At 33.7% G+C, this 121,189-nt stretch overlaps 2 protein-coding genes, 1 long non-coding RNA gene and 1 other non-coding gene across 4 annotated transcripts; 2 read left to right on the top strand and 2 right to left on the bottom strand.

Moving 5' to 3' along the window:
• The first annotated feature begins 3,393 nt into the window (after window positions 1-3,393).
• On the top strand, window positions 3,394-4,509 carry LOC123531020 (heparan sulfate glucosamine 3-O-sulfotransferase 1-like). Its single transcript, XM_045311800.2, has one exon. The coding sequence runs from the start codon at window positions 3,394-3,396 to the stop codon at window positions 4,507-4,509; it is 1,116 nt and encodes a 371-aa protein (XP_045167735.2).
• Window positions 4,510-40,211: 35,702 nt separating this feature from the next.
• On the bottom strand, window positions 40,212-68,849 carry LOC123532868 (transcription factor 15-like). The gene is made up of 2 exons (XM_045314463.2): window positions 68,030-68,849; window positions 40,212-42,121 (listed from the first exon to the last, which is right to left on the bottom strand). The coding sequence occupies exons 1-2, from the start codon at window positions 68,474-68,476 to the stop codon at window positions 42,056-42,058; spliced, it is 513 nt and encodes a 170-aa protein (XP_045170398.1). The 5' UTR covers window positions 68,477-68,849; the 3' UTR covers window positions 40,212-42,055.
• Window positions 48,622-62,927, top strand: LOC128546605 (uncharacterized). Its single transcript, XR_008366070.1, has 5 exons — window positions 48,622-48,720; window positions 49,066-49,171; window positions 49,719-49,833; window positions 58,658-58,694; window positions 62,825-62,927. It is a non-coding gene; the product is annotated as an uncharacterized LOC128546605 (long non-coding RNA).
• Window positions 68,850-82,811: 13,962 nt separating the features above from the next.
• On the bottom strand, window positions 82,812-82,885 carry Trnai-aau (transfer RNA isoleucine (anticodon AAU)). The gene has a single exon. It is a non-coding gene; the product is annotated as a tRNA-Ile (tRNA).
• Window positions 82,886-121,189: the final 38,304 nt, after the last annotated feature.

Below are 121,189 nucleotides of genomic sequence, written 5' to 3'. Positions count from 1 at the left end.
TGAGATGGCGGGCGTACGCCGGAGCGTTCGTTTATTCTAAATCTTGCGAGGATTTTTTGCCTCTGTCATATGGCTATTTTACGACCACTTCAAAGTTTATCCCGTAAAGTTCAGTGTTTTTATATTTTATTTTCAAGATAATTTCGGCATAAAATTCGGTATAATGTTTTTCTTGTATTACACGTCACGTGCATTTCTTAAACATACATGTCACATGATCAGCATAGAAGTTGTTAACAGCCGCCACGCAATTGATTATAGTTCTGAAAACTTCAAAGCCAAAGTTTAGACCGTAAATATGTTTTCAATAATCATTGATATAAAGTTAATTCACTCAGGAAAATCTTTTCAACATATTATGGTGGCTGTTTTGTACCATTTCATTATTTCGTTCTGTCGCAGCGACACAACTACAAACGTCGTATCTCGGATTGGGTGAAACGAACTGGCCCATATATAAATTCCTGTTTACATATTTATTCTCTGGCCCATATATAAATTCCTGTGGCGGACACAAGTTTTACACTTTTAAATGGCGATATATTTATTCTCGCAGACCTTCATATGGGTTATGGCACTTGATTTAGTAAAAAATATGCATAAAGGGCATACAAGTTTTATCGCAAATATCTCAAGAAGTGTTTGACTTAGAATTATAAAACATTACAGGGTTGTAATATAGCATGCGAAGCTATGCTTCTGGTGTTATGTTTGGGAATTTACTCAGCCAGAGCAGAGTCATGGTCCTTGGCGTATTGAAAAATACACATAGTGCTTAAAAGTTTGTGTTGCTTATATCTTAAAAGTCTTTCACTTACAGTCATGAAAATATGTAGGAATCTTTTCAGCATGTGACTTTGTGCACCTGAGATTTTATTTTTGTTTTCACTCTGCAAGATCAGAGTTATCGCCCTTGACTTAGTCAAAAATATGCATTTAGCGCATAAAAATTGTCCCGTGTATCTCAAAAAGAATTGTCATAAAAACATTTAGAGCATGTTATATAGCATGTGAAATTATGCACCTGGTATTCTGTTTGGGATTTCCCTCAGCCAGACAAGGTTTATGGTCCTTGACTTAGTGAAATATACACATAAAGTGCTTAAATGTTCGTGTTGCATATGTCTCGCCTGGAGTCACGAAACCATGTACAGTAACAGTAAGTGGGGGTTGCCTAGTGCCCTGTGTACACACAGCAATTTATTTATTAGAATATATAGAGAGAGCCTCGAATTATGCAAAGAGTTATAAAATAATGTATTTTATACTTCTTTGATTTGTAAGATGTAATCAGTATCCTATATTTCAGTCACACTCATCTTATATATACTTGTTGAAAATATTGCAAGGGAGATGAGTAGTCATAGCTTCTATTCCGTCTAAACAGCTGATCGCATGTACTGAGGCCCGATAGGGGTAGCCGAATTCAGAGCTCTATGTATAGATCTAGGGAGATGAGGGGCCTTTATTGAACGTTATTCCTCTTTTATACGCACCGGAAAATCCTCATTATAGAAATTTTCATTACGTCTGGTAGGTTCACAATTCACAGAATTGAAAGTTCCTCGCATTTACCATTGACAGACAAAAGTGGAAGCGGTCGTATTGTTGCAGTTATGTGGTAATCCTTGAATATTATATAAGAACAATAGCTTTGAAACTTTGCAAACTTGTTTCTCATCATAAGTTGAGTACGTTGTTCAAGGATCGTACTTCTCGCCTGTATTTTGTCAGGATTATGACCCGTTTTTACTTAAAAAATGAAATCGTTTGGTTACACGTTTTCTTTGGCCATCTTTCCTTTGACATATAAGAGTTTTGGATGCCTTTTTATTATCGTAGATTAGAAAATACATTGTAGGTCAAGAATCATAACACTCTCTTTAATTCTATCAGGTTTATTCATTTGCCCTTTTTTAACTTGGAAAATTCATATTTCTTTCTTGGTCATTTTGTCCTATCTCCGTTTTTCTTGACTACTATACACCCTAAAACTTTATATATTATTTTCATCATCAAAATGTGAGCAAGAAGACTAAGAACCATTTTTCTCTTGTACATTGCCTTTCTATACAGACGAGCACTGGCACCCACAGGCGCTGCTCTTGTTTTCCTTTCGTGAATATAACTAAGACATTTTGTGTATCTTAGCGACATTATTGTATCTGTGTGGTTGTGACATTTGTGTTTTTCAGTGACATTTTGTATTTGTGTGGCATGTTGGAACTACAGGATTAAGAAGTTAATTGAATAAATATGTACAGTAGCACTGATCCATGTTACTGAAAATTCGATATTTTTATAAACCTCTTTTTTTCTTCTCTAAAAGTGTATAGAATTTCAAAAGTGTACTTTTTAGTAATTTTATTTCAAAACAAAATTAAGTGTTGCAGTAGAGGGTTTGTTAAGTTTGAAAAGGGTTATTATAACAGTACCTTGATGTGCTATGTTGTATTCGGCTTCATGAGTTGATTTTGCCAGGCCTAAATCTCACGAAGTGCTTGTGCCGAGTGTGATCCGGTCTGGCAAAATTCACAAAATCACTAGAGCCAAATGCTTCTGCTACTTTAATAGCTCTTTTATCATATATATATATATATATATATATATATATATATACTTGTTTCGACTGTTATATCAGCCAAAATGGACTACATGTTTAGACAAATTAGGCTGGAAACATGTTTGAGATGGTTAACCTTTTGACGCATGGAACAAAGCACGTAATCCCACAATTCAGTATTTTTTCCGTTTCCAGCTGGAGTTGAATACGGAGTTTCGTATTTATTAGTGAAATGCAGGTAGTATGTCAGATCGAAAATTCCTAGGTATGTAATAAATCTTTGTTATTCATTCGCTTGAACTGACATTATTGATATTTTATATTTCCATTACAGCGCAAAGGCACTAGTATGATTTTCATGTAACCACTTTGAAGAAATGCTGCAATATATTACATGGAAACTACGGAAACTGTTGAAAAGTCACATCACATGACGCGGCAAGATCCTATAAACGAATTACTTCAGACTACACCTAAGACATCTGCGAAACAGTACCTCGAAGAAACCTTCAAAAATGTTTAATACATTGAGCAACCAATGAAAGAAAGAAGTTACTGCATTTGATACTCAAATCTGTTACACATGGAACTACAGGATAAACAATTAATTTTAAAGAAATTATGATAATTTCAAATATCAACAGACATTTGTAAATCCTAAATCGCACCTGCTTTGATCAACACAAAGGACATAAAAATAAATTTCATTTGGTGTACAAGAAACACTTACAATTATGAATGATTTTGTACCCCATATACAAAGAAAACGACTCCTAGTATTTTTTCTTTGTCTGATTAATCTCATTTTTATGTTGAAACTATTTAATGCAATGGGAAGTTACTCAATATATCCCGCAAGTTCTACAACGGCGGTCAAACTCGCACATGCCATCATATCCAAGTCAAAGAACACAGTGTTAAACATGGATATAAAAAGTGCCTTCAGGTCCTCAAAGGCGACAAAAGTTAAAAGCACGTACACGGAAAATGCAAGTGCAATCATCCGAAAAGAATTAGAGCGACGTGATCGTCGTGCTGATATGCTAGCAGCAACGACATGCAATTGTACTCAGTCTGGCAAACCTTATATGGGAAATAAAACGCAAACAGATTTCTACACAGGGGAGGTTAAAAATGACGGTGAGAAACAATGCATGAAGAAACAATTTCCTAAGGCAATTTTAATTGGTTTGACAAAAGGGGGCACTTCGGCTCTTATGACTTTTCTTAAGTTTCATCCAATGATAGCCTTAAGAGCATATGACCCTAAAGACACGAAATATTTTAATCATTATTATACGAAAAGGCCACTTGACTGGTACAGAAATATAATGCCATGCAGCTACCTTCACCAAATCACCATTTCAAAGTCAACTGAGTATTTCTTCACGCCGGGAGTTGCCGAAAGAATTCGACACTTTGACCCTTCAATGAAAATATTACTGATGGTTAGGGAACCTATTGCAAGAGCGTTGTCACAATTTGTTATGTGGAAATATCAGGCTAAATATAGAATTGGAGATACGTCATTTGAAGACGCAGTGACTACAGGAATTAATAAAGAAATTGACGAATATTCCGCACTTATTTCTGGTTCGAATTATCAAAGACACATGAAAGCATGGTTAGACAATTTTAGTTTTAATCAGATTTTAATATTAGACAGTTTAAATTTTGTGCAAAACCCTGCGGAGGAGTTAAACAAATTGGAGGATTTTGTTGGAGTGGAACGTTTCTTTACGGAAGACAAATTCGTTTACAATGCAACCAAACATAAATATTGTTTCTCGCCGCATGATGGTAGTATAAATTGTATGGGCTCTAACAAAGGAATTCCTCATCCAGTTATAGAAAAAGAACTGAGAGTAGAGCTTGAAGAGTTTTTCAGACCTCGAAATAAGATGTTCTTTAAAATGATCAATAGAAGCTTTGACTGGGGATATTAATATTCAATTTTCAAACCTTTTTTTTCAAAAGCGGTGCTAGTATTTCTTTCGGGCGATAATGCAAATCTCATTTCAAAGAAATGAACGTTATTGATTCGTATAATTTGTATAATAGTCTTTTTGCGCCTGCATAACTGCATAATGTAAGTATTTATTACTTGATAAACTTCAGTAGAAAAAACTTAAAGGGAAAGGCAACGTTGTTCTTATGTTAATTTCGTCAGCTGGTATTTCTTAAAGCATTTAAAGAAGTGAAAGAATTTTCAAAATCGGACTAATAATGAGAAAGTTATGAACATTTGAATATTTGGTCAAATTGGCAGCCATTTTGTTTCCATGGCAACAAAAAACAAAATGGCGGATTTATTAAGGTTTTAGATACACATTCGAACTGTATTTACTTATTTCAGTAAAATACTTTCTCTACTTTTTCCAGCTATAATGAAAGAAATTATCATGTTTTACATATAACACTCAAAAACATATGAAAATTAATCTATTGAAAAGGTTGTTTGCTAAATAAAGAATTCAGCAGTGTGTGAATGACGTCATAAACACACTAAAATGGCTGCCTCCATGATCAGCCATTTTCTTAAATTTCAAACCGGCATATCTTTTTCAATAGTGGTCCGATTTTAAAAATTCTTTCAGCATTATAAAAGGCTTTAAGATAGCTTTTATATAAAAAAACGTTTTGTCAGGCTTTCCTTACCCTTTAATTATATCGGCCTTTAGATCATACAAGAATTATAATCCCATCAATATATAGTATAGTTTAAATAGACACGCTCCAAGAGCTTATTCAAATTCGAAAAATATGAAGTATTTAGATTGCTAACAATTGTATAAATGTTTCTTGTTGTCTTAAACTGTCACGATTCCGAAATGGCGCGTTTCTTGTTTATTGTTTCACACTATATAATAATAAATCTTATATGGCTATACATACTAGTACAATGTGTATACTAGTATATATTTGTTTTATATTTCAGGTATATGTATGACAAAAAAAAGTACCTTGAATAAAAAACGAGAGAAATGGTGTTCGAATCTTTGTTTAATAAAATTATGAATGTGACGAGATTTTGTTAATGTCATTCCGTTAGTAAGTCTGTGTGAGCACCTGAATAGTCATCAAGCAAATGTTAGAAACGTTCGTCTAATATAAAAGAAATGAGCCGCACCATGAGAAAACCTATCAACGCACAGAATAGACACAGTATATTTGAGCCGTGCCATGAGAAAACCAACAAAGTGCGTTTGCAACCAGCATGGATCCAGACCAGCCTGCGCATCCGTGCAGTCTGATCATGATCCATGCTGTTTGCTAACGGTTTCTCTAATTGCAATAGGGTTTGAAAGCCAACAGCATGGATCATGACCAGACTGTGCGCAGGCTGGTCTGGATCCATGCTGGTCGCAAACGCACTATGTTAGTTTTCTCATGGCACGGCTCAAATATACTACGTCTATTCTGTGAATTGATAGGTGGTCGCATGGTTTAAAACGAATAAAAATCCACGTACGATAGAGAACATTAGGGTGTCCGTCTATAGATCCGTGTGTTTGATCAAACGTTATTACATATTCTTAATAAAAGGGTATATGAATAAATATGCTGATTACATTAAAACAGAATCCTGACAGACGAGGGCCATTGTCAAAATCATTTGGTGTTCATCTGTGTAAGATGTCCGAGATTTCTGAATCGAGTTACCTCCCTGAAATTCTGCGAAGAAACCGCCCAAACATCCCGAACCGAAATACGAACTTTGCATCATTTCCGACCAAGTACCTACAATAATAATTATAACAAAAACGTGTTTAAAAATCTGAAGCATATTGAACTGAATGAAAGTAACAGCATTTATTAATACTGTTATTTTCATTCAGTTCAAATACTGTTATTTTCATTCAGTTCAAATACTGTTATTTTCATTCAGTTCAATATGCTTCAGATTTTTAAATAGTTTTTAGTTTAGCAGAAAGTATAGTTATACATGTTTATAATTACATTCAAATCAGTCATGATTTTAAAATACGAAACTAATACTAGTTTCAAGTTTCAAGTTTATTCAAGCAAATGTTAAGTCCCACTTATGTGGGCAGCATTAACAGCATATAATATTATATAAATACATACATTTAACAAACAGTGACACATTGGAAAACGGCCATTGTTATTGTCTTCCATAATTTTTATAACTCTAATTCGATAATACATGTATAATGAGTAATAAATGAAAATTTTAAACTACATGTATAACAGTTACTGGAGAACAGTAGCAATGAAAATTACTGTTCAGTATGATTAAAGAAAACATGTTCGCGGCTGGAGAACAGTAGCAATGAAAAGTACTGTTCAGTATGATTAAAGGAAACATGTTACTGGAGAACAGTAGCAATGAACATTACTGTTATAAGTATGATTAAAGGAAACATGTTCGCGGCTGGAGAACAGTAGCAATGAAAAGTACTGTTCAGTATGATTAAAGGAAACATGTTACTGGAGAACAGTAGCAATGAAAATTACTGTAATAAGTATGATTAAAGAAAACATATTGCAAGAGAACAGTATCAGTGAAAATTACTTTTATAAATATGATTAAAGGAAACATCAGATGAGTTTTTATATCAGTTTGTGTTTTTTCACAATACTGATTAATGATTAGAAACTGTAGAGTTTTAAATATGGAATATATTGCGAACTTTTAATGGGGAGAGATATCATTTATTTAACACCTTAATAAAAAGGCAAGCCTAATACCGAAAGCGAAAATGAAATTAGACCTGTAAAAGGCGTCAAATTTAAGTTTGCTCTATATACAAAATTTACAGATTTATATGGTTATGTACAAAAACAATATACTACACATTACAAATACATGTATATATGAATATACATGTCAAAAGTTTTAAACAAACACAGATAACAAACAAACACAGAAAAAAGACAAACAAAAAAAACAGACAAACAAAACAAGATAAACTATCAATAATAGAAATTGAGGCGTATCAATTTTTTTCAAATATATCAAATGATCTGTATTTGCATTTGGACACTTAAAAAGTTTACTTTCATCAGTCTTTTGTAACTATATATGTACACTTTTAAGCTGTAGTAATTGGGACATATATAACTTGACGTATTTTAAATGACATGAATACTTAGATTGGCACTTAGTGAAATTATGGACCTAAATAGAGTCAGTAGTATAAAGTAACTACTGTTAAGTTGGTTGCATACATTGATTAGCTAATTAGCCTTTTTGAAATGCTTTATAATAATGTTGCAAAATAAACTAGCTTTTTTAAGTTTTATGGAGTTATGCGACGTAAGTAGTTCTATAAATTTTATCATGTTATAGTAGACGCAACTTGACCGCGATGGTTGACCTTAGGCTGATTATTCATATCGATTATTTCATTATAGTAATCAAGGGTGCTTAGGGTAGCCATGTATATTTATATTGAATAAGTGTGTATACATTGCAGTATCAAAGTATATATACTTACATTTGATCAGTTAAAACTTTCAAATACACTAATTTATATTTACATAAATTTATATTTCCTTCTTTCGTGCAGCTCGTGTTTTACGTACACTCCTTTTCAATAATAGGTTGTGCCTCATTATGTATTCTAATGCAAAGGTCAACCATCGGGGTCAAGTTGCGTCCACTATAGGTCTGGTATAAATATTTCTATCTATTAACTGTTTTCTTTCTGTTTTAAATAATGGACATACAAGGAAGAAATGATATTCATCACCTAAATCATTGCAAACTGTACATTTTCTATCATTTGAGGGTATATTACTCCAACGACCTATTTCAACTAGCAACCAAAAATATAATTTTTTATTTAATCAGATTTAACTGTATGATGAGCTTGAATGAACACAGCAAGCCAGCAACGGGGCGTACGAAACGGTAGTCTTTTCTCTATCCGAATAAATCTCACACATTTTTCGCACCAAAATCACCCCGCCCCTAAAAACAAACAAAAAACAAAACACATCAAGTACATAAGTAAATATGACTTTTTGCCAGGGACATAAACAGCCCAAAATGGAAATTCAGAGACAAATGGGGGTGTCAAAGAAAAAAATTGTAGAACAGCATTATTGCTCCTACATGCAGTATAATCGTTCAATTTTGAGAAAAAAAAACACTTTTTGGGCCTGTTTTTTGCTCAGTCAGAACGGATTAAATATTTCCTTACCTATATTGTTATATGATAGTGAAGTGTGGGGGATAGAAAATGTTGAGAAATTTCAGCAAACATTTTATAAACATATTTTGAACTTGAAACAAAGTACTCCAAATTGTATGTTTTATGGAGTCCTGGGGGTATAACCTTTATCTATTCATATTAAGAGTAGGATATTGTGTTTTTGGATTAAGATATTGAATAGCAAGAACGAAAAAATATGTCGTATTTTATATGATACTTCATACACTCTGTATAGTAATAATATGGTTAAGTTTCCTTTGATTAGTAATGTTCATAAGTTATTAGATTCATTGTGTTTATCGAACTATTTGGTAAATAATGTTGCCACTTCACCTTCACTGTTTTAAAAAAAAGTTACAAATAGACTTAAAGATCAGTTCATTCAAAACTGGTATAGTGATGTAACAGAATCTAGAAAATGTTTGAACTACAGAATACTAGTATATAAGAATGAGTTCAGGTGTGAAAAGTATATGGATGTATTATCCACGCACTTTGACAAAAGTATTGTTTCATTTTAGATGTATGAATCACATTTACCTGTTGAAAAGAGTACGTTTTAAAATATACCAAGAGAACTAAGGGTACATGTATGTAACCTATGTAATACAAACTCATTTGGAGATGAATTTCATTCTTTATTTTACTGTCAATTCTTTAATGCTGATAGAAGAAAATATATTACTAGAGAACATGCTATACATCCTTACTCTATTAAATTTTATATCTTAATGAATAGCCCAGATAAAAACACATTGCTAAAACTTGCAATATTGTGCAAAAACATATGAGCCGTGCCATGGGAAAACCAACATAGTGGCTTTGTGAACAGCATGGATCCAGACCAGCCTGCGCATCCGCGCAGTCTGGTCAGGATCCATGCTGTTCACTAACGGTTTCTATAATTGCAGTAGCCTTTAAAAGCGAACAGCATGGATCCTGACCAGACTGCACGGATGCGCAGGCTGGTCAGGATCCATGCTGGTCGCAAAGCCACTATGTTGGTTTTCCCATGGCACGGCTCATATGATGTCGTTTAATTATTTGGCTTACGCTTTATCTGTGGTATGTTGTCACGGCTTAAACTTTCTTAAAACACAAATAATATCAATAATTTTTTATCAATGGAAAGTGTATAAAACAAGCAATTTATTGATTACTTTTATAATTTCGAAATTAAATGGATTAATTTATGGGTGGGTCCTAGGGTATTTATATATATATATACAGTCAAACCCGGCTGCAGAACCTCCCTTGGGGGACTGAAAAATGCCGGTATTTGTGAAAACATATATTTTCTCAAGACAGGTGACGTGTGACCATAGTAAGCAGGTTATATTGTTTGGAGGCTGTCTACAGTACGGGTCTGACTGCATAAGGGAGTTCATCGGTTCTAAGACAAAGGTGACTGTACCAAGTAATATAGCGAAAACAAAACAAAATTATGTGGGATAAGGCCGTGACTTTATTGTAAATTTTCAAATGAAAATTATGGCATATTGTAAATATATAGCATGGTATATATGAAAATGAGGAGAAAATATGAAAGACAAAGCTCCAGCTAAAATGCCTGGAAGCAACATAGCAGCGCGAAGGTGCAGAAAACTATGAAAATAAGCGCAGAACATACCAGACCTTATAGGAAATTGTAGGTTCTAGTACTTCGCACTAATGAGAAACGAGGCAAAGATGCTCTCACCGATCTCTATGATATAAGATGATAACTATAGATTTCAACGAATGTAATGCATTTTAGATTTTAGTACTAATAAGATTTACAATATGCCATACCGAAATGCACATTACGTGTATTGAGGGCCACTCAACATTTTATGAAAATAAAATTCGCCAAAACGAGGTATGCAGTGAATACACGTTTACTCAATAGGTACAGCAGGTCATTGACAAACAGTTAAAGTCTAGAGCTGGAAATTCCCTTTTGTAATGTACCTTAATTTTTAAGATGTATCAAAATCTATGAAACTCGCTGCACACTTTACATATTGTATATCTTTAAATGTTACAATGTCATTCAGGTACATGTACATATTATCCAATAGTTCGATTACTATAAGCCAGGGTCATCATGAAACCTTTTGCTGAGGTTTCAGTCAAAATGTATTATCTATTTATTTTGAACGAACATGAGACGAACGGACGGACGGGCGGACGAATAGGAAACCATTAGCTATAAGACTTTCAATTAGAAGAGTCGTACTGTCACTGACTTGTTACGTCATTAACAGAATATGCTTGAACAGTTTCCTGTGGCGTCTTCTTTGCATTCATATTATTGAAATTATTATTCATATAATTATTGTTATTATTATAATTATTATCATTAACATTATTCTCATAATTGATTCAATTCTGTTTAAGTTTAAGTTTATTTACAAATAAGCATGAGTCCCACTTTATGTGGGCAGCATCAGCATATACATTTCTATAATACATACATTCAGTAATATATCACATGACAAAAAGGAAAACGGCTACAAATTGTTCATATATAGGGCTATATACAATGATTGATTTCTTATATGTATACACAATAATATACTTTACAGTAAAATATCTTCTTTGCTCTATGAAAAATAATTGTTTCTCTAAGAAAGAATCCGTATGTGTTTCTTCTTATTATTATTGTTGTTGTGCGTATCATTATTATTATTATTTAAATGTTTACTGTATTATAAATATGCTTTATTATAAATATGTATTGAACTCCTAGCTGCCCAAAAATGAAGAGACGAAAGCTTTAGACGAGCAAGAAAGTTAAATACAAGAGAATAGTCTGAAATAACTTGACCAACTGTGAAAGCAGTCTAACTGTACAATCGAAAGTCAGGCTAGACTGCTGATGTAGTCAGTTATTTCTACATGTATATTTTTAAAAAGCGCTAAATAATATATACTTAACTGATGAGATATATATATGTGTGAAGTCAATTGGTCACAGGTATGTTTGAAAATTAATTAGATATTTCATTACCTTGTCACACATTATACTAAGTTTTTTCAGTTTGATATGGTTATCTGTCGTAAACAAGTCAATAAACTTTATCATATTAGGTCTTGTTCTTATATGTCTATCAATATATTTATCTCGATCAATATTAAACAATGGACAAATTAAAAGATAATGGTACTCATCTCCTATTTCGTGACAATTTCTACATTTTCTTTCGTTTTGTGGTATATTTCTCCACCGACCAGTTTCTATTGGTAAACGATGATTTCTAGTTATAAATCTGACCAAAGTTTTACTGAAGTAAGGTGATAGTTTACTAATATATGGGCTACGAGAGAAACTTGTTTTATAATATTTGTAAATGTTGGTTGCTGAAGTATTATTTATTTGTGAAAACCAGTTTTGAATAAACTTATCTTTCAGTTTTTGAAAAGTCGCCCTAATAAGCCATTTACTATTGATAAAGCTCTGACTGTACCATATTCCGAAAACCCAAGACTACATAAGTGTGTTTAACATTGTCTAGCCATTGTGACTTAATACTATTTTGTGAGTGTAGTTCGTATATAAGATTGTAAATTTTTGCTGCTAATTTAGTAGTTCTGTCGCTCTCAATATTTTCAATGAGTCTTGCCCAGTATGCAATAATTCTGTTTTTAATGTTAATTGAAAGTGGGGTAATCTCTAGTTCTCCGTATATCATGTACGATGGGGTCGATTTCTTTAAATTAAATATATACTTATAAAACTTAAGTTGTACTTTTTCTAATATATCTATATTTCCATACCCCCATATTTCACTTCCATATAGAAGTACTGGTTTTACTGTTTTTTCAAATAGCTCTATTTGCATATCATAAGGGAGAGAAAGGGATTTTATTTTTCTTAGCAAAGAAAACATTGCTTTTGTAGCTTGATCTGCTATATATTGTTTTGTTTTATTGAAACTGCCATTTTTTGTGAAGAATAATCCAAGATACTTATATTCAGTTACTGTTTCTAATTCTGTGTCACCGATTTTAAAATTAGCATTGTGATACTGTCTCCCTTTATTAAATATCAGAACTTTTGTTTTACTGGTGTTAATTTGGAGTTTCCAATGGTCACAGTATTCCTTAAAATTATTTAAAGCATGTTGCAAGTCGTTATGGTTATCACTAAATAATACAGTGTCGTCAGCATAAAGTAGAATAAAAAGTTTCAGGAATTTACGTGTACCCTCTTTTATATAATCCTTAGAGACACCAGATACATTTCTATCATTCAAAAATTGTTCCAGATCGTTTAAAAATATAGAGAATAAAAAGGGGGAAAGGTTCTCGCCCTGGCGTACACCAACTAAACAATCAAAATATGGTGTTGATCCTTCTGAAGTTGAAACTTTTGACTTTATATTATTGTATAAAACTGTAGATTACTTGAAAACATTTACCATTGATACTTTCGTTTCTAAGTTTTTGCCAGAGACCGACACGCCAGACTGAATCAAAAGCTTGTTTGAAGTCAATTAAAACAACAATATAATTTTTTCTTTTCAGAATGTACAATATCTATAAGGCTTTTAAGGATAAAAATATTATCAACAGTAGAAAAATGTTTTCGAAAACCCGCTTGTGTTTCATTTATCAGATTTGTTTTTTCAGCATATTTGTTTAGACGATTGTTCAAAATACATGTAAATAGTTTACCAAAACAGCTTAACAAAGAAATGGGTCGATAATTCTCTGGTTGTTTTGGGTCACCTTTATTTTTATAGATTGGCTTAGTTATTCCGACAGTCCAATTTTCTGGGATTATCCCTGTATCAAAGACAATATTGAAAAGTTTCATATAAATAGGCAATATATATTGCAGTGAATATTTATCTGTTCGTTAATGATATCATCATTTCCTGGAGATTTATTATTCTTCAAACTTTTCACTGCTTGCGTAATTTCGTATTCTGTTATGGGACAATTAATTTCATCAGTATGATTATTGTTATTATTATTATCATTGTTATTATTGTTATTATTGATATTATTATTATTATAATTATTATTATTATTATTATCACCATCATTATTATTATCATTATTATTATTATTATTATTATTATTATCATTGTTGTAATTGTGTGGTGGTGGGTGCTACTTCCTGGGACATGTTCATTACTTAAATTTTCATTAATATTTCTGAAAAAATCATAAAAGTCAGCTAAAGAAGCACTTTGTTCTACCTGTTTTGTTTGCGTGTTTATTATGTTCCAGTACTGTTTGGGATCTTTAGTTTTTAATTTCCTCAGTTTCTCAATTCTTGAAGCATTAAACGTATTATTTGCTTTCCTTAAAGTAGTTTTATATTGCTTACTCACGTTCTTTTAAAAGATGTTTATAATATAGCGTTTTATGCTTATTATATAAAATTCTTGTTTTGTGATAGGTGTTTCTCGCAATTCTGCAATTTCTATTAAACCATGGTTTTTTATTTGTTGTGGTGTGTGTATGAATATGCATTTTTTTAGTTCCAAATGATTTCCTAGAAGATTCCTTAAACAGTTTGGATATATCTAATACTGTTTCGTCAATTTCATTTTGTGATATATTATGTTCATTTGACATTTTATCGAGTCGAGTTTCTATTTCGGATATTTTTAATTATATCTAAATTTTCTATAAACATTTCTGCCTTTTTTGTGTCCCAAAGTTTTGTTTGTTCAACATGTTCTGTGTCAAATGTAGTTTCATTACACATAGATATTTTTGTTTTTAAAGAGATATGAACAGGACAGTGTACATCAGAATATAAGCTACAAAAATCACCAATATTAAATTCGACGATATTTTCAAATACATCAGAGGATGATATAAAGTAATCAACAGTGCTGGATTCTTTACATGTTAATTTCGGACTTTTATGGTCCGTTCCCACTCTGCCATTTAAAATGAACATATTATTATTTTTGCACAAATCTATCAATTGCTTACCATACTGATTAACAGTTTTATCAATACAGTTTCTGTCTATAGGAATATTATATAGCTCAAAATTCATAAAAACATTCGATTCTTCATTCTGTATAGATTGAGATCGTACATATCAGAAAAAATATCATCAATATATGTATAATCGGTTAAATTTCCACATCTTGCGTTATAATCTCCAAATAACAATACATGATTACTACCAGCACAGTATCTAAATACCTCTTGTTGAATTTCGAAATAAGGATCAGTGTGCGAAAATTTTGAACCCGCAGGCGGTATATAAATAATACCACATTTCAGATCTTCGTTACTTTTACTAACATTTCGTCCGTATATTTCATTTGAAATTGTAAAAAATTTTATGAGGTTACTTTCCGAATAGTTTTCGACTTTAACATATGGAACAAGGTTATTTTTTATCAATAACGCTATTCCACCTGAACGGTATCTAGAAAGCTTTTCTCTACTAAATACATAGGCTTTAAAACCTGGAATATCAATATAGTCTGTATCATCAGTTTTTACTTCCTGAAGACCAATTATATCAAAATTACTAATATACGTTACAAATTCTGGACATCTCAATTTAGATATTAAGCCACATACATTTAATGAAAGTATTTTCAAATAATCTTCTAAATTATTTACAGATGTATACTCATCACTGCAATTCATACTGCAATTTTCTTGCACAGAATTATTTACAGTATAGTTACTATTCGCAGTATTCGATATAGTTTGCACAGAAGTATTTACAGAATTACAACTATTGTTGATGTTCGGTCTATTATATACAAAGTCGTTAACATTCCCTCTCTTATAACAGTTACTTGTTATCAGTTCACAAGATATGTCACTATTGTTATGGGCACTTAAGCCGCTTTCCACTACCCGTTATAATTTGGTCACGTGTGATCTTTCACCCGGGTTATCTTGTACTGGTGTAATAGATTGCTGGTGCGTAGCCAGAGTGATACATGGCGAAGCGGGAATAGTAGTTGTTACTGCATATGTAGGAGGCTGTGTGCTGTACACCGGAGGTGGGGTCTGTGAGTTATTTAAGCTTCCATGCGTGAAGTTTACTGCACTATTGTAGTCCATTGTTTTACACCTATTTTCGATATTTCTTGATTATTTCGTTTTCCATATCAATGCATTTTTATAGCTTATTCTTTACATTCAGGCAGTTAAGTAATGCATGCAACGGACCTAGATAAATCGGATCTAATAAAATTATCCAGGTACAGCAGTTACCTTTCAACACAAGGTGCCCCAATAGCTGCCGACCCCGACAATGCCACGCCGCTGCTGTAGCTAGACTGTTTAAAGACATTAGGAGAATAGCCGGTTGACGACATTAGTTTTCTGCAGCCCCTTATACCAGAGATTGACCGTGTTAATGCTGGTGTTACAGTTGCTGACGTAATGGATTATCCGCATCAAAGCGTACAGGCTAGAACAGCGTCTAAAAATAATGTGTATGCATTTCATTAGCGTGTAACAAAATTTGATAACCCAAATCCATATTTTAGTCATTAAGAAATACATTTAAAGCTGAATATTGTTCAAAATATAACAATAATCTGTATTTATATAAGTCCTTGTATATGATAATCTTTTGCAGAACGGAACCATGCAAAGTATTAGCAGATTCGGTTCGATTAACTTGGTTCATGGGAAATCACTCGTGGCACTCCCAAGTATAGTGTGGCTTATTCCATTTAGCTCAGAATGTTTGTGTTTTTATTTCTATAGCACCGTTCTCCATACGTTTCGTTGTTTTGCTGGATTTTATTCTTATGTAAAATACTCCCAGAAACAGTAACAAGACTTAACTACGAAAAGCACATCTTACCTTACTTCGAACATGTCCGCATTATATTGTTTAACAGTTCTGAAAGAGCTTTGTAATTTCATTACAATGAATTAATAATATATCTATAAATCCGTGAATTATTTGATTTAAACATGACGCTTTCGTGCTTTAAGAAATATTTCTACGACTTAGAATTGTGACAGTATGTTATTAATTTTCATTAGCATCACTTACCATTTACGTTTATACATTACAACAGTTGAGATCTAGGTTACCCTGCTGATGTATAAAATGAAAATATATCTTACATTTCTTTCGATATCTAACAAACAGCAGCTAACCAATATTTTACATTATGAAAACATCCAATATAGCCTACACGTATCTTTCTTGTCAGCCGTTAATGTTTCATGCCATGGTACGAACCCAACTGGAACGCTCTCTTGCCAGTATAGCTAATCAAGTTAATATAGCCAATTTCGTTCCTGTACATGTAAAAAGCGTAAGCTTACCTTACCTTATTACATACCAATTTTCTTATGTGCAGTCTTTACAAACACTTCAACCATCTGACTGAAATACTGTTGAAAACGGCATGGAACCAATTAATTGTATGTCGCTCCTTTCTCATCGGATCTGTTAAGCTGTAACTAGACTATGCAGCATGCTTTTTATCATTTGAAGCAAGATATTTAGAGTATAATTTTGACAATTGTTAAGAAACAACCAAATGTATATTTCTATTTGATTTAATGACATAACAGTTTGTAATATTTTTTTTTATTATTTTTTTATTTTTTTTGAAATTACATTAGGCTACAAAGCAAAATTCTTTGATTAATCCCAGCGATACTAAATCATGTTACAAAATATTTCCGCAACAATGTACGTTAGAAATGCATAAACCTCAATACCCCTCGGGTGAAACCAGTACATGCATATTGTACATATGATTAAAGTCCATAAATAATAATGACCGAGAATAATATACAGGAACTAACGTACTGCATTTTTGCGCATGTACATGCAAACAAAAAAAAAAAAGAACGCTCGACCACACCCGTGTTTTACCTGTGAGTGTTTGTCAGCTCACTATGTCTGTTAATTTTATTTATTTATTTATTTTTTATATATAACTAAAATTCACTTCAGACTGATTCAGTCAGTGATTGAATAAAACCAAATAACCAATATATTGCTGATTGTACGATGAACACGTGTCTCCATTACTTTCCAGAGGACATATTCAAATGCCGTATAAACAGAGAGTTCACCAATCAAAATTATAAGCGCAGACATCTAAAGAAAATATATGAGCCGTGCCATGAGAAAACCAACATAGTGGGTTTGCGACCAGCATGGATCCAGACCAGTCTGCGCATCCGCGCAGTCTGGTCAGGATCCATGCTGTTCGCTTTTAAAGCCTATTGGAATTGGAGAAACTGTTAGCGAACAGCATGGATCCTGACCAGACTGCGCGGATGCGCAGGCTGGTCTGGATCCATGCTGGTCGCAAACCCACTATGTTGATTTTCTCATGGCATGGCTCATATAATGTTGCGAATTCTCAAAACAGTAGCGCTGCAGTTTTCCGTCGTTATCTTCTTTAAATTTTTGTAAACGATCTGTCCTCTACGGATTTCCGATAAAGAATGTACTTGTCAATGCACTAAGTTTGCTCACGAAAATTCCGTGGGATTAAAACTTGTCAGACTAGTATTTGAACTGATACGACTATAAATACAAATACAGGTGCGGATTAGCAGTGAGGCGTTATGTTAGACAAGACGATACCCACCAAAATTAAAACAATTTATTTCATAAGAGAACATAAATTTACTTAATTATGAACGCTTAACTTACAGTGTTTTTTCAAAAAGTTTGGAGGATCGCTACGCCGCTATTAAAATCTTATGTCATTTAAAACGGTTATTCATTTTAAAAAGATATTTAAATGGGAAAATATGAAAATCGTAAGCATTTCAAAACTTTTTGAATTTTTAAAATCCATAAATGAGCGAAAAAGTTATTAAAAATTAAAAATTCAGATCCCATACACAAACGATGTAAAAACATTTGTTTTACCCACCACCAGATAAACAGGTATTTATGCGTGACGTCATGGCGATTACTCCTATTACACTCTTGTTTCAGTTTTACTCTTGGCTGTATCTCATACAACGGCTTCCCTTTCCAGGAGTGTCCCGTCGTCTTTGCTACGACATCTTTACTGTTTCTTATGCTGCCTTCTTTATCTCCCCTTGAATGATGGGCTCTTGTGCCTCCTCTTTCATATCTTCTGCCTGAAGATGTCATCTTATTGCTTTTCTGTATGTTTGTCCGTCCGTCCATTTGTTGCAAAATACGTCCGTCCGTTAGTCAGTCTGCTAATCTGTATTAAAAGAATGAAATTTGTACTTAAAAATACACGAGTTTACTTTTCGCTGAACCTGAAATTTATCATTACAGAGGAAATATACTCATGCCAGTAATGGTTTCTGTTTCCCGAAAACCAGCCCGCATAAATTTCAATTATTACAAATTTTATATATCGTTTATAAAATAAATTTTTCCTATGTCATTTAGAAAAAAAAAGATATTAAATAAATATAGGTTTCCTTAATGACACGTGGAGCTCATCTGATTTTTTTTTAAAGATGCAAGAAGTATGGTCCCTTTTGGACTTAGAAAATATCAGATTTCTTGAATAAGTTATGCTTTCTCCTTAATGGTCAAAGCTGTTGCTATAGTACTTAGAACAGTTATTTGCCATTAAAAGTTGACTCTGCACAGCAAGTAACGTAACTTTACATTGCTTTTTTTGCAAGAATTATGGCCTCTTTTGGACTTGGAAAATCATGGGTATGTCAATGATTTCTATTATACAGAGTCTCTTGAGAGACAAAAAACCAGATGAGCGTCTGCACCCGCTAAACGGTGCTCTTGTTTCAGTACGAATTAACCGCTATCTAGGCTTGCTAAATGTAAATATTTCTTAATGCGACCTTTTTCTATTACTTTTATTTTATCTTTTTGTACATATTTATTTATTTATTTTAGTTTTCGTCGTCCACAACAAACTGTATTAAAAAAGAACATAATATAATTTTCTAAAAAATACCACAAATAAACACAAATATATAATTTCGTTTTAAACACATCCACAACATTGTAATCTTACCTTCTAATAAATTAAACATTGTCACAAGTTTTATCATCGAAACTTGCAGTATGATATTGGAGAAATTCTCAAGTGTTCCCAAGACATCCCTCAACATTTACTCACCCTCACCAGTTGACTCGACTGTCACTCACGTTTATGAACACAAAACGAATCTTTCCTGAGTAAAGGCGTGACCGTTAGGCAATTTATTTTATTGCACTCAATGAATATCTATGAGTATAGCTCGAAGTCCCGGCATATTTACTAAATGAATAGACTAGCCACTAGACTGATAATAACTATATTTCTATATTTTTCCCTTTTCTGACAAATTAAATTTTATAGAGACAAAAGCCAGTCTATTTTAGAGATTTTCACATAGGACTGATGTTGAAATTATCAGAGCATAGGATATAGACTGGCTCAGTTCACTACATTTAATCATAAAATTGTAAAAAGATATATCATAGTCTAGGAGCTAGTCTACTAAATGAGCCGCGCCATGAGAAAATCAACATAGTGGGTTTGCGACCAGCATGGCTGGTCTGGATCCATGCTGGTCGCAAACCCACTATGTTGATTTTCTCATGGCACGGCTCAAATATCTTTGATGTAAATCAAATGCATTTACTTGACATACGATGTCTCGAAAAAAAGCTTATATTCATGAAAAAAACCCAAAAAAAAACTGTACAGTTTACGTCAATAAAATAGTCTGTCTGTCTGTCTGTCTTTATAGAAAAAGGAATGCGACAAAATTACAATAATTTATAGTGATAAAAGATATTCCTTGCATACCAGAACGGGATTTCTGGTAATTTCAGTCGTTCGCTTAATCAAGATAAGTTTTTGAAGTGTCGTAAAAACGTTCTCATAATACTTAAGTTTTCTGTTATACGCATCTGTTCATTTTCATGTTTTGTATGGTGGCATATTTCTGCATACGATAATCATAAGAATTAATTTTTAAAAATTTATTAGTAGCCGCTGTTGCATATAATCATATCTGTCAATAAATATTTATCCCCGATTATACCCGTATTATTGCGGAAAGAATTTATAGCAATGCATAGAAGTTGCCAAATACATTATTGATGTATGAAATCAGAAAATGTTTCATGTCAAAAAAAAAAAGTAAGATCTACTATAATTTAAGCTTAACATTTTTTTTGTTAATGTCTCAGTTACTTCAAAATCCCTATAACTCTGATTGAAATTTGACGGAATATATATGCCCCTTTTAACTTAGAATTTATGGTTATAGTTTTTTTTTTTTTTTTTTTTTTTTTTTTTATAAGTCAATATTTCTGTTAATATCAAAGATTTTAACTTGAAGCTTGAAATAGTTAACTTAGACTTGAATTTTGACAAGGGTTATACCCCTTTTTAATTTAGAATCCTTTTATCTGTTAGGGTTTTATGAAGTTTTATTGACAGGGCTCTAATTCAAAGTCAAACACTGACTAAGGTTGGAGAGTGCTGTCCTATGGACGGCTCTTGTTAGACATAGTGTTGTTTTAAGAACATCATAGAAACATTTTAAGATTCATTGATATGACTTTCTGGTATATCATTGGTTTTTAGTGATGATAAGGTCTTTTATGGTAGTGTTTTGTTTTATTGTCATAATGTACAAATTGCCATATGTATAGTCTCTTATAAATCATTTATGACTGGTCACATACATGTTCTTGTGATATTTCGATATTTGTAAATTATAATGTAAATGTAATGTGATGAAACTATAATAAAATATTTGAATTTGAATTGAATTGAACTGTGATATGAGCTGTGCCACGAGAAAACCAACATAGTGGGTTTGCGACCAGCATGGATCCAGACCAGCCTGCGCATCCGCGCAGTCTGGTCAGGATCCATGCTGTTCGCTTTCAAAGCCTATTGCAATTAGAGAACCTGTTAGCGAACAGCATGGATCCTGACCAGACTGCGCGGATGCGCAGGCTGGTCTGGATCCATGCTGGTCGCAAACCCACTATGTTGGTTTTCCGATGGCACGGCTCATATGTACAAAGATCTAAGACAGAGACTTTATGATGATACTGTATCACATTTAAACTTACAGTCAGAAGACGAACTTGTGAAAACTCTATTGTTGGACTTTCCGAGGAGAACAGCTAAATATCTGTTATGTGCATTTGCTAGGAGAAGGTCATTAACCCATCGTTAATTCAAATCAACTTTCAAATATTATGTAACTACATTATATTTGTTTCCTGTAATCATTCAAAATGTCCATACATTGCTTTTCATATCAGCAATTTCTATTGTTTTGTAAAAAGTGACTTATAGACCCATCGGGCCGGTTGTACTATATTTCATTTGTATGATATTGTTCTATTTGCTATGCCGTACAAATGTCACTGTAATAAACGATTTATCGATCTATCTATCTAATGACTCGGCTTAACTGGACTTGGGTCACCGCCAGATATGCCATAACAATGGAACGTTTTAATAGTTAGAAATTATAAAACTCTCACTAAAAGTTTGATGATAGAAAAGAAGATTGGACACTTGGCAAATGGACATAGGGATTTAATGGAGTGTTTGGGAAAAATAATCGAGTGAAATATATTGTAAGTAACTTTTCTTTCGTATAGCAGTTATATATATTCTGATCTTCTGAATTCACACTCGTCTTGATTTTGACGTGACTATAAAATTCTTTCCCTAGTTGTAGGTGTAGATGGGCATTTCCGGCCTCGAGGGTAACTGTTTGTATAGGATATCGACCTCGTACATCGGTCTTTCTCTGTATGAAAGACCTGTGCACGGGCTTCTTGTGAACACCGAGAAGCCCGTGCACAGGTCTTTCATACAGAGAAAGACCGATGTACGAGGTCGATATCCGACTTACATACCGCCATTTCTTCTCAAAATGTCCAGCAGCTACGATTCTGACGAGGCATTTGATCTATATAATGAATTTGAAGACAGAAAGGTTTTCCTGACACAGAATACATACATGTAAGGAATTAATGTTACTTTTAGAATTACGTTTATTCGTAAAGTTATGGCGTGGTAATCGCTATCGTATTTTAGTTTATATAGGTGTAGAAAGTGGAAAAAGTGTACATATAAGACCGGGAAGGTATGTTATGAAATATTACCTGAAAGGTTATGCAGAATAATAATCGTCTGCCTTACAGTACTTCGATATCGGTAGACAACATGCAACCTCAGAAAAGTAAAAATTACTTTCATTTTTGTAGAGAAAATTATGCGCATTTTTGTCACAAAACACCAAAAGACATTGTCAAAACTGTTTTAAAAACCATTTACTGAAAGCGTCCATGAAGAAACTTGATATAATTTGACAAAGTTCATACAAATCCGTCCGAACGGAGCAATATCTAGGAAGTGGTTTGGAATATTTAAATAAAACTTCATATTATACATGCTCCCCACTACAGGGAATGGGGCCCGTCAGGTTGTTATGGCCCTTAGAAGGTGCTAGTGTTAACTATATAGGATGTTATAAATTTGGCAATTTCTGCTTCATAACACATTTTAGTAACTCCAGAGTAATTGCCCTTTAACTGTTTTAAAAGCCACATATTTGTACATAACAAACTAACTACTCCACCCAGTCAACCCCACCATCCCGATCATACACCCCACCCGATTTTTTTCCCATCAGTATTTATTATCAACATTTGAAGTTTTGTACCCTCCGGACCCCCCCCCCCCCCCCCCCCCCCACACCACACACACACCCCTTCCACCTAAAACAAATTTAAACCTTCCATGAAAATTTGTCAACGAACGGTCTAGACTGCCGGATCATTCTGTTCTACTGGCTGAATTTAACTTAGGGTAATCAATAAAAACGGACTATAATAATGATGCAAATGTCCCCAAGCAGAATGATGTGAGATTTAAGCTCAAACAAATACCGGCGGATTTTATGAACAGTGAACTATCGAAGACTGCAATCTTGAATATTATCTCTAGAATTGAAAGTGCTAGGGAAACACAAACAGATATTGACTCAATTTATGGAATTCTCTGTGACAATATACATGACGAAATGTTACGTAAAATACCTGTGTACAGCACAACTAAAAGGACAAGTAAAATGTATAAAAACAGAAAACCGTACTGGAACGAGGAGCTAGATGAACTAGAAATGCGTTGACAACAACCGTTCGCGGAATAGATTGCGATCTGAGTATGTAAACAATCAGAACGGTCGTATAGATATATGCAAGCCGTTGATATAGAGGATATGTCAACAACCAACCCTACCGAGTTCTGGCGTAAAATACAAAAACTAGGACCGAGAAAAAGACATGTCAATCCCTGTAGAAATTGTGAATGTACACGGCGAATGTTAACAGAACAGCTAGACCTCTGCACGAGAATATTCTTATGTTCAGAGAGGTCTTTCAGAAAAATATAGACCCTTGTCTAAAAAATGAAGAGGTATGAAAATGCGGTAATGAGGCTACTACCGATTTATCACGTAAACAGTTACGACCCGCGAGCTGGATATTCTCATCTGCACCTAAAACCAGAGATAGAATATTTTTCTTGCATACCATATTCAAGAAATAGGTACTGTAATATTGAAATCAATCAAATCAATCGAACGACTTACTTTCCTTTTAGAACTATTTCTCACAACAGCTGTTTCGAGCTATCTAAATCAATTATTTTGTCATACATTACAGGGAATAATCAATACGAACTATGTGAGCTACGGCCGTTTTATTTTTAAAAAGTTGCATTGAAAACGTTTCTTGTATTTTAACATTTGAAAAGTTGATTCATAATTGCTTTTTGTATTAATACGAAATCTTATTAAACCAACAATAAAAAAGAAGCATTTTCCGCCATTGCAATTTTCACAATATTAATTTCGCCATATGATGGTCGTACTCATATTGAAAAGAAATAAAAGTATATTCAGTAGCTTACCATATGCTGTACTTTTAATGTATTTCTGTATACCTTAAAGGCCGACTTTGTTAGTCCAGAGGAACAGTTGGATGACTGACATTTATTGCTAATTCTAACATGATACGCAGCAATTGCTATATAAACATATAGCAAAATCGCCTATACATGAATCTACGATAAAACATGGTTGGCTGTTACATTTCACCCCCCTATGATTGTAACATAAGAGATTCTACTTCAGTTCCATTACATACGAATTATTTCAGGGCCAAACGGTTGCACAAACAAACATTTACTATACGCTCTTGCATACTTTCGAGCCGGCGGAAGTCAGTGCGCGCGCAGGCGTATTGAACATCTGGCGTTAAGTCCCGCTCTCGTTTAAAACGTGGTTGCTAGGGGGGAAAATGCCTTAATATTCACATGTAGTGCATTTTCTCGATTAAATATACATAGTCATACCACAATATTACCTGTATTAATTGACATTCACGTCTTTAAGAACAACAGAATATATCGAACCCTTGATTTGTTGTTTGTTTGGATTTCGTAAATTTCGTCGGCTGTTCTTCAACATTTACTTTCGGTTTAGAAATCGGTCTTGTTCCCAGAATAGAAGATCATGTCCCCCATAGCAACCGTATATTAATACGCGCGGAATTCTCCCAAGATTCCAGAAAAATTTTGACATTTATGGACAAAATTCGAATAATCACTACCCGCGACTCGGAAGTTGAGGCTTCTCTCAACCGCCCGAAACATGTCCTGGCTATTTTCCACCTTGCAAAGCTTCAGCTGGATCAATTTTCATGCAGTTTCTTTTAGGAGAATAAAGAATAAATATGTCACGTGGAACTTGTTTCTGCGCATAATTTATGCAAATAAGCTACTTTCCAAAACATCTGCGCAAGTTAATTTGCCTTGGCAGACAGGTGCACGAGGGGAGATAATTTTGACCTCACGTTAGAGTTACTTGTCCTTTTTGTTGTTATTGTAGCCAGTAAAAGCTAGGTAAAGAAGTTTGTAAGTGGGTTGAAAACAGAATTTCAAAAATATTAATATAATAAAAAGTCATACTGAGTTATGTGTAGGTCCGTAAAACACGTTCTGATCTCTACCAGTGAATTCAGTTAGCTTAATTATGATTCAGCGGTGACGTCATAAATGTATGACATAAAGTATGACGTCATAATGATGTGACGTCATATAAAAGTTAAGCTCGTCACTCGTAACAAAGGGTCAACTCGCTTAAGGAGGTAGGTTACCTTGTTACAAGGGTAAATTCAAATTAGTTGAACCGCAGCGTTTGTTTGTATTTCGTGTAATATGAAGTTTTACCTGCTACAATCTCAATTTCGTTTGTCTCTGTCCCTTCAAATTCAATTTTTATCCAGGTTTGAAGAACATGACCCTCTAAAGGTATTTCATATTGAAAGAAGAAGGAAAATACGGATATTTAATACTTTTCAATGTATTTTAGTTTCATTGATATCCGTAGAAGTCTGCATAATTGATAATTTTACTAATATGCACGTACGCTTTCTAATATAAGCTTTAAATGTATATGTCGCGGGGCTCGTGTTTCCATGGTAACGCATTTTCTCTCATTTTTAAACAACTATGTAAAAAAATAGGGGTTTTCTACGGCTCATTCTGTTAATGACCAACATAGAATATTTGGGAAATATTATAAGCAAAATACCAAGCACTTTACATGGTACCCTATTTTTCTTAAAGTTTACAGTAACCATGGCAACAGAGATGTTTAAAATAGCTTATATCTTGCCTTTTGTCGTAATTTCTTATAAATAATTATTGAATAAGATTATCATTCTAGTTAATGTAGCTTTAAAACATATTATTTCTAACGTAAGTTATATTTTCTTGTTATTTGCATTGATTCAAACAAATTTCACAGGTTAGAATACATACGGCAGTACCCCTCGTCTCGCATTTTTCATGGAAAAATCGTTCAGCATGCTGCTATTATTCTCACGGATATTGTTGAAATGAAAATAAAAAGCCGAAGCTGTGTTTCTTAAATAGACCAGTGTCAACGCTTTTGAATTTTACATTTAGATACATAGGTCACGGGCTTCGTTTCCATGGTAACATCAATTAAATTCAAGGAACCACATTTTTCTACTGAAATTTGAACAATTTTAGATCTTAGTTTCAGTATATAAGTAACAAATTATCAACGGAACCTGAAAAATAAGTATTACAAATCAAACTGCTAGATTTTTTATTTGAAAATGGCCGTTACAAGTAACCTTTCATCCAACTATATTCCAAATAACATTGGTTACCATCATCCATTTTCTTACAATCCGCATAACGTTTCAATATAACTACATAAAAGAAGCAAAATGTTGATGATTATTCAGAGCAAAAGATTCATAACAAATATTTCAGCAAATTTTTGTTATTTGAAGATAGTTAAAATAAAGAAAATGCACAGAATTACGTACTTTCAAGATAAAATCTATTAATTTTGCGCGGTAACTGACACGTAACGTCATGACGTCAATGACGTCATATTAAGGCAACATTGTTTTGAAGCGTTTCTGCGGCAACTGATTCATTATTTCTGCATTATTAAACCATAAAGTATCAGATCGGAGACAGGTTCAGGATTTGTTTTCAGAAGAATGAATATACAAACACATTTAATTTGTCGTAAACGTCGTCGTAAATCGTCACGTTAGCTTCCGGTTGGACATGCGCACATACAAATATGAAGGTAACCTACCTCCTTAATTTGATGATTCTGTTCATAATTAGTTTGCGAGCTGTTAGATTACTAATTTATGAATACTTCTCAAAATTCTGATAAAAAAGAAACAAATATCTATACGTTCCATTGGCTATGCAACACTTTCTAACCATAGGGGGTGAATTGTAACAGCATATGACCCGAATGACGTATTACGCTGAAAATGTAGTACTGTAAAATGCGAATTATTTGCGTTGTTAGAATCGAAATAATAAATATGTTCCAATATTTTATCAATTAATAAAACATGGGCAGTCGTTTGGATGCGAATAATTAAATCACTCGTGCTACGCACTCGTGATTTAATTATTACGCATCCAAACTCCTGCCCATATTTTATTAACTGATAAAATATAGAATCTAGGAACAGATTTATTATTTCTTAACTAATGACACACTTACCCAGTAATTTGACCACAAGTATTATCTCCTCAAACTTTCAAGGAATTCTAATGCTGCATAATAAATTGAAATACTATCTTAAGTGATAAGTACGTTTAACGCCGTGCATAAAGGCATATTAAGTTCTAAATAATTGTGTAAACCATCCTTGTGGGATCAAAGATATTACAATTGCAGCCTACGCCGTTTCGTCAGGCTTCCCGGGCCTATCCGGCATACCTCTGCGCCGGTCATGCGAGATAGGCTGAGCGGCAAATAATATTTTCACGATATAAATTGGGAAGAACAATTGGAAAGTTAAGGTTTAAAAATACTCGTAAAGGTCGAAATATATCACAGGAAAAAAGCGGTGACTTATTTGGAACAGGTCACATTAGAAAATCATACCAGATTAGAAATTTGTTACAGAAGGTTGAGCTGGCAGGCGTGCGTCGGAGCGTTCGTTTATTCTAAAATTTGCGAGAATTTTTTTCCTCTGTCATAAGACTATTTTATGACCACTTTAAAGTTTATCACGTAAAGTGTTTTCATATTTTATTTTCAAGATAATTTCGGCATACAATTCGGTATTTTGTTTTCTTGTTTGTACACGTCACGTGCCTTTCTTAAACATACATGTCACATGATCAGGATGAAGTTTTTAACAGTCGCCACGCAATTGATTATAATTCTGAATAATTCAAAGCCAAAGTTTAGACCGTTTTCAATAATCATTGATATAAAGTTAATTCACTCAGGAAAATCTTTTCAACAGATTATGGCGTTTGTTTTTGTGCCATTTCATTATTTCGTTCTGTCGCAGTGATACAACGATAAACGTGGTATCCCGGATTGAGTGAAACGAATTGGCCCATATATAAATTCCTGTTTACACTGATGCAGACAAAAGTGGAAGCGGTCTTATTGTGGTAATCCTCGAATACTCTAGAAACAGTAGCTTAGAAACTTTGCAAACTTGTTTATTATCATAAGTTGAGTATGTTATCCAAGAATCTTACTTTTCGCCTGTATTTTGTCAGGATTATGGCCCGTTTTCACTTTAAAAATGGAATCGATTGGTAATTGTTTTTCTTTCAAAATTGGCACTCTTTCCTTTGGCATGTAAGAGCTTTATTATATCTTTTTATTATCGTAAATTAGAAAGTAGGTCAAGAACCATAACTCTCTCTTTAATTCAATCAGGTTTTATTCATTTGCCCTTTTAAACTTAGAAAATTCGTATTTCTTGGTTATTTTGTCCCATGTCCATTTTTCTTGACTACTATAGCCTAAAACGTTATATATTATTTTCATCAAGAAGGCTAAGAACCATCGTTTTACTGCACACTGCCTTATGCCAAGGACTATTCTATACAGACGAGCGTTGGCACCCACAGGCGCGGTGCTCTTGATTTCCTTTCGTATATGTATATAACTAAGACATTTTGTGTATCTGTGCGACATTATTTTATCAGTAGGATATGAATATAAGAAGCGACAGACTCGCCCGCACTCTGAAAGGCATGTTGGTATCAGTTAGGGCGGCCTGTCGCTTCTAATAACAAATGCTGATTGGATGGGATAATGCCGTGATTTTTATTATAGAAAATTAATGAAATATCATGGCATATTGTATAAGATAGAATATAATGAAATGAAGCATGAAAGGATAGATTTCTAGCCAAACTGCATAGCAACAAAATAGACAACGCTATGATTTTGAAGCTCTAAATATGATAAGCACACATGCACTAGACAATGAACAAGGAGAATGCATTGTGCTATGCAAGTTCAGCTACCGAAAATCCGTGGCCAAGATGCTCAACGAATTCTCAACATAATGATAATGTATTCAAAGGAAACAAAAATATGAATCCAACGCAAGTGCAAGAGAATACATTATTATAACACTGAAATTGTGTCTGCAAAATTAATATTTGTATTTGATGTATTAATATATTTTTATCCCTGATTGTATTATTTGTAAAACGGATTCGGTTGCTAGATTTGGATCAGGCATCATGTGCCACGCAATGATTAACCATCCAAGCAAGTGACTGCACTAACCTGCACATTCAACAAAAGAAACAGGGGGATCATGTCTGTTTCAACAGACCTACTCCGAGGTTTGTAGCAAAGTGATCACAAATATATATATACATGTATATATATAGTAGAGAGAATTTATACGAACTAAATCACCACCACAATTTACCAGACCAATTACGGCAAAGCGCCTAGCAGTACAAACGAATACGCACATGCACATGAGTTGTTAACCCTGTTCTAAATAAGTTACAGTCACTCCAAGGATCAATTTTATATAGAATAAAGAACAACAACTATTTAGTGTGTTATAACCTCTAGATGGCCGCAAACGGGCAAAACAGGCCCTATCAAAAAGTCATGTTATGCATATTCTGACATTCTCATTCTGTCAAATTGTACATGTACCTACTACACATCAGGACCCATTTTAAATGTCTGTAACCTACATTTTCCTGAAGAGTATTGTCAATGCTCAATAAAAATCAAAAGAAAAGTGGGGGTCATGTTTGATGCAAGAAAAATAATTTCAGTCAAACACACAAACTGCAAAATCAGCTAAAAAATGATACCCCAAATTACACTGGTGGTGTATGATCTAAGTTTCCATGAAAAAATTTTGTCTTGTTGTTATTCCATTATGAAAATGCTACCTACATGTCAAGCATAGATCTGTCATGTGATTTTAGCAAAACAATTGCAAAGAAAATAAGGGAAATAGCTCTACAGAGCAAAAAAGCTGACATACTGAGAAATTTTCCTCACTTATCAGGGGAAGGAAGTGTGCAAATACTACGATTAAGTCAGTTTCGCTGTTAGCGTTTTCTCCCCTTAGCGCTTTGACAACTCTTATCTCAAACAGTGATCAAGTAACAAGACATCATCTCTTACATGCTTGATTGTCTATATACATTCAATTAATATAAATGAATAGCATTCTTTATTCGGAATGTGAATGTTGTGACTGATGTTTTTCTTTAAACAAAATATTTTAGCAATTTATTTTCTGTGCTTTGCACGAAACAATGGATACTTTTTCGCACCTAATACGCAAGTGTTTCATTAGAAATTTATTGTTTTATAGATTTATAGATTTCTGATCTGAAATTTTAATCCAACAAAAGTATTTAAACTGTACGAGAGGAAAACATTTCAATACAAGATAGTGATATGTTTTGTGATAGTATTTATTATCAGATCAGAAATCATATTTTTTTTTTTGAATAATTGATGTATTCTTCAGACTGAATGACAAGCGGATACATCTATCAAGTTTACCAAATCTATTCAATAACTTCATTGCACATCTTTTAATAATATCATGTATTGGTATTCAAACAAATCAAAGTATACATGTGTATGATGTACAGATGAATGGCTATACTCCGTTTTAAATGTACGCATGCAGCTATGATAAAACATAGAGTTCTTATGAAATTTGATAATATTGAATTAGGTACATTATATACAATACCTGCACATCTGTTTATCATCTCCAACACCATTCCCCTTATTTTCAGAGTCCTTATCTTTGCATCATCTTAACACACACTTATCAATAAGCATCAGTAGCTTTGCGGAGTAACTTTTGTACTAGGGTGATTCCTAGTGATTTCAGTCTTGTTTTAACTTCTTCCGTGGTCATTTTACTGGCGGGCTTTTCATTTTCTTTTTCAAATTGCTTTAAAACTTAATTACTAACAAACTTTATGTTATGGACACACATCAGAATTTGCTGTTTTAACTGCTTTTTACGATGAAATATAAAATATAATTCCTTGTGCTTGTATTTGTATCTATAGTTATATTATTTTATGAATGTTTGCCCGGTCCTGAAGATTTTAAACGACACTTTGTAGAACGGTTTTAAGTACGTAGAAGAATGGTCAACATAGTAGAGTTTTTCGCTGATAAATCATGAGAAGTGTGACACGTTTTCTGTCTTTTACAGAAAAAAAAAATATACAAAAAAATTGTCAGACAAATGACTCGAACACACTACCCTGCGGTTAATGGTAAAACGCTTTGTCCGCATGATACATGATGGTATATAATTGGCATTTCAATAGTTATACCGTTGTTTAGGTTCGGACACCGAAAATTTATTTACGAAAACATACGGAATATTCATGAGTGCCAGGTCAATACTTACGGACAATACGTAATTATATTATATAGTTTAATTTGAGAATTATTTTCTTTCCTTGTTACTTATTATTTTTGGTAAAGGGTAAAACATGAAAAAAAAATAATAAAAGCTAAAATGTTGGCCCAAATGAACACAGGTGGTAATTATTAGTTGTCGATTCTCCATTCATTATGAAACACATGTGCATCTGTCCACTGTTAATTACATCTAATTAAGAGATAAACATCTTTTTGGCGTAAAACGGCACGCACTAGAAAACTGTTATCAATTTTGTAATCTCATGTTAATTCTTTGAAAGGCATTTAAGTTTAGACTAAATTGTCAAAAATTATAGCCATTTAGATTTCGAAAAATGTAGGAATTTCAACTCTTTCTTTGCTAGATTTTTTTTACAATTGGTTATTCCGTTTAATTATTTGACCATTTTACAAGGTGCATATAAAAAACACCTACAAATCATAGCCAATATCTTGTCAATTTTCTTTGAATTCCAATTCACTGATTCAATCCGCTACTTTGACATAAATCACGCATTTTAAGTTCAAATACTATGTCATACATCGGCACGTGTCACGATGTTATACCTTTCATTCATACATGCCGTGATTCGGATGGCAACATACGTGTCCCTTTAGAATATAATTAACATAATTTAATTTCTTCGTACTCTGATTCAAGGTATATGACCATAAAATTTATAATGCTAATATTTTGTCAATACAATACTCTGTCCCGTGCCACGATGATATATACATGTATAGAAGAAACAGGATGCTACCTGACCAAAATGACACTTTAAATTTAAATTTAATAAATAAATTAATTAAATAAAGTTTAAATAAACTAATTTACTGAAACACCCAGTCATTTTGTCAAAATAAGTCATAATAAATATATTGTATTATTATTTTGGTTATTACTGTAATGCAACTACAGAGCTGCTTTCACTTTTATTTTCGAATTTTTAAAAACATATCTCAGTATTTTCAAAGGAAAATGCCACGAAAACTTTAAAAAGAAAAAAAACTTTTAAAAGAACATTTGTCAGACGGAAAGCACCTAAAAATCATGTATTCCCATTCCGATACGGCTCTGTCTTATCGTATAACTTAGCACGTTTTTATCAATATACAGAAAGCGTTGAAACTCTGTTTTTAAACTAATTTAGAAGCAAGAAAGAAATAACTTATTTTATAATAAAATATATGTCTAGAATGTGCATGGCGGGAACTTTCCAAATATATCAGGGATGGAAATTTAACTTTAATATTTCCATCAAAAATAAACAGTAAAAACAGGGTTATCGTGTAATTCTGCCAAATATATATAGGGAGTATATTGAATTTGAAAGACTTTTTTCAAACGAATTTAGAAGCAACCAAATATTGACTTATTTTGAAGAAAAATATACTATCGTAAAGCTGTTGAATTGTTTTTTAAGGAAATATCAGGGATGGTATAATAGAATAAATAGAAATGTGTAATTTATGACATTTTCTATGGTAAATGTATCATTTTCCTATATAAATCAATGTAAGTTTAGGAATAGGATTTATCAGTTGCGCTGTCTGGTGGCTTATCAGAATATGTGCCGTAGATGTACTGATAAGATCGCCAAAGAGGAAAATTGTTCAACATGGAACTATTTGTATCCGCCATTATGCGGGGAGTATTCTTCATAAGCATGTGATTTGGTTCAAAATGGTGGAAAAAAGAGCCGGTCAACCCAATTTTTTCTCTTGAATAGTTCTGTTGAGTTCAGGTATTTTATGGGGGTTGGAATGCATGCAAAATTCCTATAGTGTCCAGTGCCTATATAGAACATATAGTAAAAATAACTGTGGTCTTAGGCCTTATTGGTTCGTTGACTTTTATGATAAATAAAGCTGTCGCGCTTTATCGGTTTAGAGATGTTACTAAAGTTGGTAATGATTTCTCAAAGAACATAAATTCCTTTATTATATCTGTGTGTTTGTGACATTTGTGTTTTTCAGTGACATTTTGTACTTGTATATTTGTGTGACATTTTAAAACTATAGGATTATGAAGTTAATTGAATAAATATGTACAGTAGCACTGATCCGTGTTACTGAAAATTCGATATTTTTGTAAACAGCTTATGCTTCTAAAAGTGAATAAAATTTCAAAAGCGTACTTTTCAGTAATTTTATTGAGATTTCAAAACAAAATCAAGTGTTGCAGTAGAGGGTTTGTTAAGTTTAAAAGGGGTTATTATAACAGTACCTTGATTTGCAAAGTTGTGTTCGGCTTGAGTGGATTTTGCCAGATCTAAATCCCACGAAGCGATCGTGCCGAGTGTGATCCGATCTGGCAAAATTCACTAGAGCCAAATGACTTCTTCTGCTTTAATAGCTCTTTTATCGTATACATATACCTATTTCGACTGTTGTATCAACCAAAATGGACTATAAGTTATATTAAGACAAATTAGGTTGGAAACTTGTTTGAAATGGTTAACCTTTTGACGCATGGAACAAAACACGTAGTCCCACAATTCAGTATTTTTTCCGTTTCCGGTCGGAGTTGAATACGGAGATTCGTATTTATTAGATAAATGCAGGTAGTATGTCAATTCCTAGGTACATAATAAATCTTTGTTATTCATTCACTTGAACGGACACTATAGATATTTTATATTTTCATTACAGCGCAAAGGCACTAGCATGATTTTCATGTAACCACTTTCTGCAATATATTACATGGAAACTGTCGGAAAGTCACATCACATGACGCGGCAAGATCCAATATACGAGTGACTTCAGACTATACCTAAGACATCTGCGAAACACCACCTCGAAGAAACCTTAAAAAATACATTGAGCAACCAGTGAAAGAGAGTAGCTACTGCATTTGACACTCAAATCTGTTACACATGGAACTACAGGATAACCAATTAATTTAAAAGAAATTATGATAATTTCAGATATCAACAGACATTTATAAATCCTAAATTGCACGTACTTTGAACAACAAAAAGGACATAAAAATAAATTTCATTTGGTCTACAAGAAACACTTACAATTATGAATGATTTTCTGGCCCATATACAAAGAAAACGACTTCTAGTATTTTTTCTTTGTCTGATTAATCTCATTTTTACGTTGAAACTATTTAATGCAATTGGAAGCTACTCAATATATCCCGCAAGTTCTACAACGGCTGTCAAACTCACACATGCCGTCAGATCCAAGGCGAACAACACAGTATTGAACATGGACATAAAAAGTGCCTTCAGGTCCTCAAAGGCGACAAATTAAAAGCACGTACACGGAAAATGCAAGTGCAATCATCCGAGAAAAATTAGTGCGACGTGGTCGTCGTGCTGATTTGCAAGCAGCAAGGACATGCAACTGTACTGGCAAACCGTATATGGGAAATAAAACACAAACAGATTTCTACACAGGGAAGGTTAAAAATGACGGTGAGAAACAATGCATGAAGAAACAATTTCCAAAGGCAATTTTAATTGGTTTGACAAAAGGGGGCACTTCGGCTCTTATGACTTTTCTTAAGTTTCATCCATTGATAGCCTCAAGAGTAGACGATCCTTATGACACGCAATATTTCAATAAATATTATACGAAAAGGTCACTCGACTGGTACAGAAACCTAATGCCATGCAGCTACCCTCATCAAATCACCATTTCAAAGTCAACTGAGTATTTCTTTACGCCGGGAGTTGCCGAAAGAATTCGACAATTTGACCCTTCAGTGAAAATAGTACTGATGATTAGGGAACCTATTGCAAGAGCGTTGTCACAATTTGTTATGTGGAAATATCAGGCTAGATATAGAATTGGAGATTCGTCATTTGAAGACGCAGTTACTACGGGAATTAATAAAGAAATTGACAAATATTCCGCACTTATTTCTGGTTCGAATTATCAAAAACACATGAAAGCATGGTTAGACAATTTTAGTCTTAATCAGATTTTAATATTAGACGGTTTAAATTTTGTGCAAAATCCTGCGGAGGAGTTAAACAAATTGGAGGATTTTGTTGGAGTGGAACGTTTCTTTACGGAAGACAAATTCATTTACAATGCAACCAAACATAAATATTGTTTCTCGCCGCATGATGGTAATATAAATTGTATGGGTTCTAACAAAGGAATTCCTCATCCAGTTATAGAAAAAGAACTGAGGGTAAAGCTTGAAGAGTTTTTCAGACCTTGAAATAAGATGTTCTTTAAAATGATTAATAGAAGCTTTGACTGGGGATATTAATATTCAATTTTCAAACCTTTTTTTTCAAAAGCGTTGCTAGCATTTCTTTCGGGCGATAATGCAAATGTCATTTTAAAGAAATGAACGTTATTGCTTCGTATAATTTGTAGAATAGTCTTTTTTGCGCCTGCATAATGTAAGTATTTATTACTTGATAAACATCAGTAGAAAAAAAAATGTTTTGTTGGCCTTTAAATCATACACGAATTATAATCTTATCAATATAGTCTATACTTTGAATAGACACGCCCCAAAAGCTTATTCAAATTCGAAAAATATGAAGCATTTAGATTGCTTAAAATTGTATAAATGTTTCTGATCGTCTTGAAGTCACGATTCCGACGGAGCTCTGTTCCAGTTTTTAGGAAAATGCTTTAAAAAGTTTTCTGCTAAGCGCGTTTCTCGTTGTTTCACACTATATACATAATGAGTCTTATACATGTATATATTTGTTTTATATGATCAGTATGACAAAAAAGTAACTTGAATAAAAGACGGGAGAAATGGTGTTCGAATCTTTGTTGAATAAAATTATAAATGTGTTCGATTGATTTTGTTATTGTCATTCCGTTAGTAAGTCTGAGTGAACAAATCAGTCATGATTTTATAATACGAAATTAATACTAGTAAATATAATTTTTATTTACTCAGATTTAACTGTATGATGGGCCTGAATATATAAACACAGAAAGCTAGCAACGGTACGAAGCGGTAGTCTTTTCTCTACCCATATAAATCTTACGCCAAAGTCCCCCCCCCCCCCCCCCCAAAAAAAAAAGAAATAATAATAAAAAAAACAATCAAGTACGTATATAAATATACCTTTTTGCCAGAGACTTAAACAGGTCAAAATGAAAATTCAGATGCAAATGTTATGTTTCCCCGAAAGAAAATTGTACAACAGCATTGTTGGTCCTAAATGCAGTATAATGGAAAAAATAACATTTTTTGGCCTGTTTACTGACCAGTCAGAACGTACTCAATATTGCCTTATTCCAAGGTGTACGATTACCGTATTCCGAGTAAGTTCACTTTACATATTTGAAGAGACCACATCTCTGATGTCCGGCCTTTTTATGGACGCCATCATTTTATCTAACGTGCTGTAGGAGCATGAAGATTTCAGACGAATGCTTCACATTTATAGTATATACTGAACCGCAAAAGAGTAAAAAGAAGACATGTTACGATTGTCCAAAATATAGGATATTTCTTGTAAGTTGTTTGAATGTGCCGTGTGACATCCAAGGGAAGCAAATCAGGTATTTATTTACATTCAATAAGAAGAATATTTGTATCCCTTCACATTCCAGTGATTGAAACTAGCCTAATCAATTATGGCTAAATATTGCCGCAGTTTCTTGTATGATGCTTTGCAATAGAAATATAGGAATCGGGAAGTCATGTTGTTCAATGCATGTTGGTGTCTCATAACCCAAGCATGACTGGCCCTTTCAGTAGGGACGGCACTATAATGAACAAACACAACATTTTACTGTAGCAAGACGCTGAAGAAGTGATAGCTATGTTTTGGCAGTAACAACTTAAAAGAAAGCAAAAGCTGTATATTTCTAATAATATTCCCCGCCAAATTTAAAAGTGTTTAAGCATTTTTCATGCTTCAATGCAAACTTTCCACTTTAATTTTCTTCTAAAATACTCACTTGCTTTGGTCACCGCCAATAAAAAAGTAGAAATGAAGTAGAAATTTTAGGATTTCGGGGTTTGTTCATACAATGCACATTTATACGAGGTATTGCAATATTATTAAAATGGTAGAGACAGATTCGGACATAAGTTCAGGCATAGGCGGCCGCCTTGGGTAAAACCACAGACACTTGGTCGGTCACCTTGATGGTTTTCCAGCATAAACATAGTTTACATACCATTCAAATCCCCAGTATTATGATATTTTGCAAAATCTGTTAACAACATTTTTTTTTAATTTCTGACACATTTTGAACTAAAACCCGGTCTGATTCAGTTCATTCTTATCATGAGGCATTCTGCCTTAAAAAAAACAAGTAATACATTTAATGTGTAACAGTTCAGTGCCTCTGCAAATCAACAAAGTTACGACGAAACTGTTATGATTGAGCCATTGCGGTTTGAAACCTGACGTGCACCTTATTCCGATGCTAAGTTCAACATGAAAACACGACATTCTCGTGGGATATTTTTCCAGGGTGTGTAATGTTATTATTGTGTACCTTGTTACCTGGTTCAAAAACTTAGGGTAGGGGAGTTAGTAAATTACACGCGGCTTTCCGCTGTTAGGATGTTTCAGCGAAAGCTTTAAGACGGTCGAATGAATGACAGAGTATATATTTTTGTATGGTGGAGAAAACGGCTAATTTGTCTCACTTCGTAAAATGGGTTGTGTTGTTTTGATGTGTTGCAGGATAAAACAACTCGATTCTTTCAACAATTTTATTTCTTGAAAAAAAAAGTCTATGAGTATACTATGTATGTAGAACAAATTAACGATGTTTGTATACTCGAATATTACATAAAATACAAGTAAACATAAATGTAACAAAACGTATAAACAAACACTAGCAGAATTCAGCACTTTAACCACTGCATATAACAAAAAAGCACCTTAAAACGTCGTATCAATGAAATAATTGTGTATTTGAAAGTTACACCAAAAAGTCGTATTTCAATGCACAAACACATAAAAAAACACGCACTGTTGTTGTTGTTTTCGGAACTATCTCTTGATAGCCTTAGAGAAAGGTATTTTAGATGAGTTCAAGTCATACGACATTGTGATGCTGGAATAATAAAATGTCACTTTTTTGCGAATGTTTGATCCACATTTCCCGTTGCAGAATTTACAGTTGATTTCATATTAGGTTTAATAATAATCATGTAGGAATAACCAGCTGTATTACACAAAATGTTTTTCTCACACATATGTTGCATTTGGCATAGATGTCCTAACATTGTTTTCACATAATTTAGGAAATGAGTTTTGTACATAACCTAAACTTTATAGAGAAAAATAATCGTTTAACATTTGTAAAATGTGCAGCCTAAATGTACAGTTCTCTTTATTCTTTGCAAAATGTTTGGACATTCGTAAAATGAATCTAGCCGTTCCAAAGTTCTTCATAATTCACCCCCTTTTCTTCTCCGGGAATTGAAATGTAAATGATACAAGATTCTACAGGTCTTTGTAGGTGGAAGTAGAAAAATTTCGATTTTTGAAGTTGCAATGTTATGGTGCCCATGAAAATTTTCCCCAAAAATTGTTTTAGAAATTTTAATGTTTTACACGTGTTTCGTACTGACCCAGTCATACAAGCAGTCAAAATTGCAATCTTTCGGATTTTTATTGTACAGAGATGTCTGAAATTTATCAGTCCAAATAATATTTTTACGATTAATTTTAAGCAACTGGGATTATAGAAAATAAAAAAAAGTTCCTATTTCTACCCTTGGAGTTTGATAGCTGTAGAATATCAAAGGCGTTTCCTTATACTTACAGAGACATTTAGGAAATCCATTTTTGCATTATAATTCACTTGATAAATTGTTTGCTGGCCAATAGTCCGCGGGACGGAGGGCATATTGTATTGACAATTGTCATTCTGTAAACGTTTTATTACATCGCATCAGAAATAATTTTTCATAACATTTTTCTTCAAATTTTGACTTCAGTGCTGTGAACTTTAGTGTTGAGTATAGACGCATCATATAGAACAAACTGGCGATTTACATAACGAATAATATTATAAAACCCACTTATTAAATGGTTTGACTATTGGCCGGTAAACCATTTAATATGTGTTTTTTACATATCAGTAGAAATAACTTTTTAAAGGTTTTTTTCGCTCTCATTTTTGACTTCAGTCTTTCAACAATCTAGGTTGAACTAATGACCAGTCAACAGCACAAATTATGGACAAGCGACTCGTGTAAGGAGTCATCATGTAATAACAGATGATATACAATGGCCTGTTTTAATAACATGAAAGTTGATATCTAAAAGATGATATTATTATCAAAATTTATTTAAAAAAAAAAATAAGGCAACGGCCCGTAATCTCATTTGTCAATTTTCGCATGATTACGTATTTTCGTACTTCGGCAGTCTTCGGACGTTTAGTTGCTCAATGCCGGAAAATGCCAAAATCACACACGGAAAAATACGTAATTTACTGATTTTCATTACTGAACCGCTACCTTAAAGTCAAACAAAACACAAATATATTTAGTTAGTTAGAAATTACGATTAAAAGTTTCAGTAAACGTGATGAATTATTTCAAATTTCGGTATTTCTGGCAACAAAAAGTTTGAAAATATGTGCTGAACATTTGTATTGGAATTGCTATCAAAATATCTTAGTTATCATGAAAAACACCAGTTTGAAAATAATTCGTCTTCACAACGAATTCCGAAATTTTCACGATACTGAAACTCATACAAAAGTGTACAAAATATGCAATTTTGACAAAAAACAATCAAGTTAAACCTACTATGGCTCTCAAGAATGGCTTGTACATGTTTCATGCAAGCGTACGAAGAAATTCACGAAACAAAATGTTGAGCTTTTGATATCGAAAGTTACTCGATTCAATAAATAAATGACAGCCAAATGTTTCATTTTTTTAAAGAAATTGCCACGCGTGTGTTAAGTAAAGGCACAACATAGGAGCCGCGCCATGAGAAAACCAACATAGTGCGTTTGCGACCAGCATGGATCCAGACCAGCCTGCGCATCCGCGCAGTCTGGTCAGGATCCATCCTGTTCGCTTTCAAAGCCTATTGCAATTACAGAAACCATCAGTGGACAGCATGGATCCTGGTCAGACTGCGCCGATTCGTCGGCTGGTCTGGATCCATACCGGTCGCAAACGCACTATGTTGTTTTTCTCTTGGCGAGGCTCATATGTATTTTTTATTACATCAATGTTTCTGACAGGGAAAAGGGATCATAATGACGAAAAGGCTTTCTTTTCGTATGTAGATGTGTTAAATATGAAGTTAAATATTTAGAAACATATAATAGTTTACCATTACTGTACAATTATTTAATTTCGTGGGCATAAAATGTCGTGGTTTTGATCAAAACAGCAATTTCGTGGGGATATGAATTCGTTGATTTCAACTTTTGAACATAAAATGAATGGGAATTTAACTTGTTCGTTGGGGCTAAATTTCGTGGATTGACTCAACCACGAAATCCATGAAAATTAGTCCCCTACGAATATTAATGATTTCACAGTATTCCTCAATATATTCCGCGGAAAGTTTAATAGACATGTATTACGTTTACATCTACTTCTCATATTCTTTAGCATTTCCCATTATTTATTTCCTTTTCTACATGTGTCCAGCTTTCTACCATGGTTCCATGGACTATGTCTAACCTTTGTCGGATAAGAATGATCTCTTGGAACCATAAAATATTCCACTGCACCATGGTAAACTGGTGATAACAGAAAACACGACTGGTATATACGAAAGGCCTCCATAGGAATATTGTAGAAATTGTTTGGTAATCTCTTTTTGATATTCCTTTATTTTACTTGCCTCACACATAATGGTGTATTTCACTTTCTCAGTTTTGCCAAAGTCCGGTCTATGCCATTATTTTTTTATGTTAAAATGTGTGTATTCTTTTTTTTTTCACGACATCAAAAGCAAAAGGGGGTCTTTGGTCACACACTGAAGGTAGGTACATGTCGTATAGAACTGAACTCGGGCTCCGGGCTATCACTAAAGCAATTTATGCCAGAATTATTTTTATTGTAAAGAATGATTCTTTTAAATTACGTAACTTGTATACATCTGTTGTACGCTGTTACGAATCTTTGATGTCTGATGATGAACCGACGATTTTGACGTCAGCAGAAACGTTCTCATCTCCTCACGTGCATTGGCATTGCATGGCGGATGTCTTTATACATACAACTTTCTGGTTTCAGCTGAAAATATACAAAACATAATTTAATGTTAGTGTAAAAATACCATAATTTTACGCTAGTGTAAAATAACCATATTTTTTTGTTAGTGTATTATAACCATAATTTTATGTTTGTGTAAAATAGCTATAATTTTATATAAGTGTAAAATAACCATAATTTTTGTGAGTGTAAAATAACTATATTTTTGCGAAAGTGAAATAATCGTAGAAAATTTGTAAATACTATGCGTGTCTGAGAGCCAAAAGATGGTATTTATTAACAGGTTCAATACACTGCAAACATTTGATTCAGAAATGAAATTAGTGGTCTTTAGAAAAAGCTCTTGTGTGACTTTTTTTTTTTTGTTGAAAAAAAAGATATATTCCGTAAAGTTAAGTTGAAAAAAAAGGCTACAGTCTCTAGGCTATTTATATCGACCTGATCGTTAGTAAATCTCATTTAATTGTATCGTATGGTGAAGTGTGTAGATGTTATACATGATCTAGTTTGATTGTGATACATGTTTGTTTTGTTTTTTTAGAATTTCCTGTTATTTTATAAATGTAATTAAATTTGCAAAGCATTTTGTAAGCAGATGTATGTCTCACTGTTGTTATCTTGTCAACTTTCGTTTTCGGACAAGGTTAACGACGTAGTGGAAAGTTTGAGTGTTTATCTGAAGTAAGTTTTCATGTTTAGCTCTTCTGTATTAGTATTCAGATATTTCATCATATGTTTCAATTGTAGCAATAAGTATATCAATATAATCATTTTAGTATAGTTAGTACACAGACACTATGTACTGGAAGTAGTAGATACTATTATATTATTAGTGCTTTTATTCAGGTACACAAGTACAGAGTATACCACAACCGATTATTGTCATTTCCAAATTCAGTGTCTCTTTCGGATCAGTCCGTGGCGATTTATTAAAATTCACTCTACACTTCTACACTACAGTCAATTGTTTAACGTTATACTTGACGTCAATGTCTATATTGCTACAATCAGTTGTCACAACCGATTATTGTCATTTCCAAATTCAGTGTCTCTTTCGGATCAGTCCGTGGCGATTTATTAAAATTCACTCTACACTTCTACACTACAGTCAATTGTTTAACGTTATACTTGACGTCAATGTCTATATTGCTACAATCAGTTGTCACAACCGATTATTGTCATTTCCAAATTCAGTGTCTCTTTCGGATCAGTCCGTGGCGATTTATTAAAATTCACTCTACACTTCTACACTACAGTCAATTGTTTAACGTTATACTTGACGTCAATGTCTATATTGCTACAATCAGTTGTCACAACCGATTATTGTCATTTCCAAATTCAGTGTCTCTTTCGGATCAGTCCGTGGCGATTTATTAAATTTCACTCTACACTTCTATACTACAGTCAATTGTCTAACGTTATACTTGACGTCATATTTGATATGACCAATGTCTATATTGCTACAATCAGTTGTATTACTGGTTATAAACTTTACGTCACATTTGATGTGATTACTGTGTATATTGTTAACTTCCGTTTGCTGTCACCATATACTTATAAATGCTGTATTTTGTCACATGGGTCTATGGCCTTCTGGTTTATATGAAATAAAATTTATTTCATACATCGCAGATGCTGATTTTATGCATTATAAAAGGCCGTCCCCTATTAGACATGTATGTTTTATTTTTGTCTTTCATAGAATATTATAATTTCATAGTTATTCCAGTTTAAAGTACTTGGAAAGCTGAGTTTTTTTTTTCATTTCAATATAATTTATAAGCTACCTTTGCGTGTAATATATATCGGGATATTTCAACAATCTGAACCAAAAGTTGATATTTAAAAAAAAAATGCATGTACATTCAGAATTCATTTATTTCCCCTCTATGCTGGTTTTGAACAAACTCATTACTTAACCAGGATCAGGAATAATGAGTAAAATCCATTCCAAACCATGCTGTAAAACGAACAAAAGTGATTTTGCCCAGACCAAGATCAGCCTGCACATCTGTGCAGTCTGATCATGGTCTGCAATGTTCTCTATTCAGTCAGTAAATTTTCAGTGAACATCCCTTCAAATAATAAATGGTACTGCCCAAACTGAATGACAGACCAGTCCACGGTAAAAATGTGATAAGTATCATTCTATCAAGTAATATTTTTTAATCCATCAGGCTGTATCACTAAACATGTGGAATTTAGAAAAAAACATATAAAACCAATAAGGCAGAGGCATTTTACTGTTTCATTCATTTTTCTATCGATCATTTTATATTATCTTCGTCAAGCGAAAACAGCTTCACTTTTATCATAATTTACCTAGAGTTAAATTTTCTATTCCTTTGTTATGCGCAGAACAAGTTTTTTTTTTTTTTTTTTTTTTTCTTTTTTTTTTTTAATTTCAAGGGAAAGGAAAGCGTAAGAGGACATTGATATTATACGAAATACATCGTCAAGCCTTTCAAAAAAAATTGAACTTGGATCACTATTGAAAAAGACATATGGAAGTATGTAAAGTTTACGAAAATGACTGTTAATAGAGACAGCCAGTCATTCACATACATCATGATTATATATTTAGTAAACGCCCTTTAAAATCCATTAATCTTGTTTCGTCCTAGCTGGAAAAAGTAGAGAATTTTCTTACAGTATTAAAAAAAAGGAGTACGGCTAAAATAAATATCTATAGATAAATAAAATCTTTCTCATTATTGAAAATTATTTTACTTCAGTAAATAAAATAAGAATATATCCATTAGAATGAAATTAGATTAAAAACAACTTTTCCTTGAAAGAAAGAAACACAATTAGCCCAATTCAGCGGCGCATATTTTGCGTTAATATTTCGTCGGCATTTAGTTGATTATTTCAAGTTTGGAATTAGTTACATATTGGGAGCAAGATTTGATTGATATTTGCACGTGAGAACCTGCAAACTCGATCAGTACGATCTCCCGTTCCGCGCAACTGTGGACACGCGTCGTTAGTTTTAGTACAATTTATTCCTAAAATTCTACTGAGGACCATTCGGAAAACATTTCATATTGATGACTTTTGCAGATCGAAAGCGTTTCATGTTTTGGGAGATGAAAGATTTTTGGTACAGAAAAATATTCCAACAGCAAGTTTTATGGGTATTAGCGTTTTAGGTTTTTGATTCCAACCTAGATACATTGACACTAACGTTGCGAACAGGTTCGATCTTACAGATGTATTTAATAAGATAAATGAAGTTTTTAAAGGGCAAAAATGAAAATGGTATGCGTAATGTATGGGTGTGTTTCAAGCAAGATATGAAGTATGAAAACAAACCTCTGCGTAAAAATTTCGTAAGTGCACATGTGAAAACGACGTATGCGATATATGAGTGTGTTTAAGGTGCATTAGACCAAAATTTCCTAGTGAAAATGTGAACAAATACTATAATTATATGTGTGCGTATAGTTTATGCAAACATAATACTGACAAGTCAATGTGTATTAATTAACAGTGCCGTTCATTAGGTGTAAAACTGTACACACTTTATAAAAGTACTAATTTGTGCTAACGCTAAAAACTAGAAGACTTTTTTAACGAATGACTCACGGTTAATTTTGAATGTAGCTCTATACACCCAATTAATTTCTTTTTTTTTAGTAAAGTTCAATACATTTGAATAGGATTTTCGAAATTTGAATTAAACAGAAAAATAAAATATTTTAGTGAAATACAACGTCCTTTTGATATTTATTTTAGCAACTAGGTTGCATTAGGTATGTGCAAGAATGTCTTTATCAAGTTCTGAATGTGTTAACTTTGATGCATCATTTTAAGCCTTCAAAACTTTCAGGACGATTTAAAAACAACAACAACAACAACAACAACTTATTAATGAAATGTTATCTGTCTTTTGACTGGTTGCGACAAATATCATCACGGCCATTATATATTTCTTTCTTGGTGTATAATGTATATTATTTATGACTTTACTAACATCATACTTATACAATATACCAGTTTAGCACCTGAAAATGATTTATTATACATGCTATTGCTCTTCTTTCCAAATTTTACTGATAGTTCATATCCATCCGATATGACAGTTATATACAGTGATCATCAGAACCTTTAATAGCTCTTATCTCTTACTGAAACAGAGCTAACCCGCCATTTGCTATTTTGCAAATAGTTTAAAAATTACTGAAAGTATACATTTCTTTAATAAAGTATAAACATATCGAAATTTCAATAGTATTAAATTATGCATTTTTTTCTTCATTTTACTACCAAAGCCCGTTTTTAAAAGGTCACAAAAATACACATGAAAGATGCGTTTTCGGAAAATGAATATATACAATTTGTAGAAACAAGGAATAGAAGTGTAGATTTTGATTTATTTCTAGGAAATGTTTAAATTTCACTCACATATTTTTTAAGAATGCTCTTAACGATAGGGCATAAAAACGCCATTATTTTGTTTTTCTTGTCATTTTCTTCCCCCATAACGTTTTTCGCTATGATGTTTTAGTGTACTTTTGTGACTTTTCAATTCGTTTATTTACAGATTGACATGAGTTCCACAATGCGTGGGCAACATCAGCTATATACATGTACATACACAATTGTATATATAATATATAAATACATACGTATACATGCAGATAGAAAACAATTTAATTACAGTAATAAGTTGAAAAACGACTACCTTTCAGTATGTGTGAAAAGAAGAAGAAGAAGAAAAAAAAGAAAAATATTTTAGTGGTAATGTGATATTAAAGAGATTTGCATTTTCTAAACATTTTTTGGATAAACGAAATATTTCATACGAATTGATTTCTTGTAGAGCGATATAACAGCTTATAGGCAGAATAGATTATAGAAAATTAAAGTCTTAGACTTCGTAAGACAAAATATTCATTCATATTCATCTTCAAAGATAGCAATTAACAATATCAATATTTTGTAGGTCAATAAAATATAATAATTAAAATATACAGGTTGTACCAAGGCACTATACATTTCCAGTATTAGAATAAAAATATACACAGAAAATTAAGCTTTTGTCAGATCTGGTCATATTAGTACCTGGAACAACTGATACGTATTAGACCTTCCTGTTAGTACCTGCATGAAAAATGGGTTGCAGTTGTAAATTGAGCAAATTTATATGATAGCATAAATTGTGAATTTCAAAGTTGTACATTTAGTAATTTTTAAATTTTTGGCAAAAGATCTAATGGCGGGTAAGCTGTTTGATTCAGTATGTACTTTTTGCTTCGTTTTTTCAGGCAACGGATTGTTTAACTCGCTTCTGTAAAAAACATTTCACTAACCGAGTAACATAAAAAAGAAACACACCATGAAAAAATTACCAATTTAATTTTTGATTCTATGAATTATAAAAGTTTTTTTTCCAGCTTGCTTATCTGAAAGTGCATGTCTATTTTCTTTAAAGAATCAACCATAACTTTTTTACGAAAATGTCTTTTGAAAAAAAATGTTGTTAAAACCTAGAAAAAATTTTTATAAAAAGAAAGTCCATAAATATTTGTTCACTTAGATGTATATTATCTTTAATAGTCCGTAAGTTTTCAGACTGCGATGTTGCGAATTAATGTGTATTAGATCTTTATCAATTAATTATTTATCTTTCCAATTAAGTTAAGACAATAATCAATTACTGCCCAGTGAGCGGCGATCTTTCATCACAAAGCTAATACCGCTACTGATAGATTGACAGACAGACTAGAGGTATCTAGTTACGATTTAATGACGTTTGCATCAATCGGTGTTCTTATTTCTGTGCTCATCAAAATAGAAATCGGGAAGGCATGACTTTTGTATTTTCAGACTCACTTAATAAATATGAATTTATAAGAAATAACCTTAAATACTCTATATATTTCTTTTTAATGGTGAAAACCTTATCTTTAAACAAATATTCACTTGAAAACAGTTGGTTCTAACAGGAAGCATGTCCTACGGAAGCTAAACCTTTTCTTTTAAACAAATCAATTACAAGTGTTAAACTTTATATTATTAATGCTACTAATTTAAATGTGTGATAATATTATGATTGCACCATTCATAAGGAAACCATATAGATTATATACGTTATACGTCATCATTGCTTTAGCATGAAATAACACTTCTCACGGTCACAGACATTTGGTAAACAACAAGATGGCTGAAAGTATTCAGACCGATCGTTTGCAATCTATGTGAAAGAATAATAAATAAAAACAAAACTACCTGTCAATATATTAGCACTGGTAGCACATTTTTGAATTTTGACCTTATTTATGTAATGACGTTCTTCTTAATGAACTATTTAAAAAAAAATCTGTGTATTTTTTGTTGCTTAAAAAAAAAGGATAAAATTGAAAAAAGTATATCATATTAGGCATACCATTTACAACTTACTTATAAAAAAACAACAACATTTTAATGACTAGTCGAACCCTAATGTACTGTATGGGAAATGGACATATGGGCGATAAGAAGATACGTATAGTAATAGAAGTGCGAATTAATACCATAAATGCATTTTTTTTCAGACAAACGCAGTGAAAACCTGGTGCTTCTTACTTGTTGTGTTGACTGCATACCTTGCGGTTACAGGGGCAACACCGTATCGGGTATGTTAAACTACTGCTAGATTATACATCTAATTACAATTATCATGTTGTCACGAGCTTATACTGACATTGTTTACTCCATGTAGCTTAAACAAGATAATATATAATTATTTTTGTCTATGTGTTTAAACTGTTCGATTAATTTTTTAGTATATAACAATAAAGCTGAAAACCTATATCAAAATTCTACTCCAGGTGTTTAGTTCTGCTATATAAACAGCAGAATATAATACACAAGTGTATGACTTACGTTACTTATCCTTATGTATAATATATGTTTGGGAACATATCTGTATTAGCTATGAATTTAACCAGCCTAAAGTTCAACAACTGTTTATATTACAGAACACACCAGTTCCCTATCAACCACCACTCCGCTGTTCCGTGAGATGCGGGTGCGAGACGTTTGTTTGTGGCAAGCGCGGACTAGGTTGCATGTCACGTGATCCAGGTTGGCCCCGATTTTCGCGTTCCAAAAATTAATCTTTTAAAAGTTGTCTTAATGCTAGAAACGGATATATCAAATTGTAGCTGTGAACCTTTAAGAGGCAGTAAACAGTTTTCGAGTGTTAGTGTCGCATTGGCCAATGTCAAATTTACAAAGGAAGAAACTATTCAGAGATTGAAGTTCGTTTTTTTTTATTCTTTAAAGTGTGGCATAATATCTCGCATTTATTCGAAGATGACAAAAATATCATTTACAGGACAAAGAAAAATTGTTTGTAACAAACATGATTTTCTCTCAACACAAATTGTCATTTCCGATGACAAATTCATTATGGTTTCTTAGAGACTGTCGTGGTGCAGTCAGTCATATATATATATATGTTGAGTACATATTTACAGAAATAGTTTTTCAAACTACGTATAGCTTGACGTTTTCCTAATCGACAAACATAATCACTTTTGATTTTTAGGTATTGATTATTTTCAGTCTAACATGTTTATAGAGTATGTTAAATATGCTGGTTTATATTTTTGTATTTCGAATATTCCAGAAGTGTCATTTTGTCTCAATCATCCTGACATTTTTGAAAGTCCGGCGTCATATAATTTGGATTGCTGCTTAAACGCTTGTAACCAAGGCTTCCCGTCGTTATCCGTCAGTGATAGGTATGTGTGTGAGAGCACGTGCAGAATTAAAGGATTGGCTAAGGTATGGAAGGGAGACTATATTTGAAGTAACAATTAACTTGACTATTTGGCGACTTTTAGTACTAGCAGGATTATGAAGGTTCCGATGACAGCATGCTCTCAGAATTCATAAAATATCTACAAACTTATAAAGAAACTCGAGCTATGGATCGAACCCGAACATGTGTTACACGCTGTGCAAGCCATTGGTATTATTTGCAGATACGGTGATCATTTTGAAAACCAGTCCACATTTTTTTATACTAGTATTTAACCCCTTTGAGGCGCGCAGGAAGCAGTGAGTTCATTGCTACAACACATCGTTCTATTTTTACATGTTCAGGAACTGGGCTCGATTCCACTTGAAAATATATGTTTTATCGTTTTACATCCTTTTGCTTTATGTATTTTGCATATTCTAACACGACGCAAATAACCTACATACGTGTAGAGCAAAATTTATCTCGGGTTATTCTGCAATATACGGAAGCTTAGAAGGGCCTTCAGTTGTGAGAAAATGTTTTCACAAGTGCCGAAAATTAAGGCGAGATCCCTAAAACTTTAAGGTTTTTTTCGCGTTGAAATTTCCGCATTGGTTCGAACTTTTCAAACAACTTGATTTGAATCTTCGTACAAAGACAGAAAGATTTTATTTTTCGTATTATTATTGTCGAGAAGTTGTACTTAATTACATCGCGGAAAAATCTTTGCGCGATATTGATAAGATATTTGCCTTTCTCGCCAAAAGTACTCGCACTGAAGTAATTTATTTCTAACATCTCGACTTCAGCTTATTGCAATGAAAAACACTTTCAACATTTCGTACATTTTTTATCGACATGGTTTCCTATTCATCTTTCAAAATAAGTCACACGTTCCATATTGAGTGTCTCTATACCTTAACATTACATTTGCTTTTATCCTTCCCACAGGGGAATGGATAAATTGCGTTGTCCGTCGTCCGTGTTTCAGTCCGGTTGGAGCCTTATCAGAGACATGTCACTGTTTGGAGTATTTAAAATAAAATATGGTAGAAATGTTAATTGCTAGAAGGAAATGCCACCTTGCAAGTTTCAGTCAGATTGTCTGTGAAAGACAATGTTTATCGCCCTTAGTACATCTATATATAGTACAAACTTAGTGTTTTTATTTCAATTTCCGTCCGTCCAAAGCCATACCTAAAATATGGTTTAGACTATTTTTATGAAAATGGTAGCAATGTAAACTGAGGTAAGGAAATGCGATCATGCAAGTTTCAGTCAGATGAAACGAGTTAATGCCCCTTGTACTTATATAAATATATTACTTATGTAGAGTTTTATTGTCTTTCTATCCACCTGGAACCATATCTAAGACATTGTAAGGGGTATTTCAATAAAACGTGGTAATAATTTTGACTGCCATTGGTAAATGCGGCACTGCACCAGAATAGTGCCCTTAGTACTTGTATAATGTTTACTATATATGACATTTCTTTGCAAATGGGATGTTGCAACCAAGTTTTGTACATATCAAACTTTCTTGACTGAGGTACGCGTTCTGATCACTTGGGTCAATGACAATGTCACCGTTACTAAATATAGAAAACTTGTTTTCTCACAAAAATGAGATAAGCAGACCAAATCTGCTAGCTGTGTAGCCTTAAAAAAGAGCAACGTATATTTGAGCGGAATTTGGTACCTTGGGTCAAGGTCACTGTTACTAAATTATAGGCAAAGGATTCAGTCAAAAATCGGAAGCATGGGAATCTACACTGTAAAGCCCGAATTCTCGATTTTCATTAAACCAATCCTGAAAAATCTTTGACCTGATTATTATAATTAACATATTATAAAACAAGAGCCGTCACAGGAGATAGCGCTCTTGCTAATTTCGATGCTGGATAGTGACATTGAGCACATTTGAGGAAGCTGGAGCTGTCACTGGAGTGTTTAATGACTCTAATCCGGATGAAGCTTAAGCTTGTGTCAAATGTATTTAGTAATAATAGATATAGAGATAGTGTATCAAAACATTAGATAAGTATAAAAGGGACATAATTCTTGGAATATTTCTGCAAGAGTAATGTCCCATGTTTCATATCACGTGACTAATAATGTGGAATAACTACTTTAAGTTTGAATCACTGAGATAGAGCAAAAGTATGTATACATCACAACTTTAACCTGAAATTCTAAGTAAAAAGGGGGCATAACTCATAATATACTGGTGTAAATGCTATTGACCTTATGACATATGATGTAGGTGATGATGTGGAAGAACCATTTTAAGTTTGAATCAAATCCATTTAGTAACAATAGAGATATGATGTAAAAGCTTTAAAATTAAACTAAAGTTCTAAACAAAAAGGAGGCATAATTTATGAAATATTGGTGGAATGGTTATGGCCCTTATGTCATATGATGTTGGTGATGATGTGAATCAACTATTTTAAGTTTGAATCAAATACGTTTGGTACTAACAGAGATAGAATGACAGTGCATCAAAACTTTAACCTGAAATTTTAAGTATAAAGGTAGATCATTCATAAATCATTGGCGCAAGTGTTATGGCCGTTGTGTTAAATGATGTGGAACAATTGTTGTTAGTGTTTTTAATCAAACTCTTTCTATAATAACAAAGATACGATGGAAATGCATCAAAATCAACCTAAAATCCTTAGTAAAAAGCGGGCATGTTTCACGAAAAATTTGTGCCAGAGTTATCGACCTTGTGTCATATGATGTGGGTGAGTATGAAATGGGTGATGATGCGGAACAATTGTTTAAAGTTTGAATCAGATCGTTTTTATTATAATTTAGATAGAAAGTGCACAAAAAACTTTAAACTGAAATTCTGAGTAAAAAGGGGGTAGTTCATGAACTATTGGTGCGAGAGATATGACCTTTGTGCCATATGATGTGGGTGATGATGGGAAATAACTATTTTATGGTTGAAGTATTCCATCAAGTAATTACAGAGATAAAAAGGAAGTACATTAAAACTTTAACCAAGGTGTGTTTGCGGAAGGGCCGGATCGAGTAAGATAGATAAAACTTATACAAATAAGGAAGCCGACGTAGATGCAGACAAATGGATGATTGTAAGAACCCTATCTATTCTCTGAAACTAATTGATGTAGTACACTTTGTTCAGAGGCAGCTAAAACATACATTCTGAGAAAACAGTCTTATGCACGTGGTCATGTACCGTATAACGTCTTCGCAGTTACTTTCAAAGAAGTATTTGAGATGCCACTTCCAAAAATAATGTCGACAAAAATACGCGAAATGCAAAACGTTTTTTTTTCGGCATCGTGAAATATTTAAGACGTCATCACCAAAACATATCTAGCCATCTCATAAAAATTATTCCAACATGTTTATTCAGAGCTAATTGTCAATATAACAATATACGAAATGACAAAAGATTTTTTCTTTGCAACTAAATTTAAATCGTGTTGATGGAAAAATGTACTACAGTGCGAGCATTTTAATGCGAGAAAACCATAAAGTTTTAGACATCTCGTCTTAGTTTTCTGTACTTGTGAAAACATTTTCTCACAACTGAATGCCCTTCTAAGCTTCCGTAGCAATATTCCACTCGCGTGCAATGACGTCGTCCGATCAGGGTGCGTAGCGCGGTCTTAAAAGTTACCATTTTTTACTAACACTGTTGATACTAGTATGTCGTGTTAGAATCGAAATAAGAAGTTCCCAAGTGTGATTTATCATAGAATAACCACGTTTGGGAACTTAATATTACTTTAATAAAGCTATTACTACCTACCCAAAAATATGAATATACGCTACATTGTAACTGAATGCAAAGAAATCTTGAAACTTCAGAGAACCATTTACCTACACAGATATCGTGGTTAAAACACGGCACTGAAACGTCGAGACACGTGCACGTGACATTGCGTGGGTAAAATAGGTATACTTCAAAAAAGTTTGTGTTATTGTAATATCGATATATATTTTACTCGAGAACACCAGTTTACATTTAGTCGTGGCTGCGCCACTCGTGAAAATATTGAATATGGTGTTCGCAATGCGTAAAATATATTTCAATCTTGCACTAGAAATATTACATGTGAAAAGTTAATTTCCTATTTAAACATTCACAGTACAGTATCGTACTGAAGTACGGAAACGTTTATGGGCCTCGCAATGTCGTGTTAGATAACGCAAATATCGACATATTTTCGCGAGAAATCAACATATTATCACAACAAGTCGATATATCTTATTGACATGTTGCATTCCTTTTTTCAATGTTTAATCATTTTTACTCGAGATCCGCGTAAGCTGTAATGATATCTCGAAATATTATGTCGATATAAACCATCCCTTTCTTGATTTTCTAACGCAAGTTCTCGACTTAACCCGACTATATGTAAACAAAGTCACTTCAATGACAGTGACCAGGGGCGTAGGAAAGGTGGGGTTGGGTTAAGGATTCAGTATGTATGCGTGGATCTTGAGTCTCGTCAAGCAGAGTTTTGTTTGTTTGTTTTTGGTTTAACGCCGTTTTTCAACAGTATTTCAGTTATGTAACGGCGGGCAGTTAACCTAACCAGTGTTCCTGGATTTTGTACCAGTACAAACCTGTTCTCCGCAAGTAGCTGCCAACTTCCCCACATGAATCAGAGGTGGAGGACGAATGATTTCAGACACAATGTCTTTTATCAAATCGTCACGGAGAACATACGCCTCGCCCAGGGCTCGAACTCACGACCCCACGTTCCGTAGATCTGCGCTCTCCCTACTGAGCTAAGCGGGCGGACTGTCAAGCAGAGTAAACAATGAACATAAATATAAAATTAAAACGTATAGTAATTCCAGAATAAAATGCGGATTCACTGTGTATAGGCAGTTTACGAGTACTTAGGCACCAAATATCCACTCGGCGGATCATTTGCCTTTCTATAAAGGGACTCGGTAAAGCTGCTAGTTATAGCAAGACTAAAAATTTATTTCTGATTTACGGCAATTTGTAAGTGCTTTAATGCTACTCGTTGACAGATAGTATGAACCAGAGAATAACTGCATACACAGTTTGGTTTGTCTGTGAACAAATAACGTATCACTAGCACATAACACATTTTTATAAATATTTTCTGAGTGCATATTTTTTTCCAAAACAGCAACAACAAACAAATTAAACAGATAAAGAAAATTAAAAAAGAAAACAACCTCACAGTAAAATATCCACAGTTTTACTTTCACAACAGACGTCCGTCAGATGTTGTGAAAGAGAAGCAATTCCTTGAAAATTATTTTTTCTATTTTTATGGATTTCATAAATGAATACCAAGAAACCTTTGTATTAAATAACAAAAATGATGTTTTTCATAAAGCAGATCTAGGTTCAACATAGATTTCATAAGAAAAAGTAAATATTCAAATTAAAAGAAAATACAATGATTAGGCCTATGTTTTATGAATGGATTTCATTAAAAAAACGTCCGAAAATAACAACAATTTTTTTAATTAAAAATGTAAATAAGTTCATCTAGAATACAGTCGGATTTCTTTAAAAAGGTGATTAAAGGAAATAAATAAATAAAATGTTGATGTTTTTATATGAAGAAAATTAAGACTGCTACGATATCCTAAAATATCTGTAGCATTTTTGACGGACCAATGTGTTTGTAACACTGTCTGCTATCTGTCACCTCACATGGATTAGGAACTTACATACTATAAGTGGTCAACTTGAATAGAGTATACTTTTATTCATGGCAGGAAATATGGAACTTGTTTTTGTGTACATTCATATATCTTTTGTGTGTTGTCAGAATTCAAGGGAATCATGGTTACGTTACTGTGGTTTTTAGGAACCGCTTCTTAGGACATTGCGCTCCCAAAAATTGCAAACTAAGTGCTGTAATTGTTAAAGTACAGTTCAAACTGCCCTACGGTCACTTTATATTGGTGGTAAGCCAGGCTTCTAGGAACAGGGTCAGTGCTACAATTCCCAATAATTTCCAAAATTGCGTTTATTCTACTAATTAAACTTCCAGCTATTTGATTTGTCTTACTAGCATGGTATTGAAAATGCCCGCCCAATATGAAAATACTTCCTACGGGCCTGTAAACCCAAATTTCATATTTCTAAAGAGAGCAGTTACTATGTAGGGATAACGCATGTTTTTCGTGTTATAACCTTTGTCGAATCCCTAGGGATTGTTTGGTGCCCGAGCCCGTAGGGCGAGGGTACCAACGTATCCCGAGGGATTCTGAAGATGTTATAACACGAAATGAACATGCGCTAACGCTACTCTAGCATAAAACGCGGAAAAAACCTAATAAATGAATACATTCTACCTCAACGTCAATAAATGTCCATGAAATGCGCGGGAATATCTGAGTTGTTTTTTCACGTTGACGTCATTTCCATTTGAATTATTCGTTTGGAGCCGTAATACGTTTACGCTTTGCCACGGAACGCGCATATATAAAAAGGTGTTATAACAGCACGTGAGCGCAAAACTCTTTCTGTTAACACACGTCTTCTCTCTTGTTAAACCACCCCCAAAAAGTGACAAGAACAGCAGTTTTATGCTAGAATATATTACGAGAACTCACTTTAGTAAATCAAGAAAGGGGCGTTTTATATCGTCATACTATGTCGAGATATCTTTATTTATCCTGTCACTTGCAGTATTTTCGACCCGATATCAGGGTGCCGTATATCTTTCTTGATATACCGTCAGTTGATCATGTGATCAGTGATATACGGTCAGTTGATCATGTGACCTTATGATCGATATTGTTGTCATAAGAAATTTTGCAACGAAACCATCATCATTGTGTTGGAAATGTCCGAACTAAGAAAATGAATGGTCAAATAATGAGTTTTTATTCAAAAACGAAGAAGTTATTGCGATTTTGCCGGTAATCACGTCATTATATAAGTGACGTCATTACGAATATGACGTCATTAAAGCGGTTGTCGCACACTTATTTTTGTAAAATAAATTGCCAAATATCGGAAAATGAAGTAATGACAAGATAAATAGAATAATAGGTTAGTGCCTAAGATGAAGAAAGTTTATCTGGCTCGGCTCCGGACGTTATCAGGTTCGCCTTCGGCTCACCCGATAACCTCCTCCACCTCGCCAGATAAACTTTCTCATCTACGGCACTAACCTATTATTCTCTATAGCTTACGCGGATCTCGAGAAAAAGTATTAAACATTGAAAAAAAATGAATGCAATAAGTCAATAAAATATATCGACTTGTTGTGATAATATGTTGATTTCTCGCGAAAATATGTCGATATTTGCGTTATCTAACGCGACATTGCGAGGCCCATAAACGTTTCCGTACGGAACAGCATTAGCATAATTTTCGAGTCACTAACTACAATAGTTTACGTTGATGTATAGGTCCTGGGCAAGTTAAGATACCTGGTGTATCAAGATTCCTTTTGCATTTTATTACAAATTTTGAGTTAATAAATAAAACGCACCTGGTACATGTACTAATGCTCATCCGTAGTAACGTCATCGTGCATGGCATATATGTTTATCACAAAGTTTACATGAAATATTTGAATACTGAGTACAGTTTAAAAAACTAACTTAAACCTGGTTTCATCAAAGACCTTTTATGTATTGCCCCTGTCTCTTCGCGATGCGTAGGTGTTGCCATAACAACTAAAACACATTTTTAAAGTATGGTAGAATTTGATTTAGTACAAGAGTCTATACATACTTTGAAAGAAACATATATGTACAAGGACCACTAAATATAATCACAGTACAGTGTGCCTTCAAGAGCGAATAAAAACAACAAAAGTGAAATAAAATCAAAGCAAAGAAGGTGTAATATCTAGGTTTCGTTAAAAGTACTAAATAATGATATATCACCTTTAATTTGATTAAATGTACAGATTAGAAGAAATTACCTGAAATATTATATTTAAGAAGCTTATACAGGCCGACGATTCAAATAGTACAAAAAGTTCCTCAAGCTGAAATAATGAAACTTCATGTTTTTGCTACAGAATAACACCAAGCTACAAGCAGGAAATATGGAACGCGATAATCATTAGTTCGTCATGTGCAATTTCCAATATATTCTGTACAAATCATAATTTGTTATGTAGATAAAGCAGTTTGTTATGTACATTTGCTAGTTTGTCCTGTACATATTTTAGTTTGTGCTGTGCATATTTTAGTTTGTGCTGTGCACTCACTAGTTTGTGCTGGCACATGACGAACTAATAATTATCACGCAAAGGCAGTTTAGGCGTTCTATAAGAAAACTATGCCACATTTATATTAATACTGTCCAACGTTTCGTATCTTCAGTATATTGCAACACGTTTTCGAATTCTTATCATTCTGCTGAAATTTCTCAGCATCAATTAATATTCTTAACTTATCAATATATTGTTTAAATGATTATATTTGTCATATTTAAGCCCGCCCGCTTAGCTCAGTAGGGAGAGCGTTGGTCTACGGATCGCGGGGTCGCGAGTTCGATCACCGGGCGGGGCGTATGTTCTCCGTGACGATTTGATAAAAGACACTGTGTCTGAAATCATTCGTCCTCCACCTCTGATAATTCATGTGGGGAAGTTGGCAGTTACTTGCGGAGAACAGGTTTGTACTGGTACAGAATCCAAGAACACTGGTTAGGTTAACTGCCCGCCGTTACATGACTGAAATACTGTTGAAAAATGGCGTTCAACCCAAAACAAACAAACAAACAAACAAACAAACAAAACAAATTGTCATATTCATATATTGTTTGACACTTGGGTGTAAGATCTTTAAGATGATGTGTGAATTTGTATTTGTGATTATAGGTAGCTATTGGAGACAAACGGAGCTATGACTGTCAAGGTAAATTTACATGTTTGGAAGACTGTATTTGGCTTATTTTTTTTTAGTACACAGAAAAAATACATAAAAGGTTATTAAAACAGTATGCATGGTACTAAAGCTTCATGCATATGCTAAAATGTGTAACTTTCGAAGATCTAAAATGTCCGTCGGCATATTTTGTTGACAACAGTGCATTATAACGTAGTTAAGACGTAAGACGTAACGTTCAAGATGTATTTGTAAGTATTGTGCGTAACGTCAATGTAAAACACTATGGTAAACTTAAGGAGGTAGGTTACCTTCATATTTGTAAGTGCGCATGTCCAACCGGAAGCTAACGTGACGATTTACGACGACGTTTACGACAAACTAAATGTGTTTATATGTCCATTCTTCTGAAAACAAATCATGAACCTGTCTCCGATCTGATGCTTTATGGTTTAATAATGCAGAAATAATGAATAAATTGCCGCAGAAACGCTTCAAAACAATGTTGTATTAAAATGACGTCATTGACGTCATGACGTTACGTGTCAGTTACCGCGCAAAATTAATAGCTTTTATTTTGAAAGTACGTAATTCTGTGCATTTTCTTTATTTGAACTTTTTTCAAACAGCTATTATTTGCTGAAATATTATTTATGAGTCTTTTCCTCTGAATAACAATCAATATTTTGCTTCTTCTATGTAGTTATATTGAAATTTTATGCGGAATGTAAGAAAATGGATGATGGTAACCGATGTTATTTGGAATATAATAGGGTGAAAGTTTACTTGTTACGGCCATTTTCAAATAAAAAACTTGCAGTTTGATTTGCAATACCTATTTTTCAGTTTTCGTTGATAATTTGTTAGTTATATACTAAAACGAAGCTCTAAAATTGTTCAAATTTCAGTAGAAAATTGTGATTTCTTGAATTGAATTGATGTTACCTTGGAAACGAAGCCCGTGACCTATATATCTAAATGTAAAATTCAAAAGCGTTGACACTGGTCTATTTAAAGAACACAACTTCGGCTTTTTATTTTCATTTCAACAACATCCATGAGAATAATAGCACATGCTGAACGATTTTTCCATGAAAAATGCAAGACGAAGGGTACTGCTGTAAGTATTTTAAGCTGTGAAATTTGTTTGAATAAATACAAATAACATGAAAATATAACTTACGTTTGAAATAATATGTTTTGAAGCTACATTAGCAAGAAAGATAATTTTATTCAATATTTTTTATAAGAAATTGCGACAAAAAGCAAGATATAAGCTATTTTAAACATCTCTGTTGCCATGGTTACTTTAAACTTTAAGTAAAATAGGGTACCATGTAAAGTGCTTGGTATTTTGCTAATAATATTACCGAAATATTCCATGTTGGTTATTAACAGAATGGCACTGAAGCCGTCGAAAACCCCGTTTTTATACATAGTTGTTTAAAAATGAGCGAAAATGCGTTACCAAGGAAACACGAGCCCCGCGACATATACTTTTTAAGCTTATATTAGAAAGCTAACGCGCATACTAGTAAAATTATCAATTATGCAGACTTCTACGGATATCAGTGAAACTAAAATACACTGAAAAGTGTTAAATATCCGTATTTTCCTTCTTCTTTCAATATAAAATACCTTTGGAGGGTCATGTTCTTTAAACCTGGATAAAAATTGAACTTGAAGGGCCAGAGAAAAACGAAATTGAGATTGTAGCTGTTAAAACATCATATTACACAAAATACAAAAAATTGCTGCGGTTCAACTAATTTGAATTTAACCTGGTAACAAGGTAACCTACCTCCTTAATATACTACGAAGTATATCACTGAGTAAGGATTTACACGTTGCAATGGCAAAATACTAAAACTTCGATATTAGATACTTTTAGGTACATCATAGAGTCACACGTTGCAATGATTGACTATGCTTTAAGATTCAACAGTGCTAAACAAGTTGTTAAGTCTTGACCATGTTTTCAGATTCAGTAGCGCACAACAACACACTTCCTACCATATTTTCCGATTCAGTAACACAAAATAACACGCTATCTTTTTTTTAAGATTCAGTAGCACCAAATAACACACTTCCTATCATACTTTTAGATTCATGTGAATCCAGTAACACACTTCCTAACACATATTTAGATTCAGTAGTACACAACAACACACTTCCTAACATATTTTAAGATTCAGTAGCACACAACAAGACACTTCCTAACACATATTTAGATTCAGTAGCACACAACAACACACTTCCTACCATATTTTTCGATTCAGTAACACAAAATAACACACTATCATTTTTTAAGATCCAGTAGCACCAAATAACACACTTCCTATCATACTTTTAGATTCATGTGAATCCAGTAACACACTTCCTTACACATATTTAGATTCAGTAGTACACAACAACACACTTCCTAACATATTTTAAGATTCAGTAGCATCCAATAACACACTTCCTAACACATATTTAGATTCAGTAGCACACAACAACACACTTCCTAACATATTTTTAGATTCAGTAGCACCAGTAACACACTTATAAACATATTTTTGGATTCAGTACCACTCAATAACACACTTTCTAGTCTCCTAACATATTTTTAGATTCAGTAGCACCAAATAACACACTTCCTATCATACTTTTAGATTCATGTGAATCCAATAACACACTTCCTAACACATATTTAGATTCAGTAGCACACAACAACACACTTCCTAACATATTTTAAGATTCAGTAGCATCCAATAACACACTTCCTAACACATATTTAGATTCAGTAGCACACGACAACACACTTCCTAACATATTTTTAGATTCAGTAGCACCAGTAACACACTTATAAACATATTTTTGGATTCAGTACCACTCAATAACACACTTTCTAGTCTCCTAACATGTTTTTAGACTCAGTAGCACACAACAACACACTTCCTAACATATTTTTGGATTCAGTAGCATCCAATAACACACTTCCTAACACATATTTAGATTCAGTAGCACACAACAACACACTTCCTAACATATTTTTAGATTCAGTAGCACCAGTAACACACTTATAAACATATTTTTGGATTCAGTACCACTCAATAACACACTTTCTAGTCTCCTAACATATTTTTAGATTCAGTAGCACCAAATAACACACTTCCTATCATACTTTTAGATTCATGTGAATCCAATAACACACTTCCTAACACATATTTAGATTCAGTAGCACACAACAACACACTTCCTAACATATTTTAAGATTCAGTAGCATCCAATAACACACTTCCTAACACATATTTAGATTCAGTAGCACACGACAACACACTTCCTAACATATTTTTAGATTCAGTAGCACCAGTAACACACTTATAAACATATTTTTGGATTCAGTACCACTCAATAACACACTTTCTAGTCTCCTAACATGTTTTTAGACTCAGTAGCACACAACATCACACTTCTTAATATATTTTCAGATTCAGTAGCATCCAATAATACATTTCCTAACACATATTTAGATTCAGTAGCACACAACAGCACACTTCTTAACATGTTTTTGGATTCAGTAGCATCCAACAACACACTTCCTAACACATATTTAGATTCAACAGCACACACCAACACACTTCCTTACATATTTTTAGATTCAATAGCACCCAGTAACACACTTCCTAACATATTTTTGGATTTAGTACCACCCAATAACACACTTTCTAAAACAAATTTAGATTCAGTAGCACATAACAACACACTTCCTAAAACATATTTAGATTCAATAACACACAACAACACACTTCTTAACATATTTTTGGATTCAGTAGCATCCGGTAACACACTTTCTAACAAATATTTAGATTCAGTAGCACATAACAACACACTTCCTAACACATATTTAGATTCAATAACACACAACAACACACTTCTTAACATATTTTTGGATTCAGTAGCATCCGGTAACACACTTTCTAACAAATATTTAGATTCAGTAGCACATAACAACACACTTCCTAACACATATTTAGATTCAATAGTACACAAGAACACACTTCCTTACATATTTTTAGATTCAGTAGCACCCAGTAACACACTTCCTAACATATTTTAGGATTCAGTACCACCCAATAATACACTTCCTAACATATTTTCATATTTAACTTTTGCAGCAGCCGGTAAAGTGGACACGAGCGCCTTAACAAATGAATAGAAGAATGTATACTTCTTGAAATGATTATATGTTACATTTATAAAAAGAAGTATAAAAGTTTTGTTGACTTATCTTTTTCTATGAAACAAACGGTTCAAATCAACCCAAAATCTTACCTGACATGTATTCATTCACCAAAGCCGTCAATTCTTTTATTCACCCTATTAATAAATCTACTACTTTCGACAAAATGTGTTAAGTATCCGGTATAAGGAACATTTGACGTACGTACGGACTGACTGGCTGGCTGGCTGGCTTTTTGGAAATTAATTAATTTTCGAACACTATGGTATGGTGGCATATTTCTGTGTTAAGGTCCACGAACAGATTAAATAATGGCAGTGTTCAATATATTATTCTTTCTATAGATAATCATTTCTGTATAAGCTGTATATTTTGATTAAAAATTTTAGTTTTCTAAATATTAAAAAATGTAATTTACACAACGTTAGTAACCACTAAACGTAATTTCCTTACAAATTAGATAATGAATGCTAGTATAAAAGCGTAACACGGCGAGAATGTCATTGTTTGCACATTCACCTGTCTCAGATCTTAATCTTATTAATTAGTATAAAATATTAATCAATGATCGCCCATTTGTTGGCGATCCTCATCATAAGATGAATGCCGCCAGCGAAAGGCCCACTGAGTGTACTTTGGGATCATGTTTTCCGCTTATGTCAGTGCTGATGGACAGACTCAAACTAAGTCTGTTATTATTTTTAATTAATTGCATTCTATGCTTACATAGAATCATTTAATATATCTTATTATTAAAGATATCCAATTCTAATCTTTCACTTATAGTTTTTGCTTTTATTCTAATTTGTTATGCACTGTGCTGCAAAAGAATCTTCTAATATAACGTGTCTATATAGAAACTATGAAGTAATTGTTCAGATCTTCAAATATGATTTTGAGTCTTATTTATTTTCAAATGAGAAATTATCGGGAAAAATATTTCTTATAAAAATCATGTTTATTCGTTTGTATAGTAAATGCAAGTATAGTCCTAAAATATCTATGAAATATTACTGATATGGTACAGTACATATATGATGAGGCAATCATATTTTTCAAACACTTAGGTACACAGAAAACATCGGGCCAAACAAGGATTGCTATGACACTGACTGAGACGAATTCAGTGGTATATATATAGGCTTAAAAAACTTCGCGAAAAGTAAGGCGACGAGTTGTCAATAATACAGACGTTAAAAGACTCGCTTGAACTGGACATTGATCTATTCTATCTAATAGACCGTTTATCAGAGATAAAATTTGGTCTGCTAATTAATTTTATATACTCAAACTCAAAAATGAAATTAAACTTTAGGTTTTTTTCGAACAGAAACACGCGCGGAATTTTAAGGTACTTAAAACTAAACGGACACAAACAATTTTCAAACTCACAACCACTTTAGGATTTCCAAGGAACGCAGATTGCGTCCAGCACGAGAGTACATCTGTTCAATTCATTATGGGCAGTGATCGGTTTATTATGTTGTTTCAACAAACAGTTCTGACATGACTGATGCGTTCTGAGTCGCTACTACAGGACTGAATGCATAGTTGCGCATAGTTTAGTATTTACATTTATTTCATTTTAAAATTCTTGGAAACACGTGCGCTTGGGCACAAAGAAATGAACTTCAGTAAACGTTGCGCATCAGTCATCGAATGATAATCATTAAAGAATTCCTGATTTGCAAGACATTTCAAACGGAATGAATTAATTTATGATCTAAGTTGAAGTACATTTTATCACGATATGCAGCATTTTTACATATCCATTTAGTGGCATCTTTTTAGGTAAATATCAATATGACTTTCAAGGAATTAAGCAAATTATACATATTTCACAACATATGGAGATTGAACAATGAATATATCAAATTAAGCAAATTTAGTTTAGGTTCTGGATGACTTTGAAAGACTTCGAATGGTATCTTTATGCATTTGTATACAATATTAATATGGCTAATAAAAGATGCCGACTTCACGTATTATTTTTCTTACAAAACATTGTTTAATGAAACTTCCCACGGTTGTAAATTCCTTAGTATCTATCATACGATTGAATAAGTAGACGGTATCGCTCTTATTTTTAACAATTTTTAATTATATCTTCCGGGTTGATTTTTTGTTTGATGTTTGAGGCCCCGTATGTAACCCCGTTTATTATCTTACAATATGATAATATTTTCGGATTTTTTATACATGTAGTGTTAATAGCATCAAATACATTCATACGCAAGTACATACATGCACATATTGCTATGTAAACATACTATTTAGATATTATGGGGATTAAATGCTTTTAAATGATAGTTTTTAAACGGACTCCAAATATTAATTAAATATTGATTTTAAAGGAAAAGACAGAAACAGCTGGCACAAAAATTAAGAGAAAAAAAAAAATAAAATTAAGAGCTGCCTTTCAGTAATCCTAATTTTCAGTAAAAGTTGGTATTTTGATTTTACAGGAGAACATTTTTTTCGTCATAAGTTTGTTTAAGATAACTTTAAATGAAATTTTATTCCTTTGTTACTTAAGTATTATCACAATACTGTGTATATAAATTAAACTTTAAAGATGTATTCTGATTTTTGACTCCCAATCATTTTTTTTTTTCGTATCAGTTCTTCCAGCTTTGGGTTACAATTTGAAATAGCCGGAATAAGTTTGTATCAAAGTTTGTTCTTGACCAGATTTTTCTGAAGCTCAAATCCGTCTATTTTATGAAGCTCAAATCGGTATATTTTTACCAAGCTGTAATCTGTACACTTTAACCAAGCTTAAATCTGTAGTTTTTACAAAGATCAAATCGGTACACTTTTTACAAAATTCAATTTGTCATATTTTTTCCAAGCCCATTGACTTTTTCAGTATTTTCCCCTTTGTTTTATTTTTAACAATCTCTGACCTGATGGGGTTGGAGTAACAGCTGGCATGTATCTATGTTTGAGGTTCACCTCAAATGACCAGAACATTCCGGTGCAAACGTATATATACAAGACGTATCACGTATACAATGAAAATATAAACATTATTTCCTATCTTCTATTATTCCTTTTTCTGTACAGTTCACACGGTGCACCGATACGTTATTCAAATCAAAGCATAGACAGCAATAATTGAAAAACGTTAGAGCAACTTCGAAATATATTTGCCATTCATTTTAGTTTAAGATAATAAAAATTCTGTGTCATAATCCCTATTGCCTTATTTTGAGGCCAAGTTGTGTCCTTATTCCTTCAGCTGAATAAAATATATTATTTTGCGAATAAAATATTATTATAACATCGGACCATTGGAATAGAGTTTAGAAAATGCACACAACACAAAATATTTATACGCAAAATTTGAACGATGATAAAACCAGGTTATTTGAATGAGGCTGAAAATGTATATCATCTCTTATCGTATTACATCATATATAAATATTTATAGTATCTATATAGATAATCATTTATGAGAGATATTATCATTTCATTTCATCGAGAATTATGAAAGAATATTGAAAACGCAAATGAACACGACTTTCGTTTTTGAATATTTTTGAGAAAGAAAATGTTCATTACATTACAAATTATAAGGCATTGATACGCAACTCTCTACCTTAATATATACCATTTCAAGGTGTCCAGAACACGTTTCTGATTGATATAGATACTTTAAATATAGAATTAAGTTTACCTTAGCATACTCGGAAATGTTTAGAATAAGAATGCTATAGAGCTGCCACTTTTTTTGCAACAAAAATAAAATCTTAGTTAATATTTATTTGGAAGCTTGATAACATTGTCTACGGAACATAAAAGGAAATACACGGGAAAACATGAAGAAATTAATTTTTATAAGCAAAGACATTTTTAAAAAGAAAAGTCTGCGTAAATTAAACGTTGAAATGTTGCATCTGAAAAGAACACGATTTGGAAATGTATAAAATGGCATTGGTGAAAGGGAATGCATTCATAAATTGATTTACATTCATTTATATACATGTGTACCATTGATTTTATTAAAAAAAATTCTTTAGATTGGCAAATATTATCTTATTGTATATTGATACAAGAAATATGGATGATTATGATTGGTTTAAACACCATGCAATAACATGCAAACCATAGACACATATTTCTTGTTTATTTCATGTCTTTCAATGTTGTCACAACAAAATTTATTCATTTCTACCCGCGCAAGGTCCTGACTTCTTTGTCCGTATTTTTTTGAAATATATAAACTTTTAACACTTTAATATCAAGGGATGCATCTTCTTTTGTTCATGCATGAATTCATTTTTAATGTATATTTCTGATTATTATTTCATATTTCATGTTTTCCCCTCTTTCAAGTAGGCCTGTATCATGGAGACTATACCTTCTAATCTCACCATTTGAAACAGTGAAATTATCAGAATATAAACCGCTGTTATTTTTGCAATAAAGCTTGATTGAAAACCAAAAATAAAGTGTCTAGAGTTGCCAAGGTCCTTTTTATATGTTTGCCCTTTATCACATTTTAGCGCAAAAATGTTTTAAAATGAGAGGCACACTTGGTGGAAGGTTATGCCATTTGTAGTTAAACTCGGTGTCAAAATAGTCTATGTTCAATTAAGACTACTTAATTATTTTTTTTTTATTTAATGATTTAACTGTTTATCAAGCCTGAAACGAATTTGCGTTTTAATGCTAATTTTATTTGGATTAAATGCTAATGTCTAGTTGCAACGTAAATGGATAAATGCAAAGTACTCGGCTGAATATCTTATCTTTTCTGCAATATAAATTTATTAGTTTGTTCTTCTTTAACATAAATATATAATATATTTTTAGATCAGAAAAATTTTGTCAAAGTGGTAATCTCTGAAGAGGTTTGTTTTCAGTGTAAAGAATAACAAAATAAATGCAGCCGAGCGAGCTCTACCAAAAATAGTTCAGCCGGAAGACCAGATTTACGTACTTACCAGACGCATTAACAGGCTCTACGCTAACTGAAAGTGTTTTCCGGCCTGTTAATCAAGAACTGCCTGGACGGGGACTAAAATGTATACTTACCGGGCGGTTCCTGTTTCAGACAAGATATATAGGCACTGGGTGGATTTTAAAATAAAATACTAACTGACTGGATGTGGGTCAAGCGAAATAAAATACTTACCGGACGAGTTCTACTGTTACTAAGGCAGAAGGTACAGACGGCTTTTGGCATACAGTCCATCCCACCCCGCAGCATTGCTTGGTGCTTTATGCAAGGTTGGTCAAGGCAATCAGCCCCAACCATTAACACAGTATTTAAATGAGCTATATAACTGGTGGCGAGTCTGAGCACTTCAATCTTAGATAACTTCCTGTCTGCTGGTTCCGTCGGAATTAAGGTCCGCAATGTAACAAACGCCGTATTGACACTTTGCGTTCGATCGCGTTCTCGTGCGTTCGCATGAGTTCGGGGCTTTCCGTCAGGTTGTAAGTCCGCATTGTCCATTTCACGTGATGGGGACAATTTCCGTCTCTTCCTGTCGTTGAAAGAATCGTTCGAGCACCCGCTGTCTGTGTCGGAAACATTCGGATCTTCGTCCGACCGTCTCTTCTTCCCTTCTTTCTTCATTTTATAAATTTACAATTCCGAAGACGTATTTTTCAATTCACAGATTTGCTATTAATATACATAACATGTATTAATTCTTCATTTCCTTTGAATAAACAATACTTCACATATTATTCTTTTCTTCTTTTAATCAGAAAGTGAAAAAGAATATGTCGGCTTAATTTAAATCCATTTTCTATAGAAATAGTTTTTCGAATTTGGCACAAATTAAATTCGTTTTATTTCACTTAGAAAAGAATTATTCCTATTCATTTGTAATAAATATATTTGCAACAAAATGATCTTATTGTCGGCGGTCTGTGTATCCAATTATACGTAATTAATGAAGATACAAGATGCGCTAACGAATGATGGAATTTTCTGCAAGGTGCCCCCTGCCGGAATCTCGCTTTTCCAACGCCTTTCAAGACGAGAGGTGATGATAATGTCACTGGGCGGAGTTTTACGCACGTCAATCAAACATTGATGTCATGGTTACCAGAATGAAACTGACAGCCCAAGAGTATATCTATGTATCAAGTTCGGTAATTTGTCAAAATGGATCATTTTTAACAACTGAGGATTGTTTTCTGCAAGCGATTACACTTTTCGTACGTAAAAAATGGCGATAGATTTGATGAGGAACAGACTGGATTTTTTTCAGTTAACGTAAAATAAATACAGTATTAAGATCTGTATGATACAGAATGAATTTCGTCATCCACATACATACTGTGACAAGTGATACTAAATTAACTACAAAATCTAAATCTAATGTTTGGTACTATTTTTGAGAATACAAGCATGATAATCACAATTCTATGAGAGCTCAGAATATCACAAAAAAATAGTTACTCGTTCTCAAATTATAAAGTAAAATTTTAAAAGAATTTTAGAAAATATTTCAAGAACGTTTACCTTCGATTTTTATTCATTCTCTTTCGATTTACGTCATGTCTGTATTCTTTATCACCATAATTATATGAGCCGCGCCATGAGAAAACCAACATAGTGGCTTTGCGACCAGCATGGATCCAGACCAGCCTGCGCATCCGCGCAGTCTGGTCAGGATCCATGCTGTTCACTAACAGTTTCTCTAATTACAATAGGCTTTGAAAGCGAACAGCGCGGATGCGCAGGCTGGTCTGGATCCATGCTGGTCGCAAAGCCACTACGTTGGTTTTCTCATGGCGCGGCTCATATATAGTTTGATTCTCGTTTTTTTTCTACCGGATTTTTAAAAAGATAATTATCATGTTTTTCTACGGGAAAATTGAAATTGTGATATTTTCGGAGGGGGGCGGCGGGATTAAAGCGGTACTAAACAGTAATTTTTTGATCTAAGTTGGAAGAATATTTATCTAAGAACATTCAAGGATTCGTATCTTTTTTTACCTTAAAGTCAAAGTGAAGTTCTATACTTGTTCGTATCATATCATAATTATACAAGCAACCTGTTCAAGTTTTATTGTGACGGAAAGGTACATGCCAATTCAGTCCTTTCAACAAAATTCTATTTTTTCTAGTGTCTTCAATTTTAATAAAACGATAACAATACGAAAGTGTTATGACTTATTATTGTAACACTTTGAAATTAAAGTCTCTTAGAGGCGTGCATGAGAATTCCTTAGTTCCCAAGTAACTGTTACCAAAGTTTCTGTACGCAGTCCCAATAGTTTGTGATATATGTCGAATCCTGAAAATATGACAACAGATGCGCTTCATAACCACAAAACTGACTTAAAATTGATCTAAAAGCTGGACAAATAAACTATCAATTTAAGTGTTCCGTCTTGATCTATATGCATTTCAAAATAATTTTCTATCCTATTGTAACGTATATCAAATCGGACAGTTGTTTTAATAAAATACATATACTTGAAATATGTATATGTTTATAAAGTATTCAACCACTTGCATGCACGAAAATGCAACTGCAATCCCGCACGTGTTCTCGTGTATTTTTATTCATTGTAGATATATATACACACTATACTTGATTCATTGTTTGCATTCGTTCTTTCGGCCCTTCATTCCTACGGAGTATTTAATACACATGGTCCGAGAGCTCACGGACTTTTATTGCAACAATTGAGGCCAAAAGAAGTTTATACATATTTGGAAACAATATTTCATATCCTGCATGAAAACCCATTTCTTAAGTGTCAAAGCCGTGCCTATCTATATTTTGTTCACATATGTTTGTGATGGGGGAGGAAAAACTAACTTGTAAAAATATTAGGGGGAAGGGTAAAGTTTATGTCTACCAGTTGTTTCACTGATTGATTAAAGTAACTATTTGATTGTCAGTAAATGTATATATGTTCAACAATGACAGCAATAAGAAATTCATCAAAAAGGACTGAAGGGCAAACTGGATATTCAAGGTCAAAGGTCAGATTTATGTACAAATCACAAAAATTGGCATATTTGAAATTCATTTTTATTCTTAAAAAATAGTTTGTTGTCATAAGTCACCCATTTTTATTTATGTAATGTGTGTATATCAGCCAAAATTAGAAACGCAAATTTTATAGCAAAAAGTCAAGGTCAACCCTAATAATTGAAGGTCAAAGTTCATTTTGATGCAAAAATGTAAAAAGTATTACCTTAACTTTTTCTAATCTGTTTAATATGTTTTCACATTATTAGTCACTGAAGTTAATTCGTTTTGATGTTTGTATGTCAGGCAAAGTCAGCAGTGCAAATGTAACCTTAAAAATGCCAAGAGTAAAGCTATTATCAAGGGACAAAGGTCAAATTTGTGTGAAAAATTGCATGAATAGCTTGCTGTTTGAAAAATAACAGATATGTTTTAATCATTATAAGTAATTGCTCGTAATTTATTTCAATGTATATATGTCTCACAATGTCAGTAATAAAGATATCGTCTAAAATCAGACAAGTTCAAATGTATTATTAAGGGTCAAAGGTCATTTTCAAGTAAAAGAATGAAAAAAAATAGCTCTTTAACTTTTCTCTTTGTTAACAATATCTTGCCGATATTTGTCAATGATATCAGTTCATTTTAATGTATAAATGTTAGGCCATGTCTGGTATGCACATATAATTTCAAAACATTCGAGTTCAATCATAATATGAAAGGTCAAAGGTCAAAAAGTGAGTAAAATGTTGCAATAATATCACCTATTTGTAATATATTTTTATTGTTTAAAAGTATTTGTTTTGTCATTTCAGTAACTGATCGTTGTTCATTTTACTGTATATATGTCAGACGATGTCATGGAAGAGAAAATATGTCAAGGTCAAACCTGGTTTTAAAGATAAGGGGTCATTTTTGTGTAAAAGATCAAAATGCAGCATACTTACTCATTACTTTTTTCAAAAATAGCTTGTTGTTATGATTCACTTTTAGCAATTTGTTTTAATGTATATATGTCAACCAAGGTCAGCAATGTAGGTTTTATCCTAATAAGTCAAAGCCGGCCCTTTTTATCCCAGGTCAAAGGTCAACTTTGTGTGAAAATTCGCAAAAAAACCCCAGCATTTTGCAATGATTTTTCTTCATTGTTTTAGTTATTTTTGTCAACACTAGTAACTGATCATTATTCACTTTAAAGTATATATAACAGATGATATCATTCTTCCTTAATTATGAAAAATTAGTCAAGGTCAAACCCGACATTAAAGGTCAAAGGAGAGGGTCTTCAAGAAACTCGCCATTATGAAAAAAAAGGCTTTAACAAGTTGGGAAGCAAATGAATAGATTCTACGTTAAGTCTACACAGGCACCGTACGGCCCATAGCATAGTACGCATCCACCTCATGAGTAACTTTTTCCAAAACCAGTACAGATAAACAGGACAAGGTTCAAAATTCAGGCCTGAGGATAATTCTCAAAGCAATGAAAACAACTCAAATAGAAAAAATGGAAAATACAGCCAACCTTGAGCCATTAGAGATAAGACGAGAGTACAAAGCCCTTGTGTAGGCGGAGAAAGCAAAGAGACTACCATCATGCCCACTCCACTCAAAACTCGAGAGCAGAACTAAGAACAGACTGAAACGACAGAGTCTCAACGATATCGTCAAAGGACTGCAGAAAGGAAAGACAGCAGCACTAGACACAGAGGTTTGTACCCGATGAAGGGTTCCTAGACAATGTGCTCCAAAGATCAGATTGGAGGTCCACCAACAATCTTTTACGCTAGAAATGATCTGTACTGATTTTGGAAGAAGTTACTCATGAGGTGGATGCGTACTATGCTATGGGCCGTACGGTGCCTGTGTAGACTTAACGTAGAATCTATTCATTTGCTCCCCAACTTGTTAAAGCCTTTTTTTCATAATGGCGAGTTTCTTGAAGACCCTCTCCTTTGCCCTTTAATATCGGGTTTGACCTTGACTAATTTTTCATAATCAAGGAAGAATGATATCACCTGTTATATATACTTTAAAGTGAATAATGATCAGTTACTAGTGTTGACAAAAATACCTAAAACAATGAAGAAAAATCATTGCAAAATGCTGGTTTTTTTTGCGAATTTTCACACAAAGTTGACCTTTGACCTGGGATAAAAAGGGCCGGCTTTGACTTATTAGGATAAAACCTACATTGCTGACATTGGTTGACATGTATACATTAAAACAAATTGGTAAAAGTGAATCATAACAACAAGCTATTTTTGAAAAATAGTATTAAGTATGCTACATTTTGATCTTTTACACAAAATTACCCCTTATCTTTAATACCAGGTTTGACCTTGACATATTTTCTCTTCCATGACATCGTCTGACATATATACAGTAAAATGAACAACGATCAGTTACTGAAATGACAAAACAAATACTTTAAAACAATAAAAATATATTACAAATAGGTGATATTATTGCAACATTTTACTCACTTTTTGACCTTTGACCTTTCATATTATGAGTGAACTCGAATGTTTTGAAATTATATGTGCATACCATACATGGCCATACATTTATACATTAAAATGAACTGATATCATTGACTAATATCGACAAGATATTATTAACAAAGAGAAAAGTTAAAGAGCTATTTTTTTCATTCTTTTACTTGAAAATGACCTTTGACCCTTAATATTACATTTGAACTTGTCTGATTTTAGACGATATCTTTATTACCGACATTGTGAGACATATATACATTGAAATAAATTACGAGCAATTACTTGTAATGATTAAAACATATCTGTTATTTTTCAAACAGCAAGCTATTCATGCGATTTTTACACAAATTTGACCTTTGACCCTTGATAATAGCTTTACTCTTGGCATTTTTAGGGTTACATTTGCACTGCTGACTTTGCCTGACATACAAACATCAAAACGAATTAACTTCAGTGACTAATAATGTGAAAACATATTAAACAGATTAGAAAAAGTTAAGGTAATTCTTTTCACATTTTTGCATCAAAATGAACTTTGACCTTCAATTATTAGGGTTGTCCTTGACTTTTTGCTATACAATGTGCGTTTCTAATTTTGGCTGATATACACACATTACATAAATAAATATGGATGACTTATGATAACAAACTATTTTTTAAGGATAAAAATGAATTTCAAATATGACAATTTTTATGACTTTTACATAAATCTGACCTTTGACCTTGAATATCCAGTTTGCCCCTCAGTCCTTTTTGATGAATTTCTTATTGCTGTCATTGTGGGACATATATGCATTTACTGACAATCAAATAGTTACTTTAATTAATCAGTGAAACAACTGGTAGACATAAACTTTACCCTACCCCCTAATATTTTTACAAGTGAGTTTTACCTCCCCTATCACAAACATAAGTGAACAAAATATAGATAGGCACGGCTTTGACACTTAAGAAATGGGTTTTCATGCAGGATATGAAATATTGTTTCCAAAAATATATAAACTTCTTTTGGCCTCAATTGTTGCAATAAAAGTCCGTGAGCTCTCGGACCAACAGGGTGGGTCCAGTACAGTGTATTGTAAACAAACATTTTTTTTATCAAATTATGGTCCGTAAGGTGAAAAATAAAGTTAAAATTACATTTCAAACTAAGAAAACCAGGAGATGTACATATAAAATAACTCAAGATAAACGAGGACAATTTGATATGATGCATCAAAGTCGCCGAAAGCAAGCTAATTTAGAATTAAATAGTTTTTCTCTTTAAAATCCACTAAACTTTATTATATGCATATGAAGAAAGGGGGATCTAAATCCTTTGCAGTTTAAGAAAACTCGTTTTTATTCGTGACACACACTTGGCTATGCATGCCATGTTTTACTTAATGGTAATAACTGGTTTTCCTATTATTAGAATGCTCTAAAGTACTGAACGTAATGTTTATACAAGTAATCGATAACTTAAATAAAGAATGGAAATAAATTAGTAGCATGTAACCTACATGATAGAGAGAATTTGTTATTTCTTTTTCAAATTTGTATAACATTTAAGAAGCCATACAGTTTAAGCATCGCATGCATACTCTGGAATCATATTTTCAATTTTTATTTCAAAAGAAAATTAGGACTGATATAAACAAGCTTTGAAACGAGTGCTGGTCAAAAGTCACAGCAGTACTTTCCACACATAAATATTTCTTAAAAGGACTAGTCTGTAAATTAAAACTTCAAGAAGTACTTCAAAAGCAAAGTTTTACTATGCAATACCTTTTACATAAGCTTATAATTACACACTATGCTGTGAAATGCGAATCAGTATTTGAGCCGTGCCATGAGAAAATCAACATAGTGGCTTTGCGACCAGCATGGATCCAGACCAGCCTGCGCATCCGCGCAGTCTGGTCAGGATTCATGCTGTTCGCTAACAGTTTCTCCAATTCAAATAGGCTTTAAAAGCGAACAGCATGGATCCTGACCAGACTGCGCGGAGGCGCAGGCTGGTCTGGATCCATGCTGGTCGCAAACCCACTATGTTAGTTTTCTCATGGTGCGGCTCATTTAAAGGTTTCGCATGCTAAACTCCTAAGCGACGTTACGTTTTCGTACGCTATGCACGTCTGGTGTTACGGAATTTATTGACATTGTTTTCTTTAGATTTAGGGTACAAATTAAAATAAACTTTTTGCAAAATGGAAAACAGCCTAGTCTAAACTACCTAGCTCTCTTTATTTAATACGAGACGATGAATGGTGCATTTTATACAAACATCCATGCGATACATCTTGACAGGACATTTGTTATTTGTTTTAGATTTGAAACGTATATTTACTACAAAAGTACCCGAACATTCTATATAATTTTTAATTACTATCAAGGAGATTTTGTTATGTAGTTATAAAGTTAATTTGCCGTATAAATGCATCTTTTTTTTGGAGAAAAAAGTATCCTTAGGTACTCATAATAAGGTTTTTGTTACATTTTATTCCCGAAACAACGTACGACATTCGTAGACTTTTCATCTAAAGAGCGTAAAATCTGACAATAATGCCAATGTTTTGCTCTGTTTGGTAACACAACTTTGATCTTCCGGTGAAAAGTATTAAAGTTGCTGTTGTATTTGGCATTTTTGTTGCATCTGACGTGACGTCTAAACTCCAATTTTGCTTTACAATATGGTTTCAAAAAGAATGACATAAGCCTGGATTCACGTGCCCTTTTAAAGGCAGTTGTCACAAAATGAAGTAAACACTTATTTATTTTTTGTATACCTTTTCCACAAAAATGACAAAATACATGTCTCCCACTCCTCTTTCAAAGGAAAGTACCTAAAATCTTGGGAATGGAATTTAAATTACAAACAGATATATCGACTGTTCTCAAGAACCTAGAGGAACCTAGAGGAACCCAGTCACAATTCTAATAAAAGTCAAGAAACCGTGAAATATGCAAATATGCCTTCTATGATAGGTTTGATAAAGAAAAAAAGCAAATGAAAAAAATGTACGGAGAAATTATCAAAAAATGGCAAAAAGTCCCATAATTCCGCTAAAATAGTTTACTCCTTTCAAGTGTAAAGAAAATATGCCTTGCACCAACGTCGCAGAAATTAAGATATACTAAAATTTACTTCGAAATGAAACGTCAGTGTTTGGCCTGAACAAGAGGCTGACAAAAATAAAGGCCTATAGATATTTATTTTTCCAGCATCATTCAAATACAGCTCACAGGCATACTTGCATGTGTTGTTCTTGTACCACACAATAGAGAGAACATTACATTTATGTGAAATTAAGGGACTACTAAATTTTATTCGAATGTTTAGTCCAAATGACAAACTCTTAATTTAAAAAGCCTACATATACGCGGGGTCCATAAATACAACAATACAAGTAAAATTACTCAATTTCACCCAAACTTTGGATGGTATTGTGGGAGAAGTTGCTATTTTTTCAACAATGTTTTTGAAACATCTTTCATTACGTTAGATAATTTGTTCGGTGCATGTTTGAAGAAAAATATATTGAGAAAAACCTTTCTTTTCCTAAAAGTACTTATATCTACATATCCTCTGGTTCTAACTCTTTCAAATAGAACAGTTTAATTCCTAGTGAAAAATATTGTACTTCACGATGAATTTTGTAAAGTAGTTTCCAGTAAAGTTTTACACCTTCACTGTTAAGAGAATATTATAAAATATAGTCGCGACAATAGAAAGATGGACGAAATGCCAAAATCGTCCAAATAGGAAATAATGGAAATAATGATAATAACAATAACAAGTTTGATCAAAGTCCGTCCGATTTAACGAGCATTATCCTGAAACGAAAAATATGAGACAGACGGACGGATATCATTTAAACTGACTAGGCAAATAAATATAAACAGATTCTTTGTTTTTACGAAGGTAACTCAGAAAGACAATGCACCACATTACAAAATAATAATAAATATTTCACGCCCCTTGAAGAGACAATGGGCTTTTAAAACAACTGCCTAAAATAAAAAGATGGTATATATGATATACAAGAAAAGACTGAAGAAAACACCAGAAGGTCATCCGCCAGTGTTTAATGCGAGAGAGAACATTCAAAATGACATAACACTGTGATTGTTTTACGTTAGAGATCGCATCTGTTACAAAAAAATCAGTTAAGAAACAATCAAAGTCAGTTTTAGTTTCAAAATGGCCGTTTGACGTAGAGAATATGGCGCTCATTAATAACATTTCTTCTGTAATTTGTAATCGAATATGACAGAGGGATTCCTAATGTCTAAACTGTGTTTACACAATATCACAAAAAATCGAGAACATCCCAAAATCTCAGAACGCTTCTACAACTGCAAATGTTTATTTACAACAGAGGTCGACATAAATCAAAATGCAAATGTTTGCGGTAATTCATCAGCCGACATTTGTTTCGGCAATTTTTCATCTGGCTATGCGTCTAAAGTATGCCTATCATTTCAAGTAAATGTTGGAATTCGCCACTTCAAAAGCTAAAGATCTTGTCTCAGTAATTTACGCGAGAATTTCAAGAAATTTATAGCCGTGAAGAAAATGGGACTATTTTCGATCCGGGAGAATGACAGTTTTAAAATACATGAAGAGTGATAGTCGATTGCTTTGGTTCGCGGAGTGATATATTGATATGGTGACTTTGTCTGAGACACATGTTTTAAAGTCTAAAAACTTTTTCAAAGGAGTTCCGCGACCGGGTTGGAAAAAAACTGTTGACTTTAGTAGCACGTGCTCATTGGAGTCTTGGCAGTGCTAGATTTTTTCATTTAAGACGTCACCAAGTGGTTAGTACAAAGCGATTCTTAGACCAAGGCGGACGTTTGTGACTGAAATATTATAATCGAATGGGTACCAATAGAATTTTTTTGTGACATTCGTTTAAAGACAATGTTTAAAATTACAACATCAAAACACTTCCCGACCAATACGTCCATCCGTCCGTCCGTCGCATATGTAACGAGTTCAGCTCTACAAGGACTAGTTCATTGTTAACTACAAGGACTAGTTCATTGTAAACGTATGATGAAATAATTTGCCTAACTAACCGTATGCCATCAATCAAATCATCTGTATAAATATAGAGACTAGTAGATGGTCAAGTACAACGGATGTTTTGCTGAAGTAATTGTGAACTGAACTTATAAAAATAGAAAAATGATAGATTCTGATTTTATGATTCCCTTTTCTATAATCAAAGGGTTAAAAGTTTTTCCAACAACGCCCATATGCTAAACAATAAAAACATACATTTTAGATATTGTTGTAGTCTGTTGTTCATGCCCATAACACAATGTTTTGTATACTTATGTTTCTACATGTTATTGCATATTTTTTTGTAAGTTGTAATCTTTATCTTAGCATATAAAATGGGACAGTTTTCACAGAGCTTCCAAACATAGCCGTGCAAATCCTAAGAGAAAAGGGGCCATGTAGGACCCCCAAATGTAAAAATGGTCACATATGTAAAAATGGTAACAAACGTAAAATAATTTTACCATATATGTAAAAACTTTCAACAAATGTAAAACCGAGTTGTTACAAATGTAAAAACGTTGCTGGTGACATGTAAGAAAAAAAGCGTCACAAATGTAATAACAAAATTTTGGTCACGTGTAAAATCACTTTCCTACAAAATTAATGTAAAACACAATTTTCGCAGTCACCCTGTGATTTCATCTGTATGAAATAGTTACGCCTTCATAGCCGGAGTGTTCTAAACAGTGATATGTGTTCGGAGAGTGAGGGGTATATACGAGAAAAACTATATATTATACATATATGCGCGCGTGTGTGCAGTAATGGGATTGTCAGTCCCTCAGTTTGTATGTTCCTTGTGCATAAGAGTAACTAAAGAAGGCTGAGTACAGGCAAACTGCTTGGGGTGAGGGGAGTAAAGTGTACATTTGTATTTGGTTTAAACTGTTATCTTAAATCATCGAATATATAGACAGGTATTAGAATAATTGGCCTGCGTAAGATCACTTATAATCACTTTAATATGTATTATCTAGTCTTGCTCCTTTCATGTTGATAGAGTCGCAGATATGTATAAATTTTGATTTTTTTTAGAAATACATAGAAGTCTCAAATATCGTAGTTATACATAAACATTTATTTGTAAAAAGATAAAAAAAAAACTTTGATGTTTAATGACATAGATTACCCGTGCCTGTATGGAATCATGCAAGAAAGAAAATAACTTGTAAGCACTGAACTGTTTTCAAATCACCCAGTCTGTAATGGTGCGGTTTGTAAATACGGAAACTTCATGTGTGTAACCTGGTCATACTAGTATTGTCCGTAAGTATTGATCTGGCACTCAATGAAAGTTACCGGGCGTTTCGTTAATTTACGCAATATATTTATTCCTGAAAATATCTATAATATTAAAATTACCTGTATAGTAAACCGATGACATGGTAGTGGTAAGGTGTCTGACTTCCATGCACGTAACCACGGGTTCGAAATAACCTTTGATCGTTTTTTAATGTAATTTTGTCGATACTACATTTATACATTCCTACTTTATTTCATGCATCATATTTCATAAATTTAAATTGTTTTCTGTTGTAGTCACGCTGGTGACAAGTAATTTGTGTTTTTATCTAAGACATTTTTGAAACAACTTTATTCGATGTTTTTCTACAATCGAATTGAATAACTTTCAATAAATGAACCATAAAAATCATGATCAATTTTTTAAGAGAAGTGGTAAGTTTGCATACACAATTCAACATGCGATATTGTATCAGTTCAGAAATACATATGCAATAGTTATATAGCTATATAGGGTCGGACATCGAAAATTAATTTACGGAAATATACGGAATATTCATGAGTGCCAGGTCAATACTTACGGACAATACTGACGTTTGTTTTTGTACTGCGATGATCAAATGCACAGTCAAAGTCTGAGTTTCTTCGCCTGACTATTTGGACGAGTCAAAGCCAGAAGGGTAATCGATTATTTGCATGATTTAAGTAACAATTTTTATTCAATGCAATGAAATACTGACAGGGAGACTTCCGTAGAGCGTTAGGCTTTTTCAAGTTCATGAAATGCATCTCAATATAAAGCTCAAAAGAAAAGATATTTCATGTAAAAGAAATTCTCTTCTATAAAAAAGTAACGTGATGTGGTCCTGTTTCTTGCTTTTTTACTGAATGTGGTAATAAATAAGCATGCCCATGGCAAGAATGTCGAGCCCGCATTCATATATAAACATTAACTACAAGAGCTGGAAGTTGTGAAAAGGTGAATGAAAATAAAAAGCTATTTTTGTATTTCCGAGGTTACAGTGCTAAAAAATTCAATATGTCCAAGTTTGACCTTTAACCTCCAAAGTGTGACCTTGACATTTTAGCTACAGACCTGGGTCTTGTGTGCCACACTCCGCCTCATTATGGTGAGCATTTGTCCCGAATATTTTCAAAATACATCGAAGTATGAGGAAGATATAGCCCGCGCAAGGTCTATTTTGACCTATAACCTCTAAGTAAGACATTAACCTTTGAACTTTGAACACGAGTATTGCACAGTACACACCATCTCATCATGGTCAAGATGTTTGCCAGGTTATTTCAAAATCCTTCCAGGCATGCGGAAGATATAGCCATGACAATGTCTATTTTAACCCTTATGTACTAAGTGTGATTTTGACCTGACTTGCCATATTGCGCACGACACACCTAGTCATCATTGTGAACATTTGTACCAAGATGGTGAAATTTTCCCAGACAGAAAGAAGTTATCTCCCAGTCAAGTCGGACGGACGCTTGCACGGACGCACGGACGCCCATACTGACACCGAACCGCCATTGTGTAAACTAAGTCGAGCTACCGCAAGCGGACTTGACAAAAATGTAAATACCTTTTGTCCGCCTGTAATATATATCAACTAATAAGTGATACAATACATGTAATGACTGTAAAGTATAATGACGGGAGACGTCCGCATAGCTTACTTTTTGACGTCTCACGAAGTTCTAGTTGCCACTGATCTTTGCATAACATCTATCGAAAAGATAAATTCATAATTATGCAAAGGGCCAACCATATGATCGAAAAGACATACATACCTTAAATATACACTTTCCAACTGCACGTGCACGAATATGGCACGAAAATCGATATTCGCATCCTTTCAAGTGCTTCCTAAGGTAAGCGGGTTACACAAATCCGTAACAAACACAGAGCGAATGTAAACATAAGCTGTAATTCACGCTTTAGAAAAAGCATCTATTACCACTAACCGATCCCCTCCCCTTCCCCTGCCCAAACAATTTATCTGTATTCGCCACCAGGAGCATTGTCTTCTAAATTTTCTGCAGGAAGAGCATACAAACTAATGGACGGACAAGCCTGCGCGCACACTACACATATCACTGTGTAGATCACTCCGGCTATATAGTTTTTGTTTTAGAAAATAAAATGCAACACTTTTTCATTATTTCATATCGACGAAATCACAAGTTGACTGCGAAAATTGTGTTTTACATTTGTAGGAAACTGCTTTTACATATGTGACTCTTTTTTATTACATTTGTCACCAGCAACGTTTTCATATTTGTAACAACCCGGTTTTACATTTGTAGTACGGTAAAACTGTTTTACGTTTGTTACCATTTTTACATTTGGGGGTCCTACAGACCATGTCCCTTCTTAGAGAGATTTTTTCTGTCATAGGTGTTTATTGCAAAATTACACCAAAGTCACACTTCTTTGCAGGTCGGTATGTCGGTCAGTAGGTATGTCGGAATGCTGATAGGCCGGTAAGTCGGTAAATAGGACTGTAGATCAGTAAATAGGCCAGTAGTCGGTAGGTAGGCCGGTAGGTAGGTAGGTAGGTAGGTAGGTGGATAGGTAAGTAAGGTCGATCGGTCAGTAGGACGGTAGGTTGTTAGGTCGGTATGTGGCTCGAATTATCAGTCAGGTATGTGGTGATGTCGGTAGGTTGGTAGGTCAGTATTAGGGCCGGCCGGTATGTCGATATGTTTGTCGGTCGGTAGGTAGGTCGGTATGTTTGCCGATCGATAGGGTCAGTATGTTTTGTCGTTCTTTAAGTAGGTCGGTATGTTTGCCGATCGGTAGGTAGGTCGGTATGTTTGCCGATCGGTAGGTAGGTTGGTCGGTATGATTTAGTTTCGGCAGGAAAAGCTAACATGTCATAAAAAGAATATTACATTTATGACTTTCTACATTGAATTTATTAAACTCCTTGAATAAATTCAGTTTGAAAAGACACTCATGTACTATACATGTAGATCTATATGTAGATCTATATATGACAATCGTCGTTTAAAGATTGAATTTGTTTTCTCCTTCCCGAAGTCAGATTTCTTGGTTTATTCCGTCTGTCTATTTTACTCTTTCTACCTTTCTTGTATTAAAGTTTGACATAAGTGAAATATAAAAATCATAGAAGGAAAAAAAAACATTTAATAAAAAAAAGAAAAACCTTGGCCAGTGTGGGGGTCGAACCCACGACATTCGCGTTATTAGCACGACGCTCTAACCGACTGAGCTAACCGGCCACATGTTAATAGTTGTATGTAAACTACTATATATTATAAATAAAGCTATTGCCTTCTGCAGTGAAATTGTGTTATGATTTGTAAACACATTCAAGATTGTAAACAATAATATTTAAAAATCAAATATCTCTTTTAAGTGATATGCAAATAAATATGTAAATAAAGCTATGCAAATAAGTATGTAAATAAAGCTTCACTTTACTCCAGTTTAGTTAACAAGTGATGTAAAAGGGGAGATACTCAAAGAAGAAGATTACAAAAGTTAGCGATTGGGTTTTGTCCCTTCGATACAGTAATAGGGGGTATTCTTTGGTTTGCGTGAAATAACAAGTATCTTGTTACAAATTGACTGTGACATATATAAGGCCAAAGACAGTGTGTTTAACGTCTAAACATAATTATTATTTAATTAAAAGTAATGTATAGTAGGGGAGTACATTAAATTTTGTTGAAAGATCAAGATGAGTTTAGAGCATACTTTGTTTCTACAGTGAAAGAGAGTTATAATTTTATGTTTACACTGAAAAGGAAATGATTGAGTAAGTTTGCAGATGACTTGTGAAAACACATTTATTCAGTGAGGACCTAAATTATCTACCTGTAATCTTGTAAAATAGCATTTACACGAAGTTCGTATGTCAGGAAAAAGTAGAGTTAGGCCACTCAGGTTGTGGCGGGTCTTTAAATTTCAGAAATGTACTATTTAATAACAATACATGATGCGCGACATACTGCGGGCCATAAAATTGGGTTAAAACATGATCCGTATATGCTTATGGCACCCTATATATCTGTACAACCTGAGAAAAAATCGATCATTTCGTTTCTGTAAAGTGTGTTTGATCACATATTAATTAAAATAGGCTTGGTTTTTTTTTTCGAATGACGTCTTATATTTCTATATTCTATCGTCTATACATGTATGTAGTTGTGCGTATCACTTACATTCACTTTCCATTTTCGACAAAAGCATTTTATAAAATGGCCTGCCATTTTTTGTAACCCCAGTTGTACACTCTCTCCTTTGGAACGATAAATACTTTAATTCACTTTAACCTGCAAGCACCGCGCTTGGATACGATTTATTCTGGTGGTGACATTCTCCCGTCTCCACGACGAGGAAAAAATTTGCAAAAAAATTACAGGGCTGTCAATAGGAGCCGTATAAATGTCTTTTTGACATTTAGCAAAGACTTTTTTTCTCTCATTTCACAATGGCTAATTTGAATTGGGATAATAAATATATTTGTGAGCCTCGGGTCAGGAATCGGTGTAGGCGTGGCGGGCTGGCGACAAAATCACTCTTTCTTAATATTACGTGAGCCGGTATTACGGATGCCAGTCCGAAACAAAAAGCCATGCACGAGGATTCGGGCAGGGTTGAGAGGTTAATTTGAGATAATTAACTTCCTAATGTTTGGTTAGTGAGGTCGAAATCCTAGACACCCGTATATTATCAGTGAAAATAAAACACTTTTTTCATGTAAAAAATCATTATTCATGATTTTGATAGTTTCGTTAATTGTTGTACTCTACAGACGTCATTTGAAGGTGTCGTGACTGACTATCGTCTGTCACATTTTTGCGTTGCGTCACGACGAAAGAATATTAATATCAAATTTAATCAGATTCGCCATTTAATGCTGGATGGGGACCGGATGGAGGGAGGCGAAATTTTTTTTTGAAGAGAAAGCCAAATAATTTTGTATACATGACATTCTGAAAAACAAAAAAAAACAACAAAAAAAACAAAAAAAACGATGCCCTCAGGGTTAACATACATTTTCCTTTAAAATAACTTTTTGAGTTGATGTTTACATTCGACATGTAAAAGAAACTGTCAAAAACTTAGGCTGTTGTAAGAATATGAAACGCTGACCCCCGTGACACATATTAATATCTCGTTAAAATCTCATTAACTAGAAGGAGGTAATATTTCTTGTTATAGCATTTTAAATACTGATTTATTCGATATCAGCTGAGGAAAAGATTGTGAAAACACAACAAGTCAAGTGTGAAAAATGTTACCTTAATATCTCTCATTTTCGTTTTCGTCATTATGTACAAAAGTACATTTGCCATTTTTAATGAGTAATGTATGTAGTTCTTATTTACATTTGTACATATCATTGAGATTTAAAAGAATAAATCTGTTGTGTACTGATCATTTTTAGACAACCAGAAGAAGGATCTTTTTACAGATTTTATTAACTATCACAACAGCAATCTTTAAGTGCCGTGTGGCGGCTGTAAAAAGTCTCCCCGTACTTGATTTCAGTGTTGTTATTTTTTTTGGTCCTTTGGGATCATGGAGTCCACTCAACATATGTGTAATAGAGTTCCACTTAAACCGGTGCTAGTGGGCGTGAGAGGTGTTGCACATTTCATTACCTCTCATGAACAGACTCAATCAAACCGAGTCTGCTATTATTCTTCTTAGTTTTATTCTTTGCTTCTAAAGGATAGTTTTACAGATTTTATTAAAGGGTATAATTTGCAATATTGCAATATTCTTCTTCAATCATTTTTTGACACATTTATGACTTATAATAAACTGGTGTACATGTGTATTTTCCATTACTTTTTTAATTTGGCACAGATTGGCCAGGTTAAAATGTTATTTCTATATACAGAATAAACGTCAACCACCTTCTTTCTTTGTTTTCTCCCTTGAAATGAATTATTTCTGTCCTGTACCCTGTAGTTAATACCCAGGAAAGAGGTTTTAATACAAGCTTTTAGCTTACTCCTCAATCCTATCACATTAATATATGTTTGTATGAAATGCATATTTGGACATAAATATTCTTTAAACCAATGCCCAATAATGAAATCATGAAAAACAAAAATAGTTTTTATAGATGGCGGTTTACTTCTGCTCATGTAACACAAATATTGGAAAGGAACGCCTTCGATAGTAAATAAATTTAGTAATAAAAATAGCACTGTAATTGTTCTGAGGATCGGTCTCGTTGTTTTTTGTTGTTTTTTTTCACTTTGAACACAAGTTAGTCAGAGTTTCTTACATTTTTATTTCTAAAATGGCTTAAAAATGTACAATTACTCCAGCAGAATTTTAAAACTTTTCGGTAGAGCCACTAACTATTCTACAATTATGTAGGCTTTCCACGTGATTTTTGAGATTTGTTATGTCTCAGGTGACTTAAAATGTCCAGTATTGTCTTGCAGAGTTTCAAAATTTTTCAAAGACCACTGGACCCAAGTTTCGTTAAAACCAGATCAAATTTGTTCTTGCCGACAAAATAGGCAGAGTCTGCGACCTACTACTGGACTGCGGTCTGGCACGCGGAGCCTCGGTGCCCTCTTGCATGGGACATCCGCCCAGTTTTCCTCTCGCCTCCCGTCCTCGGATGAGAGCAGGGGAATTCAGTTGCAAATCAGCAGAAACTGCACACACGGTGGTGTGACCCTCGCTGGGCATCTCGGTGCCGGGCGACCTTGAACGCAAGTCTCTGGATCCGTGCTCCCAGGAGCCAGGGCAGCATGTTAAGATGATTTTAACGAGAAGTAAGAAATCTTCAATACGATGTGCTGATTTTGTGTTTGAGATAATTTAGAAGGCAGACATTTCTCAATCATTTTCAGGCGAATCCTACAAACTCCCACCTTAGTACTTATAACAGTTTTGCATGCTTCTAGATATAGTGTTTGAAAATATACTCTGTAAATTTTTATGTCGACGGAAGAATGTTCAAAGAAAGCAACGGACCCCTGTCCTAATCCCCCACTCCACGATTAATACGGCATCAAGAACATTTCAAAATAAATCGCGGAAAATTGCAACAACAAAAACAACAACAACAGTATTAATAAATCTACTATCTTGCCATAAATACAGTCAATAATGAATTTCTTGCTTTTTTTGAGAAACAGGTTATCGAGTTTTCATTGTATCTTGAAGGGGATGAAATGTTCCTAAATAAATTGATTTTATATGTAAATATTTTAAGATCCAATGGAAATAAAATTGCCGCAATTTGGATTAAATATTGAAATGTGTGCATTTTTAATGCAATTATGAAAATTCTTTCGCTTATTTAAATGATTTAATAAGACCTTATGGTTGGAATTCAGATTAGAAATATAGACACATTTTTCTTTAATAGTATTTAACATAACATAATGTATGGGCAAAACTCTATAAATTAGTTTTATTGACCAACAATATCTAAAAGTATCATAAAACAATACAACTTGTATTAAGAGTCCACCTAATAGTTGGAATTCACAATAGAAATATAGATACCTTTCCCTTTAATAGTATTTATGATAACGTTATGTATAGACAATACTCGATAACTTAGTTTTATAGACCAACAGTATCATAAAACAATACAACTTGCATTAGGTGTCCACCTAATACAAAAATGTAGTTGGAATTCACATAAGAAATATAGACACTTTTCCTTTAAAAGTGTTTAACATTATGTAGTCCACCTAATGGAAGGACAAGAAGTAGTCTCTTAACAAATATTGTCTCTTAATGGTCTCTTAATGCGGGTGGTCTCTTAATGCGATGCGAGTGGTCCCTTAATGCGAGTCGTCTTTTAATGCAAGTGGTCTCTTTATGCAAGTTTGACTGTAATGGAAAAGGTCAGTAACAGTGAAAGTAATCTTACCTTTATATGTTTACATGTATACAATATTTACAAAAAAATGTGGTACACGTGTGTATCTGAAACGTACAATCCCTGTCAATGAAATTATTGCGTTTCATCATACTTAAGTTACAAACATTTGCAATGTAATAAAATTCCTTTTTTGTTTCTGATGAACAGACAGTGACAAATCGTGTCCGTTTCTTAAAATTTATCATCCGCTAATTTCGTTATGTAAATATAAAACGATCTATTATTTGATCAAAGAAATTGATAAACGGTTAGATATGATGCCCCATATTTTCGGATGGGAAACACAGAACAACACCAAATCAGAGAAAGAAAGGGTTGTTTTTACTTGACAACTGAACAGCATATAAAACATGCATATTTCTCTACAAAACAATTATATGTGTAGTATATAATATACGCTGAACTGGACCGCGTAAAGGGGCAACAATTTCGGATAGGTCAACGTCTTTAAAAACTCACCATTTTCAAAGAACTGTTAAATATCTTTGTTTTGTTGCATTTGCATTTCCCAGCGCTGATATTTCACATTCATCAAGGTGGAACGTAGTTTTCAACCATTGTTCATTTTCATTTCTTTACAAATGACGTGCATTTTTAAAGGGGGACAACTTTTTGAGAATATTTAAGTGTCCGTTTTTACGGTAAAATACGAGTGTACGCATGCATTGAATGTACACTGTTAAACCTATGTTAAACCTAACCCTAACCTTTAGTCAGTATATAGTACACTCAATACGTGCGTACATCCAATGGGGGCGATTTAATGTTGACGATGGACAGGCAGATTGTTGGTAAAGATGTTGTTTGTTTACCAAATATTTCTGTGTTTTGATGACTACTCCTAAACCGTAACATACATGACTATGTTATCTCATTGTGTAGTAAAACTCGAATGAACGGAAGCCCCAGTACACGAAAACTTCGTGCGTTTAATTTAACCCCAGTATAAACAACACAAGAAAAGAAAGTGATATTCATATTGGAAACAACGACCTATCATATCATGATATATAAACAAATTGTCTATATTCGTGACATCTAGCGTTTCCTAATGCTGCGTTTACACTTAGCCACGATGTCCACGATGTCCACGATTTAAAGAAAAGCTCGAGCTTCACGATTTATTGCACGAATATTGTATTACTACGCTTTCCTACGCTTTCTTACGCTCTCAGTACGTTTTGTCACTACCTGCAGCGTTTTATTACGAAGCTAACACGATTCTGGTCGATCTCCGCCACGATTTTCATTACGTTCTCTCAAGTTCTCTTACGATTTCTACGAAATGCTATCACGTTTTGTCACGCTCTGTTTATATCTCTCACGTTATCAAGTTTTGTTAAGCTCTCCTACGATTAATGGCCACGATTTGATCAAGATGGTCACGTTTTGAGCACGATTGGAATATAAATAGGAGGCAAGGGTCACCCACACATTCTCTCCAGAGATTCCAAAGAGGATCGGGCTATGCATCAAAGAGCTGAACAAGATGCTGAATTTGCAATTTTCGTGTATGCCTATAATAGTTTCTTGTCGGCAGCAGCAACAAGGGACGGAACAGCGCAGGATAGAAGAGAGAGGAAGGAGAAGGAGAAATAGAAGGCCGAAGGCCTGCTGGGTGAGATCATTGTTAAGTGAAAACCGAAGGCACAGACTGGGACAATATCCTCAACTTTTCAACACAGAACTCAGGCGTGAAGATGTTGGCTCCAACGTCAACTATGTAAGGATGCCTCCAGATCTAGTTGAATTTAGAATCGTGTTTCTAAGTTCACCAAGATCCCCCATACGACGGAGGATCAAGATCTGATGCGCTACGTTAAGGTCTGTTAAGCTGCATTGCGCTCTACAACGATTTCCACGTTCTGTCACGCTCTCTCAAGATTTAAGATAAATCGGGGTAATCGTGGCAAAATTTTTGACTGTCAAAAATTTTGTCACGATCCCTACGATCATCACGATTCCACCAAGTTCCTTCAAGATAACCACGATTCGATCCTACGAGCCCCCACGCTCACCACGTTTCTCTCAAATCGTGGACATCGTAGACATCGTGGCTAAGTGTAAACGCAGCATTATGCTGCGTTTACATTTAGCCACGATGTCTACGATGTCGACAAGTGTATGATACACACCTGTTAGATACTAGACATAGCCATAATGTCTATAATGCTAACCAGTGGTGGAAATGGGAACTTTAAAAAAAATATCACTTTTGAATTTATCAGAAAAGTAAAACGATTAGGTATTTCCATTTTGGACACCAAAACGTTTTTAATGTTAATTCTAATTTATTTCGTGATTTTGTGGACTATGATTAGCCTTTTAGAATATCTTTGTGAGCATAACACAACATTCCCTGTTAAATGTTTGTAAAACTTGGAGAGACTTTTGTTTCGAATTATTTATCGGGAAATATATTCTGCCTTCAACGACCCATGTAGACATTTTTACTCAGACTTACACATAACTCAAGTTTTGCAAACTTTAAAATATTTTCAGTCAAATTTTCAATCACTGTAAAAATTAAATGAAGCTGCATTTTTTGCGAAATCATGCACGGGTCAGACATACGATTTCAACGATAAATTACAATGAGAGGGAAAATGCTCTACAAAGTAAAGTATATTGAAACACACAAAACATTAAAACGATTTTAATTCTCAGTTACGTGACTTTCATTTCTTTGGAGCATTTTAAATTTTAATGAGTGCATATGATATAAAGACCTCACTTAATTCTACTTAACCTGTCATGGTTTTAAACCTAAGAAAAACCGTAACAATATTCTAACATTATAAAGTCAAGTTATTATGCAAAACAGTGTTTGTACTTTGTTGTTCTTTAACTGTTGTACACATAACGTTTATACGCTTGACCTTAGATATCATCCAAAACCATTTTAACTCTTCCTTTTAAGTAATTAATTAAATCAATGGTAGCGTGAATATGTTCACGGTAAAATTTCCATGTCGCTCACTTTTAAGGTTGTAAATCATCTTTTTATGAGAGCAGACGACAAATGGCTATCTGGGTTCAACAAGATCAAGTTTTATGAGTGACTGTTATCTGTTTGGGGATCAATTGACCTTGACTTCGGTGTCGTGTGATCAGGCACTACTTTTTGTGTAATTGCGCATCAGTTTTGGTAAAAAGTTGCAATATAACCTGTACATCTGTGTACATCTGTGCGGTATTACAGGTGCCCAGCATTGCTATATCATTTCATATCGTGGCTGATTTCTATCAGTTTTGTTGTTGTTGTTTTTTTTTGTGTGTGTAGCTGTCACTTTCCTTCAAACACGCCACAACGAAAGAATAGTATTTGATAGATATATGCTGTTGTTTTGTTGTTTTGTTGTCTTATTCTAAAAGAAACAACAAGCCATCGCTCTTTAGTTGCGGCGGGGTCGGAAGAACTATGAGATCAAAATAGCAAAATATCGTTCTATCATTGAGGTAAGGCTCGACAGGATGAGAATGGCAGAAATCGGACCAATATTTCATAAAAAAAAGACACGTATGATTAAATAAGAGAGTGGCATGTTTTTTTTTTCCGGATTTTAAATCTCTTCAACTTAACACGGAGGATCTTATCTCACAGAACTTGTAATCGTTTCTAGTCAAGGTACTTAACCACTTATATTTCATTCATTCAGTAGTATCTTGGTGCTCTGAATTTTCCTTTCGATTTGAAGTTCAAATTGTCGACATTATGTCCTCCATGCCTTACGACATAAACCCATAACCTTATTTCGTCTGCGGTGAATTTTCAAACTGAATATCGTTGCATTTTTATCATGTGTACCATACCTCTCCTTTTCATTTAGCAATTTCTAGGAATTCATTAAGGTTTTCAAATCGATTGTGCACGCGACATGTATGATATTTCACGCACGTGCAAACGTTGATTTGAGAATAAACTGAAAATAATTATACCATACTTCGGTATAACCTATTGCATTTTTATCATGTTAAATAGTGCATAAGCCACGAATGCCGTTAAATAAGAGGTCCTTTCATCATGTAACAATAGAGACACGCCCATACTGTGGGTAAAGTTTTCAGGAAAAAAGCCCCCGTTAACTAATAAACATTTCAGAAATTTCATATTTTTTTCTAAAATCCGCGTAATTGATGGTTTTGCGGTGCGATATGATATTTTTTTTGAATTCTTATGTTTCATCCGGGTTCTTTTTTCTAATTGTAAAATAAATATAATGTGGTAAGGTGCAACTTAAATTAGCCCTAATTGAGTGAAGTCGTAATTGCCGTGATATAAAAACGTGCATAGGTATAAGGCCCATTTCTTTTGCACGTTTTTTATCAGGTAATTTCCATACAGATTGTCGTGAGCTTATTAAATTGGTAGCGAAGGATATCATATTATGTTTTCCCCTTTAGTGACACTTTGGATTTAATATAATGTTCGGGACAATCGCACTAGTCGTTGCAGCATCACAAGAAATAATGAGAGAGAAAAGAGTTTCTGTCTCATATATAGTTTCTGTGCTGTAAAGCGAGCTTATGTGAGACGTAGAATATTCAAGGATCATTATAACCAGTGAGAAAGTTTGTAACAACATCCCTTGATACACTTATTCTACTTCTGCTTGCCTTTTGAGCAAATGTTGCCGACAGAGTTCTCGTTCGTCTGCTGCCAAACGCATAGAAAAGATGTACCAGACTAGCATTTCCAACACGATAACATTTGTTCAGATGAATAGAATAAATGTAAATCATGTTTGCCTATTTTTGGTGATAGTATTGATTGGCTAGATAACTTAAGTAAACATATTTATGTCAAGTTCAGAAATATCCGCTGATATTAACTTTTCTCCCTTTACATACACAGCGCATGTACAAAAGCACGTAGAATCCATGCCATTAAAATTATGTATATTCTCCGATTGGATAATACGGTTTGTTGAGAGGTATTAGAATATTTAATCCGTTGGTTTAATAAAAAAAACACACATGCACACACGCAGCTGCTAATTTAGTTACTAATACTATGAAGACGTCAAAATACAACATATCTGAGTATTCTGTATACACATATAACGAACGAAAACGATGATGCATGTAAGTTACATATACAAACATCAGTTACTGATAATAAAACATTAACACATCAATCTGCAAATATAAAAAGGAATGCGATACTGATACACACAAATACATACAAATATATATATATAAAAGTATTACAGCACCAAAACGACTTACGTATATTTTATTTAAGCGTTCTGGGGTCTGCAGAGAGATTTGTGATAAGTCCTACGTAATAATTACTAACTCATAATTTAGTAACTCCTACTATCTCCTACATACTACTTACTAACTCATACGTATGACGTACTAATTAATTCGTACGACTTAGTAACTTCTACTTAAGACTTACTAACACATGCATATTACTATGTCCTACGTAGGAGTTACTACGTCATACATACGCGTTATTAAACCATACGTCATACGTAAGAGTTTCTAAAGTCGTTTGTATGAATTAAGTAAGTCATGCGTTTAAGTAATTGAGTCGTACATTTTTTAACTGAGTCGTACATTTGTATTAGTAAGTCGTGCTTAGGACTTACTGCAAATATCTCTGTTAGCACCAGGACGCTTCCACGTTTTTTTTTCTGAAGAAAGAAACTAAAGACATTTACTAATTTTTCACATCGGGAAAAAACATAGCAAAATCGTATTTATTGTCACTTAAGAAATATTCCCTTTTCTTCCCGGCATGCAAAGGTAACATAGAATTGTAAATACAACAAAAGTGGATTGTAAACAGTTAATGATTTTTTGTCGAAATATCTTTTTTTCCACTTTAAGAGGCCATATAGTTAGTAAGATATTTGATATTGCTATCTAACGATAGAATGGAAACTAGGAAACTCGTGTATTTCGATATATGATGCAAAATTAAGTGATTTATATTTTGTTATATATCTTTATTGTTTGTTTCAGTCATACGTCAACATCATTAATGTATATTGTGATACATTCAAACTGCACTTCTTTTTTACAATGATTAAAAAAGAAAACATACACATGCATCTCTACAGCGTATGCACTCAAGTCCCATTCAAAGGCGACCTAACTTCCCGCGGAAGAAAACATTATCGGTAAAATATAACAACAACGCATGCGTGTGAAATCGATAATGGCAACTTCGCTTTGGAGGGAAATTCAAAACTTTGGAAGTTTGTGCCCGGAGGAAACGCCGCAATGAAGATGCGCTTTAAGGCTCTATTAAGGGAAATTTTTTCTTCCCATCAAATTAATTCCGTATGTTTTATTTATTACTGTTTTTGTAAGAGAGTAAACGTTGGTTTCAGAGGATCTGTAGAGTCAATAAAGACTTTTATGCACATTAAAAACAAGCAGCTATGCAACGAAGTCTCTTGATGCAAACAGCTGCATTGAACAGCTACCGAGCCCTTGTTTTAGCTCGGGTTTTATTAACTTTTGTTTGAATGGTAACCTATGACATTTTCTGCCATTTAGAAATAAATTGCCGACTGCAAATGGTACAACAAACATCGCACGTCAGCGATTGACACGCGCAAGACGGGACAGACCCTTCGTACCATTCTTTCTAGACCGTTAAACTGAAATTAATTTTGCACAAATAGTCAATTCTTTTCATTGGAAATCAGCAATATTAGGCAATGAATAACAAACACTCGAATTGTTTGAAGAATTCTGTTGTTTATGAACGCATTTGGATTATGTAAGAACCGCAAAGCAGCATCTGCGCCGATCGACGATCGCTCGAACTTGCGACAGAAATCAGACTGTTTTCTTTTAGTAAACGTGGCTGGAAGATAAAAATTGCACACGAATTGCAGATTAGAGTCGTCAAGATGTTAACTGGAAGACTGAAAACCTTTGTTTTCGTCATTTGAAGCAAACATTTTCGACATGAAGGCCCCGTGAGCACGTTGGTCGAAAGAAGAATGTAGAAAAACTTCACAGGTGAAGTCGAGGTTTCACGTGCGCTTTCCACGTGCTGGACAATCGACAAACAGTGGGTAACAAGCTCTTCTGAGGACGGTGTAAGTCTGTTTTTGACAAAAATGCAATAAAAATGGGTATATTGCATGCCTTGAGCCATCAACCGCTTTGGATTGCGGCGTCAGGCAAGAAAAACCACGTAACATGATGCGAAAATTTCAATGTAAGCGGAGATCAACTACACAAGCAAACACAGCATTAAGAAATACGGAACTTGTTCGAACTCTCGATTAATGTGCCTGAAATTATATTTTATAGCAATTTAGACAATTAATTGCCTTTTTACTTGATGATTTACATCATCTCTGACAATACTGTTCAATAAAAGCCTTACAGATGCAGACACGTACGAACCCAATGTGACACACTGCTTTCAGCTCAAGAAGGACCACACACGCCTTAAAAATTAGATAAATGGCATCTTCTTTTATCAAAAAATTCTCATTAACTGTTTTATTCATCTGTCTTTTTTTTCAAGATGACAATAATTTGGTTCTAAGAAGACAACTGCAGTGCGTCAAAAGGGTATATAAAATGCTTTGTTGTGCCCTTACAAAGACACTTAATTGTGAGATAACCGTTGATTTGTTATCAGCAAAACTTGCGCAACAAAGAGTTAAAGTTCTTGATCACCTGTTACTGAAATTTCAAGATGATACCACAAACAGTTAAGTTTTTACATAGGTTCAAAGTTGAGGTATTTCATCTTCAAAACCCTCTTCACGTTTGGGAAAGGTTCAGAAATGTCAGAAATAAGGGTCCCTTTATTGAAATAATATCTAAAATAGCGGTTTGTTATGATGTAAACAACTTTTTGTTCTTTTTCCATACATGTAAGGCCTGGTCGATAATTAAGAATACTGCTTATATGAACCGCTTTCAGTAACAACATACATCCATAAGTATGTAGATAACATATACATGTGGTTTTATCACGTATGAACTTTTTTACGTGAATAAAATGCATGAAAGAGTAGTTTCCATAAAACTTTACAGCTATATTATTCGAAAAATACACGTGCTTGCTGTTACAGGCTGCAAATGTGTTTATTTGTCAATCAATTGATCCGTTATGTAACACCTATCTCAGTCAAGTTCAATACTCATTCAGAATCAAGTTATACGTTTTAGCAATCTGCACCACAGAAAATGCATTTGAGTATTTTTTCCCAAAACAATAACTTTTTATTTTCCTCTATTTTATTTGTAAGACAGACGGACACTGTCTGCAGCAATATAAAGCATAATTTAAAGCGAGTTCGTTCATTTAGAGTTGTGGTAACGCTTGAAACAAGCTAGGCAACACACTTGCGACGTACACTCGCAGAGGTACGAATACACAAAAGGAAGATGTGTTGTACAGAAATCTTTTATTCATTCTGATATGTATTTTCTTTAAAATTTTGAATTGTCTGTCCCAAACATAATAATTTCAAAAATACAAAGAGAGACAACCCACTCCGCCATTACCTCCCTTTTATACTCAAGGTGGGTCTTTAAAATTTCCTTGCCATGTTGCTGGATATGAGCCTCACCCGGAAACTGTTTAAAGGGAGACTGAATATACTGTGAAACACACCAGCTGTACTACAAAGCTGTAAATTAGTTACTCTTTAAAGCTTAATATCTTCATATACGCAGAAACTTTGATGTATGTCAGACACTGAATATAAAAAATAATAATGACTATTTGTAACATCTATGTCAGATGGTGAATTTGAATAGCATTTCAGATGCGTTGTTTCACATTACGTATATTTTCCCCGGCCGTAACGTAATGAAACGTATTAGCGTCTGATGGCCCCTTCACGCTTCCGTAGAATCAACGTTTATTACACGAAATTCATTTTGAAAATACTTCTGAAATGTCTAAGTCTGCAGCTCTCAAAAACGGAAATATCTGACATCCGAGGCATATATACTGACACTTTTAGACAACAAAAAGGACCTTTTGAACGATTTAACGAAGTTCCAAACATCTCCATATACTCTTGCTCCGTTACGGACCTCTGTGGGATTTGTGTTTATTCCGAGAGCATATATTTTTCATAGATGAAAAGCTGACATGTCGTGCTAAATCCCGGGTATTTTCAAATTGTTAGAAAAAGCTGAAAATGGATTTCTCATTAGCAAAAAATAAAGTCCACGCGTAAACATTTAGACGGGGTGACCCCTGCGCGTGAACCCTGGCTATTGACAAATGCAAATGCGACTTTAATTTTCAAGTTTAGCCTATGTACTTTCATTTTCTTTACTTCCGGGAAAGCTGAAGGTCACCTGACGTCATTGTCTGTGTTGACAAAAACATACGTATGCCTGGCGAGATTGTAAAAATCTGCTGGCCGTCCTAAAGATAATTATATTACAAACTACCACTTGCATTTGCACATATTTGTACCAAAGCAACATCAATGCGCCATATTTAATGTGGTTTTAAAAGGAACTGAATGGACATGTTAGTAAGAATGATCTTTTAAGTGTCAATATATGCCTCAAATATTAGAAATATGCTGAGTGTTAAGAATGATATGATAATTATTAAATTCATCAAAGTATGGAAAATTTATTTTCGTACACTATCGGCAAAAAGCTTTTTGTTTACGTAGATAAACCATGTTTATTGAACACATTATTTAAATCGTGAAATGTCTTGAAAGTTAGCAAGAAAACACTTTAACACACTCCTTCAACAAATTCATGTCCATTTTAAACTACCTATTCGTATTTTTATCTTAAAAAATGAAACCCCAGAAATACTGATATATCTTCACTTTCAGTTTAATTGTTCTTTTACTTAAAATGACGCACTTTTCCCGAGGTAACTATTTGCATCCACCATTTGTGGCGATGGCTTTTGGGGCAGTACATGTTCTTCCAGACCCTTTCAAAGAGAACGTCCAACTGTAAATCATCTTGCGAAGTAATGTATTTAAACGAAGACGTAAAATACCATCTTTCAAAATAATTCTATTATTTTAAACGAACATTTCTTTGTATATAAGGCGCGTCTAATCAAACCAGGTTTTTGTATAAACTTAGAACTGTGAAACTGTAGGCAAAACCGATAATGAGTTTTGACGGTATATTCTATTTGTATATTTTATTATTTTTGTCTCAATTCCAATGTCATCAAAAGGTGAGTTATGCCAATTCAACTATACTTCTTTTTTATAGAGATATCTTACATTCCCTTTTAGACGATTTGACAAGCAGTAACATACCGTCAAATTCCAATTGGATCTGCATCTTTTATTGAGTACATATCCTGTTTATTTCTACTACATGTTGTGTTTTTTCATTTTATTTTAACTTTTAGCTGAGCATGTACTTTTCTTAATAGCTTCACGATTAACTTTTATTCAATATATCAGTATTTTTTGTTTGTGGAGGAGCCAGATTAAACATAAAAGAAGGTACAAAATATTCAAGCTTTTCCCACTGGCGCCAGACCAAAAAGAAAATGCCTCTGTACATGTTATACCCTACCCCTAGGTATTCTATAAGAACCATGGTCATGAACGGGAAAATATACTAACCCGTTTCAAGCGTACATTTCTCAACTTAAACGGGCAGTTCGGTGCATGGGTACCTAGTATATTGAACAAGCGATAATTTATCTTCCATCGTGCACCAGTCACATTGTCTCAATATTCCATATTTCTGAGATAATCAACATATTTTACGCTTTCGTCAACGTTACAGAAAAAACTTGCGTGACCGTCTCTAATGAACATCCGGTCTAGAGGTCACGGCGGTGTGCACATGTTAGGCTAAATGTAAACAAACAAAAACAGAATTTAAAAAATTCACAATTTTACACTTAAACTCGAAATGATGAATAAAATTCATCTTGTATATTATATTTACTTTGAAATCATACATTGGTCTACATCTGTTCTGTTTATTTTATTCATTTTTCACATTTATGCTGCATTTTCACATTTTAGCGAACACGTGTAGTAAAATGACGATTGACATACATTTTCACAACAGCCAATCAGAATGGTTTTGTAATCTAGAACGGAACTTCACCAGGGAAGTTCAAGCAAGTTTTTTGTGAAACGTTGAAATAACTATAAACTACGTGTTGTTTTTCTAAGGTAAGAAGTATTGAAGAAATGTGACCGGTACACAATGGAAGATAAATTACCACTTGTTTGATATCCATAGCAAACTTTTACCGAACTGCGTGCTTTAGGTATGAAATTTGCGATTGAAACGGGTTAGTATATTTTCCCCTTCATGACCATGGTTCTTATAGAATACTTATGGGTAGGGTATAACATGTACAGAGGCATTTTTCTGGTCTGGCGCCAGTGGTTTTTCCCCTTATCAATAAACATTGTATTTTCCTTTTTTAATTTCTAGAACTTTTTAACCAACTTGAGCTTATTAAATTGAAACTCACGTTTGAAAATTCTTGTTTTGTCGGGCAGCCTGTTTCGGAATATTACTCCTATTGGTTCTCAAATATTCAGTAAATACAAATTATTTTTAATGTTCAACCCAAGCGTTACGAACTATACTATAACATGTCGAGAATTCGGCTGACCATTTTTTTAGGAGCGAAGAAAGTCCTATATTTCAACACATTATATGACGTGTAGCTTTCGCAAGGTCTTTAAACATAATATATTTCAAACTCAAAGGCTTATATAAAAGCGCGTTTCTTAGTTTTTATTTCCATTTGCTTTTGCTTTATTTTATGTGTTTTAAATCACCCATTATTAAGTAATCAATATCTCATACAACGTAACTTTATGCCCATTAATTCTACCAATGCGTAACATAACTTCTTTTGGCAACATCCTGTAAATGATCGGGTGTTTTTGCGTAACACCCGGGCACGCATTATACAAAATTGTTAGAGGAGATGAAGTTGTGTTGTAAATAATGTGATGTGTATGCATGTCAAATTCATTTCCCTTTGCCTACGAAGAAGACTTAAATAGTATGTTTTGAAGTGGCGTTAGAATATTCGCTGTTTCCTGTATTAAAATATCGATATCTATGAATACGTAACTAGAAACATTTAATCGAATATTATAGAATTGTGGTTTTAATTTTTACACAATCTCGTTTAGAAAACTGAATTCAAGTGTGAGGTTGGATTACCAAAGGCGCAGGTAAACATCCCCCGCGAGTTTTAACGAAGGTACTGGTCGATCCAAGACGGTCTATCTATGTTCAACACGTTTTGTCTGTACTGCTTTCTTTGTTATATGTTTTTTATGTTCATGGTTCATTCCCTTCCCAACCCCTTACTTTTAAATTCATTTATTTCTATTTCATAATAATTGTAACTTTAATGGCTACCTGAACCTTACCGTCTGTTATATCGTTCCACTGCAGGGTTCTTTTGTGGCTGGCTCGGATCACTGGTAACGTATGAGGTGTTCAATGCGTCCAGATATATTTGTTTCGCGTATCAATTTTAAATGGCGTTAGAATATAATATTTTTTAATGGGGTTAAAATGGTTTAAATAAGGAAGTCATTGGACTCGCCCAACCCCGCTCTACAATATGATGTACTTTAAAAACACATTAATTTTGTTGGCTTGTTTTCGACCTGACATTTTTTTTGGAAAATCTCATTTGTATTCAGAGGAAAAACTTTGCAGTACATCTAACCTTAAGATTTAAATCAAGAAGACATTATAAAAAGGAGTTTTATTTCGAAAACCCCATATTATTCATGTTTAGGCAATTTTAGCTAAATGTTCACCAAAAGTCAAATTTCTTCCAAATGTGCAACGTGACCTATCATTTGTTTGTAAATTGTAACACATTGCAATGTTTTGGATCTAGGAATTTATTTTGAACAATATCTGCCAATACAGATTTCAAATTGATTTATATATGTAAATTTTTCAGTTTATTGTTTTGCCCTGTTCATGTTTTCAGTTCTTGTCAGATCTGTAGAACTGTGATAAATACTGTTATCAATGTTTATAGAAAATCAAGACTAAATTGTTAAACGAGATTAAAAATATGGCATTTTTGCATATTTTTCTGCAGTAATAGAGCATGCAATGTATTTTAAGAACACATCGGCGTATGCATTTTTATCGTTATTTTTTCATTCATTTGTCGAAATCAGTAACTGAGAAAAATTTCAGAAAATCGGTCTATAAAAAGGAAACTGTCAGATGTGTCTCTACACGCACGCATTTCATGTTCAAATTGTACACCTTTAACGTTGAATAAATTTTTTGTGCAAATGAAATTTCCAATACAGCGTTAACCTAGAGTTATTCACTCATCATGTTAACGTAGAATTTGCTATTCATTCCACTGAAACTAACGAATGAGTCACTATTCATCTCATTGAAAAATGGCAACAATCATTAACGTAGAATTCAGTTTTCGTGTCAATGAAAGTAGCATCAAGCGTTAACGTACATTGTAGAAATCACTATTCATTCCACTGACATTAGCAACAAATGTTAACGTGGAAAACAATATTCATGCTATTGAAACTACCAAAAAAAAAAACAACATTATCACAGGCCTAGTTTGATATAGTATAGTAAGAAACGGGTAGTCTTGCACTGTGATCGATCTACTACAGTAGAACGTGCTACTCTCTGTTGCCATATGTGACGAAGTAGTTATACAAATATGGCGGCGCAAATATAAACTTCTCTCTCAAATTATTTTTATATACTTTTGACAATTGAACAGGTAACGTTACCATCCAAACACACTCCTCCACCGTCCATGTGTTCCAGCTATCTTTCGATAGCAATAAAGAACAATAAAATCAAATATAACACTAAAATGCTGTAATACCACAGCTCTATAAGCATTTTCTAACCTTTCTCCGCCATTTTGAAATTAGAGGAACCACGCTCACCAGCTAGCTGAACTATAATTGATAGAAATTTCGTCATATCCGTTAACTAAAGGCAGGCTGACGCCAGAATAATAGGGACAATAGTAAGGGAAATTAAGGGATAAAATTAGGCCGTAGAGTTATTCACTCTTCATGTAATGTTAATCTAGAATTCACAATTCATGTCATTGAAACTAGAATCAAGCGTTAACGTAGAAATCTTAATGTATGTCATTGAAACTATAAACAAACGTTAACGTAAAATTCATTAGGCTAGTGACAAGTGCACTAAACATGCCACCAATCACAGTAGCAGTAGCACGTCATTAATACTCAAGCTTTTTTATAAACCGATGTTCAAAGTAGACTATTCGTTTAAAAATCAGTAAAAATCATTGAACAATCGTTTCCATCAGGTAATCTGTCAATAAATACTTTTTTGATACACCGTTAACTTTCAATATTATGAAGTATAAGTACGTCGATATGAGTTCAGAAGTTTTCTTTGTATGAGTAAAGCCGGATTGCAAAACGTACTTTTGCAATATGGGATGGAAGTATAGTGCTATCCATGCATATATACCTTTTAGGTACCTTATACGGTTGTCGTTAAAATACATATTGGCTGAATATCCCTTGATTCTGTTATCTTGTACATTTGAACATTTTTTGTTAACAATATTGCTCAAATATGCATTAGCAGTGATTTCCGATTCAGTTGCTTAGTATTATTAATACCTTTAATGAAGTTCTATTACAATTAAAAGTGCTTAGTTTTTATATTGAAAATTATTGTTAAGTAACTGGTTACTCGTAATAGTATTATAGTCTGATGACTAAAATCATTGTCCTTCGAATGAAACTGGTTTCTCTCTTTAAAGTACAATACAAAAGGGTTAATTATAGTAGCAGCTTGATCTAGGATGCTGTATTCGGCTCCAGTGAATTTTACCAAGTCGGATAACACGAGGCGGGCAACGGCCGATTCAGCCTGGCAAAATCCACGAGAGCCGAATAAAAAGGCCCAGATTTAGCAATGGTTTTAATAACCCTATTATTATATACCTCCACCTTTTTTGTTCGTGTTTTAACAGTTTATCGCCGAGTGTAGTTTTTGTGTGCGCTATTTATAGAACTGTGCCAGGTCATGCATGTTAAATGAAAGTAGTCCGGCAACATGCAAAACCAAAGGTACAATACAGATTTTTCTGCCTTTTCGTATTTATTGTAGAATATAAGCCGTATTTTTGACAGAAATCATAATATATTATATAGTTTTATAATAAAACTTAATAGGTCGTTGTCTCCACCTTGAGTGAGTTTAATTGTTAAATGTATCATATTGCATGTATAAGAAACGAACTTGGGTGGCAAACCTTAGAAGACAGACGAACTGAGACAAGACTAATTGCTTTTTATAAAATTGTTAACCATCTAGTGGAAATCATACACTGAGCACCCCATGAGAATGACTCGCCATATGCATCTAATATTATATAGACATATCCATACCTCTGCCAATTATTTCAAGTTTTTATTCTCTCTCTCATACGATGGTGATATGGAACAGCTTTCCTTCGTTTGTCGTCCTGCAACCTGATCTTGATAGATTCAAGCAAGCACTGCACTCCTACTACAATCCCTAGGTACCTGAAGCAGTGTTTGTAATCTTTTAACTCACCTGATGACGTGTTGTAATCTTTTAACTTCTAACACTTTTGACAACTCTTGTCAATTATGTTTTAACGTTTTCTCGTACTGACGCGCAGCTGCTAATAATACGAGAAAGGAGTTGTGCAGTATCAATACATAGATATATATCTCACGTGGACTACAACCGCTGTCCTCAAATGTCTGAAAACAATTGCAAAATGTCGTTTCATCCGTGCCAAACAAGACATTTTTTCCAGTTTTTCAAAACTGGTGTTTTACCATGAAACCCTTAACTAACAGCACATGACTGCAATCAAGGGGCTTATTTTTGTATAAGTTGTTCTTAAAAATAAAACTATGAATACCTTTTGTCGTGTTCTACATTTTACCTCAGAAATTTCTTTTCAGGCAACTGTATGCATGCAATTAAATTGTTTCTTGCTTTACCTGAAAGTTCAGAAAACGGGATCCTCGGTGCTTTTCTGCAACATGGACCGCGTGGCAATTTCAGGACATTTCTTTATGTTGCTTTTTTAAAGACCAGGTAGTGTCAAAATAGTTTATACATGATGCCTTAATTCTAATGCAACAGTCATAAACCACTATTTGTCTGTCAACATTTCTGGACAGTTTTGGGACTTTTGGGCAACTACCTTATTTCGTCAAGTCCGACAAAAAAACTAAAGGTACACCCAATTAATGTTTGTTCCAAATTTAATAATTTGTCACATAGTACAGAAGATGATTGCCTGTCACAGTATGATCAAGTATGTATTTGCAACTACAAGACAAGATACAAAACTTTACACCCATGTTCCTATTATTATCTTTTTGTACAGGCTGGTGATTCTTGGTCTACTTGTATCCGTTTTCGGGACTATGTACCTACGCATTCTTACTTACGAATGGCTCGAGAAAACAAATTTATAAATCCCAGTCTGTCTCCCAAGTGGTGTGGGAAATCGTATATCCAAATGACACTGCCAGATAATCATGTTTTGTATTACTGGAACAGTATTGTTATATGTCAATGTATAGGGAATCATATTCGGGTTTGTACATGCTTACGTTCGTATACAGCTCCTCTGTCCCGTAGAGCTATATACGAAAACGTGTTCCGAATACAACTCCCGCGGGGAGCTATATCCGAAAGGAGCTATATATATATAGGATGTGACAGAGCCACACATACGCAGAGTATAGTATCAAAGGGTACTGTCGCGGTTTCAAGGCATATCTGCATACATTTCTCAGCGATATATAGTTATATGAAGGAATAAAAAACACGCATATATAGTAACATTTCTTTTTAAATAAATATTATACGACCATAAAGGCAAAATTTATGTTGCTTGTGAATTTTTGATCGTTTCGACATGTTGCTTATTTAACTTTACTATAGTTACTCAATAGCTACTTACTGGGTTCTGTTCTAGGGATAGACAACATTTTATCTTTCTTGTATAGGACCACTAGATCTGCTTAGTATTAATTCTGGAAAAATTCATATTTTGTTGAAAACCTACTGAACTTATATGATCGTATACTAAACATATTAAAAGCCACAACTGCGCAACTGTTTTTGAATACTTTTAGCTATCGAACACGCATCAAATGAAAACACTTCATTTCATACGAAGTACGCATTGCATAAAGTCTTTCTCTCTATTAGATATATATTTTATATCTGGCTAGACTGTAAGAGAAATTTCGTTGACACCAGTCTTTACATCATCTTCAGTGAATAAAGATATTTTATTTTTAATGCCAGACGCATGAACCCTTTATGACGACAGGGTTAATATTTAATTGTAAAGTTATTGTCAGTGACTATTAAATGCATACATTTTATTCATAAATAACTCTGTTATGGGCACACGTGCGAGAATAGAGATGCGCAGGGTGCCGGTAGATCTTATCTCCATTCAAAGCGTGTCCATGGGATCGTGGATTTCAAATTGATTTTAGAAATTTAATTAAAAACGAATGAAACGACAGTTAAATTGGTATAATTCCAAACGAAACTGATATAATTCTAAACGGCAATGCACATTTTCATCTATGTTTATGTCTTGATTTATATCAAAGACCAATGATGCATGGTACATTTCATACTCGGAAGCCAAGACATCATTTGCAGATTAAGGTTATATTATCTCACACCCGGCAAAACATTGTTTGAAAGGCGCACACATTGACAATTAAAAAAGCATAGAGGAAATTATTTGATTTAGATACACCTCTAATAATGTGTTTTTAAAGATGAGATGAAACAAGATATCAAGACAAGAATAGGAACTGATGGTAATTAGTCTCTAACATGATATTTCAGTTTTTAATGGTATAGTCGGGTTTAAAGAAGTTAACGAACCTTATATTAAAGTGATTAAAACTGCATTACTTTGAGATGTTTAAAAGTTGTACACTGTTGCAATAGTCTCTATCTAATCTTAATAATGCACGAGTACCCTAGAATACAGTCAATTTATTTTCCAGTAATGTTTTATGAAAATGCATATACTCTTTGACGAGAAAAGCAACTTGATTATAACTGTCTAACTTAGAGTTGTTCAATGTACACTGTAGCAATAGTCACTAATCTTACTAATACACGCGTACCCTAGAATACAGTCAATTCATTTTCCAGTAATGTTTCATAAAAATGCATATACCCTTTGACGAAACAAGCAACTTGATTATAACTGTCTTACTTAGAGATGTTCAATGTACACTGTAGCAATAGTCACTAATCTTACTAATACACGCGTACCCTAGAATACAGTCAATTCATTTTCCAGCAATGTTTCATAAAAATGCATATACCCTTTGACGAAAAAAGCAACTTGATTATAACTGCCTAACTTAGAGATGTTCAAACAATGTACACTGTAGCAGTAGTCACTAATCTTATTAATACACGCGTACCCTAGAATGCAGTCAATTCATTTTCCAGTATTGTTGCTTTTTCATAAAAATGCATATACCCTTTGACCAAAAACAAATAAAAAACAACAACCTACTATTCTGCATGCACGCTAATATATATTTGTTTGTACTGTGTGTAGTACCATCGGAATAAGAAAATGACAATTATCACATTCAGAACGTAAAACTTTCACTTCGGTTTTCGCCAAAACTGTATATAATTTAGTAACTGTATTCCTTTCTAACATATTTAACCAGTATTTTGTTAAGTTAGAATGCCTGTGTTTCTTATTATCTTTACCTAACTTTTTTGCTTTTTCTTGGTTTAAGATAACAATGACATAATTTTGGTCATAAGGCGAGTTCTCCAGCTTTTGATGGCGGCGAAAGACCTCAGGTTGTCATTCGGACTTAAATGCTGACCTTCCGCAAGACAGTTCGGTAGCATCCTCCCATGAAAGAATCTAGGATTAGAACCTCACAGAGGTTAGGGGCAAGTGATTCGGTTTCAAACAACTTGCTAACGGAGGCCCCTCTTTACTAATACCGACATTTGCTTCAAATATGTGTGTCCCTCTCAGTGGAAGTTTTCTAACAGAGGACGAATGGTCTTCTGTTGTTTGTTTGTTTTTTTGTTGTTGTTGTTTTTTTTTTGTAAAATCGTCGTGTCAAGACCAGGCATGAAACTCGCAACCACTATGTTGGATGTTTTGTTTCAGCATTTTGCTTCACATAATATGAGGAGTGCCCATTCTTTATAACTACAAATGTCAGAGAAAACGTGTATTTTTCAACTATTTAATTTTACGATAATTGCTGGTATATGATACACTTCTGTGTCGGTAATTAGCTTACATGTTATTTCTGTGAAATACGGAACTATAAAACGTTGAATTATTCGGAAATGGATGCAAAAGCGAGACGGCCTTTTTTTGCTATCATAATGTCATAATTTCGCAAATATTTTTATGCTTCAGAAATGTACAATTATAGAATTACGTTGTGTCGACTTGCACTGAAAATATTTTTGTAAGCGAAAGAATGCGTAAAATTCTTGTTCAACAGTTGTGTGATTCTGTCATGCACGTAATTATATGCATGACACAAAGGAAAAGATATATAACAAGGAAAAAACATCTGTGAGACGATCCTCCGGAAGGCATAGACCGCAACCAAGAAAAAAAAATAGATGTACTTTAACTGGGTATGTTTACGAGAGATAATGAATTATGCAACATCTCTCGCGCCCTCTAACACCGACTTACACGGAAATTAGTTATAGTGAAAATTAATGTTCTCCATGATGCAAAATAAGCAGAAAATATAAAACACTGAATCCAAGTACGTATAGTAACAATACGTAAAGCCCGTTTAGATATCCCTTTTGTATAATGATATCTTGATTTTAATAGGGCATAGACTATACATTTCTCTGCTGATCTTCGTTTGTTTGTGTTATCAACATTCTAACACGACCAGCAAATAACCTACATACGTGTAGAGCAAAATCTATCTCGAGTTATTCTGCAATAAACCACTCGCGTGCAATGACGTCATCCGATCCAGGTGCGTAGCACTGTCGTAAAAAGTAGTTACCATTTTTTCTAACACTTTTGATACTAGTAGATGTCGTTTTAGAATCGAAATAATAAGTTCCCAAGTGTGATTTATCGTAGAATAACCCGAATTTTTCGTTCTAATGCGAAACAATACATCATAAGAACTCAAAACTCTGGTTATTCTACGATAAACCACGTTTGGGAACTTATTATTTCTTAAGTAAATCAGTTGAAGCTGCATACTTAATTCAATACCATTTCTAACTAGTTCTCCGCAAGTTTTGGCATAGTATTGCCTCATTTGCGTTTTACTATTTTCATTATCGTTAGTAGATGAACCGGTTGACCAAATCCACAACAAGTCAAGTGCCATCCAGGACTCCAAATACGCGGTCAACGCAGCACGGCTGTCTAAACTATAAAGTAAACTGTATGTAAATTGAATCTCCTTTACACTTGTATCTCTAATGTTTTGACTATATTCTGTAGCCTATCTTTCTGGGCGTCCTTTGCCTACTTTGTCAATATATTTATGAGCTTCACAGGCAGGTTGTTCTGTTGAGCTGTCGTTTTATTAATCCCGTTACGCAGGAGCTTGTGCTGAAATTTGCATTTCGTTTCTAATAAAACGTATATCAGGGGAATAAATCAAGAAATGCAAAATCCTAAATTCTAATGTTACCGGTTCTTTGAAAACATTTGACATTTATGTCTGTCATTAGATATTGTTTTTGATAATTCACACGTGCTTGAATATTATGAATCACGTGACTAGAAATTATTTTGCTCGTATGTTAATCCCAATTTACAAGACGTTTTATCTGTCAATATGCGATGGCCAGTGGTCAGTGGATAAAATTCAAAACTAAATCAGAAGTTTCAGTCAGCAATTAAATGCAAAACTGCGTCTGATCACGTGATCTGGTTAGGGGAAGAGAGTCATTTAATATGACAAAGATGACAGATCGGCAGTGCTAGTGTATAATCTCCTTAATGCACTGTTTATTTAATTCAGTGCACAAAATAGTTAAGTTGACAGTAATCCCCTCCCAACCACTGGCCACAAGCAAACTGCATTTTTGATATTTTTTTTAAAGAACAAAGACATTGTATTTGCGTATTGTTCTGACTGGACTTATTTAAATTAATTTGCAATGTTTAGCTTCTTTTACATCCCGATATTATCATTGATGGCTAGGCAAAAAGGTTTTACATTGTTTTATCTCTAAACTTTATTTTATATTGTAAGACAAAAACTGAACAGCATAGTTTACGTCAATGAAATATTGTCTGTCTGTCTGTCTGTCTATCTGTCTATCTGTTTATTGTCTGTCTATTTGTCTGTCTGAAAGTAAGTTACATGTTGAACTTTAAAGGTTTTTTTGTTTCATATTTAGACAAGTTACTTTTAAATTGTGACTGACTTTAACTTCAACTGAGACATAGTAGAAACAAACAAAGGTGTATTATTTGTAAAAAAAAAAAAAGTCATCTTAAATCATTTAAGACAGCAAAAAATAGCTGAAGGCAGTTTGTTGAATTGGCTTAAAAATAAGAAAGTTATGAATCTTAGTATTTGATATAATGTCAGCCATTTTGTCTCCATGATAACGGAAAACAAAATGGTGGACGTAAGTATAGATATAGATATAGATATCGGTATAGATATTTGTCTGAACTACATTTCAGTAATTTTGAAAAACAATCTCCACTTTTTCCAATTCGAACAAAAGAAATGATTATGATATACATAAGCAAACAACTATTTTAAGGCAACTTGCTAGATGATATAAGTCAGCATTGTGCGCATAACGGCATAATCTCGACAATGAATGAGTATTGGGACAAAGGGATGACGATACTGTAGTGCAAAAGTCCTGTCATGGAATCAAATTGAGGATATAAAGGTCTGGAGTGTGGACGAAGGTTTCATGTCGTGTATTAGCCCAGTACTTAATACTCAGGAAACACCCAAGAACTGACGTTTCTAGACACGAAACACTTAGGATATCCCCAGATCCTCAGTGTTATAGGTGGCGCTGAAAGGGCAGTGACGTCACTGATCGTTCTGTGAACGTTAGGATGCTAAGGATTGGAGTCGATAGGTTATTCTTGTAGCGACTAATTACTTAGTTTAACTATTCAATGCTATATACTGATTTCCCACCCCTTCCCACCCAGTAAAGCGTTGGCTCTTGGTTTTCCTGTCGCGTATTAGCCCAGTACTTAATACTCAGGAAACACCCAAGAACTGACGTTTCTAGACACGAAACACTTAGGATATCCCCAGCTCAACGGTGAGCCTTTCTGCTATGATACTGGGTTAGTTTTTTTTCTTCTTTCAGTAATGGTTAGACTATGGCTGTCATGATAAGGCGTTCCTTGCCATATTATGTAGCAAACCATTAGGACAAAGTGTTGTTGATAACATATCGAGTATTTAACAAAAATTAAAAATAAATCATAATTTCTTATACAATTTACGATTTAAAACCCATTTTCGAAAAGTCGCAAAAATACATGTACATTTAGAGATTTCATTATATATTCGATGTGTGTATTATGCGTTTCTGTTCTAAGGAAAGAAACCCACACTTAAAAGAAACGACTGCCATTGTTCAGCCATACAACAGACATTTTTTTTCTTGTCTGATATTCGAGCCTGTGTTTGTTAAATGCCAAAAATTTCAATTTTGCTTGCTTATTAGTGATTGTGTTCCTTTCATATGAACATAACATAATGAATACACTGAAGGTTAATCAGCATAATTGACATGTAACAATCTGCATGTAATTAATAACGATAAGCATCATGAGTAAGGTTTCCAAGTTTACTGCAAGATTACTGACAGTGCTCTAGTCCCATATCAGGTAGTAGACTTTCAGTATTTTAATGGGTCAGCCAGACGACACCGTACAGCGTTAACGGACGCCCAACGTATAGAAAAATTGCGGCAAAAAGTATCCGGTGGCGAAAGGCATCCCCCGCTGCTGATCGGTGCTCTCGCGATAGATTGGTGTACGGGGCGCATAAAACGCACAATGACCGCAAGATCAACGCACATATACAGGATGAACAACGTTCAATAAACGGCATCACCGTACTAGTAACGGACTTGTACCGCGTAAAACGTAAATGCAACGCATGAGAGACTGACAAAACGTTCTTCGAACGTTTGACGAATGTATTGTCAGTTATCGTCCGTTGAACATACGTTACATCCGTTTCATGTCCGGTAGTAGTCCGGCCGTGAATCAGGTCCACCGGACAATAACGGATGTGAAACAAACAAGTACAGAATAAGGAACGCACGAGTAACGAATAAAACGCATACCAGCGCATTGCTACCGTACATCTAACGGACAACTTTGTACGGTGATATACCTTCCAAATTTTGAACATGCTGAAAACCTTCCACCGGATGGAAAGAACATCGCCGGACAAAGAGCGCAGGAGCCGTATGAGAAACGGAAAAGAAACGAATGCGAACGGACACGAACGGACTGAAAATCAGTTTGTTATACGTTGGACGTCCGTTAACGCTATACGGTGTAGTGTGACTGACCAATTAGTGGATTTATATTGTGTTTATTTATGAAGCACTTTACAGCTAACGCAAAGTACTGTTTATACACACAGACCTTTCTATTTCATATTTGCATAGAAACTAAATAGTTACTGTTCACATTGTTAAATATGAAAGTTAAGCGTAAATAAAAACTTCTTGCAGCTTAATGTCGTTAAACTTTATCAAGTTTCAAAAACAAGAACTACCCGTTACTTTAAAGACAATGACAAAATATTAAGGGCTGTGTTAAAAGATTCGTCACATTATTTTTGTTCTTGATGTTATGGAAGATGTCATTTATCGTCTCTTCTCAAATTTGATCGTCCTGAGATCCCATTTTTCAAAGAACGATTGAAAATTTCAGTTTAATAAATATCACAGATCTGTCAATTTTTTAGCAATTATGTAAAATGTGATCAACGCGTTTTGCGGTAATTTCACAGTTTTCAAGGAAATTCACAGAGCAATTGGAAAATAAGTTTTGTATTTCGTGATATAATCAATATAATTTGTGAATTCTATTTTTCTTTTATTCTCATGAATTAAATCTTTCTCCAATTCCAGCCGTTCTTTGCCAATTTCATGAGGCAATAGTATTCCATCTGATATGACATAACTGAAATGTAAATCAAACAAATCACCGAAAGAGAACTTGATTAAATTCACTCGGTTATGAAATAACAATTAGCAAGTCATAGGTATTTTTATTTAATGAATACCAGGGTGTTGACAAGCGTTTCTTCTTGGATGGCCCGTCTCGTTCTTTAATAGCCTATCATTGCTAACGATATTTTTCGCTCCAACAAGTTTTCAAAGAATTTTTAATATATGTGAAGATGCAAGGGCGTGATAAAGCAGAAGAGGTGCGCGACTGCGGTCGTAAATTAAGACGATAAAATTGTTTACTGCACTTGTATTTTTGATCTGTTACAAATTATTATTTCACCAATCTTCGTATGCAAATTTGGGGCCTGCATTTGCACCAAATTATAATGTTACAGAAGTGGACAAAAATTGTAACGTGCAACCAGGCATCCGTTTTATAAGATGTTTATCTAAGCGTATCACGTCCCGACGAAAGAGAAAACTAAGCTGCACGGAGGCTCCCTTAATAAAATATCAATAAATAACCAATAAATGGCTTAAAACGATTTTGATTCAAAATGGCGGCCATGCGGACATCGGGGATCGATTGTATTTGCTAACACTCGAATTGCGCGCGCACACGCACGCGACATTAAATAACAACAAACAAGTACTTATTAGGCGATATCGGCTGTTCTCACCTGTCGTATGGCCTTTAACACAATCGAAAGCACTTCAAACTGAAGAGTAAATCTACTTTTAACAAAGTTGCAGATTAGATTAGTCCCTTTATGATGTACCGTCGTAAATTTCAATGGACGTGTACCTGAAACTGATCCGTTGCACGGATTATATGGTAACGATATCAGATAGATGTCAAGTACCGAGGCAGCGAAATGTTATCTGTTTGATTTAGTGAAATATTTAAATAATTAATTACATATAACTTTGATTAAAACGACGTGATTTCGAAGGGTGTATGCTTTTTCTACATATTTTAAACCTTAGAGCGTTACCAGTTTGAAGCTGTCATTTATACCTCAAGAGTTTGTAATTTGATGATCATACTTTCAATTTCTGTACCTCTCCACACTAAAGGTTCTATTCAAATTGAACGTGTCAATAAACCAATTAGCGAGGTATTCTATTATTCTTGAAAGAATGTGCAAATGTACATAACCACGGCGAATTATCAATAATGTAGTTTTAAAAAGGTGTTATTGCTCGAACAAATGCACAGAAATAAATTCGTTCTCATCAAATATTGTACCATACTATATACCTGGTCCAAAGCTTTCACTCTCGATTTTTTACGCCAACAAACTACTTGTAAGCAAGAAGTGTAAAATATCACCAAATCGACCATGTCATGTATGGAAATAAAAAAAGATGCTTCAATCATCATAAAACACAGACATTCAGGTGGCCGTTACTCCAGCCACTATCAATTAACCCAACCTTCCAATTAATAAATATTGAATCTCGGTGACAACTGCTCTATTCCCAGGCTCCGCAAATATTCACCTTCACTAAGATTCTCCACACGGAATTTTCAAAGACTTCTATAAATTCTAAGTGAAAAAAGGCCAACCATAATAAATGTCAGTCACTGTGTTAGAGACTGTCAGTAAGAGGCCATTACCATGTTAGTGTTATTAGAACTATAAAACAGCCCTGTAGCTACCTGCTCATCGAAGTTAAATGTATAACACGAGACACCTGTATTCAAGGTCAAAGCCGTTATTCAAGTCGAAGGGTGCAAATCCTACATTGACTGAGAATCTGTCAATATTGCGGAAAAATACTAAAATGTTTCTTGAACAATATATGAACTTTTTTCTGTTAAATTTCACATTTCATTTTATGTATGAACTTTCAAAAAAATTCTACCGCTCACTTTAACTCATATGTATCGTTACAAACTAACATGATTTCTCCGTGATTGACTATCCTCCAAGGCTTCATACACAAAACTGACTGGTCCACGGAATTTACTAACAGTGTAACATGCTTTAGACAGATGTTTCTGATTAATTGTACAGTTGTATCATTAAAGTTAAGATAACACCGACAATTAAAAATTATTTTGGATCGCGAATATATGTTACACATCATTCAATTAAAAAAAAAACTTTTGACATATTCACTGCTTCACAAATGAAGAATGCAAAAATAAACAGGCCAATTTTGCTATATTGCAATTTTCAAGTAATATATTCCACTTTCCCCCAACATCCACCCTTTAATCTACTCTTTACCCTCCTTTTTTATATTTTGCATTTAGTTAAAATGTGCATGTTGCTGGATTTTTTTAAGCAACCCGTCTACTAAATGTTTCCGTTACAGCTTCTTTTTGTTGTGGACCTACTTTGCGGTGCATGGCTCAATGGCTGTGTTTGGGGAGCTCTGTGCGTCCGGGAAATCTACCCTTACCCATTATCTTTTACATTTGTGAAATGAATAAAAACAACATGAATACTCTCCGACTCATATTCAAAGTTCGATACTCAAACTTTAATTGAAAAGAGGACATGAAAAATAACATAGATTAGAAAAGTTAAAAACATTATATCTGCTATCATTTTACTTGTATATCGCTTAAAAGAGAACCTGCTTATTTGGTTTTTATTAATCTATATGTTTACGTTGCAGCCAGTTTCCGACCTTATTTAATGAAGAATTGTACAAGTTTATACTTATATACTCCATGTGTGTGTACTTGATTCATGTGGGGAAGTTGGCAGTTACTTGCGGAGAACAGGTTTGTACTGGTACAAAATCCAGGAACACTGGTTAGGTTAACTGCCCGCCGTTACATGACTGAAATACTGCTGAAAAACGGCGTTAAACCCAAAACAAACAAACAAAACCTTTGTTTGTTCATCATGACGTTACGTTAATCACACGCAATATTTTATTAAAGAGAAATGTTACTTATGTTTTTAAAGTTTTGAATTTTGTCAGTTTATATGCTACGACATATTAATAGCAAAAGATAATTTTCTTTCGTCCTTAGAACACATTTTGAAAGAAACATCTATTCTCAAGTAATGAATCTTGGTATATTTGATCAATCCTAGTGTAAACAAGGGCCTGACATTGAGACCTGTATTATCAATCAATTTTGATATTTAGTGTTATCAGAAAATATGGTTGATAAATTGATGTAGAGGACAATTGTGCAACTGAAATTGAGCATGATCTGGTTGTTATTTGGACAGAATAAGACGACCGGGCTCTGGAGAAAATATCAGAACGTTATTGCAATGGATGTTCATAAAATGATGAAGCTGTTAGCGTCACAAAACCAACATGAAATGTAGTAACAGATTTTCCGGAAATAATTATTCTGCGGTTGTGTGTTGTCGTGTACTTTTAAACGCAACGCTTAAACTTGACACTACAGCATGCGGTATCAAACGGGCAAGTTTATTTTGTTTCAAATTAAAGATAATTCCAAACCTCATAGTACATTGAAAGATGTGGAAAATTTATCTTTTACAGATAAAAAAACAAACAAACACTGACCTTTCTATGTGATAGGTTTGATGACTATATGTGAGATTTCAAAATCTTATTGTAATAAGTTTGTTAAGTCTATGGATTCCTGGCCGACAGGAAGATAATTATGTAGATGAATGTTAACATATGTAATCCCAGTTTGGTTAACAGGGAGCACCATAAGATATTCTCTTAGTCAATGGCAGCGGATTTAATCGTATTTCCTTCTCAATAATTATTTTTATAAGAAGTGTCACAGTATTGTTAGACGAATAGCTCAAATAAGAAAATAAATGCGGGAAGGGTTCAGACACTTAACCTTAATGTGCTATGCGAGAGTTTAAAACACCTAGCCCAAATTTGATGTGTGAGAGTTTAAGAACCTGGCCTAAGTGTGCTATGCGATGGTTTCATACATCTGCATGCCTAAATGTGATGTGCGAGAGTTTAAGACACATGGTCTTAATATGATGTGCGAGGGTTTCAGAAACCTGACCTAAATGTGATGTAGGAGAGTTTTAGACAGCTGACCTAAATTTGAAGTGCTAGAATTTCAGGTGCTTGACCTAAGACAGTTGATCTAAATATGATAATCGAGAGTTTAAGATACCTAACCTAAATGTGATGTGCGGGGGTTTCAGAAACCTGACCTAATGTAATATGCGAGAGTTTTTGACAGCCTACATAAATGTGATGTGCGAGGGTTTCAGAAACCTGACCTAAATGTGACGTGCGAGAGTTTAAGACAATTAAGCTGTGAATGTGGTATATGCGAAAGTTTAAGGCACCTAACCTAAATGTGATGTGCGAGAGTTTTAAAACTCGTGACCTAAATGTGACGTGCGAGGAATTAAAAGTCTGACCTTAATGTGATGTGCGAGAGTTTCAGACATCTGATTGTGACATTTCGGCTCACGAATACCGATAAGGGCAGAATAGTTTCATCGCACTTTTCATAATCCCGTATAGGCTAGAATGGATGAAAACAGTCAAAGACGCAGTTAACAACTCATATAAAATAAATAGGTTTAAAAGGGAGAAAAGCTTAGACTTATCTTGTTTTATTAATTTATTATTGTGCAGTTTTGCTTTGTTTTTTGGTTATACAGTTACTCTTGTTGGTAGTTGTTCAAACTCAAAACTTTTGACAATATTTAGTTTGATATATATATCACTTTTTGTTTTACCTCTGGAGAAAGAGAATCAGTTTAGTCATGTTTCCAGTCAGATTCCTTTGATAACAGCTTGGCCATAAAATGGCGGCAGCATATACAGCAATACGGACTCTTGTTTCTATCCAAAAATGCTGATATATATGTACTATCGCACAAGCATGATTTAAAAGCATGTCATGAACATCTAAATATAGTTTGTACGAATTATAACACATTTTCTAAAATTGCAATTATTGTCTCCTACTCGCTCGGTGATGTTTTGATAACACTTCTTTTAACGTGTCTTCAGAATTTAGAACTCTAGTAAAGGAATTGAAATAGATTTGCTTCATTTCTCAATGTTCTTTTTTTGCGTCAGAAAGTTATCTGTTTCATACGAGTTTTCTGTCTTATTTTTCTAAAATTATAGTCGATTTTGGTTGATATCCTAAGGACTACCGGAACATTTTTATGCAATTTCGCCAGGCATACGTATATTTTTGACAACACAGAAAATGAAGTCAGACGACCTTCAGCTTTTTCCGGAATGTAATATAGGCTAAACTTGAAAATGAAAGTCACATTTGCATTGATCTATAGTCAGGGGTCACCCCGTCTAAATGTACGCGCTTGGACTTGTTTTGCTAATGGGGAGTCAATTTTCAGCATTTTCTAACGATTTGAGAATTCCTGGTCTTTAGCACGACATGCCAGCTTCTCATCTACGACAAAATAATTGAACTTGGAAAAACACAAATTTAACAGGGATCTGTAACGAAGCAAGGCTTTTATAATATGGAGATTTTTGGAACTTTGTCAAATCCTTCAAAAGGTCCCTTTTGATGTTGTCTGAAAGTGTTATTATATGCATCGGATGTAAAATATTTCCGTATTTGAGAATTGCAGACCTAGACATTTCAGAAATATTTTCAAAATGAATTTCGTATAATAAATGTTGATTCTACGGAAACGTGAAAGGACCTTCAGACGCTAATACGTTTTGTTACGTTAGAGTAGCGGAAAGAATATAACACTAAAATAGGTTATGTGAATAATAAGAGGGCCTTTAAACAGTATCTTTATCGGCACTAATGCATCCGGCTATCGTGGATTTTGTCAGGCCGGGTTACTGTCAAAATCCACTCAAGCCGAAAACAACATTGCAGAACAATATACGGTTAAAATAACCTACTAGATAAAGTTGTCGACTGCTGAGTTTTGTCTTATTTCACCTATAGATGAATAAAGATTCGTTTTTTTCACGTGTTTGAATAAGTGTTGTCCTTTTTCCTTTATAATGTTTCTGCATAATGTGCATATTGGGATGTTAAATAAACATGGAAACCCGAAAAATATTCGATTTCGGATATTAAAACAATTACTGAAATTACAATTACTGAAATTACAATTACTGCATGACTTGCTGGTCAATAGATGTATACTATTTTCATCCTTTATTACGTAATTTTAGTGCGATTGATGCAACTTTTTTTCGTCATTGTTTTTTTTTTAGTTTGATATTACATAATGAAAAGTTAAATTTTGATAAATCTTCATTAGGTGAATTGTGTATTAATTTCCGAAAAAAAAACAACAACAGCGTAGTTAATTAGTGACGTGAGTTTGAATTCTTCACAAAATAAGATGCAAAATATGTCTTTGATTTGCATCGAAAATGTTCAAATCCTTACAAAAACTGAAATATCATAAAACATTTTCATTTGACAATGCGGCAAACATGAATTAGAAAATATATTGTAAACTAAGATCTATTTGTGCTTGTCTAAAATGTAATTAGTATCTCGCAAATATCTAAATATTACCTTAGTTTAAATGCATTAACATTTTCTGGTTTAATTTTATTTCATGTTGAACGTTAAAATCGTGTATACAAAAATGTAAAAAAGTAATCAAGAAATGAAAGAAATATGCTTCCATAAAACTTTCGCTTGTCTCTTTCTGTGGGTCATCCCTCTGTCAGCGCACTAAGTGATTCTACCATCACAAAGACAGTCTTTTCGTCATTAAGTGATCATTTGTGTCCAATAAGGCGTTTATATATTGATTCCCAATGTTAAATATTGACACTGGTGTCACGTGTCGCGTGCGTAGCTCATTTGTTGAAATAATTTATATCATTTATGTTTTCCCTCCTAGTATTTAAAACTGATAGTCTTGATGTAGAGAGTGTGTAATGGATTGTCCGACTTCCACTTCTAGCGGTCGGCTTCCCCCATAATCTCGAGTCCTCAAGGAAACATAGCAGGGACAGAGACCTCATTTTACTGTCATTTTATGGAGGTTGCTTGCGTCGTTTCCCCCGTTACAATAATTGAAAATATTTAAGACTTGAAAATAATCGAATTGACAAAGTCTCTCAAAATGAATAGTTCTTTTTTAACAAAATGTCGAAACAGTGTTATGCCATTTTTATCTGAGACTTATTACAGATTATTTGTGAGTGAATTGTAATATTAAAGTCAAAAATGTCTATGTAAAATAATAATCAAAATCTGTTTGTTTTGTTTTCGGGTTTAGCGCCCTTTCTCAACAGCATTTCAGTTATGTAACTTCGGGCAGTTAATATAACCAGTGTTTCTGGATTCTGTACCAGAACTTACCTATTCCACGCAAGTATTAAATAACCAGCTTCCCCACATGAATCAGAGGTTGAGAACGAAATGACTGCTGACACAATGTCTCCTATAAAATCGTCACTAACAACATACGCCTATTGAGGGGATCAAACTAATGGCCAGTAGACCTTCGCTTTCCTTATTTAAGCTACTCGCCCATTGTTTTGGTTAAATATTTTCAACATATTCATTTCCACCAATTTTGACATAGAATGTATACATGACACTGAAAAGTGATAAAGTGGGTGAAGAATAAAAGCAAGATATTGGTAAAAATGCAAGAAAAATATGTATTATTTCAAAAGCGTTGCAACGGTTTCTATCTTTTTCACAATACTATTGGTTTTTATAAGAATATCTTATTTCAATATGGTGGTACCACTAGTCACTATCAGATTACTCACTTTTTATGTATTTTTGAGATAAACTATTTTTTGGCCTAAAATTTATGGATTGGTCACTTTAAGTTAAGCGGGCGAGGACAACATCATCTGACGCGATGTCTTTTTAAAAAGTAAATACTTGGTGTTAATATATTTGGATAACGATAGGCAGCATACCTTAAAGGTACCAGTAAATATCAATTTGATATTCTACTACGTTGACTGAACTACACGCATTTTACACAATTGAAACATTAAAAAAGTATGAAAAACAAACAAGAAGTTACTAACAAGCTAAGTACTCAAGTAATCAAGACGGCACACGTCTTTGAATTACTTTAAAGATTCGTTTTCAACCTATTTGACTTGTACCACTGCATTTGCATGATACTAGTGGATTTCCTGATTGAATTAAGTGCAATGTTGAGGCCTTCTGTAACAATTTTCTCTTAAATGTATTTTTAATCGAACTAACATGCACTATTATTTATAAGAGTAACGAAATTTGCAAGTTAACAATATACTTCCTGGTTTAGTTTTACATGACACTGTGACAATGAATGTTAGGCCATGTTAAAGGTTATTGACTTACAGTTCGTGTAAGACCTTCAATCCCGGGGTAGTAGGTTCAAGCCCCATTAAGGTAACGACCACACCTTCTAATATACCACCAGTCTAGAAAGTACGGAAGCCTATTAGGGACATTTGTGTCTTAGTTTTTATGCATTACCCAGGGAGTTATTCAAATAATAAATTACCATCATTATCTGACTTGAAAAATGTGTATAATATATAATGTGTAATAGGTCTGACGTACAAAACTACATTTATGTGGCATGAATTGGACAAAACCAAGAACATAAATGAGCCGCGCCATGGGAACACCAACATAGTGGGTATGCGACCAGCATGGATCCAGACCAGCCTGCGCATCCGCGCAGTCTGGTCAGGCTCCATGCTGTTCGCTAACAGTTTCTCCAATTCCAATAGGCTTTAAAAGCGAACAGCATGGAGCCTGACCAGACTGCGCGGATGCGCAGGCTGGTCTGGATCCATGCTGGTCGCATACCCTTTATGTTGGTTTTCTCATGGCACGGCTCAAATGTATATATGTAACATGGTTTTATCTAGAATTCATACTTTCATAAAATGTGGAAGGAACTTCAATATACAAATATTTCTTTCGCCCTGTCATTATTAATTTAGTACATATGAAATGCTTGTGTAGCGAATACCAGCAGCAGTCAGTTTAGTGAAACAATTTGTTAGTTAACATTAGTTTTAAAGAGAAGTTTTTGTTTTCAAATTGAATATCTACCGGTCCAAGTTCAAATCTAATGTTGATAAATGCGACTCTAGTATTGTGTATTTATATATCTTTTAATAAATTGAACGACAGATTTGTCTTTGCTTGTTGTATCTAAAATATTACTTCAGTAATATTACCGGACAAAACACGTGTTAACACTCAGACAACCTTTAGCAAAACAAAACAGCTAGAACATTATGGGTATTATTCAGGTAGGTGTTGGTAGCCCAATGTGGACTAACTGCGATTTATTTTTTATAGTGTTATAAACGAGATTTCGTGCTTAGTTTGTCCACTGAGTTCCAGTTTGTCATTTTACTTTAGCTTTCAGTGATACCTCAAATAACTAGGGTAATTCATATTTTTCAGAAATAGCGAAGTACATTTATCCATCTACAAATGTAGATAACTTAACAAAACAAAGCCGATACTTCAAATTTAGAAGTTACATCGTACAATTGCAAATGGTACTTCTGAAACAAAATAAAATTATATGATAAAAGATATGGATTCAACTTT

Source organism: Mercenaria mercenaria, chromosome 11 (genome assembly GCF_021730395.1).
Source record: "Mercenaria mercenaria strain notata chromosome 11, MADL_Memer_1, whole genome shotgun sequence".
NCBI lineage: Eukaryota > Metazoa > Mollusca > Bivalvia > Venerida > Veneridae > Mercenaria > Mercenaria mercenaria.
The sequence above is the reverse complement of the archived record's forward strand: the minus strand, read 5'-3'. Positions and strand labels throughout refer to the sequence as shown.

Excerpts from the sequence above, each read along its gene's own strand:
- LOC123531020 (XM_045311800.2), top strand. The coding sequence starts at position 3,394 with ATGGGAAGTTACTCAATATATCCCGCAAGTTCTACAACGGCGGTCAAA.
- LOC123532868 (XM_045314463.2), bottom strand. The coding sequence starts at position 68,476 with ATGAAGAAAGAAGGGAAGAAGAGACGGTCGGACGAAGATCCGAATGTT. Across the intron at positions 42,122-68,029 it reads GTAACAGTAGAACTCGTCCG|CTGAAACCAGAAAGTTGTAT; the intron begins GTAAGTATTTTA and ends GTATATTTTCAG.